This window comes from Dasypus novemcinctus, chromosome 24 (assembly GCF_030445035.2).
Source record: "Dasypus novemcinctus isolate mDasNov1 chromosome 24, mDasNov1.1.hap2, whole genome shotgun sequence".
Classification (NCBI taxonomy): domain Eukaryota; kingdom Metazoa; phylum Chordata; class Mammalia; order Cingulata; family Dasypodidae; genus Dasypus; species Dasypus novemcinctus.
The window spans coordinates 60766203-60906410 of record NC_080696.1 but is presented as its reverse complement, the minus strand read 5'-3'; the positions used below and the strand labels follow the sequence as shown (position 1 = coordinate 60906410).

At 55.6% G+C, this 140208-nt stretch overlaps 1 protein-coding gene across 1 annotated transcript; it reads left to right on the top strand.

The window, feature by feature from the left end:
- Positions 1–45594: 45594 nt before the first annotated feature.
- On the top strand, positions 45595–135118 carry BMP7 (bone morphogenetic protein 7). The gene is made up of 7 exons (XM_023591581.2): positions 45595–46202; positions 78885–79077; positions 104129–104277; positions 125439–125636; positions 129725–129801; positions 131150–131260; positions 133036–135118. The coding sequence occupies exons 1-7, from the start codon at positions 45785–45787 to the stop codon at positions 133183–133185; spliced, it is 1296 nt and encodes a 431-aa protein (XP_023447349.2). The 5' UTR covers positions 45595–45784; the 3' UTR covers positions 133186–135118.
- Positions 135119–140208: the final 5090 nt, after the last annotated feature.

Below are 140208 nucleotides of genomic sequence, written 5' to 3'. Positions count from 1 at the left end.
CTTAGCGTTTTGCAGAGGAAAACACACTTGGATATGTGCCGTCGCTGTTGTTTCGTCTGCTTACCATCTTCCTTCCTCTCACTTGCTCTCCCCCTCCTTCCCCATTCACCCCAGTCCTGGGTGCCTCTTTGAGTTTTGCCACCTCCCAACAGAGAAGCAATTTACACTTCTCTGAGCCTCCATTTTCTTACCTGTGAAATGAGGCTAAAGATGAAATGAGGTGAAATGAGGTTATGTATGTCAAGTGCTTCCTCAAGAGTCTGTCGGTCAGTCAGTTGAAGCTATATTATTGCTTGTAGCATCTGGGACTGTGCATTATACAATTTCATTTTTTTATTTTTTATTTTATTTTTTAAAATTTTTATTAAAGTTAATAGATCACATAGAGTGTTACATTTATTTAAAAACATAAGAGGTTCCCATATAAAGCACACCCCACCACCCCACACCAATCATTTTTGTCAATTGTATTTTTTGAAGATGTATACATCACAAAAAAGGTTACATAATAAAAAACATAAGAGGTTCCTGTATACTTCCCACCCCCCACCCCACTCCTCCCACACCAACAACCTCCCCCATCACTCTGGCACGCTCATCGCACTGGGTGAACACATTTTGGAGCACTGCTGCACCACGTGGATAATAGTTTACTCTGTAATTCACACTCTCCCCTGGTACATCCAGTGGGTAATGGCAGGATATAGATTGGCAGGATATAGATTGATATGACCATTATGCATATCGGTAGATAGGTAAACCGTTGCTTTGCAGTTGTGAGGAATGTTGCTGTGAAGGTCCGTGTGCCTGTCCCCGAGGCACGTGCACAGGCGCAGCGTTTCGTCCAGGCTCTCTAGCGAGGAGTGCAGCTCAGGGACGTGGTACGTGCTCAGCTCTGCCTCCTCCAGATCTTCCCAAATGAATCTCTAAAGCCATTGAACCAATTTGCACCCCCAGTGAAAGAACCCCCGAGCACCCCTCCTTGCCAACCCTTGAATTTGTCTACCTTTTTGGTTTTTTTGCCAGTCTGATGGTGTGAAATGTCAAATTATGGTTTTGATTTGGGTCCCAGGCACTTGACCTAAAGATCTATTTGACACAACCCCCCTTTGAGGCAGACACTGACATTACCCCACTTTGCGGATGAGGACACGGGCTTTGAGGGGTAACAGGGCTGGCCCGTGGTCGGGGTAAGCTGAGAACCCAGCAGGCTGACCCCGGCGCCTGGGGCCGGCGCTGTCCGCCTTAGCTTCCCGCCACCTCCCCGGAGGCCACAGCCTGCAGACCAACCTGAGCAAAGCCCGCATTCATTCTTTCACTCAGCAAGTGTTTTAATTCCACCCCCCAACCCACCCCTGCTCTGTTTGCTTGTTGTTTATGCTCTTTTTTATTTTTTTATTTTTTTTATTTTTTAAAGATTTATTTATTTATTTAATTTCCCCCCCTTCCCTGGTTGTCTGTTCTTGGTGTCTATTTGCTGCGTCTTGTTTCTTTGTCCGCTTCTGTTGTCATCAGCGGCACGGGAAGTGTGGGCGGTGCCATTCCTGGGCAGGCTGCTCTTTCTTTTCACGCTGGGCTTTCCTCACGGGCGCACTCCTTGCGCGTGGGGCTTCCCCACGCGGGGGACACCCTTGCGTGGCACTGCACTCCTTGCGTGCATCAGCGCTGCGCATGGGCCAGCTCCACACGGGTCAAGGAGGCCCGGGGTTTGAACCGCGGATCTCCCATATGGTAGACGGACGCCCTAACCACTGGGCCAAAGTCCGTTTCCCTGTTTTTTGCTCTTTGTTTGCACTTGTTGTCAACTCTTTTTTTTTTTTTTTTTGCTCATTGTCTGTTTGCTCTTTGGGAGGCACTGGGACCCGAACCTGGGACCTCCCATGTAGGAGGCAGGCACCCAACTGCTTGAGCCACATCTATTCCCTGCTCATTTTGTTTTGTTTTTTTGCTGGTTGTCTGCTCATTGTTTGCATGTTGTCTCGTCGTTGTTTTTTTTGCTAGTTGTCTGCTCGTTTTTTCTTGTCTGCTCATTGTTTTCACTTGTTGTCTGCTTGTTGTTTTTGCTGATGACTGCTTGTTGTCTGTCTTCCTTTGGAAGCACTGGGAACCGAACCTGGGACCTCCCACGTGGGTGGTGGGTGCCCAACCACTCGAGTCACATCCGCTCCCTCAGTAAGTATTTATTGGGCACCCACTCCGTGTCAGGCTGGATGAACAAAGTCAAGTCCCTGTCCTCAGAGTTACAGTGTGCTGGAGGTAGGCAGACGATATATATGGAAACAAATGAATAGGTAACGTCAGATACTCTCTATGAAGAGAAATAAAGCCAGGAAAAGGGGCTGGAGATTGTTGGGAGTGATGTTGGTGTTGGGTAGTCAAGGAAGGCTTCTCTGAGGAGGTGACATTAGTACAATGACCTTGGTGAAGGGAGGAGTGAGCCATGTGGCTACCTGCAGGAAGAGCATTCCAGGCATAGGGAACAGCAAGTACAGATGCTGGGAGGATGGAGCATGACTGAGACGTTTGAGGAATGACAAGGAGGCTGCACCAGGCAGAATTCTGAAGGTGGCCCCACGTTCCCAGCCTCTGGTTGGGCAAGCAAACGCTAACCTTGATCCTACTGTGAAGGAATGAAAGTGCCAGGTCTGTTGACCACAAGAGGCAGAGACAACCGGGTGGGCCTGATCTAACCGTGAGCCCGTAAAAGCAAAGAGCTCTCTCCAGCCAGTGGCAGAAGCGGAAGCCAGAGGGACTTCCAGCTTGGGAAAGTTCAACGTGCTTAAAGACAGAGGGGGCCGCGACGAGGAGTGGGAGGGCACTAGAAGTCGAGAGCTGCCCAGCTGATGGCAGGCAGGGCACCTCAGTCCTACGACCGCAACGCCAACCTCAGGAATGAACTGGGAGGAGGACCCCTGGCTCCCGGGGGGGACATGCAGCTTGGCCCTTTGATTTCAGTGTGGCGACCCTGAGCAGAGCACCCAGCTAAGCCCGCCGGACGCCTGCCCTTCGGGACTAATCACTGGGTGGTGGTCTGAGCCCCTGCGTGTGTGGTCATGTGTTACACAGCAGAGGAAAGGGACACAGGGGTCATGTGACTAGCACCGAGGGCAAGGGGAGAGGAAAGAGGGGATGAGGCCCGAGAGGTCCGAGCTAGACCAGGCGGGCCTCGCGGGCCATGGGAGCCTTGGACTTTCCTGCTGAGAAACGAAGCCCCTGGAGCACCTGCCGCTCGACCCCCACCCCCCTCCTCGGGGGCTCTGCCTCCTCTCATTTTCCATCCCGCCCGATTTTCACTCACACTCCATATCACACGTCCTGACATCCACCTGCCGATGTGTGTATGCGACTCAGTGCAGGCTTCGTCAACTGCAGGTGGCAGAGAACTGACAAAACTTAAGCCCCTGTAAACCCAGGGACTTCAGGCCTAGCTGGATCCAGGAGCTCGGGTATTATTTTCTAAAATCTGTGCTTTTCCTTTCCTCCATTTCCCATCCCTCTGTGTTGCCTTCATTCTCAGGCAGGCTCTCCCCATCAGGTGGCCATAAGGGTCACCAGCAGCTCGGAGCGTGTGTCCTGCCATCTCCACAGTTCAAGTTGAAAGAGCCCAGCTTTCCCTTGGGAGGTCCCCAGAGAGTTCTGGAATGGTTCTCTGGGCCCAGGCCGGGCCGCGTGACCTCTCCAGGCCTGGGCCATGGACCTATTTTGGAATCAGGGGATGCACCCACTTTTGGAGTCATACCCACTTAAAAACCCCTTCGACTGAGAAAGTGGGGGGAGTAGTGCCTGAAAGGCTCTGGAGGTGCTGCTAGTGTGTGGGGGGGGGCAGAAACAGCAGGTGTCCCCCGCAGCGGCCAGCTCGGCCCACGCCCCGGGTGCCCGTGGACACCTCCGCCCACGCGGGCTCCTGCCTGGACGCTCCAGAGCCTCACGCGATGCTCCACGCGGATCACAGCCTCGCCCTCCGCCACTCCTTGTCTCTGTATCTTATTAGATCTTGGCACGGGCGGCAGGAGTTGTGAAAATACGGCATAACCCTGCCTTTGCCCCGCTTGTTTGCTGGAGAAATAAAGAGAGGGAGCGAAGCAGCCGAGCAGAGGCTCTGAGCAACAGAGCAGCCCCGGGAGGTGCACGGGTGCGGTCGAGCGCCGGCCTAGCGAGCAGATGGCGGCGAGGGGAGCAGCTCGGGAGGCCGGCTCCAGCCCTAAACAAATGAGACCTGGCAACGAACAGGAAGCCAGCTGGGGTTTCCCTGGCCGAGGAGGAGGAGGGTCTCCCCAGGTCCTGGGTAGACGGGGGTGGGGGTGGGAAAGGCGGAAAGGGCAGATGGCATATGAGCTGGGGGTTGCACAGGGTAGCCCAGCCATTGCCTGTGCTGGGGGTGGCACCAAAGGTTGCAGCATCTCGTTATTATTATTTTTAATTACTTATCCCTCCCCTTGCTGCTTGCTTGCTGTCTGCTCTCTCTGTCTTTTCACTGTGCGTTCTTCTGCGTCTGCTTGTCTCCCCTTGTTGTGTCATCTTGTTACGCCAGCTGTCCATGGGCACGGGCCAGCCTGCCTTCATAAGGAGGCCCTGGGAGGTGAACCCAAGGCCTCCCATGTGGTAGACGGGAGCCCAGTCACTTGAACCACAGCCACTTCCCCTCTCATTATTTTTTGAAGGTAGTATTGGAAACAGGACCAAGAGTGGAGATACGCTGATGGACTTGGAGGACCCCCACACACCAGCCATCATTATTATTGGCCTCACATGGCCCACAAGGACATCACCTGCCCTCCTCCCCCAAATGTACATGCCTCTGATCCATGTCCTTTTTTTTTTTTTTAAGGATTTATTTATTTCTCTCCCCTTCCCCCCAACCCCACCCCAGTTGTCTGTTCTCTGTGTCTATTTTGCTGTGTCTTCTTAGTCCGCTTCTGTTGTTGTCAGTGGCACGGGAATCTGTGTTTCTTTTTGTTGTGTCATCTTGTTGTGTCAGGTCTCCATGTGTGTGGCGCCATTCCTGGGCAGGCTGCACTTTCTTTCGCGCTGGGCGGCTCTCCTCAGGGGGCGCACTCCTTGTGCGTGGGGCTCCCCTACGCGGGGGACACCCCTTCATAGCATGGCACTCCCTGCACGCACATCAGCACTGCGCATGGGCCAGCTCCACACGGGTCAGGAGGCCCGGGGTTTGAACCACAGACCTCCCACATGGTAGATGGATGCCCTAACCACTGGGCCAAGTCCGCCGCCTGATCGATGTCCTGACACCCTCCTGCTGCTGTTCCTGCTCCAGCCATAATGGCCTCCGGGCTGTTCCCCAAGTACACCAGGCACTCTGCTGCCTCAGGGCCTTTGCAGCGGCACTTCGTTCTGCCTGCAACACTCTCCCTGCACATCACCCCATGGCTTGCTTCTGTTAGGTTTCTGCTGAAAGTACTTAAAGGAGGTCTCAGGCTTGGTTATGCTGCAGTAACAAGCAAAGCCCCAAACTCTTCATGCCTGGACCCAACAAAGGCTCCTCTCACGCCTGCCACATGTCCGGCGTCTTCCCCCAGGGGCTCTGGTTGTCACTCAGACACCCAGGCTGACGGAGGCCCCATCGCTACTTGGGTATTTTTATGAGAAAAGCAGCAGCAGCAAGGGGAGGGTGGCAAACTGACAGGCTGGCTCTTCAGTTCCACTCAGAGTGACACATCTCCCTTCCATTCACATTTCATTGGCTAAAGCAAGTCCTATGTGTCCAGAGAGAGAACCCAGAATACTCCGGGAATAGCCCGGGGCTGCCGCCTCTCACTCATGCTCAGTGAAGAGCCCTGCTGCGCTGTGCCCAGGGTGCTCTCACACCCCTTGTCGTCTCAGATAATATCTCCCATGTATTTCCTTGGGTGTCATTTGCCTCCTCCCACTAGAATAGAAGCTTCGTGAGGACACAGTGCTCTGGTCCGTTCACAGCTGTGTCTGCAGCATGTAGGACACTGCCTGGCATATGGTGGGCACTCAAATACATTTCAGTCAAGTGGATTTCTGGTAATAATGGCTGACCCAGCCAACTAGGTTCCACATACGCTGTGGGGACCTCCGTAGCTGAGAGGAGCAGAGCTGCTGGCCAGGTCCACTTTGGGTGAAAACCCCAGTTGCATAGCACACTTTGGTAAATTTGGGGGGCTTCATCTTCTGTATTACATATTTCTGAAATGTTTAAAAATTTTATTTTTTGACTGGACAAAAGTGAAACAGGTATGAGTTTTATGTAATGGAAGTCAGTGAGGGACTTTGTATTTCCATGACTTTGTTTCCCCACTTTCCCACACTCATTTTCTTTGTTTTTGAAATGAAAATTTGTTGGAGTGTATCATTCATGCATGCACATACATAATAAGTGTATAGTAAAAGTTGTGAACTTATGAAACAAACATGCATATCATCATGCAGGGCTCCCATATATCACCCCACTACCAACACCTTGTATTGTTGTGAAACAGTGTTACAAACTATGAAAGAGCATCTTCAAAATATTACTACTGGGAGCAGATGTGGCTTAAGCAGTTTGGCACCCACTCCCTACATGGGAGGTTCCAAGTTCGGTTCCCAGGCCCTCTAAAAGAATATGCAATGAGCAGACACAAGGAGCAGGGAGAGATTGTGACTCAAGTGTCTGGGCACCCACCTTCCACATGGGGGTCCCAGGTTTGGTTCCCATTGCCTCCTAAGGAAGATGAGCAGACCCAATGAGCAGAGACAACAAGCAAAGACAATGAGTAGGCACAACAATCAGACACAATGAGCTGAGACAGCAGACAGATGAGGGAGCCATCTCAATGGGGGTGGAGGGATATTACAATTAACTATAGCCCATATCTTATATTTGGTGTATATTTACCCCAACCCACCTGTATTTGTCAGCCAAAGGTGTGCAGATGCAAAATACCAGAAATGGGTTGGTTTTTATAAAGGGTATTTATTTGGGGTAGGAGCTTACAGATACCAGGCCATAAGCATAAATTACTTCCTTCATCAAAGTCTGTTTTCACGTGTTGGAGCAAGAGGCTGCCAATGTCTGTGAGGGTTCAGGCTTCCTGGGTTCCTTTCTTCCAGGGTCTTGCTTCTATCTGGGTTCAGGGTTCCTCTGTTCCTGGGACTTGCTTCTCTTTCCTCTGTGAGCTTACTTCCCGGGACTCCAGCTTAAGGCTTCAGCATCAAACTCCAGCATCAAAATTCCACATCAAAAAACCCCCAACTCTGGGAAGCAGCTGTGGCTCAATCAGTTGGGCTCCCACTTACCATATGGGAAGCCCCGGTTTCATGTCCTGGGGCCTCCTTGTGAAGGCAGGCTCGCCCGCATGCCACGGAGCGCCACCCAGCCTGCAAGTGCTGCAGTGAGCCAACTCAGCAAGATGACACAACAAAAAAGGGAGACAAGTGAAAACAGAAGAGCACGCAGCGAATGGACACAGAGAGCAGACAGCAAACAAATTGCAAGGGGGGGGGGAATAAAAAAAAACCAAAAACGCCAACTCTGTCCTTTGCCATGCCCCACCCACCAAGGGGTGGGGATTTACCGCCCTAATGATGTGGCCCAATTGTAACTTAATCACACCCAGGTACAGACCAGATTACAAACATAATCCAAAATCTATTTTTGGAATTCATAACCACATGAAACTGCTACACCACCCGATCAACACCCTGTATTAGTACTGCATATTTGTTATAGTTCATAAGAGAGCGTTCTCGTGTTCTGTTAACCACAGTCCATCTTCCACCACGGGATTCTCTGTGTTAAACAGTCCCATGCTTGGTACAGTTCATTCAGTGCCTCGCTTGGTTGCTTCAGTAGAAATCCTCATCACTCTGCTAAACTGTCTTCAAATACAATTGAAGTGCTGCCTAATTCATCAGTGGAAACCATTCCTTCATCCTCAACTGTGGAGGTAACAGAGAACAGGCAGGGTCCTCTCTCACTCTGATACGACTTTCTCCTGAATAACCTGAAAAATACTTACACATGCTTTGTATTGCTTTATTTGTCCTAGATGTGGAGGTGGTAGCAGCGGCTGGACCACCGCTTGAACTGATCATTCCAGCATCACTCCGCATCTGTCTCAGTTTGCCGGGGCTGCTGTAACAAATACCACCAACGGGTTGGCTTAAACAACAAGAATTTAATGGCTCACAGTTTGGAAGCCAGAAATCCAGAATCAAGGCTGCAGCAGGCGGCGCCTTCGCTGAAGCCTGCTGTGCTCAGGAGGCAGCTTCCTGGCATCAGCTCTGCCCCCACCCCACGGCTGTGCGTCTCTTCCTGCCTCCTCCTGCGGCTTCTACTTCCACGTCTGAACTTCCTTTCCTCGTGAGGACCCCAGCGGTACCGGAGGAAGGCCCACCCTGGCTTCATTTGGCCTCTTCTTAATTGGATCTTTGAAGATTCTATTTATAAATGAGTTTGCACCCTCAGGCCTGGGGTTGGGACTCGAGCACGCCTTTGTGGGGCCACGACAACCTACCGCAGCATCCCGACGTGGTTCCTGTCAGTGGGATTTGTTTGCCAGTATCCGCTCTCCTCTCGAGCGAGTGGGTTTCATTAAGAAACGCTATCAGCAGTTCAGACGTTCCCAGTTAACTCACTCGCATGCTGTCCAGATGGGGCAAGTTCTGTGCTGAGACGCGCAGGGAGGCGGGCAGAGGGACTGAGCAGCAAACCTCTGATGTGCCATCATCACGAGGCATCTTGCTCTCAGAGACCTGGCTCAAGGCCTGGCAAGTTGTGTCCAGAAGAAACAAAACCTCCCTGAGAATAGCCCTGCTGCCCGGCAGCAGCTGCCGTTCACTCTGGGTCTCCCCCTTTCTTGTCGGGGTTAGCAGCGGAGCCCAGGGGACCTGGGTTCAAGCCCAGTTCTGCCACTTCCTGGCCGTGCGACCTTGGGCAAGTTGGCAACCTCTCGGGCCTCAGTTTCTCTCTCTGCAGGATGGGGGTGATGGGGCATGTCCCTCGTAGGTGGTTACGAGGGGTGGTGTGTAAATGCTTGTGAAGAGCATGGAAGAGGGCCTGGCACGTAGTGGGCGCTCCGTAAATACTAGCCCTCACGGTCACTGCTGGTGGCAGGAGTAGAGTTTCAGTTGTGATGAAAGACAGGCCAGGAGGCTCGTGCCCACACCCAGGCTTTTCTCTTCCTTATCCATCCATCTGATCATATGATGTTCTTTAATAGTGGCCAAATGTTACATTTTGACTTCTTTCAAGAACCTGGATTTTGTTAACTGTGAATCTATTGGCCTATCTAGAATCTGGTGATTAAACACTGTTTTTTTCTCCAGCCATTGCCTGCAGCCGGCCACACCAAGCTCTTCCCTTCTTCCACGCCCACCCCTCCTCGGCAATGACCTGGTGTTACCCGTTCTTGGCAATGACTTCAGGCCTTAGACCCTCTCACCTCCTTGCCCACACTGCTTCTCCCTGCTTCTCACTCCTACAGTTCCCAACAACTCAACACCAGTCCTGTGGCCATGTAGGTGGAAGCGTCTACCGAGGCCTACTGCCACCTCGGTCTCTCATCTGCAACTGGGGCCACCAGCTCAGAGTGTCTCTAAGGTCCTTTTCACTCCAGTGCAGGTCTTTGGAAAGTGGCTATGAAGATATGGACAAGGGAAGAGGATTTGGCTCAATGGATAGAGTGTCCGCCTACCACACGGGAGGTCCAAAGTTCAAACCCCAGGCCTCCTGACCTGTGTGGAACTGGCCCACATGCAGTGCAAGGAGTGCCGCGAGGAGTGCCGAGCCACACAGGGGTGTCACCTGCGTAGGGGTGCCCCACACTCAGGGAGTGCACCCCGTAGGAGAGCCACCCACGTGAAAAAAGTACAGTCTGCCTGGGACTGGCGCTGCACACAGACAGCTGACGCAGGAAGTTGACACAACAAAAAAAGAGATACAGATGCCCAGTGCTGCAGACAAGAATACAAGCAGACACAGAAGAATACTCAGAGAATACTCAGAGAGCAGACAACCGGTGGGGAAAGGAGAGAGAAATAAATAAATAAATAAATAAATAAATAAATCTTAAAAACATATATATATTTTAAAAAAGAAGATATGGACAAGATCTTCATAGAGAAAATGTCAAGATATTATTGAAGGGATGAAAGAAGACTTGAATAAGGGGGTTATGCTATATTCGTAGATGCAAGATTCAATATTATCAAGGTAAAAATGTGTCCAAATGAGATTACGTCAAATGAAATTGCAATCATTGCTCTTAGCATTTTGCATTCTTAATAAAACCTAACAAATTGACTCTAAAATCTGTACGGCAAACAGGGCTAAGAATACTTTAGACAAGTTGGAAGAACAAGTTGGGGGCACTTAGCAGATTTCGAAACTCATTACGAGCTGTAGTTTTTAAGAGCAGGTTGATTATGAAACAGCGATGGAGAAATAGATGAAACAGAATGCAAGCTTGCTTTATAACTCAGGGGATCTTGCAGTAAGCAGAAAGGATGGGCTGTTCAAAAAACTTAGTGCCGTAAAAATTTTTCCGTGTTAAAACAATTCTGCTCTTATCATATATCATATTCAAAATTCAGTGCAAGGGGGATTAAAAGTCTAAGGGTGAAAAGCAAAATTTCAAAAGGAAAACATTGGAGACTGTGCCCTTTGGGTAGGGAAGGAGTCCTTAACTCGTCTAGGTGGGAAAGGTGAGAAAGACCAGTGGGGAGCCTGTGGGCTCTGGGGTCACCCCAGCTCTGGCACCTGCCAGCAGGTTGCATGCTCTGCATGCTCCAGTTTTGCTCCTTGGTAAAATGTGGGCAAGTGTTTTGGAAGACATCACCACCTGCCCCCCAACAGCCTCCCACCCCCATTTCTTTCATTGCTGGGAAGGCTCAACTCCTGCCTTGGAAGATGGACTCTCCAGCTAATTCTTTTCTAGTGAACCGTGGTGCTCCATCCAGGGCATATCGCCCAGTCCTGACAGGTAAGACCTGGGGGCCTGTGTGCTGCTGGTTTAGCAGAAAGGCTTGGTCCTTGTATTAGTCAGCCAAAGGGGCGCTGATGCAAAATACCAGACATTGCTTGGTTTTTATAAAGGGTATTTATTTGGGGTAGGAGCTTACAGATACCAGGCCATAAGGCATAAGTTACTTCCCTCACCAAAGTCTATTTGGAACAAGATGGCTGCCGACGTCTGCAAGGGCTCAGGCTTCCTGGGCTCCTGCGTTCCTGGGACTTGCTTTCCTCCGGCTTCAAGGTTCCTCCCTTCCTGGTGCTGGCTTCTCTTTCCTCTGGGTGCTGACTTCTGGGTCTTCAGCATCAAACTCTAATATCAGAAATCCCCAACTCTGTTCTTGGCCATGCCTTTTATCTGTGAGTCCCCACCGCTGAGGGGTGGGGACACAACGCCCTAATCGTAACTCAATCATGCCCAGGTACAGACCAGATTACAAGCATAATCCAATATTTCTTTTTGGAATTCATCAATTATATCAAACTGCTACACCCCTCTAACAAAGAGCAATGCCCAGGAGCACTCCTCCCTTGCCAGGACGCCATCACATCTTTGTAGCCCTCTGGAGGGCTGCAGCTTCTCATGACCCAAGAGCCTGGCCTAGAGTGGGTGGTGGGACAAAACCTGGAAAGAGCTTGGGTCCTTGAAGACTTCATGGAGACACGGATCTCACTGGGCTGCCAACCAAGGGGCATTACAGCCCCAGAAAAATATGTTCCTCCTTGTTTAATGCACTTCCAATTGGCTCATCTGTGACCTGCTGCCAGAACATTCTTACTGATATAACCATTGTCCCTAGGTCACAGGTTTGTAGGGTGAATTAAGTGAGGTGACAAGGTTTTTATTTTTTTTTAATTTTTCAGGTGACAATGTTTATAAAGCCTATAACACAGTGCCTGGTGCTGGTTTGATAAACGCCAGCGGAGGACGGCTGGATGGGAGAGGACACTGCGCACAGCAGCTGCCACCATGCTGGAGGGAGCTTGGAGGCCCTCGGACCACTGTCTGCGTTTAAGGCCTGGCTCGTCGCTACTGTGCGTTGCCTCATTTGAGCCTCGTGGAACTATTATAATCTTTGGTTACATATGGGGAAACTGAGGCACACAAAAGTGAAGGGACCTCACCCAGGAATTCACAGCCAGAAAGTGCCTTGCTGGGACATGGCCCCAGACTGGCCCCCAAACCCCAGCGCGAATCCCCTGGGCTGGACAGCTTCCCTTGGGACAGGGGCCCTGGCTCGTCCCTTCAGCAGGAGCGGCGGACCCCCCCCCCGGGGCGTGGACGCGCGCTCCTGGGGTCCCGGCTTGGCCCAGTCTCTCCACCCTGCCGCCTCGGCCTTGCACTCGGGTCCGGGGCTCTCCCCGGAGAAGCTGGGAAGGGCCCCAATGCCCTGCTCAGCCGCCTCCCTGATAGAATGTTCTTGTCCAGAAGGATTCCTTGGGGAGGCCACGAAGCCACGTCCTCAGCCGCCAGGGCAGGCCGTGCTCCAGGGACCCAACGTCTTCTTTGTGCCCCAAATCAAAACCCTGTGGGGCGAGTCTCGATAATGAGGCACTCTGGACTCCCCTTCCATGTTTCTGTCATTTCCCCCGTCCTGCTGAGGTCACCGCCGCAGTGTCAGTTTGAAAAGCCTCAGTTGCTGGGCCACGACATGCTGGGATGACCCCACTTTTCTGGGGGCCGAGCTCCCCGGGGTGCTGAAGGAGAAGCTGCAGGTGGCGGCTGCACCAGGGCCGGGGAGGCAGGCCGCAGGTGGCCTTAGGAGTCAGGGTCGGGATGTCACTGCACACACGTCTGTTTTCTTTTTCTTCTTACTCGTTTATGTGCAGCTCTAAAATAGCCACCCTTCTTTGGACGATGGCAACAAGGAAGAGCCCCCCGTGCTGCCGGGGCTGTGGATGCCCACCTGTTAGCTGCTCACCGCTGCTGTCCCTGGGCATTTGGCATCCACCTTCGAGGGAACAGCCCCTCTCGGGGTTGCAGGCTTGAGATGCTGGCTCTCAGACGAGTGACTTCATGTTCCAGGTTGTGCTGATTTTTTTTGCCATTCACCCAAGAGTAGGCAAAATACGGGATTCTAGGGGAGCAGGTGGAGCCCAGTGGTTGAGCGCCTGCTTTGCATATACGAGGTCCCACTTTCAATCCCCAGCACCTTAAAAAAAGACAAAAAAAAAAATAAAAAATACAGGATTCGAAAGGCCCTTGCAGGCTGCGGCTGCTGGTGAGGTGCAGGGGACGGTCCCTGTGGGGGACTGTGCAGGAGCTCTGAGGATCCGCCCCCCCTGTCCACCTCCTCAGCCACTCCCTTCCGCTGCCGTTTCAAAAACCCGATTGCCAATTTCATTGCTAGCAAGTAGTATTTAACTTGACCAAAGTGTGACAGAGTCACAGAGATATTCCCATTGGGGCTTTTCTCACCGCCTCTCCCCTCCCGTTTAAAAAATTCCACATTTTCAACCAAACTATCAATCACGCCCCTGTCAGCTCCCATCGGTCTCTTTTGGTCGCAGCAGTTTTGCTTTTCTTCCGCTCACCGGCTGACAGCCCGTCCCTCGCTCTTCACCTCTCAGTTTGCGGCCTGTCTCCTCCCGCCAGGGTGGAACCTTTAGGGCGCACGTCTTTTTTTTTTTTCAGTTGTGGAAAAGAAGACACATATACAGAAACCATCTTGAATGGACAATTCAGGGACATTAGTTCCACTCACAAGGCTGCGCTACCGTCACCACATCACTTACCAGTACTTTCCGTGGTTCCCAACAGACCCTCTGTCCCTGTTAAGCAAGAGCTCCCCTCTCCCCCGCCCCCCAGTCTAGTCCCCTCTAATCCACTTTCTGTCTCTGAATTTGCTTATTCTAGATATTTCATGTGAGTGGAATCACACGGTTTGCCCTCTGGTGTCCGGCTTCTTTCGAGTAGCGTCACGTGTTTTCAGGTTTCATCCACTTTGCAGCATGTCTCAGGACTCCGTTCCTTTTTACGGATGTACAGTACGTCACTGCGTGTCCCTGTCAGTTTGTCTATTGATGGACACTTGGGCTGCTTCTGGCTGATGTGAACAATGCTGCTGTGAACACTGGCATGCAAGTATCTGTTTGAATCCATTTTTAATTTGGGGGGTTATATCCCTAAAAGTGGAAGGCTGGATCTTATGGTAAGTCCATGTGTAGCTTTCAGAGAAACTGCAACACTGTTTCCACAGCGCTGGACCCTCTTACCTTCCCACCAGCAGTGAGCCAGGCTCCAGTCTGTCCACACCCCCCCCCCCCCCCGCGAGTCTCTTTCACCTCCTCATTCCCAGTGTCTGGAAGAGCGAATTGCATTGTGGGCACTCAGCACGCAGCTGGTGACCGAGCGCATCCATCCACCCACCCAGGGGTCATTGTCGAACGCCTTCGGGTGCGTGCTGAGCACCACGGAGGACACGCGTGACAACCCAATGCCCTGGGCCACACGTGGCTGGGTGCAGAGGCTGTGCGGCGTGCTCCACACCCGTCCCGCGCTGAACGAGGCGGTGGCGGGAAGTGTGGCCTGAAAGCGGGCTTTACTCTCCAACCCTGGGCTCATGCTGGCCCCGGCCCATGCTGGCTCTGTGGCCTTGGGCACAGCTCAGGCTCTCTGTGCAGCAGCTCCTTACCTCTGAATCGAGGATAATGCTAGACACCATTGCGGTGGCATGTTACCGAGATTGAATGAACCAAGGCATGTGGGGTGTTTAGAAAGATGCCCCGTGTGGGAAAGCAGCTCAGCGAAGACGGGCTGCTGCCCATCCCCACGCACGGCAGCCCTGGAGAGCAGGAAGCATCCTGCTCCCCATCTGGCGGGTTAGGAGACTGAGGGGCTTGCCGAAGCACTCACAGCTGGCAGGCGCACAGCCATAATAAGGCCACCCTGCCCTCGAGAAGCTTGCAGTCTAGCACGGGGGTGAGATAACCGCTCAGATAATTATGGATACTTTGTCCTTCAGAAGACAATGGCTTTGTTCCCACTGTTCAGATCCCTTTCCCTAAGGACTGGCTCTATCTAGACCAGGGGTTCTTAACCAGGGGTCTGTGAACTTGAATTGAGATTCAAAAAAACATTATTCTTGTGGGGCCATGTTGGCGCAGGTGTGATCTATTTATTAAGTAATACACAGTGTAGTGTGGACTTAGTAAGGGGTCCGTGGCTTTCACCTGACTGGCAAAGGGGTCCGTGGAACAAAAAATGTTAAGAGCCCCTGGTCTACACCCTACACTCAGGTCACCCAGCCTTGTTCCGTGAGTCCCAAATGCCTCGGACAGACTTCCATGTCGTTGCCTGGAAATCCCCAGTTATGCAAGGCCGTGGGCGGGGCGTGCCTGGGTGCCCTGGGCTGTAAGGCATCTCACACCAAGAGCAGCTGTTGGAAGAGTGCTCTGTGAGTGCAAACAGCTCGAGGAAAGTGACACAGCCCAGCACAAAAGCATCCTTAGCAATGGTTTAGGGCCAGCGCGCTGCTCAAGTTCATTCCCGGGCTAAGTTTGGTTAGGCGATTGGCCGGCGTCCTCTAGCGAATGCCCACGCGGTGACCTGTTTCTGCCAAATTGCCTGCAGAGCGCCGAACGGGAGACCAAGAGTATGTGCAGCCGGTTCACGTGCCGTTCTTGTTCCCCGAGCCGACATGAAATGCTCCTCGTGAGGCGAGGCTGTTCGCCTCCTGCCTGGCAGGCTGAGACCTGCCCGGGGCTCCGAGCCCAGCAGGGTAGTCATTGCCTGGCCCCGGCCTTGGATCACGCAGGCGCTGGTATTTGTTTTCTTCAAACCCGGCTGAGCAGGTCCGCGTGTCATTGGGGTGGGCCTCTCGCCTGAGGAGGTGTCTGCCGATGCCTGCGCCGGGGCTGCCAGGGCGGTCGGTGGCCAGGGGACTCTGATGGGAGAGCAGGTCAGGGTGGCCAGTACCCGTCAGCGCCGTGGCCTGCTTCCACCGTGCGCAGCTTAGTTAAGCCCCTTCTTCTGAACGGGAAGTATTCTCTCCATTTAGCAAAGAGGAAACTGAGGCTGGGAGAGGCTAAGGCATCTTCCCAGGCCACCCAGGGGAGCTGCAGTCTGTCTGATTCCAAATTCCACGGTCTGAGTCTCAACAGGTCCAGGAATCTCCATCTTAGGAAAACAGGAAAGCAGAAAACCTCCAGAGAGGAGAACAGGGAGAAAAAAATATGAGACAGAGAAGGATCAGAGGAAGAAAGAGTTGCAGAAAGGGTCCAGGCCCTTGATAATTTGCCCCGGGAACTTCCAGAGGAGCCCAGGCCTGTTGGGCAGGAGTGTCAGCTTACATCCTGCTGCGAACTCCAAGGGCAAATCAAGGAGGCGTGGCCTCTGAAGCAACTTCAAAAGCAACTTTGTGGGTTCTGCCTCAGGTGTCAGCAGGACCCTTGGTTGCAAGTGACAGCAAACCTAATCAAAGGAGCTTAATGGAAAAATTAATAGAGACTCTCTTGTGTAATTGAAGAGTGCAGCAGGGATGGCTTCAGGCAAGGCTGTATCCAGGAACTCAAACAACGCATGTTTCTCTGTTGGCTCCTCTCTCAGGCCTGCAGCTCCAGGCTTACATCCAATGCCCTCGGCAACTCCACTGGAAAGAAATGCCACACAAGAGTCCCATTGGGGGGAAACGGACTTTGGCCCAGTGGTTAGGGCGTCCGTCTACCACCTGGGAGGTCCGCGGTTCAAGCCCCGGGCCTCCTTGACCCGTGTGCAGCTGGCCCATGCGCAGTGCTGATGCGCGCAAGGAGTGCCCTGCCACACAGGGGTGTCCCCCGGCGTAGGGGAGCCCCACGCGCAAGGAGTGCACCCATAAGGAGAGCCGCCCAGCGCGAAGGAGGGAGCAGCCTGCCCAGGAATGGCGCCGCCCACACTTCCCGTGCCGCTGACGACAACAGAAGCGGACAAAGAAACAAGACGCAGCAAAAAGACACAGAAAAACAGACAACCGGGGGAGGGGAGGGGAATTAAATAAATAAAAAAATAAATCTTTAAAAAAAAAAAAAAAAAAAGAGTCCCATTGGAAGTTCCGGGATGGAGTTGCATTGGTTCTGACTTGCCCGGCCTGGGTCATGTGCTCTTCCCTGAACCAATCGCCGTGGCCAGGGGAGGGGAGTGGGGGATGGGCGCACTGCTCTGATTGGCCAGTCGTGGATCGCAGACCCATCCCCATACAGAGTCAGGGTCAGCTCCACCCAATTACAGGGGCCGAGAAGAAGGAGGATGGCATTCTGAGGGAAGTTTCTGGAAGAAGGTGTTACGCTTACTGAGGAAAGAAGACAAAAACATCCAATGTCCTTTACAAAGACTTCTGTTATAAATAAAGGCTCCCACGCCGTCCATTCTTTCCCGTTTCTGTTCTCACCGCACAAGCCACAGGAATTCTGGCAGTCACCCCTCAAGTGTTTTCTCGCTTTGTGATCCCCCAGAAACTTGTAGGCAGAATGCACTTCCTCAAGTGCTACCCGGGTGTTTCCCTCTTTAATAATATTTTCCTCTGATTATAAATGACCATAGTGGAAAATACAGAGAAAAAGAAAAACCAATTCCCCGTCGTTGCTCACTCAGAGGGAGCCACGTTTCCTTTCCTCCCCGCCCTATGCATGCTGACACTGTTTCTAATGCATGTGCACTTGTGAAGGCTGCCCTGTCCCTTGAACACCGTGTCACTTGCTTGGTCAATGCAGTGGCCCTCTAAGGAGCTCTCCAGCGAGGCCATCCTTGTTGCTTGGCTGGTCGGTTGGTGGGATTTGGGATAAATGACCTAAATCTGCATGCCCCGGCTCTCTTGGCCGTCTAAAGGGGAGGACGGCACAGCCCAGGCTTGAGGAGGGGATATCGGGAAGCGGGGGCACAGGTGCTCAGTGCAGGGCCTGCCTCGGAGCCCTCGGGCAGTGCCAGCTCTCACCACGTCACCCGCAGGGCGCCCGCGGGGACTGAACGTGTCCCCGGCAGAGATGCCGTCAAGTCCCGGGCCCCCGGTCTGGCAGGGTGGATTCGTGCTTGAGTAGGGTTTTCAAAGTTACTCTTTAGATGAGACCAGATGGGGTCAGGATGGGCCTTCATCCACGTGACCAGCATCCTGATAATCAGAGGAAATCCAGACACGTCCAGCCGGGGGGTGGATCCAGAGGAGCGGTACGGGCGGCAGGTGGCTCCACTGCGGCCGGGCCTGAAAGCCGCGACAGAGCGCGGCGGGCTCTGGAAGAGCCTTCCCCAGCCTTGGTTCTGGACTTCAGGCCCATGAGACAATCAGGCCTGCTGGTTAAGCCTCCTGTGTGGTGTCTGTCCCAGCAGCCCTGGTGAAGGCAGGCCCCGGGCTGTCTCGTGAGTTAGGAATGGGGCAGGAGGGAGGGGACCGGCGGGTCTGCGTGGCCTCCAGCCCCCAGTCGCTCTCCTCTCTTCTCTCTCCTTGAAGCAGCCACGTCCCTCCTCTACCAGCTCTGGTCTGAGCCGCCAGTAATCTCTCCAGGTGCCCGGGTGGGTCGACGGGGGCTCCGCAGGCCTCCCCCCTAGCAGCCCTCTCCTAGCCCGGCCTGAGGCTCACTTGCGCAAAAGCAGCACTTGCTGCCCTGAGATTCCTGTTGCGAAGTACGCAACGGCCTTTCCAGGTCACTGCAATGGAATTTGACCTCTGGAGCTGGACTCTCCTCCTTTCCAGAATGTTCCATAGTTCGTTTCCATGTAGGCATCTCTGCCCTCCTCTGAGAGGCACAGTCTTGGCCGTTTTCATTTCATTATAGCTTTACTATTGTTGTTGTTGTTGTTTTTAGATGACGAAAGTAATTTATATTCTCATTGTAAAAACATAGATGTAGAAAGTAAATCCCTTGCCCCAGAAATGAATAATTGGTGAACGTTCCTTTAGCTTTTTTTTTTTTGGCAGATTCTCACTATTTTTTAAACAAAAATGGAACACATTTAATGTATTATTTAGTCACCTCCTTTATATATTTTAATTTTTTAGTTAGGCATATCTTGGACATCATTCCCAATGAATCATTCTTTTCTAACAGCTACAGAAAATCCCATTGTAGGGATTAGGCCCTTCCCTGTGGAGAGATTATTAGGTTGTTCCTGATTCTTTGTTGTTAGAAATACTGTGCAATAAACATGTATTGTAAAAAACACTTGAGGAAAAATAAAATTGAAAATTGGAATTAGAGTTGGAAAAGTAGAATCATTGGGACAAATACTAGTCATACTATTAATCAAGTATTAATAGATCCCAGCCACTGCTTATAGTGTTTTTCATTTACTAATGAACTTGATCCTTAAAATGACCTGTTGGAAGGACACTGTTGGCCCCATGTACAGGTGTAGAAACTGAGGCACAGAGAGGTTAAGGTCACACAGCTGGTAAGAAGTGTGTTCCCAATTTTGACCCACATTCCAAAATTACTCTCCAGAAAGATTGCCTCCAAGTCTGCTCCACCCACAGGCCACGGGCCGCAGGCGCTCGCACCCATCGAGGCTTTGTAAAGCTTTCCCAGGTTCCCCACCGTCCCATGAAGGAGCACCTACGAGCAGCCCACTTTACAGATGGGGGAACCAAGGACGGAGGTGAAATGCCTGCTCAAGGTCACCTACCTGGGACCAGGAGACCTGGGATTAGGAAGTGGCCCACTTCAAATGAAAGAGAATCCCTAGGAAAGTGGTTCCAAGCCTCTGTGGCCACCCACGGGATTCCCGGGCCCCTCGGGCAGCGCCTTTCCCACCCCTCCTTGCCTGTGTGTGTTGCTGGTGGGTTTGGGTCTCTTGTGGATGACAGTGATAGTGACTTTGGAGGTCTCTGGGGATGGCTGGGGGCCTGATCTTGACACAGATGTCAGAGCAGGGCAGGAGCCTGTCCAGGGAAGGGCCAGCCTCTTCCCAGGTGAGACTTGGCTATCGTGCAGCCAGAGGGAAGGAAGGCAGGAAATCCTGGGAAGGTGACAACCCCGAGGGGAGCTAGCCTTGGGGCTCCCCACACTGCGCACAGCTCTGGGGTGGCCTCCCCGGAGCCCTCTGGGGCCTGCTGTCAGGCGTTCACACCTTAGTGTCAATCGCTTTGCTGGGCTAATGAGATCAGCACCTCCCCAGCGTTCCCTGAAGGCCTCTTGTGGGTGGGCTGGAGCTGGGGGCACAGGGGACCGGCCCTTCCTTCAGGGCTTACAGCCAGTGATGATGGCACAGACAGCAGGGAGGGGAGTGGGTCTGCAAAAGGGGGGAGGGGCGCTCCCCTGGCGCCTTGAGGGGGAGTTGTGCTGGAGTGAGACCAGTGGGACCCTCCCCGCCGCGGGGCTCAAGGGTGACTTGGGCCCTGCTGGCCCAGGGGCCTGGGGGTGCCAGGGTGCTGCCTTTCCTGACTCAGGACAGCCTCGGGCTGCCTTGGCTGCCACAGGAGGACCTTCTGCCCTCTTGGTGGGGCCTGCCCTGTCCAGCTTCTTCCGTGCAGCCTTGTGTTTCCCTTGGGTGCTGCCTCACCCACTCCTTCCCCCTCTCCTGAAGACAGCAGGCTCTGGGTGGAGACCCTCCTGCCTGCGCCGTCCAGTCCAAACTGCTCTCAGCCTCGCCCCCTCCTGCTCTCTCAGCTTCGCAGGTGGGCCCGGGGCTCCCCGTGCAGCTGCTGCCTCTGCCTGGAGCCCCTGCCCCCTTCTACCTGGGAAACCTGACCATCCTCCAGGTCTGAGCTGACCTTTCCGACTTGCACTAGTTCTGGGAGGAGGGGGAGGGCGGCTGCTAGCCCACCCGGTGCTGTGGATGTGCAAGATGTTAGCCGGAGGAGCTGCACAAAGGGTAGGTGGAGACTCTGGACTATTTTTGCAACTTATCTGTGTTTAAAATTATTTCCAAAATAAAGGGATTTTTTTTAAGGTGACTCTTCCTCCTTACAGACAGCGACGAGATTTCAGCGCTCCTTGTCCTGCCAGAGGACAGTGGACACGATGGAATCTCTTTGTCCTGCCGGTTAAGGCACTTCCTCCCTGCGCGTCTGCCATGGCCTGGGGTGGAAGCCCCCCCACAGACACACAGGTGGGATCGCCTATGCCCCTGGGTATTTTTTTTAATTTAAAAATTATGTGGTAACACCTATATAACATAAAATCTGCCATGTTAACCACTTCTTTGTGTACAATTCAGTGATTAATTACATTCCCAATGTTGTGCTACCATCACCACACCCATGACCCCAAACTTTCCATCACCCCAAACATAATCTCTGCACCCATGAAGCATGAACTCCCATCCTCCCTCCCCAGGTGTCTTGCCTCCACTGTCTGCCTCTGTGGATTTTCCTGGATCTTTCACGTAAGTGGCGTCAAGCGAGCTCTGTCCTTTCGAGTCTGGCTTCTCTCCCTCAGGATAATGCCCTCAAGGCCATCCATGGGGTCACAAGTCTCAGAACAGCATTCCGTGGACGGACACTGGGTTGCTTCCACCTTTTGGTGGGATTTATGAATAATATTGCTATGCATATTGGTGTGCAAGTATCTGAGTCGCTGCTGCCAGCTCTTTGGGGTACATCCCCGGGAGGGGGACTGGTCCGTGGTTTTGGCTTCCACAATCAGATCGACTCCTCACCTGCTGCTTCAAAACACTTTGCTAGATGCCTCTGCCTGAAGCCAGGTTCCTCTGGATGATCCACGATCCACATCCGTGATTCCCAGAGGAGGCGTGCCCAGGAGAAGCCCCTCACGGCGGGGGAGCAGAGGGGAAAGGAAGCGGTCGAGCCAAAGGGTGTGACGTCAGGCACTGTCCAAGCGCTGCCCCATCTCAGCTGGGGGAGCCCAGGCTGTGCACGACCCCGGCACCTCCCCAGGGGGAGCTGGCCTTTGGGGGGCTGGCTTCCATTCTCCAGCCTCCTGCTCCTGCAGGCGTGGGCTCAGCACAGGGACTTCCTGTCGCTGGCACCTGCGGGCAGAGCAGCCGCGCAAACCCCACCCAGTCCTCTGCAGAGCGAGGCAGGCGGGGGGCCTTGGCAAGCCCCGAGGGGGCATCCGGGCAGACCCGGGCAGAGGCTGCAGCCTCAAGTTGGCAGGACGGGAAGCCAGCAGGAAAGGTGGGGAGCGGGCACTGCCAGAGCCCCAGGAGGACAGGCTTGCTTCCCGGGGCTGCTCCAGAGAAGTGCCACAACAGGGTGGCCCAGAGCAGCGGATGTGTGCGGCCGCACAGCTCGGAGGCCACATGTCCAGGGTCCAGGTGTCCCAGGGCTGCTACGTGGACACCCGCAGGGAAGAGTCCTCCCTGGCCCCGTGCAGCGCCGGGTGTTTGCGGGCCCTTGTGCAGCACTGGGTGTTTGCAGGCCATCCGTGGCGCCTCGTGTGGCTGCAGCACCTGAGCCTCTGCCCCCAGCGCGCTCTGAGCCCGTGTCTCCTCTCTTCTCACTAGGACGGAGGTCACATCCGATTAGGACCTGCCTTCCCCCAGTACCTCCTCCTCTTAACTGCCTCCCTCTGCTGCAGCCCGCTTTCCACTTTCCAGACCAGGGCCCTTCAGGGCGCAGGCGGTAAGGACAAGTCAAGCCCCAGCACTGCGCCAGAGCGAGTGGCCTCTGGTGCTGACGGCGGAAGCTGGACCCTTTATCACAGTGCTGAGCACACACCTGCCCAAGAGCCAGAGGAGCTGCAGGAGGCGGAGGGGCTGCAGGAGGCGGAGAAGCTACAGGAGCCAGAGGGGCTGCAGGAGCCGGAGGGGCTGCAGGCCTGACCCCTGTTGCAGGCCTGACCACGGCCGCAGGCCCACGAGGAGAGCCGCAGATGAGCAATGGTGTGCGTGAGCCACCACGCGGCTGCGGTGCCCTGCACCTCCAAGTCGACACCAGCAAGTCCCCTGTGGCCGCCTGAACACACACCTACAGAGCAGGGGACTCTGGGAAGCTCCTGGGCCACGTGATGCATCAGCTGCACCCAGTGCAGCCTCTGGGACCCTCGCCATCCATCATCTCAGGAGGCCTCCCCGGGCTCCGCAGGGCCAGCGCCTGCCCCCTGGAACTCACCCCAGCCTGGGGCCTAAGGCAGGAGGGAGGGAGAAGCTCAGCCACGAGGCCGAGAGGCCGGTGGCCGCCCATGCATGGGGGAGGGCGCGGGCCAGCAGGCACGTGCCTGCTTTTCTTCCTCGCTCCTGTGGGGGCAAACGGCCCAAACCCCAGCCCCCCAGATTTCCCCAATGTTAATTTATCAGGACAGTAATAAACCCCGGATGATTTACAGTTTGGAGGGATTACCAGACTGCAGTAGCAGGCTGATAGGCGTTTATTACCTACTTAGCCATTAAAGTAGAACAAAAAGGAAAATCCTCCTTGCACAAAAGGTGATGAATGTTTCTGTGAAGACACACTATTAAAATGATTCATTAACATGACAAAGGCTAACGGGTCCCCCGAGGACACGCCCAGGGTTGGAGGCCCCCACCAGACCAGTGCTCTCCCGGGGCTGCGGGAACTCGGAGATTTGCTTCCATCTGTTTGGGGGAGAGGGGGTGGGAGCGGAGGGGAGGTGCCTGGTGGGATTTGGTTTTCTAGGGACACTGGGGTGCCCCCCTAGGCCAGCGACGCTGCGAGCTTGGTGCTGAGCCAGTGGCTGGGAAGGGATGTGGAAGCCCCCAATCTGCTCCTTATTAAACGCACTGCCCTCCCGGCTCTTCTAATGGCGCAGACAGCAGGCAAGGATGTGACTGGGTCCTGTCGGGGTGTTAGGTCGCGCCGGGGCTGATGCCTAGCAGCACCCGGAAGCTTCTACGTAACGACAGTCAATATGGCGGATGGTGACCGCCCAGAGCGCCGGCAGCCTGGGAGGAAGTTCAAAGTCTCCCTCTGCCATGTCCTTGCTGGGTGACCTTGAGCACGTTACTCCTCTCTGCGCCCTGGTTGCCTCCTCCGTGAAACGCAGCTCCTACCTGGTCCCAGTTCCTGGGGGTGGAAGGGTTAAACGGGAAAGGCACAGTCATGCCCTTCGGTCCGTTTGTGGGAGGACCTCGCCCCAGAACCCAGCAGGACACAGATGCTTAGGCCAGAAGTTTGGGGCTTACCTCAGGCTGTGGCTGAATCCCCATATCAACAAAGATGCCATGTTGCCAGCACCCTTGGGGCTCAGCCTTCCTTTGTAGCTGTGCTGGTTTGTTAACTTAGAAGCTTCCAGATGGCATCTGTTGCGCGCTCCCTCGTCTCTCTCCCTTAATTCTTCCCATAGCCCATGTAGTATTCATGGTCTTTGGAACCGTTTCCCAGATGAGGAAAACTGAGGCTTAGGGAGGGCTAAGTGACTCCCCCAAGGCCGCATGGTCAGGAAGCGGTGGGGGTCCAACTTGAACGTGTGCCTGAGTTTGTCAACGGTTTTTACAAACACGCCAGTTGGGAGACGCGTGAAATGGGCAGGTGTTTCTTGAGGAGCCATGAACCAGGTTCTTCTGCAGCTTTTATCTCATTGACTCACCATCCTGGAGCTTCGAAGTGGCTATTTTATTAGTCCTGATTTATAGCTGCTTGCTCATAGAATGTTCCTTCTAAGGGTGCAAGGATGGACTGGGGGAGGGAGGCAGGCAGGCTCTGGGTGCCAGCTCCACGGTAGAGCTGTGTGACCCGAGGTCTGTTTCTTAACCTCTCTGTGCCTCTGCTTCTCCATCAGTAATCCTAGCCCCCAGCATGGGCCGAGGCTCTGTGACTGTATGTGTCTCTGCTGGGCTCAGCTGGTGCCTGCCCACTCGGGGCTCAGTACCTGCTTCAGGTGACTCTTTGGCGGGCGCTGGCTGCACTCTGCTTGGCAGTGCTGCTCGCCCTGCCGCTGCTTGCTGGACTGCAGTGAGCTATGGGATTTCCATCCCTGGAAGCTGTCCACGCCAGTCTGATGCCCCTAATAACTGCTCCTATCAGCATACCTCCCTATTTCTTTTTCATTTGAAGATTAAATTCATATTTTCACTATCTATTATAGGTGTGTCCAAGAAAAAAAAAAGTGATTTGAAAGTCTGGAATTCAAAACCTAGAAACCTTTGAAGCAACAGCCAGCTGAAAAAATTGCAGTCAACTGTAGTCACTCATGTTTATCAGGAGCAAAAGGTTCACTCCAAATAAAAGCCCTTACTAGGGGGAGGGAAAATATGAGAAGTATTTGGTCAGATGCTTGGTTTGCTGCAGAGCCTGGCCCTGAGCTGCTTAACCTGAGAGGCATTTCATGCTGGGGGCTGGGGACCTGGGCCGCTCCCCCCCAGGAGGCTATTAAGTTGAAAATAATTAAGGTTGCTAAGTGATTTCACCCCTTATGAAACCACTAGAAAGGAATCCTGTCAGTTTTAATTAAAAAATGAAGAAATGCAAGAAGAAAGAAGAAAGGGAAGAAAAGAAAATGGAAGGAAGGGAGGAAGGGAGGGGGGTGAGGAACGAAGGGTGGGAGGGAGGAGGAAGGGGATGGAGCGGGGTGTGGTCTGCTTAGAGGATGGGGCTCTGGGGGTGAGGGCCGAGCGGGACTATTTCGCCTTAGAAGGAGGTTCGTTTCCTGCCCTTTGGGAGGTGGTCTCTGCCACCCGCTGCTCTCTGTTGCCTCCACCCCTTGCTGGCACCTCTCTTTTGCCAGTCACCTCCCTACAACCAGGAGAGAACAAAGTAATTCTGAAGTTCTCTTGGCATCTGGTGCCACCTTCTCCTAAAAGCTCAAAGGGTCCCCGCTGGAACACGGAGCAGAAACTCTGAGCTTAAGACTGTTTCCAGCGGCTCCCGGGGGTGTGGCCGGGGCAAGCTCCCTTGCTTTTGCTTGGCTTTGATTTTACTTACCTTAATAACATACTTTTCCTGTCTATCTATTTAGACAACCCGAGGAAGTTGCCATTTTTGTAGGCAAAAATGATAGAAGGTCAGCAATTCCATAGGGTTCAACCTAAATCGGTCGAAAGTCTTACAAAGAGTGTGCGGCTGCTTTGAAAGTGGCCAAACGTTGTGCTGATGTAACGTATTAATTCATTCAAGTAGTTGCTGAGTGTCTCGGAAATGCAGGGCACTGGGCTAAGGTGGCACTTGCTGTGGACGTGGCTTAATCTTTGCCACAGCCCCAGGGAGGGACACGAACGTCCCCCAGCGTGGAAGAGGGAACTGAGGCTCAGGCAGACAAAAGCACACGCCTCAGGCTGCTGGACTGGAACCCAGAGCAGCCAGGACTTGACCCAGCCAGTCTGGCTCTTGAGCCAGCCCTTTGCTCTTAATCAATCAGTTGTTGAAAGCAACCCAGGCATTCATTTGGCAACTATTTTTAGAGTTTCTTCAAATGGGTGGGGAACTGCTCTAGGTATTAGGAATACTGTGATGGGACAGCTAAGCCCCTGCACCAGTGGGGAGAGAAAGGCAACACATGGCAGATGAAAAAAAAGTCTCATGGATAACAGAAGTAGCAGGAAGCAGGGGCAGTCAGGGCTGGGCAGTGACATCTGAGGACAGGTCAGGGTGCCTGGGACACCCAGAAGGGAGAAAGAGGGCTCGGCGGGCTGGTCAGGAAGGTGGGGCCAGGGGGACCCTGGTTACTGGGCCGGGGTTTTTGGATTTTTTTCCCAAGAGCCATGAGAGGCCATTGGAGGGTTTTAGGAAAAGAAGCAAAACGACGAGGATTCTGTGTGACCAAGAGGTCTGCCTCCCGGGTCCAGCACGGCTCTGGGTGGAGGCTGGTGGTTGGCCACGGTCCAGGGAAAGGTGACTGTGGCCTGGACCACCGGGCGGCATGGAGGTGGGGAGAGTGGGCGGAGTCAGGAGCTACCTTGCAGGTGGGGGCGGCAGGACCTGCCTGCAGATTAAGCTGGGGAGAGAGAACGAGGCAGCTTTCATCTTTGTTACTCCGCGTCCACAGCTAGCACGCTGTGGAGAAAGAACTAGAAGCCGAGGCTTCCAGTCAAGTGTTCTCTTCCTCAACCATTCGTTTCACGAACATTTACTGAGCGCTTACTGGGGCCTCGTGCTGCAGAAACAGACCCGCTCTGCCCTCACAGAGCTTACGTGGCCAGGGCTGGACGAAGTGCAGAGTCCAAACCACACATGTCCTAAGTGCCAATGTGATTTTGTGGGTGCGGAGGAGGGGTGCCAGCGACAGGGACCCCGATACGCCAGGCTTCCCAGAGCCTGTGGAAGGATGGGGCAGGCTGGTGAAGAGGGCCGGCGTCTTCTGACCACTTCCCAGGGGCCCGGGCGTGTGCCGAGCAATTTCTGTCTCCCTTTTGTCTTCACACACGCTAGGAGAAGGGAGCTTTGCTTACTCCCCTTTTATGATGAGCAAACCAAGGCTCTGACAGGGAGGCGGCTTGCCCACAATCACATACCTGGTGAGGCCAAGACTCCAACCTGGGGGATAGGATCCTGCATGGCCCCCTCCTCTTCTCTGCTCAAAGGCCCCTGTATCAGCCCCTTCCCATTCCTTCTTGGAAAAAAAAAAAAGAGATGTGATTAATAAATCAATATGTCAAATAATAAGCACGTTCCTCCTCCAGACAAGCCCCGCGACAGAAGCAGGTGTGTTTTTTTTGGGGGTGGGGGGGGAGTATGAGGGAAACTTGATGAAGTCCAGAATTCTCCTTACAAAGTCCTCACGACCTTTAATTGCTTACAGATTTAATAGAATATCATTCCCCGTGATTTATTCCACACAGAGATTGATTAGTAATAGAACTTGAATTGTATTCTGTTTCCCCACGCAATTTAAGATGATTTAATGTCGAATAAAGACTAACCCCGGAGCCCTTTCTTCAAAGAGCCACATTCTCCCATGTTGCTCCTACGCATTTGGGAGAAACTGTGCCTCCACCGGTCAGAAAGCAATTCGATCTTGCCCACCCCTTGCCTCAGTGAGGAGCCAGCTAGCACCCTCCTTGGGGTCGGGGGTGGGAGCGCAGGGTCTCTCGACCTCACCACCGTGGACCTTTGGGCCTGGGCAATCCTCTGCGGGCCGTCCTGTGCATTGGACGGTGTACTGCAGCATCTCCCCGCTGCCCATACCAGATGCCAGTGACACCACGCCCAGACAGGACAACCAAAAGGTCCCTGGCCGTTGTCACAAGCCCCTGGGTGGGTCAAATCGCCCCTGCCAGGAAGCCCTGGTGTAGACCTCGCCCATGTGGGGCAGCAAAGCATGCTTTTCAGGAAAGGGCAAACAAGCAGATTCAGAATCTCGCTTCCCACAGGTCCGGGGAAAAGGGGGGGCACTTTCTCAGAGGGCTAGTCACAGTTTCCACTTCCCTTTGTCTTTTGTCCCTGCTGCCATCCTTCAGGTGCCACTTGGGACACCCCCAACACCTATGGCCCTTGGCCTTGCACAGGGGTGGCGAGCAGGTGGCAGCTTGTGCCAGCCTTTGCTTGGGGGCAGGTGGGCACTTTCTTCCTGCTTGTTTCCCGGGTTCTGCTGAGCCCAGGCCCCCGAGACCGCAGGTGAGAAGGAGAGGTGCCGAAGTGTGGGCCCCGCTGCCGCCGTGTGTCCGGAGGAGAAGCTGATGTTGTTTCATGCAGTGGACTTGCCCTACCCGCTTCCGGGGTCTCAGGTTTTGGGAAACCCTGTCCACCCAAGGTGATGTTTGATGTTACTCTGCGTGTGTGTGTGTGTGAGAGAGAGAGAGAGAGGCCCTAACACACTTTGCAGGCACTGATTATGGAAATTTGTGGGACTGTCTTCTCCTCATCCACCTCCCCCTCCCTTTTCCATCTTAGCCAACAAACAAAACAGCCCCATTCCCTTCTGCGGCAGGACCACCAAGGCTGAGCAAAGGGCTGCCAGCCCCACCCGAGGGCTCCGGCTCGTTCTGCTCCCCTTGGCTCTTTCAAGGACTGCTCAAAGAGCGGCCTTGTTGAGCTTCCACTCAGGGCGGCCTAGAAGGGACCATTAAAAACAGTTTAATCAGAACAAAAGCCCTTCTGTTCTTGCTGTCCCCTGGTTGCAGTTTGGATGCAGCCACTGAAAATCTATCTGGACCAAGCTACAAATCTGGATCCAACCCTGCCGTGGGGTTCGCCCATAACAGAGATTTCTGGATGGATCCTTGGAGTAGATAATTTCCAGCTAGAGCAAAACACGAGGAGAAGCCCTTTCATTTGGCGCAAATGTTTCTTATTAAAAGCCTTCGGAAGCCCCTAGGTAACTGGAGCTCCCCTCTTCCTATGCAGGCTTAAGATGATCATATTTACGCACACAGAGGCCACTAAAAGAATTCCTGGTTTGGATGCTGATCCTGTCTGTGGGGAAGAGGGTGCAACTGGAAGATCAAAAAGGATACGAGGAGAAGCACGTGGAAGGGCAGTGTCTTTGGGCTGATTTTTAAATGTCTGCCCTTAAAGTTTTGTGGTTAGTGATTCTCTGCTGCTGAGATGCTCCAAACAGGCAGGGGCAGTTGTGGGAAACCTCCAGAACCTTCTGGAAACAGACAGAATTGTCCCAAAGTGGCGCTGTCTGTGGGTCATGGGGGATGGGAACTTCTGTGGCCAGTTTTCGGGAACATCGAATGAGGTCACTGCCACCCGTTCTTTGGAAGAGACAACCGAACAGAAGTCATTGAAACACTTGAATTTTTCAGACATTATTTTGAAATTTTCGTTTCATTTTTTTGTTCTGTATCGGGGAAATTTCTGGGGACGATTAGGTTCGGAAGCTCATCACGTGTAACCTCGGGGTGCAGTTTTCCACAGGGGCCAGTCCCCGCGTCGTGGGTTGTCATGCTGGGCAAGACCTTAACGCAGCTCAGAACTCACGAGTCAGAGGAAGTAAAAGGGAGTCAAGCTACAAGTCTTACTGCTTTGGACATTCAACTTGGGGCGGGGGGGGGGGGCCACCAACTAGCAGTTAGCCACCCTTTGTCAAGGAATCATCATGTGTCAGGCTCTTGCCTGTGGAGTAGCTCAGTGATTCTTCCCAGCAACATGGGAGAGGTAAGTGAGAAAAAGAATTCTGCCCATTTTGCAGATGAGAAAACAAGAGACTCAGAGAGGTTAGATAGATTTTCCAGGGTCACACAGCAAGTAAGTGGTGGTGGCTCGTGGTGGTGATTCAGACCAGGACTCCCAGAATTCAGGGATCACAGGGCATTGTCCTCCCTCTCCAAGAAGAAGGTTTGGGAAGGAGGAGGCTGTAGAAAATCCATGTCAGCTTGAAGGTGCTTTCTTCTAGATTGGGTTTTTCGCTTTGCTTTTCTTCCGTGAAATGTGGAGTCTGGGCTGGAGAATGAAATGCCCGAATTATGACAGTCTCCCTGCAGGCCAGATACGAACATTTAGAACATGCTTGAGGGAAGGCCTGCCCTTTAGCTCACAGACAGGGAAACCGAGGCACAGAGGAGTGGAATCTGGAGTGGAGCCCAGGCCTCTGGACATGGCGACAGCCCCCAGTGCCCTGCTTCGGGAACCATGGGAGGGAGGTCTCTGTCCTCTACGTCCGTGTGGGAACATGAGAAGCGCCGGGCCCAGGGCAGTGGAGAGAGTCCCAGCCGGGGCAACGGCCTCCTCTCACGTCCTTCCGATTTCCTGGCAGCACCTGGAAGAGATGCCCAGCTCACCGAAGGCCGTTTATGCAAAACTGGAAAGAGATGACTTTGGGGCTGGGCGGCCCTGGGTGGGAGGGCGAGAGATTTACCTCTCTGGGCCTCAGCCTGGCATCAGAACGATGGAACCTGTTATTCTAATCAATCTAATTAACGTTTTTTGCGTACCTACTAGCTGTGATAGATTTCGCCTGCGCCCGACACATGGCTGACCCTCCATGCGGGCAGCACCTCCCTGGGGTCTGCAGCCCCGCGCGTTCCCCACCGCAGCCTGCGGCGGCCGGGGGTTCTGATTCTGTAGAGTTGGCGGCGCCTGAAATGCTGCTCCCAGGTGATGAGGACGCTGATGGTCCAGGAAGCACCTTTTAAGGAGCCAGGACCTAGCACGGGGGTCCGCAAATATTTTCTGTAAAAGGTCAGATTGTAACTATCTCAGGCTCAGCGGGCCACACAGTCTCTGTGGCGACCACTCGACTCTGCTGTGTTAGCGCCAGCACAGCCCTGGATGGCAGGTACACAAATGGGCGTAGCTCTGTTCCCACTGAACTCTGTGAATTAAAACAGGTAGCTGACATTGGCCTGTGGGCCATAGCTCGTTCATCCCTGCTCTAGTGGGATCTGCACGGTTCCCAAGGTGGTTGGGAGGGTGAAATGAGGTAAAGATGTGATTCGTCGAGGCAGACGCTGCTGGTGACAGACCCAGCATCCGTGTTCCCCTTTTCCTTTCTGCCAGAACTGGCATTGGGCCTCCTTGAAAATGCTCAGCGTTCAGCCTCGCTTGCAGCTAGAGGTGCCCATGTGACCCTGAACTGGCTGATTATTTTTCTGATAAAAGAGAGCATACTCAGTTGACAGGTGTCCCTTGCTTTTCCTCCTTTCTTCCCTTCATTCTGCCTGGAAGTTTGATGTGATGTCTGAAGCTGGAGCATCCACACTGCAACCACAAGGAAGCAAGCCACAGACTAAGAACAACAGAGCAGAAAGCTAAGAGAAGCAGCCTCCTTTCCCTCTGCACCTCAGCTTCCTCATCAGAAGGCTGAGGTTCCTTGTGATCTTCTTTGAGAAAGTGCATCAGGCTTGGACTTCCTACCTATAGACAACTTGAATGTGAAATAAATATGGACCCTGCTTGGCTAAGCCAATCTGGAGAGGTTTCTGTCACACAAGGTCAGATACAATCCTAATGACGAAAGCACTGAGCCTGGCCCTGGGCACATAGTAAATACATCATAAATGGGAGCTATTTGGGGTTTTCCATGTCAGCAGGGAAACCTTTGACCTTCTTGGAAATCTTGAATGACAGATGGGGTGGAAAGCTGACATATTTCAGCATGGAATCAATTTTAATGCCTACTTTTTTTTCAACTCAATGAGCAATTAGGAGGCTGGGTAAGGCAGTGGAAAGTGCAATGCCTTAGTACCTTTCTACCCCAATATTTTTCCACTGTTGTAATTATGGCGATGTTTGTCTCTGTGCCTTGGGGACTGTTGCCTGAAGCTCAGTCACCACATGCTTGCAGAAGGGATGGAGGGGTGCTGTCTCACCTCCATGGTATCACTGTTGCTTGCCTTCCCAGCAGTCACTCTCTGCCTGCTTTCCCTTGCCAGTGGAACCTGGCTTCCTATGTGAGCAACAGAGTTAAACGTGGTATTTACTTTCCCAGCCTCCCCTGCGGCCAGGGAGGGTCACATGACCCTCTCTGACCAATCGGGGTGTAACAGAGGTCTGCTGGGGACTTCTGGGAAAATTTTCATCCCCAGTCAAAAGAGAGGCAGAGAAGCAGCTCCCACCCGTCCTCTCTTGTATCCTTCGAGGGGGTAGTGTGAGGACAGGATACTTGGAGCTGTGGCAGCCATTTGTGGCCTTAAGGTGGCAAATCAAGGGAAGAAAAGTCAACCCACTGAAGATGGCAGAGCAGGGAGAGGAGAAGAGCCCGTGTCCCTGATGACTGTTGATCTCTTGAGCCAATTCTAAAAACGGTTCCCCTCCTTACTTGCTGTTTGCGATGACTGAATATTTTCAGTAAGACACGAGTTCAGGTTTTACTTGTGGCCAAGTACATCCTAACTGATATTGCCTTCTGTACAGTACATTTTATTTTATTAAGATTTATTTATTTACTTACTTATTCTCCCCCCCTTCCCCTCCTCCCGCCCTGCTGTTTTTGCTGTCTGTGTTTTCTCTTCTCATTTTCCCTCCTCTAGGATTTACCAGGATTTGATCCTGGGGACCTCTGATGTGGAGAGAGATTCCCTGTCAATTTTGCCACCTCAGTTCCTGGTTTCTGCTGTACTTCTCTTGACTCTCCCCTTGTCTCTTTTTTGATGTGTCATCATCTTGTTGCGTGACTCACTTGCGTGGGCGCTGGCTCACCATGTGGATACCCGAGCAGGTACTGGCTTGCCACGTGGGCACGCTCTCTCTTCTTCTTTTTCACCAGGAGGCCCCAGGGATCAAACCAGGTCCTCCTGTATGGTAGGTGGGAGCTCTATCACTTGAGCCACATCTGCTTCCTGTGTATAGTACATTTTAAAACTCTGGTAAGCATAACCCTTGACAGGGTCCCCACGCCCAAACGTCCTCTTCCTCCTGTCTTCTCCAACTCAGTGAATGGCTTCAAACTTTACCTTGTCGCTTAGGCCAAAACCTTGGCTTCTATGTTGACTCTCTCTTAACCCCTTACCCTATATCCAACCCATCCCCAACTCCTGTTGATCCACCTTCAAAAAGGACTCCAAATCCAACTTCTTCCCCCCACACCCACTGCCCTCGCCCAGGTCTGAGGCACCATCTTCTCCACCCTGGATGCCCACAGTTGCCTTCCGGCAGGTTCCTGCTCTCTCCCTCTAGCGCCCCCCAAGAGCTAGTCTTCACTTGGCAACCAGCGTGAGCCTTGAGCACATCATTCTGGTCTTGCTCAAAACCCTCCACTGGTTTCCAGAATGAAATCCGAAGTCCTTGTCTGTGTCAGTGCTTCGTAAGGATATTATCACAAATTTAGTGACTTAAGATAACACACTTTTCTTATTTCACGGTTTCTCTGGGTCAGGAGGCTGGATGTTGGCTTAGCTGGCTCCTTCGTGAGGCTCCAGTCAAGGAGTTGGCCAGGGCTGGGTTCTCACCCGAAGGCTCAGCTGATGAAGAATTTGCTTCCAAGTTGGCTGTTGGCAGGTTACAGTTTCTCCCTGGCTCTTGGCCCAAGGCTGTCCTTCATTCCTTTCCATTGGGCAGCTCACAAAGGCTAGTGGCTACGGCAAAGCCAGCAAGGAAGGGAGTCTGCTAGCAAGCCAGAAGCTACCATCTCACACAACTCATCATGGAAGTGCCATCCCAGTGCCTTGGCAGGCTGCTATCATTTAGAAGGCAGCCCCAGGTTCTGTCCACACTCAAGAGGCATGGGGTACACCAGGCATGTGTACCCAGGGGTAGAGATAACTGGGGGCCAGCTTCGAGCCCCAGTGGGGCTGCTGACCACACCTCTGCAGTGCACTCCTGACTGTCCGACCGCGATCGCGAACGCTCCAGCCGCAGGGGCCCTCTGGCTGGTCCTCGTACACCCCCAGCAGTGCCACTCCAGCACCTTCGCGCGGCCGTTCCTTGCCCCGGAAGGCTCACCGCCAGGTACTGAGCGGCTCTCTACTCACACGCTCCTCCTCCGACGGGCCTTTCCTGATGGCTGCGGGTCAGGCAGCACTGCTGTGCTTTCTGAACCTCCTCTCTGCTTTGGGGTGTCTGACAGCCTCACTCGGAGGGACACCCCTATTCCTCCCCATGGCACCTCCCAGCTCTCAGAACAGTGCCCGGCAAACAGGAACACTCGAGGAATATTTGTTGAATGAAGACAGAACAATCTCCTAGCAAAATAAATTGCCAAAGAGGAAGAGATGAGAGATCGGAGCAAAGACAAGGAAGAGCAAGCCAACAAGAGCGAAGCACTGAGAGACGGCACCCGGGCCCTAAGTCGGTAGCTGTTTATTGTGCTCCTACTATGTGCCAGGCACTGTTGCAGGTGAGTGGTGTGATTCTGCCTGTGAGGAAAGCACACTTCAGTGAGAAAGGCAAGCAAGAAATCAGGAGCTACAATGAAAGGAGATGCGTTAGGCTATGATAAAAAAGCACTGGGCACTCTGAACTCATCTGCGAATCAGGTACTTATTGGACACCAGCTGTGTGCAGAGTTCTGTGAGACGCAGGGGCTACAAGAAAACCCTACTCATGTGCCCTCTGGGAGCTCATGACCCAATGAGCACATGGCATCCGGCGCTAATGATCTGTCAACAGCCAAGCTGGGGCAGGGTTTTGGAGATGGAGAGACACTTGGCAGGGATGAGGGCTGGTCTACCAAGACATCTGTCTGTCTGCAGAACACCAGCTCAGCTGGATGCTTGACCATAAGGAGTTCCTCAATCACATCTGCTGTCGGCACCACTCTTTCATTTTCACCCACCTGGCATCCTTCCCCAATTTTTGGGCTGATAGTTCCCCCCTTTTTGGGGGGAAGTGTTCCTGCCCTACCTGTGGGTCTCTGATGGGGCCGACTTGGAGCTCTGTCCCCCACCCTGGCTCAGGGGTGGGCAGATGACCTGGCTGGGCAGCCCAGGTACCGTTACCACATCCCCACCAGCTCTGGTCCAAGAGACCTGTCCATCCTCTCCTGGAGGACGAGAAGCCCCCCTGCTGCCAGGTGCCCCAGCCAGCATGGTATGTCCAGAGCAGTCGGCGGCTGAGCCCCCCTGCCAGTCAGAGGGAACCTTCTGTGGCATGAAATAGTAAAGTCAAATTCAGAAGATGCGAATCAAAAGGTGGAGCTAGAGAGACAGAGAGACAGCCACAGAGAGTGGTCGCCGGGCACGCCGGGCACCGCGCTGATGTGGCTCATGAGCCCTTTTAATTTGGGTTTGTGCCTTTTGCACCTGAGAGAACCCTGACTTCACTAAACAACTCAGGAAACACTGTACCCTCCCCTCTCTTCGTGGAGATTAACGACTTGGAGAAGTCCTGCAGGAAAGAAACCCGTTCACCTTTCTTTAACTCATCATTTCTTAAACGTGCTTTGCCATGAAGTCCTTCTTCCATATGACCTGAGTGAACATTTTCATGAACAAGGTGAAAGAGAGTCTTCCAGGTGACCAGACAGTAAAGGTTTGGGGTTGGCATTTACCAGACAAAATTTACCTGGAAGATGGGGCTGCGAGGTGGCTGCTTGAAGACAGGTATAGAGGATTATCTAAAGTCCTAAAACCTTGCCGTGCTGCTGTGGGGTTCGGCTCCTGAGCGAGAAGTTTTGTGGGTCCACACAGGGCCAGTTTCACAGAACAGCTTCCTGGAATCACTCTGTTGTTTTTTCTGGAAAAATCTGCCTGGAAGGCAGACCTGCTTTTGAAACGCAGGCTGGGGTCTGGTGGGGGGCTCACTGCGTAAAGCCAAGAAGGCTTTCTGAAGTCACAGAGGCCTTGAGCCAGCCCCCCGGCCAGAGGGACTCAGTACGGCCACACTCGACTGATTTTTTTGCCTTCGAAAATGGAAATGAAAGAATCAAATGTCTGTAAATTAAATTTTCTGGTTATAAGGAGGCTTTTGAACCTCTGTAAATCATCTTATTGTTTTTTCCAGTTCCTACCCTACCCCAAGTGAATTCCCACAAGACACTTGGGAATCAAAGACCAATACCCCATAAAAACAAAATCAGAGCCACGGAGCTGGAGCTGTGGGGGGATACGAGGGGCTGTGGATGGGGGTTGCAGCTTGAGAGCTGGGACCTTCTGCCCTACACTGGCGCCCCAAGGGAGAAGCCCTGCGGGTTTGGTATCTAAACAGCAAGGGGCAGGCAGGAAAAGATCTGGGCCCGAGGTGCCTGCAATCTTTTGCAACCCCTTTGATGTCTGGGAACACCATGTTTCCTGGTTTTGAAACTGCAGATAACCCACTGGGGAGCTCGCTCCTCGGGGGCCAGCCAGAGGAAGCGGCCAGCCGATAGGGACGGGGACCCTGAGCTTGGGCCAGTGGGAGCAGACCAGCAATGCACCATGTCTGGACTGCTGGAGACAGGGTCCCAGCTGGGATTAGGGGTTGAGCTCTTCCGGTTGTAAGAATGAGGCACCCATTCCAGCCAACCCAAGGATTGTGGTGTTATCCAGGGACCATCAGGCTCCAGCAGAAGCTGGAGTTAGAAGGTGCTCTCCCAGGACCTTTGCACCTGCTGGCGCCTCTACGGGAACATCCTTTCATGTCCGTTGCATGCCAGGCTTCTTCTCAGATGTCACCTCCTCAGAGAGGCCTTCCCTGAGCACCCTGTAAACAACCCTGCTCTCCCCTCTCTCCTTTCTTTTTTCCATGGCACTTGCCACTTAACTGTAGTTTCGCATCTGTCTCCCCCAACTAGAGTATAAGGGACCTTGAACACTTGTCCCCTGCCTCAGGGCCTAAACAGGGACCGTCACATGCGGGACACTCCGCAGATACATGTGAATGAACCACAGAGTGAATAAAATCCCAGGGAGGCCAGCACAGCCTCCCAGGGCGTGCCCAGCACCAGGTCCTCAAGACGTGAATACTGACCCCAGAGCTGGGCCGTACGCAACCAACACCCCCCTGCGCATGGCCCTGGGTGCCTTGACAGGATCAGCCACTCGTGGCCCATCAGCTCCAGCCCGTGAGGGGTCAAGGTTGCCTGTGATGGGCGCCTGTGTTCCCAGTCTCCTGGGAGGGTGCAAGTGCTTCACCTCTATTGTCTTACTTCATGTGCACAATGTCACAACCAGGTAACACTTGTACACCTGTGCTGCAGGTGAGGAGATGAGCTCAGAGACCGGATTGCTAGTGCTCTCTTTGGCTCCATTCCTTGCTGGTGGTGTCACTCGGGGTACAATGCTTACCTTCTCAGGGCTTCCGTCTCCTCATCTGTAAAACGGGCATAAACACAAAAGCTGCTTCAAAACGAGTATGAGGTTTGAGGACACGCAGACGACGAAGGGTGTCTTGCCTCGACTCTTAGCTAGTGCAGGGGACTGGACGATGGAGCCGGGACTGGACGATGGAGCCGGGACTGGACGATGGAGCCGGGTCTGGACGTGCTGCTGGGGGGTGTGGACTCGCTGTGAATAAGGTCTCCTCAAGATGTTGCGTCAGTGAAGGCGTGGCCCTGGCTGAATGGGGCTGGACTTGAACCTGGGTTCCAGGAGCCCTTTACATGCAGAGTGAACGCCGAGCAGCAGCTGGAAGCTGAAGTCAACGAAACCCAGAAGAGACAGGAGAGGACACTGCCGGGGGCACGGCCACGGAAGGGAAAGCCAAGGACCAAGGAGTGCTGCCGCCAGCCCCGAAACCACAGTCCTCTGGGAGAAAGCTGCCCCTTGCTGATGCCTTGACCCTGGACTTCTGCTTGCCTCAAAACTGAGCCAATAAATGGCCGATAAGCCAAACCACTGGGTGGCATTTGTTTGAGCAGCTGGGAAAGAGACACAGCCGTCACCAGTAGTCATGTTGAATGCGCTTTCTCTCCGCCCAGCTCAGAAGTGCTTCAGAGCCCTGAGTTTGGTGTTGCTCAGGTGGGGGCAGGGGCCGGTGCACTACTGTGGACAAAGGGGAAACGGGCAGTCAGGCTTCGTATCACTAGGACTCAGTTGTCTGGGGGCATGGAGCCTTGAGAAAAGGCAACTGCACTCGAACACTTGGCCCTTTGCATCTGCATCCAACTGTCCAGGCCATTTTGTCACCGATGTATTCCCCCCCCACCCCCGGGTCTAAGGAGCCAAGAGGTCAGGGTCATGCCAGCTACTGGTCATTGATTTACTTTTGGGACACACTTATACTAAAAATGATTCATTGGGGAAGCGGCTGTGACTGAATCAGTTGGGCTCCCGTCTACCATATGGGAGGCCCTGGGGTCACGTCCTGGGGCCTCCTTGTGAAGGCACGCTTGCCCGCAAGCACCTTGGAAAGCTGACTCAGTAAGGTGATGCAACAAAAAGGGAGACAAGTAAACAACACAGAAGAATATGCAGCGAATGGACACGGGAGCAAAAACAACAAGCAAGTCACAAGGGCTGGAGGGATAAACAAAAAATAAATGCAGATACACAGAAGAATGCACAGCGAAGGGACACAGAGCAGACAGCAAACAAGAGGCAAGGAGGGGGATAAAAAAAATGATTTCTTGCTTATCTGAAGTTCAAATTTAAATGAGGGTCGTGTATTTTCGTTTGCTAAAGCTGGCAGTCCTACTGGGTGGCCAGCCAGCCTGTGAGCCATGGAAACAAAAGTCATGGGCCGGCTTTAGGAGAGGGGCCTGCTTGGAAAACCAGGGTGGTGAGAACCAGTGGCCCTGGGTTTGGAGGCTGGCCCTGGCCAAGTTCTTTGTCCTCCGTGCCTCCGTATCTTCATCTGTGAAATGGGAGTCAGAGCATTTGATTCCAGAGCTGGGAGAAGATTAGAGATAATCTGTAAAGCACTTGACACAGCGCTTGACACCAGATAGCTGCGTCGTGAAAGCTAATGCTTATTTTTCTCTGCACCATTTAAGAGCTCAAATCTGTTAATCTTCTCAAATGATGTTTTTCACACGAGTCAAGACTTACCTACTGAGGGTGAGGCTTTACTCAGAAGGAGGCAATAAAGACTAAAACCCAAAGCAGAAGAAAGGATCTGTTTTTAAGAATTAGTAGGAATACAGGGAGGCAAGTGAGAGAGGAAAGAGACACAGGGGTGGAGAGAAGCCTGGGGCGGTCCTGAGGAGCTCCTGGGCCCTGGAGCTGGGAGGTGAGTTCAAATCCCACTCCGCCCTGACTCCTGTAAGCCTTTGGGCCTGACAGCTTCTCTCTGGGCCTCCACCTCTCTATCTTCAAGGTACTTGAACGATGCACTTGAAGGACTTTGACTGCAAAGGACTGAACACTCAGTCCACCGTGGCTGGAACTAAGAAACATCCCTTTCAACTCAGGTGACTGAAGAATCCTGGGAGGGGGCTAGCCAGGGACACACTTACACTAAAAATTATTGGATGTTTATCTGAAATACAAACTGAGGCAGAGGCGCTGTATTTTCACTTGCTAAGTGGGGTGGTCCTTGGCCCTCCCGCGCGGCTGCATTCCTAGCTGCTTTCTGAAATGGGCACCTGGGAAGCACTTCCTTGACCCAAAGTTTCAGCTTTTAATCCACAGGATTCCTGGGGCCCTTTCCAGCAACCTGATGCTGTCACCTGCAGGCTCCGCAGCAGCAGAAGCCATCTCGGGCTGACAGGTGCAGAAAGGAGCTCACCAAAGAATGTCGGGGAGCTCACAGAACCCCCGGGAAGGCTAGGGTCCCAAGGTCCCAGATCTCTCGGCAGAATGGTCCAGGCCCTGCGCATAGCCTGGGAGGGGGACGCCTCTGCTTGGCTGAGGCTCGGTCACATGGCAATGCTCAGGCTGCCCAGCAGGCTGGGACAGCGCATCTCGGGGTATTCAGCTCCTCTTATGGCCGGTGGGCTGTGATTCAATAGTTCCCCAAACAAAAGCGGAGTTCAGCTCTAGCTGGGGAGGGAGAGGGCACCGAAAACGTCTGCTCCTTTCTGGGTTGAGGTTTCTGGGTAAACTTTTCTGAGCGGGAGGGAGGGCGAGTTTTGCAGGCCAGTTGCCAAGGACAAAGAGCTACAAGGCCTGTGGGAAGGGTGCTCTGGAGGGGGCCAGGGTCAGATTTTGCCCCAGGGGAAGGGCAGGCTCAGCCTCTCCAGCATTCACTGTGGCTCCTTGGACACAGAAGCCAATGGATGGCATCCCTGGCCTGCCTCGAAATGTGCCGCCCTGGGGGTCCTTTTGATGGGAGCTGGAGGCTGCGCACGTCCTCCCAACCCAGCAGCCCCCTCTGTAAGGCTAGAGGCCCGGGATTCAAGAATCTGACAAATAGACGTGTCTTCTTTGGTCTAATGGTTTAAAAAAAATGAGAAGCATTGAGAGCTGATTCAGGAGAACCCAGACTTCCAGTTTCCCTTCAGAAACGAGCCTATCTGGTAACACTGGAATCAAAATCCTGGATGGCAGCACCCATGGAATATGATTTCCAGCTCACCCTAGTCCACACCTCTCCCTATTGCCTCTGGACCAGTGCCCTTTGCTATTTGCCATCAAGACTGTGCTCACGGCTTCCTTGGGTGGAATCAGGAGGACAGTGAGCGTTCCCTGGGCCTTGCATCTCGGGCCCTGCATCTTGGTATTTACATTACTAGACTGGATCCCGCAGCCATTTCATGTGGGATTCTGCTAAAAGGAGGAACTGAAGCAGAGCTCAGGGTGCTGCAGGCATTCACGGAACACTTTAGGGCACCCACGGGGTGCAAGGCCTCTGCCGGAAGGCAAGGTACCAGCAGGATAAGACAAACCCCCTACTCTGGTGTGCCCCTGGATTTAAGGACCCAGGTCCTGCACCCCGGTGCCTCAGAGATGTTGACTTCACTGCACGTAACTGGCAGTGTGGCCCTGGGCAGTCCCCCTGAGTAGCTGAGCCCCGATTTCCTCATCTGTAAAAAAGAGACCATAATAATGAGCATCTTGTAGGGGAGGTGTGAGGAGTACTTGCAACAGTAGCTGGCAAATGTTTGTTTCCATTTTAAACCTCGCCCTGTTTTCATTGGTAACTGTGGGAATTCAGAGCCTGGCTACCCAACCTATAGTCCCGGGACAAGCAGCCTTAACAGCCCCTGGAAACTGGCTGGGAATGCAGACTCTCAGGCCCTGCTCGGCCTGGCAGACGGGGAATCTGCATTTTCACAAGATTCCCAGAGGATTGGTGCACACAAGTGGACTGGAGAAGCGGTGCTTGGACAAAGCTCTGTGCCCAGATCACAGCACAAGCCAGGTGGCTGAGAGTCTGCGCTGTGCAGTCAGGACGGCTTCGGATCACGGTCGGTCACGAATTCCCCGGGTGCCTTTGGGAAAGTCACTTGACTGCTAAGAAACTCGTGATCTGAACATCAGAACAGCCCCTTCCAGGTTGGAGGATTCCACGGGCGAAGGCAGCAGGGCTTAGCAGATGCCTTCCAGAAGGTACAAGCTTCAGGAATGCTGGCTGAGCGGCTTCGTGTTTTGGGAGGAGGACAGGGCTCTCCTGAAGCTGGAACAAGGATAGTTGAGGTTCAAAATCAAACCTGACGGCCCCACTGGAGGAAGACATGCGAGTCATGATAATAATAAACAGTACTGCGGCTTCCCCTGAGCTGTGTGTGAGGAACTGTCTGGAAATGGGGCCTTGGGCATCTGCTTTCTTTTGACCGTGTCTCTGTGTGTGTGTGTCTGTGTTTCCCATTTGGAACAGTGGCCACTGCCAGGTGTACTTAAGACTGATGGAAGAGGTTTAGTCTTTTACTCCTGCTATTTGGGTAAAGCAAACTCCAGAGTGAGTAAGCACGAGGCGTCTGCACCGCCAGCAAATAGAACATTTGCATGGAAAGCAAAATGACCTTACAGGTGTGCTCCAATAATTTCCACTCCAGAGCAGAGCTCTGCACACAGGGACTGGGAAATCCAGAGAGAGGAATCTCTCGCCTCCTGTTCCCCGCTGGGGCCCTGGCCAGGTGGGGTGGGCAGAGGGAGCAGCCCCCCAGCGCCCTCGCTGCCCTGGGTGTCCCCAGGGAGACCCCAGGTTGGCTGCGCTTCCTCCAGGGCAGGTGGGGGGAGAGCTGCATGGAAGATGAGGTCTGAACCCTGGCTGAACAATGTGCACGTCAGCAGAATTCTTTCCTTCTTTTTATTGCCTTCAGGACACATGCTGACTGGGTCAAAAGCGCTACAGTGAGATGTGACTGATGGAGTATGAAATGAAAACCCCTTGCCCGGTGCTGGGAGGCCAGCGAGCCATGGGCGGGGGCCCTGGGGCCCGGCACAACAGCCCTCCCCTGGCCGGACCCTCGGTCCTCCTGGGCCAGCAGCCCCAGGTGTGCCGCAGACGGGCAGATCGGATTTCCGTCCCAGGAGTCCCGAGCTGGATGCCCAGCTTGGGGACCCACACGTGGGGGCCTGTGCGTGGGAGGCTGGCTGCTGGGGTAACAAGAGAGGCCCCGGGGACGTTCCTGGGCCGGGGGTGGCATGGGGGCTGGGGGCAACGGGGAGGATCGGAATGCAGGGTAATCCTTTCATGCCCACCTCCACGCTCGGGCGTTCTCTTCTGCTCTCGCGCTTCCATTCACTGCCCCTGCTCTTGGTCTCAGGGTTGGGACACATTTGCTCTTCTCTGCTTGGCCAGAACACAGACCGTGGTGACAGGCTGCCTTGTTGCTGATCTTAAACTTCGGAGGCTTTTGAGCTAACACCTCTTTCTTTTCATCCAGATGGCACAAGGGCTTTCTCTGGGCCCCAGGAGCAGGTCAAAGCCGTCCACGTGAATTAACTTCGGAGTCCTTGCAGCAGCCCTAGGAGGCAGGTGCCCCCAGCACCCCACAGTGCAGGTGGGGGAACCTGAGGTCCAGGGAGGTGAAACCCTTGTCCTCGGAACACAGCTGGGGAGTGGCAGGCGGGGGTTCCAGGCTACGACCTCCACCCAAGACTCCCTAAATGGTCTTGAAGCTTTCGACAGTGGCCTGAGCTCCCAAGGCAGCATGGGATAGGTACACTTCCCGCCCCACCATCCTGGAGGTCTGCATTCATTCATTCTCTCCTCGATTCATTTGTTTAGCAAACACGGTGCAGCCTTGAGAGCCCCTTTAGGGGAGAAAGCAGAGAAAATAAAGAGCCCACCTCCTCCCCCAGCAAGGACGGACAAAGCTCCATAAGGGTGTCTTGGAAGTTCAGACGGGACTCCTCTTGGAAGTGCCTCTCCAGGGCGCTCCTGCACTGGCTGTGCTTGGGGCTCTTCACTGGCAGCTATTTCTTGAGCACCTGCTGTGTGCCAGGCCCAGGATGGCTCAGGTGAGATGCACAGAGAGGGATGAGTCCATGCTTCCAGAACTTCCCGTGGCAGGGGGAGACCAGAGCAGACAAGGTCAGCTCTGTGGGGGCCACTGCCAGCTCCCTGATGGGGGCCACCTGGTCCGCTCACAGCTGCACCCCCAAGTCCAGCATGGTGCCTGGCCATGGGACACATGCCATGGGACCCGGTGCAAAATGAAAATGCAGGGCCTCTTGCCCAGGGGTTATTAAGAATTTCAAGATGGTGACAAGAGACCATTAAATTGTTTGAGTCCGGTTGCCCCAAGGCTCCCTGTTGTGGGACATAGAGAAGGAGCTGGAACAGGGACGAAAGGAAGGCAGGCAGAGCATTGAACCAAGCACATTTCTGTGCGCCAGGCGGGGGGAGACTCTCAGGCTGTGCTCACGAGCCCGCCTGGCCTGGCGTCCCGGAAGTGCTCAGTGACCGCTGGCCGAAGGAAGGCGCGAATGGCTGACGGGCAGTTTGAGGGGCCCCAGGCCTGGGTGAGGGGCTCAGGCCCTTCCTGGCTCGCAGCCTGGGACCTATTTGACAGCCGTGTCCTCCTCACTGGGGCCTCTAGCCTCTTCTCTCTCCACCTGCGTGGCCCCTTAGACTGGCCTCCTGTCCAGCAGCCTGAAGGAGGGACCCCGAGGGCGGCCAGCGGAGCCCCCTCCTCCTGGAGAACACTGGAGAAGACCAGGTTCGGCCAAGGTCCCCTTCACCGGTCCTCCTGCCCCAGGGAGGACCGGCCCTTGGGGCCTAGCCAGACCCTCCCCAAGAAAAGCCCCAAACCTGGCCCCCTAGCTTCCGTCCCAGACGTCCTCTGAGGACCCCTCATCAGGCCCATGGCCTGGTGGGGAGGGGGGGAGGTTGAACTTTAACCCAAGGTCCTCTCTGCCACCCTAGGGGAGGCCACCTTCCCAGGGAGGAAACTGAGCCTTTGGGGAGCAGTAATTCACTGAGGGTCCCACAGCTGGCAGGAGGCACCCGCAGGTGTGGCGCTCTCTGGCAGCTCGGCAGTGTTTGTGGCAGGAACGAAGGCACGGAGGAGCTGGAGGTGAGGTCTCAGGTAGACTGGGCATGCCTGCCCCCAGACCCCGGGAGGGAGAAGGCTGACGGGGAGAGGACAGTGATGGAGTAGCGGGTCCCCACGGGGGTGGGGAGTAGAACCTGTGTGGATCTCCAGAGAGGAGCAGAGGGCAGGGGCTTCACAGGTTCATTCGCCACCTCCTGCTTGGGCAGCCCGGGGGGCTCCCAGGCGCTGGGTTCGAGACACCTGGGGCACAGACGCAATCCCTCGGGGACTCCTGGGCCGACAGTAAAGAAGGCAGTTAGAGAGGAGAAAGCAAGTGTGGGGGTGAGGAGGGCGAGCGACCTCAGCTCCCCAGGTCTGGGAAGGTCTCTCAGAGGAGGAGGGGCCAGCCAGCCAGCCTCCCCCAGCCCCGGGGATGGCAAGGAAGCGAGGAGGTAGAGGACCGTTTCAGGTAGAGAGGGCTGGCAAGTGCAGAGACAGGCCGGAGATACGTTTGGGGAGGCACGGCGGGGCCAGCGGGGCCGGAGCGCACAAAGCCGGGGGGCAGAGGGACAGGATGGGCCCAGGGGTCACCTCTTCCAGGAAGCCTGCCCTGATTCCGGCCCAGGCCCTGCGCCTCCTCCACCACAGCCGGGATCCCAGGGTCCCGCTCAGGCCCTCCTTCACGACCCGACTGCAAGTCCCGGGAGGGCAGGGCCTGCTCCGATTCCTCCTTCCGCAGCCCCGCGGTGCCAGGCCCGGCGCCGGGCACCCCGTGGGCACTCGGTAAATATTTGTCCAGAGCGCTAGAGGGAATGAATGAACCCATTGGGCGCAGCTGGGGGGAGGGCGGGGCCGAGGGCAGGTGGGAGGCCGCCGGCGCGGGAGGGGCCCCGCAGGCCCGTCCTCCTCCTCCTCCCCCGCCTCTCCCTCCTACCCCTCCTCCCAGGCCCCAGCTCGTACCACTCTGGGGCTCCCGAGGCGGCCTCCAGGGCGATCAGGGGCGCGCAGGGCCAGGAGGGCGAGCTGGGGCCTCTACTCTCGGCGCCGGAGGTCGGAGGAAGTGGGTCGGTGGCGCTCGCGGGCGACAGCGCCCGGGGAGCGGGAGGAAGGAGCGCTCGCCCGCCCGCCGCCTCGCCGCCTCCCGGCGCTCGCTCGCGCTCGGAGCTCGGCCGGCTGCTCCTCCCACCCGCGCCAGCCTCTGCGCTCGCTCGCTCGGTCGAGCCGGTTGCCAAGCCCGGCGGTGCGCCCGGGCGACTGCGGGGCGAAGGGCCCCAGGGCCAGCGCCGAGGCGGGGGCGGGGGTCCGGACAGAGCGCAGCGGGCCGGGGAAGGGGCCATGTCCCGCGCGGCGGGGCCCGTCTGCAGCAAGTGACCGCTCGGCGTGGACAGCCGCCTGCCCCCCTCCGCCACCTGGGGCTCCCGGGCGGGGCGGGGAGCCGGCGCGATGCACGTGCGCTCGCTGTGCGCCGCGGCGCCCCCCTGTTTCGTGGCGCTCTGGGCGTCCCTGTTTCTGCTGCGCTCCGTCCTGGCCGACTTCAGCCTGGACAACGAGGTGCACTCGAGTTTCATCCACCGGCGCCTCCGCAGCCAGGAGCGGCGGGAGATGCAGCGCGAGATCCTCTCCATCTTGGGCTTGCCCCACCGCCCGCGCCCCCACCTCCAGGGCAAGCACAACTCCGCGCCCATGTTCATGCTGGACCTGTACAATGCCATGGCCGTGGAGGAGGCCGGCGGGCCCGACGGCCAGAGCTTCTCCTACCCCTACAAGGCCGTCTTCAGCACCCAGGGCCCCCCGCTGGCCAGCCTGCAAGACAGCCACTTCCTCACCGACGCCGACATGGTCATGAGCTTCGTCAACCTCGGTGAGTGAGGGCGGGAGAGGGAGGGGGTGGGCGGCTCGGCCCGGGACCGGGAGGGGCCGCCGCTTATACTCAGTTCGCCCACTTTCCACTCCCGGCCCTTGGCAAAGCCACCCGTTGCCTGGCAGAGGGTCTCCAGACCCCCGGCCCTAGTGGACCCCAAGCTGTCCGCGGCCCCAGGTACGGCGAGCCGGGCTGGGCAGGCCCGTGGGTGTTCTTGAAGTCCCCTCTGGGCACGACCGCCGGCCGCCGCTCAGTTCAAAGCGCCGGGCTGGGTCATGTGAGCTGCCCGCGCTACCTGGGTTTAAAGAGCCCTGCTCGGCGGAGCCGCCTTCCCGCCCTTCCTGGGCCCGGCCCAGCCCGGCCCAGCCCTGGCAACGCCAGCGTCGCGCCCCCGTCGCCGCCTCGGCAGGCCCTACCTGTCCCCGCGCGGGGCTCCCGCCCGAGCGTGCTGCGCGCCCCGTGCGCCTCGGAGCCCCTCTGCCCGCCGCCGCGCGCCCCCCTCTCCCCCGGCTGCCCCGGCCGGAGCCGGAGGAGAAACGCTGCCCTCGCGAGCTTTCTATTTTAAATATTTAATGATAGGTCGCGGGCGGGCAGAATCCATTTTCAGCGTTTATCACGTGTGGCGCGCAAACCACCGGTTCTGGCGATTGGGTGGCGCGGGATCTCCGAGCAGGCGCCGCCGGGGGCGGTGGGGGACCCGGCTGCCGACTGTAGCCGCGGCGACACCCGCGACGGGAGGCGGGCGCCGCGGCGGGGGCCCGGGGGCTCCCCTCCGCCGAGCCCGCGCGCCTACTCCGGGCTTGCGCAAACTTACCCCCGGCGGCGCGCCGTCGGGCCGACGATCAAATGTTTGGTCTCTGAGATAACGCGCCCCGATCGCGCCGGGTCCCGAGCCGCGTTTATTCTGCGTGTGTAACTTCACGCGCAAATCCGCACGGAGGCAGGACGGCACACACGCCCACGGGTGCTGTGGCCGCCTCGAAGTAAAGACCCTAAGTCCCCACGCGGGGCACCTGGGGAGGGGAGGGGGGTGGGGGAGAGCGGGGATGGGCGCTCGGCCTTCCCGCCCCAGGGCAGGGCCGCTGGCTCCCCCGGGCGCCTTTGTCTGTCCTAAATGATAGCCAAAAATCAGAAGGGGAAGTGAGCTTAAGTCAGCCGGGGGCGGGAGGTTCGGATGCCCAGATAACGTCAGGAAAGTTTAAATGTACCAGCAGCCTGGGAAGGAGGCGGCAGCTCGGTTTGTCCTCATTTAGAGCAATCTCCGAGGGAGCTGCGCGAGGTGGGGAACCGCCAGGCACACGCAGTGCGCCCCCCCCACGTTGATCACCCCTGCCCCTCTGCCCAGCGGACACCAGGCTCTGCTAAGAGGTTTTCCCGGGGCTGTGCAGAAGGGGGGCTGCTTTTTCATTCTCTGCTTGTGTGTGTGCCTTTTTTTTTTTTCTTAATGGGTATTTATTACCTATAGCAAAAACTAAAGAAAATTCTGAAAACAGGTACATAAACGGGGAGCTCTGTGCGGTTGTGAAGCCTGGGCTTGCCCGGGACCCCTTCTCTGAGGATTGCTGGCGTCCTGCCTTCTGCGGCTGCTGCTGGGGACCCAGCCCTGAACGCAGCAGGTCGCCTTGGTGGCTTGGCCGGGGTCTTTAGAAAGGTGTTTGTAAACCCTGGCTGCTCGAGAAGGCGCTGCAGACCCAGGCCCCATGGTGCTCCAGGCTTGTGGATGGGCCCTGTGGCCAGCCCGCAGGGCCCCCCACGTCCCAGAGGGCTTGAGTGCCCTGGGGACCTGGAGCTGGGCTGTCGGCTTCCCGCGGCGGTGGGGGTGGGGGTGGGGGTGGGGGTGGGGGGAGCGAGCGGGGCTTGGGAAGGCCCCAGCCGGTGGGTCGCCTCCTCTGGCCGTGCGCCACACACACACCTTTCAACCCCAGCTCGTTTCTTTCATCTTGGAAGGACAAAGACCGGTTTGTCTGAACCCCTCTTTATCCCGTGGCTCCCGGCTCCGTGGGACAGTCCGACTTCTCAGGTCTAAGCTTCTGGAACTTCACTCCCAATTAGATGGCGGACTGGCTTTTACCAGCGTGCGCTCAGCGTGCTTTTCTTCTCTCTCTCTCTCTAAACTAAGGGTGGTTAGGTGAAGACCTGCTCTACAGCTGGCAGGCCTCTCCCCGGAGACCCTCCTAAGGCCGGCCTTTAATTTCTGCTTGGCAACAACACATGCACAAAATGCCGCCCCTTCTCTTCTGTCTTGGCTCTGGAATTTCTCTGTGGGAGGGGTTGGGGGGGGTGGCAGTGGAGGGGAGGGGGCTGGTAGGGAACTTGTCCTGGAGCTGAGTTTGCTGAGAAAGCACACTGATTTTCCCTCGGAGTGCAAATCATATCCATCTGTAAGAGGTGCGTTCATTCATTCACACTTGACGGAAGGGGGAGAAAATACTGCTCGCCCGTATCGAACCAGGGCTGGCTGCCTGTCCGGGAGACTTTGGGGGGAACTCCGGTGGAGGTCTTGGGGACGCTGACCTCCTCCCCTGCCTCCCTGCCTGCCATCGCCACCCTGTGGGACTGCGGGGGGCACTGCAGCCTGAACCCTGACCGCTTCTGCAGACCTCGTGCGTTTTATTCTGTCTGTCTGCAGCCACACTGGGTTTTGTTCCTTTAAGTCGTTCTGTTCAGAATTCAAGCTTTTTGCCAGGCTGAGCGGGATGTGAATGAGAGGGGAGCTAGAGGGGGGAATTGACTACAAAACCAGGCACCGGGAACAAGGACTTCAGATTGCACCTATGACAAAGGCCAGCCTGTGCAAGGACACCCCCGCGAGGCTGGCTGAGCTGTGGGAGTGGGCTCGCATCTTCCCGGCCTGGGCCCCTGAAGTTCAAGGGGGGAGGATCTGTAAACGGGTCTGGATTAAGAAGCCGCTGCCTCCTCTGTGTGTAGACTTCATTTTGGAATTCGGAACAGGCTGTCCTCTCTTAAACAGTGCCCAGGCCATGGCAGTTCCCCCGACCAGATCCGGTGACAGCCTTTCACCATAGTTTCTTTGGAAAAACCCAGCAGCTCCCTTTGGAAACTTCTAAAGAAGCCGGCCGGGAGTCGGAATGTTCCCCTAGTGTCTATCTCTGGTCCAGGTTATGAAGGAACCGAGTCGGTTTTATCTTCCGAGCTAAAGTACAAAAAGAGAAAGCTGGAAATCCGTCGTTTTTGGAGTCGGCATCTATAAATGGTTTTTGTTAATAGCAGCTGAGGAGCAGGGAGAAGGCCGTGCAGTTTGCGTTTTACTTTATACCATCTGGCGATCCTTTTTGTTGACAAGTGTTTGGCATTAAGAGCTCTCCTTTTGCCCCTTAAGAACAGGCCCTACCACTGTCGAGTATGAGAAAAAGATTCTGTTACAGTTTAAAAATGTCCTTCAGGGAGTGCTTTGTGAAGGGAGCAGGGGCTGCAGGCATCCGCAGCTGTAACCTGGCTTGTGTTAAAATTTGGAAGGGGCGGCTCCACATTCCAGCTCTCGGCCCACTGGTGAGCAGCCAGAGGTTAATCCAGATGTCACCAGGCGTCCCCCTCGCGGGCTCTCTGCGCAGCGCCCCTGCTGTAGGAGTGCGCCGACAGCTGTGTTTTTAGTAACCCTTTCAAAATCACTTCTTTAAAGCTCATTTTCCTGCTTATATAAATCAAAAGATTTCCCCCTCTCTTCCCAAGGCTGTGTGACCCCGATTTGAACTTTTTTGATCTTCTGTGTGTTTCCCTGCTGCAATCAAAGCAGGTTACAACGGAGCCCCGGATGCCCGCTTGGGTGGCTCTTTTCATGTTGCATTCCAGGGGTGTCGTTCAGGACCCCTGGGGAGTGGTCCCCATGAAGCGGTCAGGGAAGCGGACCAGATAAAGATGGGGCTGGGGGCGGCACGGGAGAGGACCGTTGCTCCGGAGCCGCAGCCCGGGCCAGCCAGTCGGGGCCTTCCGTGGAGGCCCCGGGGCCCGAGCCAGGCGCAGCTGGTGGGCGAGCCCTGCCGGTGGGAATGCCTGCGCCGTGAGCGCATGTCACGTGGCCGCCGAGCTCGAGACAAGTGATGACTTCATCCCGGGGAGAAGCCATCTCCTCGATGGATCGCCCCTGTCACTTGAATTCCCCCTCTTTTCTTTGTCCTTTTCCTCTTCGGGAAGTCCTATTTGGCCCACCGTGGGCATTGGTGTCCCGGCCCTACCCTCTGCCCACCCTTGCCTGGCCCGGCGAGCCGTTTAACCCGCTGAGTATTTGGAACGGAGAACCCTTGGCGCCCACGACCGGCCACCTTCACGGCTTCAGGCCTAGTGGGTGGGGGCCATCGACGCCCTTGCACTTGGTGCCACCGCAGCGCTTCGCCTCTGTGCAGTGCCACCGGGCTAGGGCGCGGGCAGGGATGCGTGGAACCTGTCAGGTGGCCATCAGAAGGTAAGCGAGGACAAGCTTTAAAGCGGGGGGGTGGGGGGGGGTCAGCGGGGTACACCTGTTAGAAAAGATCGGAGTCCCACCGGTGAAATCAATGTACTGACTTGTACGGCCCTCTGCTTTTAATTAGTTTCAATTAAAATGTGCCGGTGCCACTCGGCCTCCTCTCGCCTTCGTGGGGTGAGGAGCTACCAGAACTTACCTGGAGCCTTGATTGGCGGCGTAAACGGTCACGCGCTTCGCTGTACGCACCCACGCTGCTCCCGCTCGGTGGATCCCGGCCGAGAGGTGGCTTCCCCGAGGGGAGCGCAGACATTAGGAGCGTCCGTCGCCTGGAGCCTGGACGCCGGGAAACAGGTGGCATGTTGGCGGGCTCGTGCCCGAGGACACTGGTCTTTAGAGAGCTCGCTGCCGCTTCCCTTCGCAGGTCAAAACTACCGAGATTCACCAGGGCACCTCGAGGCACCCTCGCAGCGTCGTGCGGCGGGCACCTGCCTTCTTGGTGGATCTCCAGGCTCTTCTCCAGCTCTTGCGCTGGCCGGCTCAAGGCACAGGAGCCTATTGATTGAGGAGCTTCAGATGCTTTTCTTTCCAATTCCTGCAGCAGTTTCTAGAGGAAGGGGGGACCTTTCCTGCAAATGATCCCGGCTGCGACTGGGGCTGCTGCGCGAGCCATTCGCTAGGAGCCGTGTGCTCGGCCCGGATTGAATTCCAGGTTTCGCAGCAAATGGCATCTGACAAAGAAGAGCTGACAAAAATGCAACGTGGTTATTTCTTAATGTGGAACAGATCTTTCCTAGTTAACCTTCGCTGGCCAGAAATTGCCCGAGCCCGAACCGAACAGGCCGTGCCGATGAAACCCAGGGCTGCCGCTGTGTCTTTCCGCGCTCCGCAGTGGGGGGTTTGCGATTTGGGGGGATATCAGGGGCGTGTGAAGTTTTGCACTTGCTTTCGTGAAACTCGGAGCAGCGCGTGCGCCCATGCCTTCAGCCTTTGTGTCGGGAGGCGTTGTGCGACGCGCACAAAGCCCTCGCTGATCCGCGTGGAGTGGATTGAATTAATGACAGCTCCGAGAGGACCCGTTTTAGGGTAATTGCTTTATTGTTTTGGAGCCAGGGTGCTTATAATCCGGTTCCTGTACAAACATGTTTAACGTGTGTTAATGCGTTTCCAAACCAGAGCCTCTCAGCACACCCCTGCTTTTCATTAATTGATGTCGGTAGCATGGGACAGTATTTCAAAGGGCTGGCCAAGTATAAACTGTGTTTCCAATTTCCTTCCTTTCCTGCGTTTGGAATGCCAATGTTAATTTGTTCCCATGCAGGAGCGGAGACTGCCAACTGCGGCTTTATATAAAGGCTTCACAGTGAAGGCTTCCAGCCCTCGCTCATGCTCATGCTCGGGGCTGCCTGGCCAAGTTTCCTGACACTTTGCAGCTAATTCTGGGTGATATATGGAGCGGGGGGCTGGGGGGTTTCACGGCCCTGGAACGGAAGTTCTTGGTGACAGCAAAGGGTGTGACTTGGCGAGGGAGACTGGAATGGCATCCAGAGTTTCTCTTAAGACACAGCTTAAGCCCACGTGTCGGCTTCTGCTGGGGTTGCATGCGAGCTGTGTGACCTCGGGTGCGTTGCTTAATGTCTCTGAGATTGTTTCCTCATTTTTAAAAGGAGGGCAAAAAGAGTCTCACGAAGGCAAAATCTTATGGTGCACGGGCAGAGCCTGGCACGTGGTGGGCACACGGTCAACGATAGCGCTTGTTTTTATTGTGGTGGATGGCTCAATACCCACTTGGCTGTGTTGGTCCAGATTTCCGGTTTTAATCACTTAATCTTAAAATGCTGGGGCGAAGCCACCCACCTTATTTTAAAGATGTCAAGAAGATGGCCCCAAAGGCGGCACGCACGCCCTGCCCGCCTTTTTCAGGGCTCAGTGAAATTTGAATGAAAGCACCAGACTCATTTCAGCCTAAAGCTGAAACTTTTTCTGGGTTTTAGCACCCACGGCTATTTTAATTTCCATGGCTAGGAAAACCGCAGCTTGCTGAGGGGCGTGCGAGAATTCCGTACTACCTTTGCAACTTTTCTCAGTCAAAAACTATTCCAAAATAAGAGGTTTACTTTTAAAATACTGCCCTGCTGAAGGGTTTCTTCCCAGCCGTTCCTGGAGGATGGCTGGGGCGCAGGTCACCTCTTCTTTGGAGGGAGTGACAAGCCCAAATCGTTCGTTACCAGATGCACGACCTTCCTACTTTCATCTGGAGCAGGTGTGAGGCCTCCCACCGCCCCCACCCCCCACCCGGAATTAGGCCCCAACCACAAAGCCCACTGGGTTCAGTCCGTTTAGAAGCCTCTGGAAACCAGGACCAAAGAGAACCTCTCCAGGCCTGGGGGCTGAGAGGGGGCCTCTCTAACTGGCTCCCCATAAACTCCCTTCAGCTCTTTCTATCCTGCTTGAAAAATCCGACTGGGCGGGTATTAAGTTCCCCTGCATCCCCGAGGCCCCACGTGATTCTTTCACATCTTTATCTCCCCGGAGGAGCTTTCAAGTTTCCATCTTTTGTTGTCTGGCTTAATTAAATTTGGCTGTGAATAAACCCTTGTCCCGTTTCCAAAATCGAGGGCTTGCATGTTTTTCGACCTTGGGTTTGGGCTTGTACGGTCTTGTACTTCCAGCCTCTCTCTTGTTTTCATGTAGTTTGGAAAAAAAAGTGCAAATGCTTAGCATGACAGCCGGCCCACATGATCCGGGTGCTCGGCCGCCCGGCAGCGCGAGAGCACACACACACAGGCTGGCAAGTTGTTTTGCGGTTTCAGCGACTTGTGTTTTGGCTTTGATAAAAAACTGTTTTCTTGGCTGTTTTTCAGATCCTTACCCTCCATTCTTGTGCTGCTTCGCATAATTCTCATGGCTCAGGAGATGCTCAGATATTGGCTCTTTGTGTCTGGGAAAGGGATGAAGCCATTCTAAGGCAGTGTTCTCTAAATGTTGTTGATCTTTCATCGCCACTAAGTAAATTTTCCAGTCCACACCCTAAATACAAATAAATTATTCTGCATGAGGATGGTCTGTGCTTTAGAAAATGTACACTAAAATAGACGTTTAGGAGGCACTAAAGATAAAAAGAATACATTTAATTTAACGAAGGAAAACAGCTTTGCTCTCACTCAAATTTGCAATGTGATGGTGTGTTCTTTGAGTCTTCTTTTCAAAATCATGATTCAACAGTGTCAGATCAGTGAGCCAAAAGTCTGGTCCAAAAGGTCGATTATTTTGATCCTTCAATCTTTCGTTTATGTTATTGAACATAAACTGAGTTACCGTGTGGTAACAAACAGCCCTACCATCTCAGTAGCTTAAAACCTCCAAGATTTGTTTTTCCTTTCCTGTGGGCCCATCAAGAGTTGGTAGTGGGCTTGGCCCATGGGGGCTCGGGAGCCTTGGGCCCCAAGGCTGATGGCGCTGCCACCTTCTGGAATATAACTGACTACCGTGTTAGAGGGAAAGACGATGTGGAGTGCTCACTGACTTTTAAAAATTCCCACAGCCCTTGCGGTGACTTTTCATTGGTCAGGGCTTGTCACGTGGCCAAGCGTAGCTGAGGTGGGCAAGATGGTAGAATTCGGCCACATGTTGCAAAGGGGGAGTATCAGAAGTAGTTTGGGACACAACAATGGCAACCACACTATCGTAGGTGGAGAATATCTCATGAGATAGAAAAGTAGGAATGGAGGAAATGAATCGTTGCCGGTGTTACTGAAACAAGAGCCTCATTTTTCAATCTCAGGCGCCAATTTTGCAGATTTTTCTTGACGCTCAGCTGGTAAATTTCCACCTTCCCTGATGGCAATCAGTTCCTGGAATTTACTTAAATAGAATTGTAATATATTCCTCCTGCATCTCAATGGATCCATTTTGCCTCTCCTAAGGGCTTGCGCCCCATTTTGGAGACTCGTGTTACTAGAAGCGTCCACATCACTGAGCCATCCATATGGTTCAGCAAGAGTAACCGCTTGCTTCCATCCCCACTTTGTAAAATGAGTCGCCTCTTTAGGACTTGTCTTTCGGCAAAGGGGAGCGTCGGCCCTGGTGTGTCCACTGCACGGAGATGGAGTGCTGGGCTCTGCTCTTGGTGACGAGGCGGCTGCTGGGCTGAGCAGGGCACTGCCCCGTCTCGGGTCTGCCTCTGGATGGATTCGCTGCTTTTTCTCCCTGGGCCTTAGCGGCATTTCCCGGCCTAGGCGGGGGGGAGGCTTCGGCCATTGCTGAAGTAGGCATAGCAATGAAGCAGGAGGTGACGGGCGTTCCGTAGCAGTCACCATCCTTATCGGGCCCCTCCTCTTTCAACTCTTCCAGCGTTCCGCAAGGTGAGGACTGTTCCCGTTTTAGGGCGGACGAACCCAAAGGGGCCCAAACCTGCATGGCTGGGGAGTGATGGGATTGGCGTTTGAACCCAGCACTGTCTGAAGGCAAAGCCTGCTCACTCCTCCTGACTCCATGGGGATAAACGGCTGGGGACGGGGCGTGGAAGAGAGCGACATCCCCTCCCCGAGACCCGAGACCACCGAAACAGAGGCTGAGCCCCTGACCCGGCTTTGCTGTCTGCTGCTCTGTGGGTAAAGTGCAGGCACGCGGCCCCTCCCCTCCCCCCACCAGCGTGCGTGCAGTCCCCCCTCTACTCTCTTCAAGGTGGAGGAAAGCTGGAAACAGCTAGAGAGGGACACTCGAATAGCAGTGCTTCGAGGTGCTGCATGGAGAAGACCTGGAATGAGCTTTTTCTGTCCCCACCTGAGGCCCAGGGACGCTGTTTGGGGACCCAGGTCCAGACCGAGGAGGGAGTAAGTGGAATGTCCATCAGTCTAGCCCAAAAACAGTGGGGGGGAGGAAGAGAGGAAGCTGCAGAAGGATGCTTGGCATGTGACTATTTGTCACTTAAAACACACTCACCAAAAGTTGGAAATAACCTAGGTGTCCCTCAGCAAACGCGTGGATAAGCCAACTGTGGTGTCGTCACACAGTGGAGTATTACACCGCGGTAGAAGAAATGACGTCGTAAAGCATCTGACACCCTGGATGGGCCTGGAGGACGTTCTGTGGAGCGAAGCAAGCCAGACACACGAGGACAAATACTGTCTGATCGCGTTCCTATGAAGCAAATAGATTGTGTAACATACTGTGTGAGTCAAAAAAATTTTATATGTATCCAGTACCTTTAATGGAGAAGTACGTTTAATTGCCTCTCCTAAGGGCTTGCACCCCATTTTGGAGACCCGTGTTTCTGGAAGCTTCCACATCACTGAGGCATCCAGGTGGTTCAACAAGAATAACCACTGGTTTCCATTCACACACACACTGATGCTGTCTGTGGGCGACACCCTGGAGACACGGCGGCGGCAGTGGCCTTGGCCTCTGCCGGGAGGGAATGGCTGGGCCTGGAGAAGTTTTCAATCAACTCCAACTGCTCCAGTTTCCTTTGACAACAGCAGCAGACAATTGGAAGTCCGGTGTGGTATCCTGGATGGGATCTTGGGACAGAAAAAGGACACCCGTGGCAAAACCGGGGAGATCTGAGAACTGCCTGGCGTTGAGCTGACGTACCTGTCCCCTGGGGATGTGCGACACGAACGCTGGGGAAGCCGATGCAGCGCAGCCCCGGCTCCCTCCAACTCTCTCTGTCACCTCTCTGCCACCTGAAAATTTCATTAAATAAATAGTTCATTATAAACGTGACTGGAAGCAACTGCCGTGTTTGCACGGGTTAGTTCCTGGTGATGGGTCCGTGGCCATTTGCTACATTTTACTCTGCGTTCTGCTTTGTGATGACATTTTTTCCCCAAACCCCCCCAAAGCCAGAAACCTGTCCTGCTGGAGAGGAGGCGAGCGGGGAGGAGAGCGTGGCAGGCTCTCCGAGGCGCTGCTCTTTCCACAGCCTGGGCCCAGGGAGCCTGCCCTGGTGCGGGTTCAGGTTATCGCACCCCAAAGGCCAGGAGCTAGTCTGTCTATGGACCCTTGAACAAACGGGACCTGAAGGCGAGTCAGAACCCCCCTGTGAGACTCCCTGAGGCCCCCCAAAGCCCTTGGCAGAAGCCCCAGGTAGAGCAGCGGGGGGTTCCGGGGCGAGAAGAGGGGGTGGCGGCCTCCAGGTCTTTCCATTTTCCTCTTGGTCCTGAACTTTGCTAACTGCGCCCCCTCCCACCTCCCCCTTCTCGGGTTTCATTTTCTAACTGACTTGACCTAACATTTGTCGAGCGAGAAGCCCTTAAGCGCAGCAGTGGGGCCTCCGAATCTTCCAGGGCTAGTAAATGTTTATAGGATGGAGGCACTGGTTGGTCATTTCCTTTAGGAGGAAACAATAAATGAAGCTACTTGGTTCTCCGCACCGACCTTGAGCGCTTAATTGTCTTGATATGCCGGGCTGGGGAGGGGAGGGGTCCAGGGTCCCTGGCCTTCTGGGGGCTCCGACACTTCAGGAACTTGGAAGCGCCCTTTTAAGTAGGGTGAGGGCGCGTTTCCCAATTCCAGCACCGTTGGCACTGGGAGCCGAGTAATTCTGGGTTGGGGGCCTCCCGTGCGCCGATGTCCAGCTGCAGCCCCCCCCATCAGAAATGTGTCTGGACATGGCCATGTGACCGCTGGGGTGGGGCACAAGGCACATGACCCCACCCCTGGTTTAGGGCACTTCCCGCAAACTCGGGGATTACTTTGGGAGGCTTTGCCTGACACCCACTGGCCGTGGCGGTGAGTGGGGCCAGCTGCGCTTCTTGGCGGGTGGACCCTGCCCCAGCTGGAAGGAGCACGGGCAGCAGTCACCGCGGGATCCCCTGCTGCGGAGGCAGCTTGGCTGGGTCTGAAATGCTCTGGCAACGGGAACGCAGGGGACAGTACAGGAGAAGCCCCCGCCCCGGGCAGATCTCCAAGGAACAACTGTCGGATCCCGGGAACCGAGAGAGTGTGACGGCGCCTTTTGCCGGATGAGCTCAGAGATGACTCCGTGCACACTCAGCCCAGCCCTGGTTCTGCTGTCACCCCCTACAGGGGACACGGGGGGCGCAGCTCCTTTACTTTGCTTCCCTCCCTGGGCAGGTCGTCGGGGAGACCTCGCTCAGGGCAGGAGAGAAGCCGAGCAGTTTCCACGCGGCGCAGGTGCATTTGAGGATGACTTTTTCTCATGCCAGCTCAGGCCCGCGGGCCGCCCGTGGCCTCCGCCCGCCCTTGTCCAGCCCGGGAGCGCAGGGTTGGTTTTCACGTTTTTAAAAGTGGATGGTAAATACTGAAAAGCAGAATAAAATTTCATGGCGTAAGAAAATCCTATGAAATTCAAATTTCAGCGTCCACGAGTAAAGCTTAATTGGGACACGCTCATTCGTTGTCGGGGGCTGCTTCTCCGCCACGCTGGCAGGCCTGAGGCGTTGCGACGGAGACTCCTTGGTGCCCCAAACTGAAAATATTTACTCTCGGGCCCTTCGTAGAAGTGCGCTGAGCCCTCTGTAGACAGTCTCCCTGGGGAGGTGTAAAAAGTTAAAAAGCCCGAGATTTAGCTGTCCCCTTTTGTCCTGCTTCAACCCCCAGTGACACGGGACACTTGTTCCCTCTGTACGTCCCCACCTGCTTTGAGGAGATGGATTTACAAAGCTTTCTCCTCGGAAGGATTTCTTTGCGCCTTGGACACGAATCCCACAAGGGCAAAACGGGGCACGTTGCTCGGCTTCTCCATTTGCTTGGCCACGGCAACCCTCTCCCCCTCCATGTCCTGTTTTTCTAAAAAATTCCTCTGAAGCGTCTCAGGTGGCAGGTAAGATGCTGGCTCTGGGGTCCGGCTGTGGGGTCTGAACCTCACCTCTGCTGCTTGTTAGCTCGTGGCCTTGGGCACCGTCTTAAACTCTGCGTCCCCGTTTCCTCGTCTGGGATTCATACTGGGACCCCCTCCTGGGCTGCACGAAGCTAGGAGGAGGACTGAGTGAGGAGGCGGCCCCCCACGAGCTCCAGGGGACGGGGAGGGGCGGGCGGCGCTGGGACCACCTGGGCACTGACCGCATGGGCACCAGGCGTGGCTCCTGTGGCCACAGCCAAGATGGCCTGCCCGCGTCAGTGCGGGCACCAGAGCAGGCCGCGCACGGAGCCCCACGCCGAGCACAGGGGCCTCGGCCCGTCTCCGCGGAATCTGGGCCCGGGGTGGCTCTTTCTCGGCTGGAATGCCCGTGGCAAAGCGGGAAGCTTGCCGTGTCGACCGTGGGCACAAGGCAAGACAGGAAGCTGATTTCACGGTGCTGAATCCTGTTGCACTAGAGAGTTGCCTCTCGCTGATGAAATCTGTTCATCGGGGCAGGGATTTAAGGAAGCGCTGGGCGCTCGGGGTGGCTCTGCATATGCCCTCTGGCTCAGGGCAGGGACAAAAGTTTAGACACTGGGCTGTGCATGTTGGCCCAACACCGTTTTAAAAATTGTGTGTTCTGTGTGATCTATAGATCTTCAAAAAACAATAATAAAAAAAATTTAAAAATTAATTTTAAAAAAGCGTATGTTTCACAGTAAAATGATCTCCTTTGCCTTTTCTCCCCTGAACTCTGTTTACGTTAGACTTCGTGGGGTGACATTTCCTGCCGCGTCCCCATCTTTGATCTGGACAGCTGGCATTTCTCAGTGGCGAGTAGGAGGCTGCCACCCAGCCCGTCATCACACAGCCGCGGTTCCCACGCTGGCGCTGAGGTGGGAGGGAAAGGCTGCTCCACTTGCCCAGCTTTGGGGCGGCAGGTGTGTCTGGCTTTGCGTTGGGGTCACTGGTGTGTGACCTCGGGCAGGTCGGGGAAGTGGCTGCAGTGCCCTGGCCTCTGTCCCACGTGTTGTGGGGCCGCTGGGGTCGAGTGCAGTCACGCGAGAGGCAGCTCGGCCCCACCTGCAGGGAGCTCCCAGGAAAGCGCGCTGCTCCCGGCTGCCTTGGGCGCAGCCCGGCTGCAGAACTGTTCCAGGTCCCTCTGCGAACGTGGCGACGGGCTTTCACCCGTGGGTGGTGGCGTCCAGCGGCTGCGACACTCTAGGGTGCTTTGAGCTCCTCTCCAAATTCAGTTTGGACCCTCACATCCAGGAGCGTGTGCATTTTTCTCTAGAGCTTCACATTTAAAAAATGTATTTATGTTGTTTACTAAACTCCCATTGTAGCTTTTGGTAAGAGGCCTGGGCATTTGAAATGGTAGGATGCTGAAGTTTCCCACCACCCCCCTTCCCACCCTAGAGGGACTTAGGTTAAAGGCCCTGGGTAGGACAGAAATGAGGCGGAGTGAAAATTACTCTGAGTGCCCCTTGGAGGTCATTGGAGAGTGATACTTTGTGCCTCCGTACAGGAAGTGCGCTACTGCCAGGTTTTTCCTGTGTGATAGGATTGCTGCAGCTTCCATTGCACGTGAGATTAAATGGGGTTCATATCATACCATAGTACATATCTTTGAACACTAGAACCACCTTCAGGGATAGGAGATGTGAGATTTATAGCTCTCAATGCCTGCTCTCCATTTCTTTGGAGAGGAATGATGTCTCAGTTGCAAGTCACAGCCCATCTAACAGTGGCCACAGCACTAAAGACAGGTTATTATCTCCCATTAAAAACCAGTCTTCAGGGAGTTAAGTCCAATTTTGGGGCAGCAGTTCAGTGATTCTATCCAGGATCCATAAGCTTTCTACCTTCCCCTACACCATCCTCAGAGTTCACAGGCTTCTTACCTCCTGGTCACAAAATGGCTGCTGCAGCCCCACACACCACCTCTTTATACAAGCTCATATTCAAGACTGTAGGAAGTGGAAGGGTTCAAAAAGCCCTCATTGCTTTCCTGCTTCTTGGTGTTCTACAAGTCCCTTGGAAGTCTCGGTGGCCAATTCTTGCTGCAAGGAGGAATGGGAAGGTATGAAACTGGCCTCTCCAGGTAACACAGTGGGAGGTGGGCATGAAAAAGGTAGATTGGAGATGGTTGTTGGGTAGCCACATTGAACTTGTTTAAATTGTTTCTCTCTTCCTCTTTGTTGGACTTACCTTGGGTATACTTTGTTTTATGTAAATTATTGGCCCGTATGATGTGGCTCCACTCTCTGCACCTAGAGGCCCTGAGCGTTTCCAAAGCCCCTAAACAGTAGCATACCCCCGGGAATGTGCGGGGAGGGCTGGCTGCGTGCCGCCTGTCATTGGACCAGGCCTCCTGCAGCACATGGAGACTTCAGTTTCTCTTGAAACTCAAACCGACAAATAGGTCTAACTTTAGCCTTCATGTCAAGAGTACAGGCGACTCTCTAGCCAACAGCCAATCCTGGAAACAAACTTGATTTTCCTAACTTATCCCTCAAGTGGTACAAGTTCTTGAAAATGATCCAAGAAGTTCAAGAGTTCTTGTCCCTGGAGGAAGCAGAGGCCGGGGCGGAGCTGAGCCCGCCTGTGGCACAGGTGGTCCTTGTTTCTCTCCGGTAGGAGGATGAACGGATCAAGAGAATAAAGGCATTTTAAGACTCTCTTGTTGCTTGTCAGCCAGGGAGAACCCTGCCCGTCCTGGTGGCACCTTGTCCACAGGCTGAGAGCCTGAGAGAGGCTTTTCCAGTAAAGGGGCCCCTGAGCGGCCTCTGCTTTTTCCCACGGGACACTGGACGATTGATGCCATCAGGCCTGGGTATATTTTGGGACCCACTGTCTGGAAAAGATGATAGGGGAGAAGGAGGTAGAAGATATTTTCCAGGGTTGTTTCTGGAAAGTGTCCATGTGGTGTGAACAGAGGTGCATTTATCAGAATTCTTTGGTTGCAGGCAATGGAAATCTATTCATACTAGCTAAGCAAGGGGGAAAAAATAATGAGAAGAAATTGAGGGTGCCTCATACAGTTTGGAAGAAATTCACCCCCAAACTCGGGAGAGGATGGCATGAGCAACGAGAAGGGCCTGGGAAATCGGGGGTTTATTCTGTCCATGCCCCTCATTTCTCTCTGAATAACTTGCCTTTTGTCTCTCTAGTACTCTCTTACCTGAGTACTGGAGGAAAGCAGCCACCTGTAGCAATCTGTGCTTACAAGAATCTGGCCAGCCACACACACCCTTTTCCAGTCTCCCTTGAAGATTTGAATGGCCATGGGATGCTGTTCTGGCCAATGAGATACAAGGGGGAATCTTCTGGGGGTTGAGTGGGGTGGGAGGTGATTCTGGGAAAGATTTTGCTTCCTGATGAATGACAGCTGAGCAAACAGAACTCTCTGTCCTCTTTCCCCCTTTCCTGCCTTGGATGTGGTCTATGAGGATGTGATGCTTGGAGCCATGGCAGCCATCTTGTGATCATGAGGAAACACACCTGAGACTTAAGAGTCAACATGTTGATGAAGGTAGAGCAAAAAAGCAGAAGAAACAGGTTCTTGATGACATGTTTGGGCAGCTGCACCCAGCTAAAATTCCTAGAGAGAGTCTTACGCAGCTCGAATCATGTGTTCACTCAAGTATGAGTTGAGTCTGGAAGGTGGATCATGCTACATAAACAGGTTGTTGGGAGTCAGCCTCCAGCCCCTTATGCCTGGGGTGGGGGTGTGGGGGCGTGTCTACTCTGATTATGTCTGTGTTCACCATCGTTGTAATAATCTGAATAGCTAACATTGGTCAAGGCCTTACTATGTGCTGAGCACTCTTTATACTCTTTCCTTATATTAACTTTAATTTTCACAACAACCATTTCAGTGGGGCTATTATTCTTTCTATTTGACAGGCCAGAAAACTGAGTTCAGAGAAGTTAAGTAACTGGCTCAAGGATACACAGCCAGAAAAATGTGCTTGGATTTGGAAGTCCAGTACCTGAGCCCTTCAGTCCAAACTGGATCCTGAACTGCTTGGGCTAGAGGGATAGTTGGGAGCCAGTGAGTGAATGGCCTTGCTAACAGGAGGGTTGGGTTTGAGGGCAGTAGGAAGCCATGGAGGGGTTTTACAGTTTTGTGCCTAGGTTGTAATGTCCCATTTCTTTGATTCTCAATGTTTCTGAAATAGTACAATTGATTAAGATGCTAGTATCTTCTGTGTGGTTAAATTGCTCATGCCTCTTACAATAGAGGAAATAAAGCGACAAATACTGAGTAGAACTGGCGGCAGATAAAGCCAGCCGCCTCTTACTGTTAGTGAAACGGCTGAAGTGTAACACAAATACAGAACAGGGCTCCGGGCACGAGCACTCACGGATTTGTGCGAAGTGCGTGTCTTGGGGTAACCAGCACCGAGATGGAGAACCACCACCTGCCCCCCAGACGTGCCTTCGTACCCAAGGAATGGCTGTCCTGCCTTCCAACGGCACAGATTAGTTTCGTCTGTTTTCAGACTTTAGGTAAATTTAATTGTGCAAGGAAAGCTCTTAAATCACTAATTCAAAGAGTGTTCTTTAGAAAGATGTCCCCATTAGAACTGCTGCTTATAGACCAGCCACTCCCTGTGGGGGTCCGTTTGCAGCTCTCCGCGTTACAGCCAACGGAGACGCAAAATGGAATTTTCAGTTCTTGGGTTTGAGCTCAGCTTCTTCCCCCCCTCGCCCCCCACCCCCGCCACCTGAGACACGTTCGGGGGACAATGAGGCAGTTTTAAGGGCGATTTGATCGTTCACCTTGGAATTCAAGTCCACTTTGTCCAACTCTTGAAGATTCCAGTTTCCACCAGACCTTCCCCTGCCAGCCCCTGGCGCAGACTTTACGCCCTGCACCGTCCTGTGTGCAGAAGTGAACGCTGACCGCTCCGTTGTCGTTGTGGTTTTTGGTCCAGTCTGGGGCTTGAGAGATGACTCTTATTTTGAAAAGGGGTGTGGGCGCTGGGCACGAGGGCAGAGCCGAGCGGCCTCTGCCTCAGCTGCACCTGCGCCTCCCAGGCCTAATGAGTTTAGGCTGATGGAACCCAGACCTCAGGAAGGATTATAAATTCTCGTTTGATTTGCTTTGCCTCTAGAATACCTGAAACCAGCTGTGCCTGCCCAGCTGACCCAGGCGGCTCTGGCGGCTTTGGGTGGAGGGGGGGGCCCGGGCAGGCGCCCTCCTGTCCCGAGGAAGGGAAGGGGGCCCAGCAGCGACCCGGCCGGCTGTGGGCGGCCAGGAGCAGGCGTCACGGTCCCCGCCGTCCGCCCAGCCCTGGGCCTGTGAAGCTGCTCGTCGGCCCCATACCAGGGTCCTCGGATGGTCCCATTTGGAGACGCCCGGAGGGGGCTGCCTCGTCCTGGGGCTCTGCCGGCCCTCGAGCGCCGGTGTCCAGTGCAGGCCGGGAGCCCCTGGGCAGCTCTGCTGCCTCTTGCGCTGACTGAGGCCAGGGCGGTGGCTTCTGTCCTCCTGAGGGTCCCCTAGGACTGTCCTTCCGACGTATGAGAACCTGCCCAGCTCCAGGCGGCGTGGCTGGTGGGACCGTGGCGAAGGACAAAACGGTAATAGCCGCCGTCCTTCCGGACGTTACAGGCAGCCTATGCCAGTGGTTCTCAAAGTGGGGTTCTCAGTATCACCTGGGAATGTGTTCTGGGGCCCCACCCTCTGTTTCAGCCCTCCTGAGTGATTCAGGAGCAAGGTCAAGTTCGAGAACCCCTCGTCTTTCCAAACCCTCCAACCACCGTGTGCGTCATTATGACATTATTATCCCCGTTTTACAGATGAGGAGCAGTTGTCCGGGTGCCCCAGGGGGTGGCAGAGCTGGATTCGAACCCCGGTCCCGCTCCAGAGCCCACCGTCGAAACCTCTTAGGCTGCAGGCCCCTCTGAGTTCTTACGCGCCTTGAGTTGAAATCTAGGGAAGACAGTAATAAACGGGCCAGGAGGCTGGCACTGACGTAATCGGAGTGCTTGAGGTCTGGGAAGGAAAGGAAAGGGCTGGGGGTGGCCGGGGGGGGGGGGGGGGTCTGACTCCGTGGGGGAGGGGTCCACAGTGCCGGGGTGGGCACAGCAAAGCCCCCACGTCTGCGTTCCTGAAGTTGGGGTCTGATGGTCCCACGTCGTGTCACTGCCCAGGGGCCTGGCGGTCAGCGTTGCTCTGCAGGGTGACCCGGTGACCGGGGCACGGTTGTCATGCCTGTTTCACAGACGGAACCGAGAGCAGCAGCGTGCGTCGGCTCCGGAGTTAGCTTCCCCTGCTTGCGCGGAATCTCTCCCACTTGGAGCCCCTTTTTGAGGGTGGAACGCACAGGTGGCCCCTCGTTTGCAGCGAGCTCTCCCCACATCGCCCTGCCACGTGAGAAGACGCCCGTGGCGTGGCGCGGCGATGCCCGATAGAACTTCCTGTGGCGATCGGCGATGGGAGGGCTCTGCCTTCGACTGCCTCGATTTAAATGATTACCACGAAACACAATTGAAATTCAGCTCCGCGATCCCACCAGCCGCGTTTCGTGCCCCGGTGGGTCCGTCGCGGGGCTCGTGGCTGCCTCTCGGACAGGGCGGGTCAGAGGTGTCCGTGGACCCGGAGAGAGGTCAAGCTCGGTCGACTGTCTGCAGCTTTATATGGTCCAGCGAACAGAAGAGCCGGGGGCCTTCAGGCCGATGGAAACCTCTCCTTCGTTACAGATGAAGACGTGAGCCCAGCAGGCCTGGGTCACCCCGGCTAGCCCAGTGCCCACTGGGGGCCCAAGCCAGCTCTCCTGGCCCTCCCGAGGGCTGCCTGTCTGCTCGGCTCTGCACGCCTGGCCTTTTTTTTTTTTTTTTACACTTTTTACATTAAAGTTAATAGATCACAAAGAACGTTACATTTAAAAAACATAAAAAACATAAGAGGTTCCCATATACCCCACCCCATCATTTTTGTAAATTGTATTTTTTTTGAAGATATATACATCACACAAAAAAACGTTACATTAAAAAATATAAGAGGTCCGTATACCCCCCACCCCCCACCCCACTCCTCCCACACCAACAACCTCCCCCATCCTTGTGGCACACTCATCGCACTCGGTGAACATATTCTGGAGCCCTGCTGCACCACGTGGATAATAGTTTACACTCTCCCCCAGTCCATGCAGTGGGTTAAGGCAGGATATATAAAGTCCAGCATCTGACCCTGCAGTATCATTCAGGACAACTCCAAGTCCCAAAACTGCCCCCACATATCATCTCTTCTACCCTTGCCCTGCCCTCAGCAACTGCTGTGGCCACTTTCTCCACCTCAATGCTACAATTTCTTCTATTACTAGTCACAGTCGTTTTATGGTAGAATATCAAGAAGTCCACTCTAATCCATATTTTATTCCTCCATTCTGTGGACCCTGGGATGGTGATGTCCCCTCCACCTCTAGATCAAGAGGGGGCTTAGATTCCACATGGATGACGGATGCAATTCCTCTGCTTGCAGTTGGCACTCTTGATTCCCTGGTGTGGTGTGGTGACCTTCTTCTCCTCCCTGTTAGCTGACCTGGGTAAGACCAACGAACCAGAGAGTAGGAGTTGCAAGTCTGCTGAGGCTCAGGGCCCAGCTGGCACATGGACAGTCCAGAGATTCAAGTCCCCTGAGTATCCCCTGTGCACGACTGGCCCTTGGGGCCAGCTGGTTCTTTGTGGTGGTGGCCTCTGCGGGCTACCTGGCCGATTTCTGTCCCCCCCCAAGCTGTGACGACCACTTGTGTCTGCGGACAGTGCCACATGTCCTTGGGGGTGGGCAAAAGTGCCCCCGATCGAGAACCGCAGGTCCAGTTTCTATCTTCTCATTTCCTGTAAGCCAAGGGTCAGGACCAGAGAGGGTGGGAGCTGGGCTCCTTCCTGTGGGGGCACGAGGGCCGCCTGCGGGTGAAGGACAGCTGGCCTCGGTGCCTGGGGGACAGATCCACGCGTGCTCCCAGCAGCCCCGTGTCCTCAGCCCGGCCGCGCCTGGGTCGCCTGCCTCGGCCCGAGAGATAATTAAACCCATCTTGCTCTGCCCCTGCGCGCCCGGCCCCCAGCCCTCGCTTCCTCGGGCGCACAATGATGACATTGTGGGGTGCACGGCGCGCTGACAGTGGGTGTTCAATCTCACGGCGCAGCCCCTCGCGGCCCGCCCCGGACAGCTGTGCCGGCTGGAGGCGGTGACCAGAGGACGCAGGCCCCCACCCTTGCAGCCCCGCGTCTGGGGCGCAGCCCCCTGCGTCCCGAACAAGGAGGCAGTGTCTCCAAAGCCTGCCGCGGCGCGGCCCGGCCGGGGGCCTCCAGGTGGCCCTGCGGGCAGCCGGAGCGGTCGGTGGAAAGTTCGAGAGTTGAAGCAGAGGTTTTGGGACCGGGGAGACAGTGCCGGCTTGTAGGCCCCCTCCCCCCCAATTTGGGGGACTGAGGAGGGATGGGGGGGGAGGGCTCCAGCTTCAAAACCTTCAGGCTGGGCCTCTGGCATTCAGCAGGAGCAACATTTACAAACCAGAGAGGCCCCTGGGCGGGGCGTGGAGACGGCCCTCTCTCCTGCCGAGCCGCCTCGCGGGCGATTTGGGTGAACACGCAGTGTGCGCTGGGGGCCAGGCCTCTTTAACCCTCTGCACCATTTGGAGCTTCAGGCCGGCTATGTGGCCTTGGGCAAGGGGCTTTCCCTCTCTGAGCCTTAGCGTCTTCATCTGTAATATGGGCACCATGAGTGTGCCCGCCTCTGGGGACGCGGGCGCTGTAAGAATTCCACCAGGCGATGGATGCCAAGTGCTGCAGAGGCTCCTGGGCCAGCAGAAAGGCCGCACCGTCACCCGGCTTTGGGGTTCTGGAGGGGGTGGCCGAGATGCCACTTAGCTCTGTCAACCAGGCTGCCACCGCAGGGCAATGGAGTGCTCGCACACAGCGTGCAAGAGCAGTCAAGAGGTGCTTGTCGAGCGTACAGCGGGGCTCAAGGACACCCCGAGATCGCCTCTCGGCGGCATGGATGGTTTCAGACTCTTACACCGTGATCCTTTTCTCTGGGCTTTGGGCGGCCTCCTGCTCTGCGTAGCACAGTGGGCAGCGCGGCTTCTCCAGACACAGCGTGGACGTGGAATGCAGAGAAGGCTCTTCCTGTTGGAGAAGTCGGGTGCGTCTGCTGGCTTTTCCAGAACTCCCCACTTATTGCATGCCTCTTGTGGCTTTTCTCAAGCGCCTTAATCTCGCCATGTAAATCTTCGAATGCATAAAGAGCCATCATCAAATTTCACATCCCCGAAGCCGCCGGCCGTAAATCGCCTCCCGACGGCAGCCTTGGTAGGGTTGGCTCCAAGTGGTGTGCCAGAACCTTCCGGGTGAGTTGTATCCCGGTAGGAAGGGGGGCAGCCTGGGTTGGAGGTTTCAGAGCTAAACGGAGGCTCTGGGGCAGTATTTACCAACACTCTGTGTAGTTAGGTGTCCTTGAAAACTCAGGGCCTGCTTCTAGTTACACTGTGGACTTCGGCTGGTCTGTCTGGTTCCCCAAGCCTCTTTTCCCTTTAAAAGGTCTCAGGGGTTCTGTCCCCAGCCCCTAACTGGAGCTGCAGAACCTTGGAACTAGTCTGAGCTCAGAAGCACAGTTCTAACTCCCAAAAAGAGTCTTTTGCTTCTAAAGGATGTATTTCCGTCTTATCAGCTAGCAGCATCTTCAGGGCAGGGTGAGGGCTGGGTGATCTGGGAGGTGGACTATTTCTCCTGAGAGCATTTGAGAAGTTGTTTTTTGCTGCGTGAGGAACTGCACAGCTACCTGCTTATTGACTCTTTCCAGCCCTGGCCAGAAAGTGGCTGCAGGAAGTCGGGAAAGCTGCTTTGTCCAGCCTAGAATCTCTCTTTCCACGGAGGCAAGTGCCCGTCACCCGCCCCCAGCCCTGATCTGCTCCTCATTGTCCTTTCTGCACGGCTGTCCCCACCAGCAGGACCTTGTGAGGTCTCTGAGCAGCCGATGACAAAATCCAGTGGAGGGCCTGCCCGTCCTCTTCGTCCTCCTCTCACCCCCGTCCAGTGGTCCTGCGCCCACCCTGGTCCAGAGGCTTCCGGCGGCCTGAGTGCCTCTCCCCGTGCAGCCCCCGCGTGCGGTCCAGCCAGGGTCTTCTTGCTCGTGGGATACGCCTTTGCCGTGCCTAACGTCATCCCTAAACCCAAGTCAGCAGCTTCCAACTTGAACCTTCTTGCTAGCGTTCAGACCCCATTTCCAGCTGTCCAGTCAGCACTTCCCCTTCCGGTTCCCAGAGGGTGTCTCAAGTTTGACCTGCCCACAACTTTCCCACCAGCTGTCCTCCTGGTGCCTATGAGGCGTGCCGAGATAGCAACAGACAGCCCTTCTTCCCCTCCCTCTCTTCCAGTGCCCACGTCTGAGCAGTCCTGGGCGTCCGTTCTTTCCTCCTCCATTCCAGACCAGGCATGGAAAACACCATCATTTCCTCTCTTGGGCCAGCTAGGATTAGTAGCAGCTGCCTGCGCCTGAATGAAGAGTGTTGTGATTGTTTAGTGATGCCTGTCCTGGGTACAGGAGGAGAGAAAGGGGGCGTGTATGCTGGGTGTGTGCTGGATGTATGCTGTCCCTGGCTTGGAGTCACCCTGAGCCTTTGATCTCATTCCCCTAGGCCACTTTCCATGGCAGAATAGTACAGATTGAGGTTCTGACCTGCAAAGAGACTGGCCAAGCCATAGGCTAAACCCCCCCACACTCTCCTGTCCAGGCCTTCGCTCATGCTGTTCCCACTGCCTGCGGCGGCCCTCCCTGTGCTGGGGCCATCAGCTCCCAATCCCCCATAGCACTCACTTCACCGCCTTTCCGGGGAAGGACCCCAGCCCCTGCCCTGCCTCACACGACGCCTGTGGTTCATTGCACTGCACTCAGGCGACCTGCCCCTCCAGGGCCTGTGTCTCCTTTAGCGCCACATCCCATCTGCCCCGGGCGCTTGACACGGAAGAGTCAGAGACCCGTTGTGAAGCCTCAGCACACGTGGGTGGCTGCAGTCCAGGCTTCTGGCCTCTGGCCCGGGGATGCTCATTGACCTTGAGCACACGTCCTTGGCCGAGTCCCTGAATTCCCCCTCACTTTCGGGCCGTAGCACACGCTGCTGCTGAGGCCCCGGCCCGTCCAGCCAGCTCACGAGGAAATCGTGCAGCTAACGGGAGAGGGCTCGTGGGGGGCATCCTGTGGGGACAGGAGGTGTCATCACAAGTGAGGCAGAAGATCCTGGGAACTAGCGATTTTTTTGGGGGGTGGGGGGGAGGTACCGGGAATTGAACCCTGGGCCTCGTACATGGGAAGCAGGTACTCAAATCACTAGTGATTTTTGATGGGCTCCCTTGACCTATCAGCTGATTGAGCTCCCGATGGCCTGGGGGTGGCCAGCGCCATCACATGGGGGGGGGCAAAGGTATCTAGTTGAAAAGGACCCCTTCCAATGGATGCTAAATATGACCATTTCAAGAATAAATACACAGGAAAGTGGACTTGGCTCAACAGATAGGGCGTCCGCCTACCACATGGGAGGTCCAGGGTACGAACCCAGGGCCTCCTGACCCGTGTGGAGCTGGCCCACACGCAGTGCTGATGCGCACAGGTGTGTGCCCCAGGTAGAGGAGCCCCACGCGCAAGGAGCTTGCCCCATAAGGAGAGTTACCAGCGTGAAAGGAAGTCCAGCCTGCCCAGGAGTGGCGCCGCACACACAGAGAGCTGATGCAGCAACATGATGTAACAACAACAACAACAAAAGAGACACAGATTCCCAGTGCCGCTGACAAGGATAGAAGCGGACACAGAAGAACACACAGCAAATGGACACAGAGAGCAGGCAACTGGGGTGGGGAGAGGCGGGGGGGGGAAGGGGACAGAAATAAATAAAAATAAATCTTTAAAAAAAAAAAAAGAGTAACTGCACAGAGCTGGAGTGACATTGCACGCCTCGGCGGTGTTTACTCACACTCGACATGCCCGCGCCGCCGGACCCGGCAGGCCCCTCCACCAGGCGGACCCAGTAGAAGTGTGCTCACTCAAAGGCGTGTTCAAGAACGGTCCTCGTAGCGCAGCTGGAAAAGCCCCAGACTGGAAACCACCCAGATGGCCATCGAAAAATAGCTGTGGTCCATGCCTACGGTGGGGTCCTACACGGCAGCCGAAATGAATGAACTGCGGGCATCAGCTTGGGGGAGCCCTGAGCGAACGTGGGAACGTGGGGTACCAGAAGCAGATGCCAAAGGGCGCTTGTGTGGTTGCTGGAGTCCGGTGCGGAGCAGGCAGGGTGAATCCGCAGAGGCCCGTGTCGGGGTGGCGGTGGCCTCGGGGGAGGAGGGGCTGGTGCTTGGCAGGGGTCCCGGGGGGTGCTCTCGGTGCAGGTGGTGAATGTGTGCGTCCTGCCCGGGCCGGGTTCGTGTTGTGAGAGCTCACACCGAGCTGCGTGAACACTTGTGACCTGTGTGCTTCGCTCTGCGCGTCTTACAGTTCAGTTAAATAACTTGCTTACAGCCTGGAAGGGGATTGCAAAAGGGAATTTAGCAAATGCGTGCAGCCCTGACGTGTGTCGGCTGTCCTGGGCTCGGGTACCAGGTGGAGGGAGATGGTCACTGTTCCCTTTCTTAGGGCGCTTGGTCGGGGGCACACCTTGTATTTGGAAATTATCCAAGTCTAAAGAAAGCGGCTTTCGAGGTGGGGATGGCCCCCGTTACCTGGCGTGTTTCCTCCCGTCTGTTTCTGGGTAGTGTGTATACTTGGGCTCATGCTTGTTTTGCTCAGAACTGCTTTGGTTGCAAATGACAGCAACTTGACTCTAATTAGCTTAAGGAAAAAGGGGGCTTGTTGGAAGGACCCTGCCGTAGCTCGTAGGTTGGAAGAACTGAAACCCCAAACTTCAGGAAGGGTGGGGACCACGAGCCCAGGGGATTCAACCTGGCAGGGGTCCCTCCTCAATTCCAGTCGCCGTCCTCCCAGCCTGGAAGCTTCTTTCTCACGGAGCAGCTCTCACTGCATGGCAGGGCGCATGGCTGCCCAGAGTGTCAGGTCACATCCTTGGAGTTCAAAGCAGAGAAAACAGGGTTCTGGCAAAAAGAAAAGAAAACCTATGTTTGGCCCAGCTTGGGGCTTGTCCTCTCCATCCTTCAACTGGGGAGGAAGCGGTCATGCAACAAGATGGCAGCCCCCTTCTGCACCACGTGGCTTGCCTGGGAGTTGGACGGTGAGGCTTTTTAAAAGAGAGGGCACGCACTTACTTTGGCGTCGCAGTGAGCTGTGCCCTGGCACCTTCGCTCATCTTAAACTGGGATATGCACAAAGTGATCCACTGCGGAGCAGGAAAGATATACTATCTTTTATATCCAGTTTTCTCATGCCTGTAAGAATTTCCTGTATCTATCTATGTTTTGTGTCTCATTATGTACACACGTGAGTAGGTCTATATTGAGGTACTTACCCCAAATTTTTAGGGTGTTGAAGACAATTCCATAAAGCATGATTCTGAAAATCTACACTTAGATACCCTTTACACATGCACTGCAAGTCTATGCATCAGGCTGCTGATTTATTTGGATTCCTGTAATCCCCTTTTCAGGGGACTCCACGGTAGGGACGGGGGTGCCTGGACATTTAGGGTTTCTGGGAGGAGGAGCCCCAGATGCCGAGGGGAGGGAAGCAGTTCCAGCGGTGATACTGGGGAGCAAGCTTAGCTTTTCCACGGGACGGTGTTCTTCCCCGACCAGTCGGAGGTGGTGAGGGGGCCCCCAGGTGTGTGGCTTCCTGTCCCCACGTGCTGCCCACCCCCTAGCGACACTCCCCACCCTGCTGGGGCCAGTTCTGGGGTTACTATTTCAGGCTTTTTAAAAAGGAGGATGCTGGGAAAGCCGCAGGGTTGATTGCTGTCGGGATGGTGTTTTCTGGAATCCATTTTCTTTCGACTTATCTTTTGGTCCCAGGGATTTGGGGCCTTCTAATCTTTGGAAGATTAAAGTCCTTTGTGAAAGGCTGTGAGCGCTCAGGGCTGGGGGCTGCTGGAATGTGGAGGGCTGTAGGGGAACCCGCTCCCAGCCCTGGCGTTTCCTTGTGAGGTTTTTGTTGATGGGCACAGGGAGGTGTCAGCTGTTGATATTTTATTTTAAAACCCAAGTCCTGGGTGAACTAATGTGGTAAATTAAGAAGCGCATGTAGACGAGTGTTTTCCCCTAACAGTGCACGCAGGGTTTTATCTGCTTTAGTCGTGGAGATGGTCTCATTTTGATCCTTGCTATTGATATGGCCTCGGAGTAGCTTCCCTTGAAAATGGAAACCTTGGGAAGACCTATTTTCAATTTTACTTTGGACTTTGCCTTATTCACTGCCCAGGCTTTTGGGATGAAATCAATGACTCCTCTTTCTTTGAGAATTCATATATTTTCAGAGCAGGTGGTGGCGGGTATTTTAGGAAGAACCAAACGGCATGGTGCTCCGTGCCTCTCCTGGTCGTAAAATTAAAATTAACAAAGGAAATCGAAATCGACTCAGAGAGCCCATCCCAAAGAGCCCCCAACTCTTGGCAGGAGTTTCTTTTTTAAAGGAACCTTGTGACTCTGGTATCTTAATTGTCTTAACAGTTAAGATACATTTTTTAAAAAGTTATATATGCATCTATTTCAACAATCTTTATATGTGTGATTATGTGTCAATGTTTTCTTTCTCCATTGGGATGACTTTAATATTGTTCTCTTGACCTCGTGCTTATTCGATAATTTATTGTTTGCTCTATTACTCCGCCCTCCCCTCCCCCCTCCTCCTCCCCTTCCCCCCTCCCCTCTCCTTCCCCTCCTCCCCTCTCCTTCCCTTCTCCCTCCTCCCCCTCCTCCCCCTCCTCCTCCCCCTCCCCCTCCCCTTCTTCCTTCTTCTCTTTTGCAAATAAAGTTACCATAACTGAAATGTGGGAATGTGTGCAAGCATGACCGTGTGTGCACACACACATTGCAGATTGTCATTCTCCTTGCTGGTTGTTTTTTTTTTGTTTGTTTTTGTTTTATTTTTAAGATTTTTTTTTTTTAATTCCCCTCCCCTCCCCCCGTTGTCTGTGTTCTGTGTCTTTTTGCTTGTCTGTGTTCTGTGTCTTTTTGCTGCGTCTTGTTTCTTTGTCCGCTTCTGTTGTCGTCAGCGGCACGGGAAGTGTGGGCGGCGCCATTCCTGGGCAGGCTGCACTTTCTTTCACGCTGGGCGGCTCTCCTTGCGCAGCGCACTCCTTGCGCGTGGGGCTCCCCTACACAGGGGACAACCCTGCGTGGCAGGGCACTCCTTGTGCGCATCAGCACTGTGCATGGGCCAGCTCCACACAGGTCAAGGAGTCCCGGGGTTTGAACCGCGGACCCCCCACGAGGTAGACGGACGCCCTAACCACTGGGCCAAAGTCCGTTTCCCCTTGCTGGTTGTTTTAGAGTTCCTCTAAGAAAGGCGGCTGTGAATTGCTTCCTTTATACCAGGCAACGTAGTGTCAATTCCCATGATTTCCCCAACAACTTTATGAGAAAGAGCCCTTACTGTTATTTCTGTTTGAGAGGTGAGGAAGGGGCAGCACAGAGAGGTTAAGTAACCTTGCCAAGGTTACACAGCTGGTAGGTGGTGGGGCTGGCCCCAGAGAGTATAAAGGTCAAGAATGTGAGCTTCGGAGTTCAGCCAATCACCTACCTTACTGTGGGCAAGTCACCAGGTAGGCAGTTGGCTGACCTTGAGCCTCAGTTAACTCACCTGTAAAATGGGAATAAATCCTGCCTCCGTTCTGCCAGATGATGGCTATAGAGTGCTAAGCGCGGGACCCATCTCAGAAGGAATCCTCAGTCAACAGGCCTTCTAGAAATCCTGGGCTCCTGTCTGCATCTGAATTATAAACTGGGGGCTCTGCACCACAACTCTCTGCTCAGGCCGATGGCTCTGCTTTCCGAGGCAGGGCCTATCCCGTGCTGGGAGGAGGCGAGCGGACACACGGACCGTCCTGTGTTCGTGCGGGTGACCCTGTGTGCTGTCACACGCCTCCCCTTTGCTGAGTCCTCAAAGCATGGTCGCCTCTCGGGCCACTGCTCACACCACCTGCAAGGTGGCATTCGAGTCCCCTGGGGCAGGAGAAGGGAGGATGGTTGGAAAAAGAGGCTCTCTGTGCCATCCGTCAGCCTCGGGGGCCCGACTGCCCCCAACACTCTCCAGCTCCTCGTTAACTCCTGTCAATTCCTCCTGAGCAGGAATATCGAAGGGGATGTTTCAGCAACAGGCTTTCCCTCCTCCCTTCCCCGAGCCCAGCAGACTCAACTCAGTGGAGCTGGAGAGAGGTGGATGGATTTTTTTTTTTAAGATTTATTTTATTTATTTCTCCCCCGCCCCCGTTGTCTGCTCTCTGTGTCCATTTGCTGTGTGTCCTGTATCTGCTTGCATTCTTGTCAGCGGCACTGGGAATCTGTGTCTCTTTTTGCTGCGTCAGCTCTCCGTGTGTGTGGTGCCGCTCCTGGGCGGGCTGTGCTTTTTTTGCACGGGGCGGCTCTCCTTATGGGGCACACTCCTTGCATGTGGGGCTCTCCTTGTGTGCATCAGCACTGCATATGGGCCAGCTCACCACATGGGCCAGGAGGCCCTGAGTTTGAACCCTGGACCCTCCATATGGTAGGCGGATGCTCTATCAGTTGAGCCACATCCGCTTCCCAAGAGGTGGATGGACTTAACACTTAAGTGGATAGAACTTGGTATGATGGAGGGAATATGCTAGAGGGGGAGGGGTCTCCAGGAGGACACCAGTGAAGAGATGGCCCCAGCCGCCTGTCAACCGAGAGAAGGCTAGGGGAGTGCAGAAGCTCATGAACAGCTTTGGAAATGGATTTGAAATTGGTATTTGAGGCTTGAGATGTCCAGAAGGCACTTGGATACCTGAGTGGGGAGTGCAGGGAGCAGGTCTGGGCTGGAGACGAAGCAAGGGAGTCATTTGCAGGTAGGCACCTGCGAAATCGCAGAGGGGTGAGGTCTAGAGCAGGCTGTGGATTCCGAAGAGACGCAGACTGAGTCCAGCCATCATAGGCTGGGAAGACAAGGACGGATCTGCCAAGAAGTCTGAGAAGGAGTCGCCCTTGAACAGTGAGGGTGCCCCAAGCGTTCCCGGGGAAAGGGATCCCTGGAAGGCAGGTTTGGGAAAGGAGAAGAGCCAATGGGAACTATATCAGGACGTCCACTGAGGTGATGGCCAGAGAACGTCCTTTCCATTTGGTAATGGGATGGGCTTCGGTGAGCTCAGGCTGGACAGGCATGGCAGGAGTGGGAGCTCGCTGGGGTGCAGGGGCAGAGGCTGGAGCGGGCCCTGGAGCTCGCTGGGGTGCAGGAGCGGAGGCCGGACCGGGCCCTGGAGCTCGCTGGGGTGCAGGGGTGGAGACTGGAGCGGGCCCTGGAGCTCGCTGGGGTGCAGGGGCGGAGACCAGAGCAGGCCCTGGAGCTCGCTGGGGTGCAGGAGCGGAGGCCAGAGTGGGCCCTGGAGCTCGCTGGGGTGCAGGGGCGGAGGCCGGAGCGGGCCCTGGAGCTTGCTGGGGTGCAGGGGCGGAGGCCGGAGCAGGCCCTGGAGCTCGCTGGGGTGCAGGGGCGGAGGCCGGAGCGGGCCCTGGAGCTCGCTGGGGTGCAGGGGCGGAGGCTGGAGCGGGCCCTGGAGCTCGCTGGGGTGCAGGGGCGGAGGCCGGAGCGGGCCCTGGAGCTCGTTGGGGTGCAAGGAGGCTCTTCTCCTGGCCTCAGGCCCCTGATGGTCACCTCCCTGGCCCTCTGCAGAAGAGCTCAAGGAGGCTGCCAGTCTCTCCAGATGGTGGCCTTCTCCCTCCTAGGAGACACTCGCCCTGTTCTGGGTGCACCCTTAAAGAGCTGTCTGGTTCAACGCTCTGGGAAAACAGTTGGGCAGTATTACTAAGGCTGAACCGACACAATTCCACGTCTTGGTTTATGTCTCAACAGAAATACATACCCATGTTCACCACAAGACACGTACCAAAATGTTCTTAGCAGTACAAACAACCCCAAAATGGAAACCGCCCAAATGTCCAGCACCTGTTGAATGGCTAAATGCACTGTGGTCTATTTAAATTCTGAATATGCTCTGGAATATTCTACCATAATGTGACTGAACGACCACCCCCAGCGACATTGGTGGATTGCACAGGCACGACAGGCTTCAGACAGTGCTATTCCACGTACCCAATGTCCCCCGGCAGGCCAAGCCAGCCTGCGACTTGAGGGGGGGGGCGGTGGCAGGACGGGCGGCTGGAGGCTGGTGATGACCTGTCTGGACTGGGCTGGAGGTTCTGGGCGTGGGGTCACTTTGTGATGGTGCGTCGAGCTGCGCACGGGTGGTTTGCGCACATTTCTGCACATGTGCTCGGATGCAGTGAGAAAGCTCGAACAAACAGGCAGAGTGACCCCTCCCCACGGGGCCCGGGAGGCCGGCTTCCAGCCGAGGCCACGGGGAAGGCGGGGGCTTAAGAACGCAGACCTGGATTTGAACCCCAGCTCTTGGACCTTGGACAGGCCACCTGAGGCATTCGAAGCTCAGGTGCATCCCCTACCACCAGGTCGTCGTGCTCACCTCACAGGGCGGAATGTGCTAGAAAGGGTGACGGGATTGGCCCAGGCATTTCCAAGGCCGGAGTCCAGGCCCTTTGCTTCGACTCCTCACCCTGGGGTCTCTCTCCTGATTCCCAGGGGCGCCTTTCCCAGAAGCTGCTGCAAAAGACCCCTCCCTCCCTGCCTTCTCTGTAAACGGAAGTGACGGTGCCCCCGTTGCCGTTCTTTCCATGCTGTTTGGTTTTTCCCATCAATTCGGGGAGAAGAGCTGTGTTCCTGGGGTGTAGACGGGGCGGGTGGTGGGGTGGTTCCTGGAGACATCTTGCCTTGGCTGGCTCCCCACATGCGGCGGGGGATTCCAGCAGCTGGGGTCAGGGGTCACCTTCCCAAGACCGCCCAAAGGCAGGGCCACTCCCATGCCAGCCGGAGTCCCCTGGCCTCAGGGACCTCTCTGCCCTCCCCGCCCAGGCGGGCACGGCCTAACTGGGTGGGTAATTCCTCAACCGCCCCCTCACCCCAGTGTCCTCTGGAATGAGTCATAAGGCTTAAAAGAGAACTTCTTAAAAATGGCCCTCCAGGAGGGGTCACTGGGCTGCCAGCGGGCACAGGCATCCTTCCCGCCTTGGTGTGTGGGCTGGTGTGTTCTGCCAGGCTGGGCCGCTCTGCTCGTCTTCTCCCGTCTTCTGCTGGGCCGGGCCTGCTCTTGGTCCAGTTGGCCGGTGCGGGGCGAGAACGGGGTTCGGCGGGAGTCCACTGAGCACCCCCCTTCCCAGCTCGGGGTTCAGTGACCGAGCTTGAAATCTGCCACGGGGGAAGGGTTTCCACCACGGGAATTGGCAAATGCTTCAAATTTGGGCCTGGAGATCCCATTAGTAAACATTTACCAGCCCACCTCCGGGCCAGGGCATCGGAATGTTTTTTTAAAACTATGCTCTGGCTCATTCTATTAGAGGAAATGTTTACAATTTTCTTTATGGTGATTCTAATGAGCTTGGAATCCCCTGGATCAACAACAGCCAGCATGCACGCTCCAGTCTTTTCTGCGCTCTGTGCCCGATTCAGTACGATCGCTACTGCAGGGTAGGAACCAGTTGATGCCAGCGTGGCATAGGGCTCGATGTTGGATTTGCTTCCAGTTGTAGGCAAGGGGGACAAGTTTTGCGTTGCCTGAGCGTCTTCAGAACTTGCTTGTCGCCCGGTCTGTACTCTCCACTTCTCTTATCATGTTGGAGCCTAGTGTCAATCGACCCCAGCGACTTTCTCGTTTTCTTTGTGTCCTGCCTTAGGTGCAGGACAGCCCCCAGCTGGCTGGGGAGCAAGGAAAGGCAGGGCAGCAGCCTTTCTGTAAAGCCCCCGTAGTGATGCCTGCAAACAGCCAGGGCTGAGAACCATGGGCCCAAGGCACCCCCGCCGGGCCTTCTGAGGCCGGTGCTAATGAATGATAGCTCACAGTCATCTAGCCTGAAGTAGGCTCTGTCAATCACTCGACTCTCACAGCAGCTCGTGCAGACAATTACTACCCTCGCTGTGCAGATGAGTGAATTGAGGTGCAGCTGGGTTCCCTAATAGCTTGTTTAGGGCCACACAGCCAGCTGATGCCTGAGCCTGGCCCCGTATCCAGAAACTAAAGTCTGTCCAGCCCCCTGGGACAGCTGTGGCCAGTGGCCACCTTCCCAGCCCTTGGAATTGCCGTTGCTTTCCAAGGTGGGGTCTGAGCTTGTGACTCCTCGATCCACAGGGCATCCATGTGGGATGGGCAATTAACGGGGGGTCGCCGGACACGGGCAGGCCCCCACCTAGCTTTGCCAGGATGCTTGGACACTGAGTGGTGGGAGTGCAACCCGGTGACTAACAAGCTTCTGGCACTGCTGTGCGTTTTCCTTCCAGTGGAACATGACAAAGAAGTCTTCCACCCACGCTATCACCGCCGGGAGTTCCGGTTTGATCTCTCGAAGATTCCAGAAGGGGAAGCCGTGACTGCCGCCGAATTCCGGATCTACAAGGACTACGTCCAGGAACGCTTTGATAACGAGACATTCCGGATCAGCATTTACCAGGTGCTGCGGGAGCACCTGGGCAGGTGGGTGCTGCGCGGTGCCAGCCACGGAGGAGGAGGGGTGCCAGCCAGAGGCTCAGCCAGGCTGGGGCTAGGGGAGTCGCGGTCATGTCCCCAAGGAGCACCAGCCATAGGTCAGGCCCTCCACCAAGCACCTTTTCCCAGGTGGGTGTCTGGTGAAGGTTCCTCTTTCTTAAGACCATCCCCATCAGCAGATCCATTTAGAAGTAGCAGAAGGCCGGCCACGCCTGGGGATGCACGCCCCATCTCTGTATTTGTTGCTCACCTGGGCACTCAGTGCGCTCAGGGGCACGGAGGGGATGGGATGGGCAAGGGGAAGGAGCATTTTTCAAGCTCTGCCTCTCTCCCATTCCTCACTCTGAACCTAGTCACATGCTGTCAGGCAACCGGTAAATGCGGCCATTGGTGATAAAATGGCAGGGGAAAAAAAATCCCCAAACCAAAGATACATGAGCAGAGAACTCTAAGCCTTCCACGAATCACCAGGTCTAAAATGGAAAGCTGGTGTTTGAAGACGTGAATTTCTAGGGACCCTTTCATTTCAAGGTTTTGTGAGAGGGGCAAAGGCTCAGAGAAAGGCTGGAACACCTGCCCAGTTATCTCCTACATCCCCGAGTGGAAACGGCCACGCTGAGGCTACTCGGTGGCTGGGTGCTTAGACTCGGGTGGCTGGAAGTCTGCCACCCCCCTGGCTGCCACTAGATGGTAAGCGATGGAAGGAATGTGTTCCGGGTGCTTCCGAGTGAAGGTAGGTTCTGGCATCTTCAACTGGGAAGGGGACTTGTCACCACAGATGGGGGCAGCCCTTTGAAAGCAGAGGACCGTCCCTGGTGTGCCCACCCAGTGCTGCTGCTTGGGGGGTCACCCTGGATACTAAGGAAACTCGCCTCTTTTTTTTTTTTTTTTGTCTTTATTTTTTTAATGTAACATTAAAAAAATATGAGATCCCCATATACCCCCACCCCCCTCACTCCACTCCTCCCCCCATAGCAACAACCTCCTCCATCATCATGAGACATTCATTGCACTCACCTCTTTTTGAGCAGCTCAGTGTTTTGCATTCATCAGGTCATTTCACATTCACAGCAGCTCAATGACTGGGGAAGATGATGGGGACCCGGAAGCAAAAAGTGTCACTTGCCTATGACCAATCCAGGGAGGGAGTGGCCAAATTAGGACTTGAACCCAGGCTAAGACTCTGGAGCCCATGCTTACAAAAATCACTCTTTAAAAAAATTGAGTTTTGAATAGGTAAGACAGATACAAACAATAGAAAGGTAACTACAGGGAGAGGGCATTTATGTGTTTACATATTTTCACAAATGGCATCTCACCATGCACCCAGCTCTTCGCGTTTGACAAGAAGCCTGACAGTTCTTCCGGATTGGTTGGCACGGACTGTCCCTGTCCTTCTCACCACTGCCCTGTCTCCTGTGGCGTGCGCGTGCCGTGCGCTGTTGAACCAGCTTCCTGCGTGCACAGCACAGGGTTCCCTGTTCTGTGATTACAGACAGTGCTGTGGTGACTAGATAACCTTCACACATTGCATAGCTCTCTGGTGGCTAATGTTCTAGCAATAGAAGTGTGGGGTTAGAGGCACACACACTGGTAACTCTGATAGCTTTTGCTGCACTGCTCTGCTCAGAAGTTCCATCCGTTTACTCTCACCAGCTATGGCCAGAGGGCCAATACCCCCCCTGCTCCCCAGCATGTCTGCTATCACTTTTTATTAAAAAGATTTATTTATTTATTTCTCTCTCCTTCCCCCTTCCCCCACCGCAGTTGTCTGTTCTCTGTGTCTATTTGCTGCGTTGTCTTCTTTGTCCGCTTCTGTTGTTGTCAGCGGCACGGGAATCTGTTTCTTTTTGTTGCGTCATCTTGCTGCGTCAGCTCTCCGTGTGGGTGGCGCCATTCCTGGGCAGGCTGCACTTTCTTTTGCGCTGGGCGGCTCTCCTTACGGGCGCACTCCTTGCGCTTGGGGCTCCCCTATGCGGGGGACACCCCTGCGTGGCAGGGCACTCCTTGCGCGCATCAGCACTGCGCATGGGCCAGCTCCACGCGGGTCAAGGAGGCCCGGGGTTTGAACCGTGGACCCCCCATGTGGTAGACGGATGCCCTAACCACTGGGCCAAGTCCGCTTCCCTGCCATCACCTTTTTGATCTGTCTATCTGATGGGAGACAAATGGTATCACCATGTGGTTTAAATTCACACTGCAAGTCCATAGTCTGCTCTACAGCTCCCCTGCTAGAGTGGATGGTAGACCCCTCCCGGGGTGGCTGGTACTGGAAAGGGGCTTGGGGCGTGGCACAAAGGGGAGGAGCAGACTACCGGGGCAGGCCCCCCTGAATCAAATGGAAGGCTCTCGGTTGCCTCAGTTAACCCTGGCGAGCTGCACCCCGGCCCTCGGGTCTATCCACACGTTTGCAGGAGCGCAGTCACGAGATGAGCTGCTGGCTTCCTTCTCAGGTGTTGCAGATGTTTGCTCTGCACTTGGACAAATCCTCCTGAACAAGCCCCTACCGACGTTCGGCTTCTGCTCACACGTGGGCTGATTAACCGGGGCGGGGCAAGTGCCCAGAAGCCGGTCATCAGTTGTGCTTGGTCAGCCCAGGGTGCAAACCTCGGGTCCTGCCCACGCCCGGCCTCCCGGCAGGCTCCCCACGCCTGCCTCAGAGATCTCCACGGGAAGGTTTCGGCTCTGGAAGGTGGCCCAGAGTGGGTCTGGGGTGACCATGTCACCGCACAGCGCCTCCTCGAGTCCCCGCCATTCCCCTGGGCCCACCCGGTGCGTCTGTGACTGAGCGCCTCTTCCTGGTGCTCAAGCCACTTCATCACCGTCAAGGCTGCTCCCCCAGCCTCTGTCGGCGTCCCACGTGGGCGCACGCTCACCTGCGCTCCTGGCGTAAAGGGGCCGGGGCGGGCTCACAGAGCCGTGGGTTGCCGGGACCCAGCTCCTCGGCATGCTGAGTGGGGGCCCCAGAAGCGGGCTGACACCGAGGTCCGGCCTGGGAGCTGGGCAGCAGAGCCCCAGCCGGGCGGGTCAGCGGGGCACACCTTGGGTGGTCACAGCCGGCCCTGTCATCTGAGCGAAGTTCGAATGATGAGAAGGATCCGGCTACGGCAAGAGCAGGGAGGAGTGATGAAGGTGTCCCCTGGGGGTCACGGTCTGCGGCGGGTCGAGCCAGGGTCCTGTGGATGCAGGGGGACGGCCTCATAGGGCCGGGTGGCCCCGCAGGGAGGACACACCCGGCTGCTTTTCCTGCCGGCTCCCTGCCTGGGCCCACCCGCTGACGTCCTGGGCTTCTCCGTCCCCAGGCGCCGTGGCTGCGTCCTCGGTCCTGCCCACGAGCCCTGGCTGGGGTGGATCTTGAGGCAGGCAGGGGGGCGGGTGGCAGAAAAGGCTCGAGTCACTTGGTTGGAAGAGGGTCGTGTGCCGGTGTCCTCGGCTCCCGTCCTCCTGGAGCTCCTGTCCCAGTGGAGGAGCCGCCACCTGGGCGAGCAGGGCAGGGGTGGAGAGGGAGGGAGGCCATGGGAGGGGGGAGGGGGCTGCTTTCTTGTGCTTCCTGAATTTTCTTCCTCCGCCCGGGAGAAGGAAGCATAGCCCCATTCTCTAGAAGGTAAAGGTTTCAGATTTTTAGAAACCATTTGTGTTCTTTGTTTCTGATGGGTTATTATTATTTTTTGCATCGAGAAGCAAGACAATGCCGTTGTGCCGTTCCCGGCGTGGGGCGCCCCGCTTAACTGTGTTCTGTGACTCCTGGCTCTGCCGTGTCTACTTTGGGAAGCAGTAACCTCTCAGGGCCTCAGTTTCTTCATCTGTAAATGGGGCTCATGAGCGTAATCTCTTCCCAGGCTGGAAGGGACTAGTGTACTTTGAGCAGCGTCTGCCCATGGAAAGTGCTCAGGAAAACTCACCATCGCATCATCACCGCGGTCGTCAGACCAGGGAGTGGAGAGAGGGACCACGTGGGCACGTGGAGAAGCCCCGGTTGGAGTTGTGTCACTCCCTCTCCCGTCTGCACTGACTCGACCAAATCCCTTAATTCTGCAACCCCTGATGGGGACCAAGGCCCGAGCCGGAGCCTGTGCGAAGCCCCCCCCCCCCCGGGGCTCCCTGGTGGCCCAGCGGTGGGAGACGGAGCCTTGCTTGTACCCCCCCTCCCCCACTGACCAGGGCCCAGGTGTCTTCTCCAAGGCGGAGGCCCCCCACCCCCGCTGATCTGAACAGCAGGCCGAGCCCCGGAGGAGCGGCGGGGGCTCGAGCGGCCCCCGCTGTGTGGCCGCCCGCTCCCTGCTGCCGGGGGCCGCCAGCTGCGCGAGCTGGAACATCTGGCTCTCCGGCGAGCCTCTGCCGAGCTCCGGGAGAGACCCAGGGTGCGGGGGCCGGTTTGGGGCGGCCTCCCTGTCTCTCCCCTTGTGGGAATCACTTTCCACAAGGCCTCTTGATCTCTCGGAATCCAGATGAAATTCCGATCACGAGCCAAGCGGAGGCCTTCCCCGGGCCGGCCCTCGGCCCTGCAGATGCTTGGCCCCATGCAGAACGTGTCGAGGCCTCCCTGGGGCTGGGGAGCAGGTGGGGGCTGAGCGGCAGGTCGGGACGGTGGTCTTGGCTCCCGGCGGCCCCTCTGGGGAGGGGGCTTGTCCTCGCTTTCCAAAGCCCGGGCTGGCGGCCGGAGCAGTGGAGGCCCGGCTCCCGTTAGCTGGCTCCCTTCTGACCCTGTTGGCTCACGGTGTTCCCAGCTGAGGGCGAGGCGTTTTGGTGGGGTCACACATTTCGTCTTTTAAACTGGCACTGGGCAGTTCCACCCTCCGTCTCCCTCCCCCTGCCCCCAGCATGCCCCAAGCTTGCTCTCCCCCACTCCCACCCCGTGCTGCTCCCTGCATTTGAGAACCACCTTCTGGAACCTTCCCCCCTGTTCCCTCCCCTGCCCCCCAACCTGGGGCCAAGTATCACAGCTGGAGGGTCAGAGGCCGGCCAGGCCAGCCAGACCCGAGGGGAGTGGCAGAGCCAGCCTCGAAAGGAGTCAGCTCACCGCCAAGGGCGAGATGTTGTTGGCAGTTAGAAGAAAAATGTTCCTTGGTCCATCTCCGGGACTTTGGTCACTGGGAGGGTGAGCTCAGCGCAATCTCCAGGGCCAGGGTTGGGGCCGGCCGCAGCCTGAGTCACTCTGAGGGAGAAGGAGCTCCCCAGCCCGTTCCCACCCTGCGTGGTGGGCGGCGGAGGGGGCAGGGGTGCTGCTGGACGCAAGGGGGGTTGGAGAAGGCAGGCCTCACACCGCCCGGGGCGGGCAGCACCCTGGAGCCCACAGCTGGCCAGTGGCCCTCCCCAAGGTGCCCCAGCATTGTGGGGCTCCTGCCCCAGCTCTGCCCGTCCTGCAGGAACACACACCTGTGCCCAGCTCTCAGCTAGCATCCGTGCCTCATCCCCTAATAGCTCGGCTTAGCTTCTCAGAGCCCTGAATGCAGCCACCGGTTGACCAGTGGGTGGGGGCCTGAGCATCTGCATTTCTGACCAGCCCCCCTGGGAATTCCAGCCCATGAAAAGGGTTGGACAGGTGCCTGGTGCCGGTGGGGAGGCCATGCCGGGAGGGGCACAGCAGCGACGGGACCCCTCCCACTTCTCTCCTGGGGACTCTGGGGGCAGCGGCATTCGAGCTATGTAAAGGTCGGGGATGTGGCTCTTATGGCTTCTACCTGATGTGCCAGGTGCTTTGCCTTCCTGACACACCTGGAAGCGAGACCGCAAAGACTCGTCACCCCCGTTTTCGCAGGCGTAGAGATGGGCGCGGGGATGGGCAGCCGCTCGCCCGAGGCCACCAGCTGGAAAGCGGCTGCAGGCCCTGCTTGGACTCCGGAGCTCAGATTCTCAGCCCTGGCACCTCGAGCGTCTCGATGGTCCTGAGTTCCTCTCCTGGGCTCAGGTCTCGTTTAAGAGTCGGAAAGCGCGCTTCTCAGTCGTGACCATGTGTCACGAGCTTTGAACGGCCTGGTGCCCCGCCACATCCCCAGCGTAGGGCCTCAGTGTCAGCGCTTTTTAAAAGCACCCGGGGGTGTGAAAAGGTGGGTGAAAAGACAGGGCGGTGATGAGAAGGACTCTCATCTCTCCTCTGTGAGCAGACTCATGCCCTCCAGACTGGAGGGAAGAGATTTCTTCTAGTACAGGCCCCGTATTCCTCTTGGGCTTGGTTTTTAAAGACTATTTTTCTGCCCACAGGATTGAGCCCAAAGCATGGTCCAGATCCTGATGGTTGCTCTCAATGGCTCAGAGAAGGGGCTGGTTGAAGGTGGAGAGCCCTTTGGGTACTGGCTCTGGAGACTTCCAGAAGCTTCTGGAAGCTTCCAGAGACTTCTCACTGCTGCCGAAGGCCTACGTGCCTGGTTCTACGTCTCTTGGCTTCCACCCCTCCCCACTACACCTCAGCCCCAGGGCATGAGCTCTGCTTTTGAGCTGCCTTCTCAGGATTTGCCGGTTCAGCTCCCTAGTAGCCTCCTCAGAGGGCAAGGCGGGGGCAGCTGGCAGACGGGGCAGTGCCAGGGTTGTCCTGCAGGTCAGAGGAGCATCGCCAGAGAGCAGCCTTGGTCCAGCTCGCCTCGGCCCTTTCTCCTTGCAGCCCTGTCCTCTAGGCCCCACTCCATATTCCAGCTCGGGACTTCTTGAGCGCAAGTGAAGGATCCTTATCCTCTTGCTGCCCCTTGGGGTCCTCTCACGGGTCAGCAGAGATAACTCTGGAAAAAGACTCCGCTCACCCCCTGCTTGGGGTCGGCCAGCCCTGTGTTTGGTCCAGTCAGTGCTGTGGAAGCGTAGCCAGGTCCTGCGCAGCTGTCCTGGGGCTCGGGGACCCGGCCGTCCGAAGGCCTTCCTTGTTTGATTTCGGTGCCTTTTATTTCCTTCGTCCCTCGGCCCAGCCTGGCTTCCCAGGGAGAGTCTGGGTCGTGGCTGAGGAACCATCCGGAAGCAGTTCCGCGGTCAGGAGCCGGCGATGCGTCAGGCCTCGGTGGGTCTCGCTTTTTCCTCTCAGCCTCACCAGTCTGTCTCCCCCCGTTTTGTGGCTGAGGCCACTGAGGCTCAGGGCAGGCGTTGCCCACGGGCTAGCTCTGTGACTGACGGAGGTGGGCTTCGACCCTGGCGACCGGCTAAATTTGGGGTGCCCAGGCCACCCCCGGAGTCCTGATGGGACTGGCCTCTGCGTGGCCTGGCAACGCAGACTTTCCTCGCCACCGACAAGACCCTGGCTCAGCCCTGCTCCTGGGGGGCTGAACGTTCTCTTCACCCACTCAGCCAGGCTTTCCTCCATTCAGTGGGCGTGTGGGCCCCTGTCCCCCGTCCAGGACGGAGTGGGGTGGGGAAAATGCTCCCGAGCGCCAGTGCAGGGTTCTCCAAGGGGAGCACAAGGGGACCTGGGTATCGTTGTGGGTGCAGAGGACGAAGCGGAGAACAGAAACAGCGGTGCTGAGGAGCCCTGACGGGCCCCCCCTGTGAATTTAGCGCTTTGTGGCCGGAAAGTCAAGGGGAGGCGGGCGACTCTCACTGAAGTGGACGGTGGGAGAGGGCGCTCCTTGACCCCTCAGCAGATAAGGCTGGTGTCTTACAAATGCAGGATGTGATCTGTGGAAGCCGGGCTGAGCCGGGTCCTCCCACTTCTGTGATCTGGGGGAAGAGAGGGCTGCCTTCGAGTGGCGCTGAGCTCTTCCGCTTGCGACAGGCCCTTTTCGGTACCTTTACAGTAACACTCCTCTCCCCAGGAGGTACCGTTATCCACCCTATTTTACAGGCCAGGAAACTGAGGCAGAGTTCCAGGTTAGGGAGTAAAGGAGAAGCTTGCATGTTTCCCCCGTAATGGTGGGGCAAGTCACATTGTCCCCATGAGGAAGCCGAGGCAGAGAACATAAGCAGCCTGCCCAGCTTGGCCCGGGCATGCTGTGGCCTGAGGAGGTGGGCTTTGGAGAGCCCCCCTGGATGTACTTCCCCGTTCCCCCCAGTTGGACGCGGCATGAACTCGGGCAGGGCACGTACCCTTGTCGGGCCCCACTTGGCCTCCAGCGAGCGCTGAGCGGGAGCTGCGTTGGTTGCGCAGTGGCTGGGGCTGCATCGTGCGCTCCGTGAGGGCAGGTCTGTTTTGCCTGCTGTCGTATCCTAGAGCTGGAGCGTTGGGGCACGCGGTAAAACGTTGGTTGTGTGAGGCCCCTGTGGGGGTGTGGCCTCCTGAACTCACAGGTCCTGGCACCGAGGAGTCCCCAGCACCTAACCCGGTGCCTGCCATGAGCAGGTGCACAGAGGTGCGCGCTTGATGAGTGAGGGCGGCCCAGGGATTGGTGTCTCTGCTGCTCACGCTCCTGGCATCTCCAGCCTTGGGGGGCTGGCAGCAAACTGTCCAAGGTGTCTCTTTTGGAGAACTGAAACCCCAGAATGGCTCGTTGGCCATCGTTCTTCAGCATCTGAGCTCAATTTCCAAAACGTGAAAATTGCCTGCAATTATAATACTTTTCAATCCTATGGAAGATTCCCCGTGGAGATTATCGTTATGGTATTTAGAGCCTGTGTGCCAGTGGGGCACCTGAGGGTGACTTGGCTCTTGTGCCTGTGTGCCGGGGACCCCGGGCTCTTTACATTCCAGTGAATTTGGGGAGAGGATTCAGGATCGGAGCCTGTCCAGATAACTTGATCCGGTGCTTAAATTCCAAAAGCATTTCAAACTTGGACCTCTGTTTGCCTGTAAGAGGCTATTTTTCCAACTGTATTAACATCTGTGTTTCATATCAGGGCCTGTAATTGCTTTAGCCTTTCTGGCAGGAGACAAAGAGAATTAATATTTTTCAATTTGGTCATAAGCAGTCATCTGTAGCTGGAAGAGACGTTCCTGTGCAAATATTAACTCTGTGAAGATGAAGAATGCAGGCTTAGCAGGAAGGTGATGTCGTGAAGGGGCCAACTGTGGTTGTTTCAGCTCAAGGTCTGGAGTCGGCCTCTGGGTCTACGTCCCAGGTCCTCTCAAGCGCTTTGTTTGCCTGTTGTCACTCCCTGTGAGCACCGTCGCCTTGTTTTCCTTGACGATGCTCATGGCTTTCTGACTTGCCACCCCAAGATTGGAGGAAGGGAAGCTGACGCTGGCCTGTACCTTGCTCCAGTACCCACGGCGGGCATTGCTCGTGGGCGATGGCACACCCGGCTGCCGAGCCTGGCCTTGACCCGGGTTCTCAGGCCAGCCTCCCCGAGGGCAGCCACTGCTGACTGCGTGAAGTTGCTGTCCGGGGGACCCACCGGCCACCAGCCTCAGACTGGGATCCCCAAAGATGAGCTAGATGTGGGGGTTCTGGTGAGTGTGCAGATGCTCCTGGCAGTGGCCCGGGGAGTGTGTGGGAGTGGAGCTCGAGGGGGCGGCAATGGGTGGGAGGGAGACGAGAGGCTGACCTTCTTCCCCGCCTCAGTCGGGGGTCAGGGGGCAAGAGTGCTGGCCCTCCCCTCTGGTGGCCAGCAGCCGAGGCCTTGGCTCTCTTGCCACGTGGGGCCAGAAGAGCCTCTGTTCTCCGCTGGGGGAGGGGAGGAACGTCAACCCTTGGGAACCCCCACTGGGGACAAAGTGGGATTGGACCGCCCGCAGGCAGCCGCCAAGAGGCCAGTCTCGGGTGCCTGAGCACACGACCCCGCTGCAGCCCCGCACAGGCTGTGACCCCCGTGATGCTGCACTCCTGCCGCGCCCCAGGGGCTGCCGGCGCGCCCCTTCGTCTCCCTGCCTTCCTGCTTGTTTTGCTCATGACCTCCCAACCCGGCGACCAGCCCGGGCTCTAGCGGTGGCTCTGCTCGCAGCCTTCTGCCGTTCCCTAGGTCTGGGACAGAAGTGTCCAAACACGCTGTGATCGGACCCCCCGGGGGTGTGTTTACAGAAGTACAGGTTCCACGTCAGCCTCCACCTGGTCAGATGCAAGGGCAAAAAATCGGTGATTTTATTGGTTTTTAAAAAGAAGCTCCCCGGACCACGTAACTTGCAGGTCCAAGGCGAAATGCAAAGGTGGAGCCTGCAGAGAGTGTCAGGATGGTGACGGCGGAGCAGTAAGGCAGGTGTGGGCTCCTGAGCGGGGGCCATCGTAGCCCGCGAGCTCCTGGGTAGTGGCATCTGCTGGCACCCGCGTACATTCGGGCGCTCCTCGTCCTAACCCAGAATGCCAGCCTTTCAACCCAGGGGGCCCGCCGTCCACGGTCCAGCTCCAGCCTCTTTCCAGCGTCTACTACACACACACAGACACACACACACACACACACCCCGTCACACACACACACACACACAGACACACACACACACACCGTCACACGCATACACACAGACACACACACACTCTCCTGCCCCTGGGTGTGGCCAGCCTGGCTTTGCACACACTTTCCCCTGGAGACAGCCGCTGGGCCGTCGCTCTTCTTCGCCCTCTTTCTTTGCCATGCCCCCCGGTCCCCTTGCTTTAAACCCTCCCAGCAAATGGGTTTTGTAAATACACCTTTTAGTAGTTGATTTTATGTTGAAGAACATTTTAGATTTACGGAAAAATCGAGCAGCATTCCCGTGCCTCCCCCGCATCTGACGTCACGCACCTGTCCCGGGGCGCTGACGCCTTCCTCCGTCCTTCTCTGTCCCGGGACCCATGTCGCGTCTCACCCCTTGGTGCCTCAGGCCCCTCTTGCCTGTGAGTTTCTCAGACTTGCCTGGTTCCTGATGACTCGACCCCCACTTTTTTTTTTTTTTTTAAGAATTATTTTATTTCTCTCCCCTCCTCTCCACCCCGGTTGTCTGTTCTCTGTGTCTATTTGCTGCGTCTTCTTTCTCTGCTTCTGTTGTTGTCTTTTTTTTTTTTGCATCATCTTGTGGCATCAGCTCTCCGTGTGTACAGCACCATTCCTGGGCAGGCTGCACTTTCTTTCGCGCTGGGCGGCTCTCCTTACGGGGCGCACTCCTTGCGCGTGAGGCTCCCCTACGCGGGGGACACCCCTGCGTGGCAGGGCACTCCTTGCGCGCATCAGCACTGCGTGTGGGCCAGCTCCACATGGGTCAGGGAGGCCCGGGGTTTGAACCAGGGACCTCCCATGTGGTAGACAGACGCCCCAACCACTGGGCCAAGTCCGCTTCCTGACACCCACTTTTGATGGAGGCTTTAGGTGCTGCGCCCCCCCCCCCCCCCCGCTTTTGCCTGCCTTAGCATCGTCCTCGAGCCCCGTCCTCTGGCCGCTGTCCAAACTGCTGGGTCCCTGGCCGGAGCGCCTGTGGCCTGTCCACCCTCACACCCCTGGGTGCCTGGTGCACAGAAAGTGGAACTGCTTCTTGTGTGAAAACGGGAGTGTGAAATCCTTCAGGGGACGGGCTGTGTTTTCTCCTCACTTCTCCTCGGGGCCTCGGTAGGGACTCTTTAAAGACTTAGGGCCACAAAATCTTTTTGCCCCCGCTGCTGTGGGGCCAGGGATTCGGGCTCAGCTCTTTGCCCTGGGGCTGGGGCCACAGGCCTGTGGAGAGTGGAGGGGGGTGGGTGGGTCTGCAGGAGGGGCCAAGGGAGCTAGGACCCTCCTGAGAGGCCCGAAGTCATCAAAGGAGTCCCCTTCTCATGGAACCCTGCTCCGCATTCCTTTCCTGCTGGTTTATCCCCACAAGGGCTCAGGCCGTGGATTCCCAGAAGAATCTGTGAGGCCCCAGGTCTTGATCTAGGCGATAAGAGGCCACAGCTGGCTTTCCTGTCCTCACTGGCTGGTGCGTTCTTCTCTCTGGGGACACGGCCGCCACAGTCCAGCCGCCCCACAATCCAGCTGCCCCCACAGACCAGCTGCCCCTGCTGTCCAGCTGCCCCCCACTGTCCAGCTGCTCCCCTCAGTCCAGCTGCCCCCAAAGTCCAGCTGCCCCTGCTGTCCAGCTGCCCCCCACGGTCCAGCTGCTCCCCTCAGTCCAGCTGCCCCCCCGCAGTCCAGCTGCCTCCAGTAGTCCAGCTGCCCCCCACAGTCCAGCTGCTCCTATGGTTCCAGCTGCCCCCCACAGTCCATCTGCTCCCTTCCAGGAATCTAGAAGCAGTTTCTCCTCCAGCCCCAAGTCTGGCCCTCTCGGTGGCTGACCACTGCTGCTGTGTTATCGGGCTAGGCGAGGGGCCGCCGGAGACCCTGCCCCTCCTCAGTGAGATGGCCTCGGGTAGGGTCCCTGGGTCGGGAATGGTGAGTACTGAGTGGGCCCTGCCTGAAGGAGTGGGCACAGCCCGGTGAGGAGCCAGCGCCCTGGGCCAGCCCTCCGCGGAGGGTGGACCGGCGTTGCTGGGCAAAGCCCCAGCTCCCTCGCCCCTTGAGCAGGACTCTGAGGGCATCCTTCAAGGCTCCCCAAAGGGTCTGAGCCCCAGGTGCCCACGGCGGGTCCTGCTGAGAGGACACCCTGCTGTGGCCGGCTCCCATCCCCGCGCCCCTGCCCCGCCCCTGCAGGTGTTCTGGGGTCACCTCTCCATTAAACTGCCTGACTCGGGATCAGCTTCTGGGGCTCCTGCCTCACCCGGCAAGTGAGAGGATTAAATGACACGTGGCACGCACAGCCCCTGGGACTCTGCTGACCGAGGAGCCGTTATCCACAGCCTTTTCTCGCACGCCACCTCTCACCTTGCTGCTAGATACCCTGGGCTGGCCTTTGGGTTTGAAAATCTTGAATTTACTCATCCTGTTGCTCACTTGTGTCTGCCGGCTCCACTTCTTGGTTCGTTTGCTCCATCTTCTGCCTGTTTCACTTAACTTTTCCATTTCTGGGTTTGGAAGCTTAAATGGCCAGTGGTTCTTTAAAAAGAAAAAAAAGGAGGCAAGATGACCCAGCACGTGGGTTGTGTTTGTGTTGGTTTGTTTATTCCTTGAGTGTATCTGCCTCCTTCTATTTTGGTCAGGAGCTGGAGGCTGGCGGAAATGGGGCACCCAGGGAAAGTCTCCAAAGGCAAGTCTCCCTGCCTGGCCCTCCCACCCACCCGCCTCCAGGCGGGCAGCCTGCCCATCGGCGCCGCGTCCTCCCAGAGCCTGCGCAGGGGCTCCCCGAGGCCCGTTCTTCTGGGGGGACTCCCACAGGGCGCCACGTTTCACCGCAAACCCATCTCAGAGCACATCTCTCCTTACTGGGTTTCCGCGTGGCTCGAGCTTAGCCTGCATGGAATGGTGGCGCCTCTAGTTTTCCGGAAATTCTGGGGCCCAAACCCTGCAACCTAAACAAGGGGCAACAACGGTTGGGCCAAAAGTAAATTTGAGATTTGCTTCCTTCCTAGCTGCCTCTCCCTGCCCTGCCTGTCGGCTGCCTTCTGGCTTTTCCTGATGCTTAGGGGGAAAGAGCTGGCTCTGGTGAAGGGCAGGGGGACGGAAAATGGAGGTGGCCAGCAGAAAGTCCAAACTAACTGGCCGTTTCCATTTGGGGCCCGGTTTGTGGTGCGGTTTGACCACCCCCTGATTGCCCAGCTCAGGCCTGTGGCAGGTGGGGGATGTGGGGGTACCTGGGGGCCGAAGAGGGTCCCCTGCTCGGGCAGTCTGTTGCACTGCAGCCCTACGCGTGAGCTCCCAGTGGGGCTCTGCGAAAACCATCGCTGTTCCTAGTTTATCATCGAAACTGCAGGTAATGAACCTGGAAGACCTTCTCGGCAGATAGGAACACACAGAAGGTACCCATGCGTTTGTGCAGCGCGTCCGAGGGGCTCCTCCGCGCCGCGCGGACAAACGTGAAGGCCCGCTGAGCCTCGGCAGGGAGCAGCCCTGGGCCACGCTGGAGTGTGCCCAGCCTCTGCCCGTCAGGCATGGGGCGAGGCTCCCAGGGCGGCCGAGAGCTCGAGGATGAGCAGGTGCACAGGAGGCCAAAGAGTGAGGATGAGAGCTCCAGGCAGTGGGAACAGCGTGTGCGAAGTACAGAGTATGGATAAGAGCCCGAAAGATGGAGGCCGGGGTGGGAGGAGAGTAGGGTGATGGGGCACTGGGGAGGCAGGACCGTCCAGGTCGGGAGGCCAAACACCCTGTGTGCCCGGAACGGGACTGGCCGGCTAAAATGGTGCATTGTGTCGCCTTTCCCCAAAGTTTCCCTGTTTGGACTATTAAGTTACATAGCATCTCTTTTTAGGGAATATACTAGGGCTGAGAATCTTGTAAGAAAAAGTTATTAATCTTTTCTGTTCCACAGACCCCTTTGCCCGTCAGGTGAAAACCACAGACCCTTCCTGAGTCCACACTGCACTGTGTATTATTTAGTAAATACATCACAGCTGCACCGACACGTCCTCGCAGGAATAATGGTCTTTTGAATTTCAGTTCACGCTCACGGACCCCGTGTTAAGAACCCCTGTACTAGGGCGCTGGGGCTTTGGGTCGTGAGAGTTATAAAGGGTTGAAGGCAGGGCTGCTCTCCACGGAGCTGTCGATTCCAAAAGCCCTCCTGGACTGCAGGGAGGCAGGGCTGGGCGGGAAGGTGGGAGCAGGTCGTGGGAGGGACCCCCAGGTGGCAGCTGCTGGAACGTCACAGCCCCGCCCAACAGCTCCGGGCGGCCCCACGTGCCACCTGCGCTCACGGCTGCCCTTCTAGGAGCTTCCGTCCCCATGCACCTCAAAGGGGACAGTGGCACTGACCCACCGGGCGTTGTGGGGAGTTGGCAAGCTTGCGCTCAGGTCGTCGCATCTCGAATCAGGGTTGGCACGAGCTCCTTGCCTCTGGGCCGGGGGCAGCTTAATTCCAGCGGTGGAAGCGTCATGGTGGACGCGGAGCCTTCGGTGGATGCTGGCACCCGGGCTGCATCCACTCATTTAATGCATCCTTGGAAGAGTCCTCGTGGTCATCCCCGTATCATAGATAACCGGAAGGAGGCCGACCTGCGCAATCTGGCACAGCCTAGATGCTGGGATCCGTCTCCCACTTTCCTCTAACCCCTTGCTTTGTCTCCTGATGCCCACAGTCCAGACCACACAAAGTGTGGCGGGGGGAGTTGGGGGTGTCGTCAAAAGACTCTCCTGGCCTCACCCAGACCCCCCGAGTGTCTTGGGCTGGCGGGGAGACCCCCTGAGTGTCTCGTGCTGTGGGGAGATCTGATGGGGAAGAATTTCTATTTTCAACAGCGGCCCTCCCCTGTTGCCCCCTCCCTGCCCTGATTCTCTTGTTCACAAGCTGGAATAGACATTTCTTTGCAGCAGGTCTTGTCAGAGCCTTTAAAGAGCTAACAGGCATTCTATTTACTAAAACCTCCAAGCAGCTGCGTTGTTCAGTATGTGGTGCTTCAAAACTCAGGGCTTTTCTTTTTTGACCATCTCGTTTACCTCTCTTGGATCTCCTATGATTGGGGACACAGTTTGCAAGGCCTTGATAGACTCTAAACCCTTACGCTTACAGATGAGGAAACTGAGGCCGAGCGCCTAATGGCTGCTGACATGCCCTTGCCCTGGATGGACCTGGGCGGGCATGCCCGGCTGCACTTCCTTGGCCGTCGGCGATCCCTGCCAGGAGAGGGCCAGCCCCGGAGGAGGGGCGGGGGGGTGGCAGCCGTGCCGGCTGCGGTGGCTGCGGTGGCAGGATATCGTGCTTACTTGTGTATTTTTCCACCTGTCTCCCAAATGACTTAATTTGACTCTTCCTGAATACGTGTGACCTTAAAGAAAGTGTGTTTTTTAAAGGCCAGGCCCCTCTGACTTCATGCTTCCTGTCTCAGTGAGGTCGGGGACTGTTGGGGCGACCTGGGAGGAAAAGCGGGCATTCCCAGAAAAGCTCAAGGTGGGGGAGCCCGGGGGCTTGGCCCGGGGAGCCCCGCGGCAGCGGGCGGGGCCAGACTTCCCCGGGGCTCCCTGGCAGCTGCCTCCTGGGCTTCCCCTGCAGCCTGCAGTGTGCCCATGGGCTGCCTCGGGGTGCCTGGCTGCTGGCTGCGACAGGCCTGGCGCCCCTCCATCACGCAGCCGCGGGCCTGACGCCCCTCCGCCACCCTGGCGCCCCTCCGCCACACAGCAGCGGGCCTGGCGCCCCTCCATCACGCAGCCACGGGCCTGGCGCCCCTCTGTCATGCAGCCACGGGCCTGGTGCCCCTCTGCCACCCTGGCGCCCCTCCGCCACGCAGCAGTGGGCCTGGCGCCCCTCCATCACGCAGCCACGGGCCTGGCGCCCCTCTGCCACGCAGCCGCGGGCCTGGCGCCCCTCTGCCACCCTGGCGCCCCTCCGCCACGCAGCAGTGGGCCTGGCGCCCCTCCATCACGCAGCCACGGGCCTGGCGCCCCTCTGCCACGCAGCCGTGGGCCTGGCGCCCCTCCATCTGCTCACGTTTGCCTGGGGAAGCTCTGCTTTCTCTCTTCCCCTCTCTTCTGAGGAACGTTCTCCCAGCTCAGCAGCGGTTCCCAAACCCGCAGGGCTCTGAAGTGTCCACAGGGCTCTTTTCCAAAGGGCTATGGGGGACAGGAGGGCCTGGAGGGGGGGGGTCCCAGTAGGAACAGGGGAGAGCATTGAGGCACGTTTCCCCACCCCATGGCTTAAAACTCTCCCGGTTTTCCCAGTCTCTGTGGCCAGAGGCCCTGCAGGTTCTGGCCGCTGCCCGCCTCTGTGCTCCCAGCACATGGCTCCCCCTCCTCACTGGTCTCTCTCATCATGCCTCGTACCTTCTGTTCCCTCTGCTGGAAATGCTTGTCCTTGCCCTGGTGGCTGCATTAGCCCTGTTCCTCCTTCTGGCCCCTCTGGCCACATTTCCCGACAGATGTCCCTGAATAACCTCACCCCAAAGTCTAGTCCTTTCTTTGGCCGAGCTTGCCAGAGGACTTCTACCTGCCCTTCACGCTTCTTCCCTCGGCTGGCATTTCCTCACCGTGCGGTGCACTCCAGGCCGCGGCCCAGGACGGCGCCAGGGCGGGCTCCCCCGGGGCTGCCCGCTCAGTGTTCGCGTTCCGCTGGGGGTTTAGGATGACGCTGCATTTGCGTCCTCGGCTGCTGCAACAAAGGACCTCAAACTGGGTGGCTTGAGGTCACCCAACTGCATTGTCTCGTCCCGGGGGTCCGAAGCCCGAGACGGGTTTCCTGGGCTGAAGTCAGGCTGCCGGCAGGTTGCGCCCCTCGCCGTCTCCAGCTCCTGGAGCCCCCGCACTCCTCCTTTCTGCGCTGGGCTTCCTCCATCTGTGCCCACCCTCCTGCCTTGCTCTCGTGAGACCCTTGTCCTGCGGGGGCCGCGCCCCCAGTCCAGGCAGCGCTCCAGGGAGCCGAGCTTCTGCACGTCTGCGAAGGGGCGGTGGCGGGTCACGGCGCAGGGACTAGGGGCCGCTGCGCTGCTGCCTCAGAAGCGGGGGCCACCTCCCTTTCTTTGGTGGGCGTCAGTGTGCAGCTCGGGTTCTCAACCACCCACCTCCTCGGACGCCCGAGAGAGAGGGGTGGCTGGGTGTGCCCCTGTAACTCCCTGCGGGGGCCTGCTGCTCCCCAGATGGGGACCCCTGAACTTCTCTGCACCTCAATTGCCTCATCTGGGGGCCCAGATGGTACCTACTGTGTGTGTATGTGGGGGGAAGGTGAGCATGTCAGTCATGCACTTGGCGCACAGTAGGTTCCCGGGACGTGGGGTCGGGGCACTGAGGCCTCCTGTGTGGATCTTGGGTGGTCCGGGACGTGGCCCTGACAGACCCCCGGCTGTGTCTGCTCCCTCAAGATCGTGGCCCATGTCTAGGCTCTGACGGAGAAAGCGTTTTCCGTCCCACCCCCCTTGGTGAAGAGCCAGAACTGGCGTCTCAGTCCACTCGGCCCCCAGTGGGCAGCCCTTGGGGCAAGGCTTAATTAAACGCTGGTCCTTCGTGCTGAAACTTACAAGGGCTGGAGTCCATTTCCAAGGTCCTGTTCGGCTCCACTGGCCCAATGGGAACCATTGGCTCAAGGCCGCTGGGAAGCATCTTCCCCAGAAACGTGAAACTGGGGTCCAGGGACCTGGCCCGAAGGTACCCGGGCAGTGGGGATGGGGTAAGCAAGCAGGAATCGCTGTGCCCCGGGCAGAGGAATCCTCAGGCTTCCAAACTTTGCTCCAGCAGGGTCAGTTTCAGGACCGTTTCCCCAGAGCTGCGTTTGTGCAAACCCGTAACTTCCTTGAGGCCCCCGGGCAGGGGGCGCGTCCTGCGCCCACGTGGGGGAAGTTTTCCTCCTGGGAGCGAAGGTGCTTGAGAATCAGTCTCAAAATAGTCTCTAAGTAGCCAGAGTTTTTTTTTTTAAAAAAAAGCCTTTCCACCTTCCCACGTTCGAGCTTTTAAAATACCCTTTTTTCCATCGCGGTAGAACTTTCCAGAGGAAGGTGGGCTGAGAGGCCCTGGGAACAAACTGGCGGTGTTCCAGTCCTCCTGCTTCTTCCTCCGCGGACGGGACTTGGGCCAGTTCACATGGGGTGTCCTGGGGCAGGGGCGCCCAAGCCGCAGCGACACTCTACGGGGGCTGCTCGTAAATCTTAACACCCTCTGGCTCCGCGGAGTTGGGGTCACCACTGGTTCACGCCTTCAGAGCGTGGGCTTTGGGGGAAGCCGGGCTCAGGAGGGAGAAGTTGACCTTTAGGGCTTGCTGCTGCTGGGAAGCATCCTGAGACCGTGGGAGAAAGGTCAATTTTGTCAAAAGCTGCCTCTCTGGGAGCATGGGGGAGTGGGAAAATCTGTCTTTGCTCATCAAAGGGGTGAGAGCCAGCCCACCGCCCCACCTTGGTTAGTCCTGCTCGTCAAGGCGGGCCTGGAAAAAGGTACCCCACCAGGGAGCTGGCTTCTACCCGAAATGGAACGCGCTGGTTAGATTGACACCATACTGATGGACACCTGTTACAGTGTAAAGGAGAAGGTATTTTCCAGAAACTCTGTGTATGTGCAGTCGGACTTTTCAAGTGCAGGTGTGCAAACCTTTAAGACAATCATTAGCATAACGGCGCTGTGCTCTGTATTTCAGGTTTATATGGGCTGAATCCATTCTTTAAAATGGCTTTGTTGAGATGGAATTCATATACCACTCAACTCACCCTTTTCAAATGAACGAGTGGTTTTTGGTATATTCAGAGTTGTGCGGTTGTCACCACTATCTAATTCCAGAGCATCATCATGACCCCAAAAGGGGACCCCGTACCCACTGGCAGTCACTCCCTATTGCTTCCCCTCCACAGCCCAGGCAGCCACTGGCTTTCTTTCTGTTTATATGGGCTTGCTTATTCTGGCCATTTCCTATAGCTGAAATTGTGTGTAAATATGTGGTCTTTTGTGATTGATGTCTTTAACTTAGCGTCATGATTTGAGGGTCATCCAGGTTGTAGCATGTCTCAGTAGTTTCCTTTTTATGGCTAAGTAATTTTTGATTAGATGGATATACCACATTGTGTTTATCAGTTCATTAGTTGATGGACATTTGTGTTGTTTCCACTTTCTGGCTATTACAGATAATGCTGCTAGGAACATTTGTGTGTCAGATTTTGTGTGGACGTATGTTTTCATTTCTCTTGTGTAGTGGAATTGCTGGGTCATATGTTAACTGGGTGTCGTCTTTTGAGGAACTGTTGGGCTGCTTTCCAAAGCTGCTGCCTCAATTTGCAATTGCACTAGTGGTGTACTTGGCTTCTGATTTTTCTATATCCTCGCCAACACTTGTTACCGTCTGTCATTTTGATAAGAACCTTCCCAGTGTATGTGGAGTGTATCTCTTGTGATTTTGATTTGCATTTCCCTGATGGCTAATGATGTTGAGTATCTTTCCATGTGCTCCCTGGCCATTTGTCTATCAGCTTTGGAGAAATGTCTTTTCAAATCAGCCTTATGCAATTTTGGAATCAGTAGCATGCTGACTTTATAATATGGGCTTGCAGTTTGCCCTCTTCCATTTTCTTGACCAATTTGTATAAGAGGAAATTGTTGATAATTCAGTAACTGTGGTAACAAACAAACAAACAACAACAACAACAAACATCTGGGGGTGTGGTGGGAAAGAACTTTTATTTCAATTCTTTTTTTAAAGATTTATTTATTTCTTTTTAACCACCCCCCCCCCGGTTGTCTGTTCTCTGTGTCTATTTGCTGCGTCTTGTTTCTTTGTCTGCTTCTGTTGTCGTCAGTGGCACGGGAAGTGTGGGTGGCACCATTCCTGGGCAGGCTGCACTTTCTTTCACGCTGGGCGGCTCTCCTTACGGGCGCACCCCTTGCACGTGGGGCTCCCCTACACGGGGGACACCCCTGCGTGGCAGGGCTCTCCTTGCGCGCATCAGCACTGCACATGGGCCAGCTCCACACAGGTCAAGGAGGCCCAGGGTTTGAACCGCGGACCTCCCATGTGGTAGGCGGACGCCCTAACCACTGGGCCAAGTCCGTTTCCCTATTTCAATTCTTAAGTTGCATATTGGGCAACTCAACTCTGCTCTTCTCTTTCATCCCCAGTTTTGCACACAAGCGTAGACTGATGTGGTCCTCTGAAGCGGCTGGGCTGCGTGCTTTCGCCTTGGACCCATCATGATGCTTCTAGCATCCCTGTCAGGGAGCACTTAGGGGTTTCAGATTTTCTGTTACAAACGAGGTGACTTCTTGGAGGAATCTGTCTGTGCAGCAAGCCAGCCACGATAGAGTGGCTTAAGACAGCTGCCATTTGCTGGCTCAGCCATTTGGGCGGGGCTCAGCAGGTGGTTCTTCCGCTTGCAGCATCTGCTGCAGCCGCTCATGGAATTGGATGCTTGGCTGGGGGTGCCATGCCCTTGATGGCGCCTCATCGGGGGGCAGGCTTGCTTGCTGTGTCCCTCATAGACCCTCCTCCCCCAGGGCCTTAGTCTCTCTCTCTCTTTCTTTCTCTCCCCCTCCACATGTGGGAGACATATTTAAAGAAAATCTAAGACAACTGGAAGCATCCTTACACACTTGCGGATTACTTTAGGATAGAGTCCTGGAAGTAGTATTAACTTGTGGATCTTGGCAAATGCCACAGCCTTAGGTCCCAGACAGAGTTACCATCCTCCTAGAATTCCCTGCAGTTTAACAGGGAATAGAGGCCCCAACCTTCATGCAACTTGGAATAACCACAGCAGCCACAGGGAGCCCTGGGAGTTTGTTGCCCGGCTGGCTGGTCTTAGTGTTGCTCTCCCCAGTCATTGAAGATTTTGGCATCATTCTCATTTGACAGGGGAGGAAACCGAAGCTCGTGAACTAGCTGGTCTGGCCCAGGGGACCTTTTCCATTGCCTCTGCCTCCAGCATTTCCTCTGCCCATGCTATGTTGTAGCCTCATCGTTCAGGAGAGAAGAGCTTCCTGTATTTCTCTTGTCCCTTGAGGAGGTGGCGAGTGAAGGGGGACCTCCATCTGATTTCCTGTGCTGTGTCTTGGTTCTGTTGCTTACAAGGTCTGTAACCGTGGACAATTGTCTCTGCCTGTCTGAGCCTCGCTTTCCTCACCTGTACAGTGGGAGATTCAGAGAAGGGATGTGCAGAAAGCACCTAGTTTTCAGGGTGGACAAGGTGAACAGGGGCATTTACACCCTTTGGGGGCCCTCGCCCCGCTCCCCTGTTGCACTCCCCTGGGCTGGATCGGGGGGGGCCAGCACATTCAGGGAAGACCCTGCACTCTTCCCAGCTCGTGTTAAGAACCAGGGTGCTCTTTTAGGCTGCTCGGGGCGGCAACTGGACGTCCCACTTCCCCAGCTGTCCATCAGGAGGTGGCTGCTGCGTCTGTCCCCCACTGGCCTCCGCACGCGTCCACCCTCCTGCCTGGAGCTTCAGTCCAGAAGCGAAGCCTCTCTGGGCATCTTGGCCTCCCCTCCAAGAAGCCTCCCCTCTGCCGAGGCCTTCAACCGCAGGCCTGACTCTTCGAGTGTGCCGGGAGCACCCTGCACGCGAAGACGTGGGCGAGGGGGGCCGATGCCGTCACATTGATTCATGGATGAGTCAGCGCTGGCCCGGAGTCTGGCCCTCAGTGAGTGGCCTGGGATCAAAGAATGTTTAGTATCGCTTGGCCAGGCGTGTGACGTTTAAAGGCCAAGTTCCGTTCTCTAGGTTACCATTCACTGTTTTAAAGTCCACGTGGGCCTGTCCAGACGCTGGGTCACATTTTCCTGTAAATGACCATTTTCCAGCAAAATCACCACCCAGGTTTGTGACTCCTGTGCTGTGGTGTGAATGTGTCCTGCAGGATCTTGGGGGGAGTTGCTTTTGCCCGACTGTTGCTGCTTTGCTCGACCTTTAATCATGGGGCATGGCTCCCTGGTTCATTGACAAAATCGGCAGCTTCCCATAGCCAGGAAAGTCATCAAGTCAAGTCAGGGATGGAGACAGATGGAAATTCCTGTGTGTAGATTTAAAACCTGTGCGGCCAAAATGAAAAATAAACTAACTAACTAAAACCTGTGTGGCCATCCCCTAAGCCAGTTCTGAAGCTGTCTCTAAAAGGACACCAGGAAAGCAAATAGGTCATGAAAGGCCAGCCTCATTTTAATTCAGTTTGGACAGAAAGTCAGAATTAGGGGATTTGAAATCCCTGTGTGGCTCTGAAAATATTTCCTTATTTCCATCATCTCTCCATATTAGAATGGGGAGTAGTATTCTTACAGATCTAGGGGACTTGGGCTTGGCTGGCAAAGGGATAATTTACTGCCTTGTGATGTGGCTACATTTTGTTGGTTAGAAGGTCAGAAGCCATATTCCGTTCATGCTCATTGTGTAATATAATGCAGCGTTTTCTGAATGGGATTCAGTGGATTGTTAAGTATTACTTTAAAAAGTGGGGTTCTGTGGAGGTGTTAACCTCTGCCTCCATTTTGGGGTCCCCATAATGCTGTCCATCAGAAGGCACTGCCCCACCCTGTCTTGGCCAAGGCCGGGGCTCGTGGCTTGGCTGGGCCAATCAGATTCTCTGTCCCCAGACTTTGCTCTTGGATAGAGAGATGCAAAGATGGAAAAACAGCTCCGGTTCTTTCCTTGGCTGATGGTGCTTGGTTCCTGTCTGCTTTGGGGTCTGATTCTCCTTCTCTGCCTTGGCTTCTCTGAGCAAGCTGTTCATGTCCCCAGTACATTCCCAATGGGTTTTGTGTTCAAAGGAATTTGAGGCATTGGCCACTGTATTAGTCAGCCAAAGGTGTGCTGATGCAGAATACCAGAAATCGGTTGGTTTTTATAAAGGGTATTTATTTGGGGTAGGAGCCTACAGATACCAGCCATAAGCATAAGTTACTTCCCTCACCAAAGTCTATTTTCATGTGTTGGAGCAAGATGGCTGCTGACATCTGCGAGGGTTCAGGCTTCCTGGGTTCCTACGTTCCTGGGGCTTGCTTTTCTCTGGGTTCAAAGTTCCTTCCTTCCTGGTGCTGGCTTCCCTTTCCTCTGCGTGCTAACTTCTCGGGACTCCAGCTCAAGTCTTCAGCATCAAACTCCAACAACAAAACTCCAACATCAGAAAACCCTCAGCTCTGTTCTTGGCCATGCCTTTTATCTGTGATTCCCCACCCACCAAGGGGTGGGGACGCAACGCCCTAATCATAACTCAATCATGCCCAGGTACAGATCAGATTACAAGCGTAATCCAATATTTCTTTTTGGAATTCATCAATAATATCAAACTGCTACAGCCATCATTTTGGATTTAGTTCCATATGCCTTCTCTGAGCCTGGCTCCTGTGAATGTACCTGGTGACTGTAATGCACAGCAGCATCCAGCAGAATTAGAGTCCATCAGGCTGAATGATAAGTGAGGACAGTCGGCCTGGAGTGAATTTGGTGGGGAGAGCTGGGGCTGTGAGCCTCACTGAAAGGGGGCATATCCTGCTGGGCTCTGGCCAAGGGCTAGCGGGCTATATTAGGAGTTTGATTTGCTGAAGGCTCGAAATAAAGGCAATTACCCCTGAGCAAAGGCATGTCCAGCGAAAGTGTCTTTGTGGATGATTATGAGCTTGGTCTTATGGGCAGTCTGACCGGGTCCCAGCCCTGCCTTGACTGTTCTAGAAGTGTGACCACAGGCAAACCACATGGCCTCCCTGGGCCTCTCTTCTGATGTTTGCACAGTGGAGTAGAGTCATCAGGACATAGGACTCGGTGCCGGCCAGGTATTTCAGCACAGAGTCACCTTAATTCCAGGAAAAGTGGAGAGCTCCAGGGGTGAGAGAGGCTGTCAGCGCCCTGCAGCAGGCACGGTCCATTCCTTTTCTCCGTCATACCCCAGGGCCTGGCACAGAATAGGTGCTCAAACATTTTAATTGACTACTGAAGAATTCAAACTATTGAAACTTTGAATCCTTGTAAGTACAAGTGCACAAGAGACATTAGGAAGATCTTATACACTGGAATTCTACTATCCATCCATCTACCCACCCATCCACCCACCCACCCATCCATCCATCCATCCCTCCATCCATCCATCCATCCCTCCATCCCTCCATCCCTCCATCCCTCCATCCATCCATCCAGCCATCCATCCATCCCTCCATCCATCCATCCCTCCCTCCATCCATCCATCCCTCCCTCCATCCATCCATCCATTCGTCATCCCTCATGGGGTCAGTTGTGGTTTCACCCCTTTTGTTACTGAGAAAAGCAAGGAAGAGAGAATTAAAGAGTCACCTCCGTGAACATCGTCAGTGCCCTCCCGCCAGGGGGTAAGCTCAGGAAGAAGCTGGGTGCGGCGATGAAGAGCGCCTGCGTGGGGGCTCATGCCTGGGCTCAAACTCTGGCAACTGCCCGCCTCAATGGCCTTGGACACGTCGGGGTGTCACTGTGTGTTTAGTGGAGATGATAAAATCCCTGCGCCTTAGGGCTGGGGATTGGGTACAGGGCATTTGGGCCAGGGCCCCCCATTCCTGGAGCAATTGATTAAATGTGGGCCTCTGCTCCCTCCGGCCAGCTTCCTGCCTCCCTGTCCTCTGTGCAGCCCCATGCGCACTTGCGGGGTGCGCCGCCTCTCAGCAGTTCCCTGCCCGTGCGTCTCTGCCCACCCCCCTCACTGCCTGTTCCCAGCCAGCTACTCGGGCCGCCCTGCCTGGCTCTGGGTCTGATGAGCTCACTGGTGGGGAGCCCAGGAGACCTCCTCCCGCCTCCCCGCCCCTCGAGGCCCCCTGCCCGCCAGCAGTGGCCCCGGCTGACCCGGAACCTGTCCCTCTCCTTTCCCGCAGGCAGTCGGACCTGTTCCTGCTCGACAGCCGCACCCTCTGGGCGTCCGAGGAGGGCTGGCTGGTGTTCGACATCACGGCCACCAGCAACCACTGGGTGGTCAACCCGCGGCACAACCTGGGCCTGCAGCTCTCGGTGGAGGCGCTGGACGGTGAGTGGGAAGGGCAGAGCCTGGACTGCGGCATCAGCACCTGCACTGGGCCCGGGGCCCGGGGACGCCTGCCCACGCGCCACCTGCGTGGTACGGGCGCGGGCTTCTCGGCTGCGCACCCCGGGCCTTGAGAAGCGCTCCTGACCTCTGCCCGCCAGGTGCTGTCGCGGCCTCTGCCCCTCAGCGGTGACATCTAAAAAGCGTCTCCAGACATTGCTAAATGTCCCCTCCCGGCTAAGAGCCACTGTCCTGGTGCCCAGCATCGCACCCCTCCCGGGATACCCTGCACACGGCTGAGTCCCCAAGACTTGGAGAACCCGTTGTAAGCCGCCCACCCAGCTCTTTGCACCCCACGCTCGCTCTAGGCACTGGTGGTCGTTCTGCCTCTTGAGAAGGGCGAGCAGGAAGGTCCTCCTCAGAGGTGGGGGACTGGTGGGCGCCCGACTCTCGGCACTCGCCTTCCTCTACAGGGCATTTCTTTTTATTAGAGAAGTTGTGAGCTTACAAAACAATCATGCATAATGTGCAGAATGCCTGTACAGCACCCCTCCACCAACGCTTACAGGGCTGTAGAACATTGGTTACAGATTCTGAAAGAAGGTGATGAGACTATTACCACTAATTATGATCCACGGCATACACTTAGTATGTTTTTTCCATCCACCCCCTATTAACACTATGTGTTAGTATTGTCCATTTGTTACGGCTCATGAGAGAACACCCTCCTACTTGTACTGTCAACCACAGGCCCATCTTCCGCCACACGGTTTGCTGTGTTATACAGCCTTGTCCCTTCTACCCAAAATGTACACTCAGTGGCTCTTACTTTCATCACAGAGTTGTGCAGCCATCACCTCACTAAACTTTTGAACATTTTCCTTGTCCATAAGAAAAACTCCCGTCCTCCCATTATTGACCCTTGGGTTTGTTATAGTTTGACACTGATACAAGAATATTACAATATTGTTGTTAACTATAGTCCATAAGTTACAGTAAAGTATTTCCCAATGCATCATTATATTCTTATCACCTTGTAACAGTGATGTACGTTTGTTCTAGGTCATAGATGGACATTTTTGTATTTGTATTATTAGCGACAATCCTCATCTACCTCTGGCCTCACTATGTTATTCAGTCCCTAGATTATTCTCCAACTTTCTTTAAATTGACATTTATATCCCTAGACTACTCCTTTCAGTCACAATCCCATTTATAAACCAGCCTTGTTAGTTATGCTCACTGTAGTATGCTACCATCAACTCTATCCATTTCAACACTTTTAGGTCAAGCTAATAGAAAATTCTACACACATTAAGCCTCAGTGCCCCTTCTCAGTCCTCATCCTGTCTCTTGGCAACCTATAGTCTAGGTTTTAACTCCATGGGTTTATTCTTTGTATTTAGTTCATATTAGTGGGACCATATAATATCTGTCCTTTTGTGTCTGACTTACTTCACTTAGCATAATGTTCTTAAGGTTCATCCATGTTATCATGTGTGTCCCAATTTCATTTCTTCTTACTGCAGCATAGTATTCCATTGTGTATGTATGTGTGTGTATATATATATATTTATGTATACGTATACCACACTTTATCAGTTCATTGGTTGATGGACACTTGGATTGTTTCCATCGTTTAGCTATTGTGAATAATACTGCTGTGAACATCGGTGTACAAACATCTGTTCGCATTGTTGTTTTCAGTTCTTCTGGATATATTGCTAGTAGAAGGATTGCCAGATCATAAGGCAATTCTATATTTACCTTTCTGAGGAACTGCCAACTGCCTTCCACAGAGGCTGCACCATTCTGCATTCCCATCAACAGTGAAGGAATGTTCCTGTTTCTCCACATTCTCTCCAGCACTTGTTGTTTTCTGTTTGTTTGGTGTTTTCAAAAATAACAGCCATTCTATGAGACATGAGATGATAATCTCATTGTAGTTTTGATTTGCATTGTCCTAATAGTGATATTGAACTTTTTTTTTAATGTGCTTTTTTGCCATTTGTACTTCCTCTTGGGAGAAATGTCTATTTAAGTCTTTTGCCTAATTTTTAATTGGGTTGCTTGCTCTTTTATTTACTGTTGAGTTGTATGATCTCTTTTTATAGCATGGAAATCTAACCCTTATTGGTTATGTGGTTGCCAAATATTTTTTCCCATTGAGTGGGTTGCCTTTTCACCTTCTTGGCAAAGTCCTTTGAAGCACAAAAGTGTTTAAATTTGAAGAGGTTCCATTTATCCATTTTTTCTTTTGTTGTTCATGCTTTAAGGTTGTAAGGTTTAAGAACCCACCACCTACTACTGGGTCTTGAAGATGTTTCCCTACATTTTATTCTAGGAGTTTTATGGTTCTTGCTTTTATATTTAGGTCTTCGATCCATTTGGGTTAATTTTTCTATAAGGTGTGAGGTAGGGGTCCTCTTTCCTTTTTTTAGATGTGGATTCCTGTTCTCCCAGCACTATTTGTTGAATAGGCTGTGTGCCCTCGCTGGGTAGGTTTGACAGTCTTGTCAAAAATCATTTTACTATAGATGTGAGGGTCTGTTTCTGAACCATCAGTTCGGTTCCATTGGTTTCTATGTCTGTCTTTATGCCAGTACCATGCTGTTTTTACCACTATAGCTAAGTAACATGATTTAAAATCTGGACGTGAGAGTCTTCCAACTTCATCCTTCCTTTTTAGGACATTTCTGGCTATTTGGGGTCCCTAACCCCTTCCAAATAAATGTGATAATTGGGTTTCCATTTCTTTAAAAAAGACTTAGAATTTTAATTGGGATTGCATTGAATTTGAATATCAATTTGGATAGAATTGACATCTTAATGATATTTAGTCCATGTGGAATTCTTCCATTTATTTAGGTCTTCTTTGATTTCTTTTAGCACTGCATTGTAGTTTTCTGAATACAAGTGCTTTATATCCTCGGTTAAGTTTATTCCTAAATATTTCATTCTTTTTGTTGCTATTGTAAGGGGAATTTTTTTCCCGACTTCCTCCTAGTAATGAGGTAGCTCATTACTAGTATATAGAAACCCTACTGGTTTTCATATTTTTGGTATACAGTTTTTCATAGTATTCTCTTATGATCTCTTATTTCTGTGGGGTCGGTAGTAATATCCCATTTTCATTTCTGATTTTACTTATTTTCATCTTTTCTTTTTTTTCTTTGTCTAGCTAAGGGTTTGGCATTTTTGTTGATCTTCTTGAGGAACCAACTTTTGGTTTTGTTAATTCTTTCTATTGTTTCTTTGTTCTCAATTTCATTTATTTCTGCTTTGATCTTTATTTCATTCCTTCTGTTTTCTTTGGGCATAGTTTGCTCTTCTTTTTCTAGTTCCTCCAGCTGTGTAGTTAAGTTGTTGATTTTAGGTCTTCTTTTTTAATGTAAGCATTGAGGGCTATAAATTTCCTTCTCATCACTGCTTTTGCTACATTCTATAGGTTCTGATACCTTGTGTCCTCATATTCATTTGTCTCAAGATATTTATTGATTTCTTGTGCAATTCCTTCTTTAACCCACTGATTACTTAATAGTGTGTTTAATCTCCATATATTTGTGAATTTTCCCTTTTTCTGTCTGTTGTTGATTTCCAGCTTTATTCTATTATCAGAGAAAGTGCTGTGTATAATTTGGATCTTTTTAAACTTACTGAGTCTTGTCTTGCAACCCAACATATGGTCTATTTGGAAAAAAATCCACAAGTACTTTAGAAGAATATATATTCTGCAATTTTGGGATGCAATATTCTGTATATGCCTATTAGGTTTAGTTTGTTTATCATATTATTCAAGCTCTTTCTTTCTTTATTGATCCTCTGCCCAGACGATCTGTCCAATGGTGAGATTATTGTATTGAAGTCTCCAATTATTATTGTAAAGACCTCTATTTCTACCTTCAGTTTTGCCATTGTTTACCTTATATAATTTGGGGCATCCTGGTTAGGTGCGTATACATTTATGATTGCTATTTCCTCCTGGAATTGTCCCTTTAATTAGTATATAATGACCTTTCTTGTCTTTAATATCAGCTTAGCTTTTAAAGTCTATCTCATCTGATATAAGTATAGCTACTCCATTTTTTGTTGTTGTTTGTTTGTGCATGCATGGATGCATGTATCTTTTTTCCACCCTTTTACTTTCAATTTATGTGTATCCTTGGGCCTAAGGTGAGTCTCCTGTAGACAGCATTTAGATGGCTTATATTTTCTGATTCATTCTGCCAGTCTGTGTCTTTTGACTGGGGAGTTTAATTCACTAACATTCACTGTTATTACTGTAAAGGCAATTCTTACTTTGCCCATTTTGATCTTTGGGTTTTATCTGTCGTATCTTGTTTTCACCACTCTGTTTACCCTTTTAGTTACTTTTACTGATATAATCTTCATTTCTAAACTCTCTTCCAAGCCTCTCTCTTCTGTCTTCTGTCTTTTCTTTTCAGGCTGTAGCACTCCCTTTAGTATTTCCTGCAAAACTGGTGTCTTGGTTACAAGCTCTCTCAGTTTCTGTTTATCTGTGAGCGCTCTAAACTTGCCCTCATTTTTGAAAGACAATCTTGCCAATATGAGATTCTTGTCTGGCAATTTTTCTCTTGCAATGTCTTAAATATATCCTACCAATGCCCTCTTGCCTCCATGTCTTCTGTTGAGAAATCAGCACTTTATCTTATTGGGTTTCTCTTGTATGTGGTGAATCTCTTTTCTCTTGGTGATCTCAGGATTCTCTATCTTTGGCATTTGACATTCTAATTAGCATGTGTCTTAGAGTTGGTCTATTTGGATTTGTTCAGAAGGGAGTATGTTGTGTTTCTTGGACATGGATATCTATGTTCTTCAATAGGGCTTGGAAATTTTCTACCGTTATGCCATCAAATATTCCTTCTGCCCCTTTTCCCTCCTCTTCTCCTTCAGGGACACCCATGACATGTATGTTTGCATGTCTCTTGCCATCATTTAGTTCCCTGAGACCTTGTTCTATTTTTCCCATTCTTTTCTTTATCTGTTCTTTTGTATGTTCTCTTTCAGAGGCTCTGTCTTCAAGCTCACTTATCATTTCTTCTGCCTCTTTAAATCTGCTATTATATGCCTCCAGTGTTTTGTTTTGTTTTTTAAGGAGGTACTGGGAATTGAACCCAGGACCTTGTATATGTGAAGCAGGTGCTCAACAACTGAGCTACATCCATTCCCCAATGAGAGTTGGGTTTTTGGTTTTTTGTTTGTTTTAGGAGGTACTAGGGATTGAACCTAGGACCTCTCACATGGGAAGCAGGTGTTCAACCACTGAGCTACATCTTCTTCCTTCCAGTGTATTTTAAATTTCATTTATTGTGACTTTCATTCCCATAAGATCTGATATTTTTCTGTGTATGCCTTCAAATTATTTTTGGGTTCACCCATGTCTTCTTGATTTCCTTAATCTCTTTAGCCATCTCATTGAATTTATTAAGGAGATTTATTTGAACATCTATGATTAGATGTCTTAACTCTTTTTTTTGTCATCTGGAGGCTTAGTTTTGTTCCTTTGGGCCATATCTTCCTGTTTCTTGGTATGGATTATAATTTTTTTATTGGTGTCTCAGCATCTGATTTACTAGATACATTTACTCTTGGTCCCTTTTCTTGCTTTAATATAGGGCTTTCTATTTGATTGGCTTTGTGCTATAGTTGCTCTTTGATATTTGGGCTAGCTTAATTTGGAACTGTATATTGGCTCGTGTTTAGCCAATCTGAATTTTTTTAGTTCTTTTTCATCTGTTTCTTGCCCTTTCTCCACTGTGGGTTGTGGAATAGGAGCTGAGGATGTGGTTGGTACTGTAAGTCGCGGAGGCTGAAGCTGCTCACATTGCCCCAGGAACAATGAAGCTTCTCCCACCTTTCTCCCCTGCCAGGGGTAGGGACGGAGTTACAGTCATGTGCAGTAGTCCAAGCTGTGCAGGCCAAGACTGTCTGTAGTTGCCTGGAGAGACTGATAAAACTCCATGCCCCTTCCTCCCCTGCCTGGTGCAGGCATGGAGCTGCAGGTGTGGGCTGCAAACTAAGCCATGCAAGTCAAACCTGACCACAGTTGCCCAGGTAGACTGATGGAGCACCGGCCCCCCTTCTCCTCTGCCAGGGGCAGGAATAGAGCCTCTGGGATGCCCAGCTATCTAGTCTTTGCAGGCCAAAAGTGATTCCAGTTGCCCAGAGAGGGTGAGGGAGCACTCTCCCTCTTCCTGCCTCGTCAGGGGTGGGGATGGAGTCAGAGGTGTATCCAATAGCCTAGACGGTGCAGGCTGAAAGCGGCTGCATTTGCTGGAGAGGCTGAGGGAGCACTGTCCCTTCTGCCCTGTCATGGGTGGGGATGGAGCCACAGGAGTGCCCAGCACTTTAGTCTGTGCAGGCAGAAAGCACCTGCAGTTGCCCAGAGAGGCTGAGGAAACACCACCCCTGCCTATCCTACCGGGGGCAGAGATGTACAGACAGGTTTGCCCACCATTCTTGACTGTGTAGGGCAAAATTGCCTGCAGTTGCCCAGAGAGGCTGGTGCAGGTCCCCTCGGCTTCCTCCCTGCTGGAGGTGGGGCTGGAGCCTGGGCTAGGGCTGCAGTCTGACCTGGGTGGAAAGAAGCCGGCTCCTACCTTCATTGTGATTTTCGGTCAGTCCCGCTTCCCCTCATGCCAGGGTGGAGTTAAAATGGAGGTTATTGGCCTCTTTCCAGTTTGGACAGATTCAAACTTTAACTGTTGTTAGAACTGGACGTTAGCCAGTGGATTTAGTAATCAGCGCTAAAATCAGTGCCTGTCTCTTCATCCCCCATTTTTGGGAAATGGAGCTTCTGACTCCAGCCGGGGAATAGCTCCCAAGGCGGCTTGTACCACCAACGGAGGATGGGCCCTGGCCTCTGCAGTGTGGAGTGCTCTACTCACGAACCTTCCCTGCAGATGGGCAGTCTTCTCCTTCCTGTCTTCCACGGATGTTGCACGATGCTCTTCTGGTGTCCTTGGTCCCAAACAGGTGCTTTAGGTAGCTCTGGGTGATTACTAACGGTCCTTAAGATGAGCTGACTTGGAGCTCCTTACTCTGCTGCTTATTGCCCCCTTGCCTCCATGCAATGCATTTCTAATTAAGTGGAGATGGCTTCTTCCTTCACCACTTTTAAGACAAAAACCAGTCCACTCGTTTATTTTTGCATAAGTAATTCATGCCCATGGCTCCAAATTCAAGAGGTGTAGGAGTGTGTTACATATAAGTGGCTCCCTCTCACCTCTTCCCCCCTCCTGTTGAGTTCCACTTCCCAGAGGCGACTGTTCTTACTTTGTACTGGGTATTTGTCCAGAGATGCTCTGTGGGTATTTAAGCAATGGCATATAGATTCTGCTTTTCTCTCTCCCCACCCTTGCCCCAAATGCTGGCGGGGTATATACAGCCTTCATCTTTTCCTGCTTCTTTCACCCAATGGCCCTCCTTGGAGATTGGCCTTTCGGGGCCATAAAAGAGCTTCCTTGTTGCTGTAAGGTCGGTGTGATTCCGTGTACATGTAGAGGGGTGTGCCCTTCCCTGGCCCTGAGCCTCTGGGCACTTTCCAAAGCCTGGGCTTCCCCTGCTGCCACACACGGGTCCTAAGAGGTCCTGGCCATTGGGTTGTTAGACTTTAAGTGAGTTACTGAGGGGCGGGTTTGAAAAATAGTGCCTCGGGGTGTGTAGGAGTCCCCTGGGATTCTGTTAAAATGCAGGTTCCCTCCCAGCAGTTCTGGGGAGCCCAGGAATCTGCATTTGGAGCTGGCTCCCGGCTCCACGCACGATGCTGATTTAGAACAGGGTCTGACTGGTCACATACACGCTGTAAACGAGAGCTTCCGTTTCTACCATTACCACCAAAATGACTTCCCCAGTTGCCTGGGAACGACCTCGAGGTGGTTCCCAGGCTCGGCTCTTCCCAACAGGGCTGCAGTGGGAGCCCTGGGTGCCGGCGTCATTTTACACTTGAGCGGCTGTAGCTGTAAGAGCAGTCCCTCCCACTGGACGTGTGGTTTGGGTGACTACAGTCAATTTCCCCCCCTTAGAGGTCACGTCTGTTCACACTGATCCCAGCGACTTCCCTCCCTTGCCAGTTCAAGTTCTCAGACATGTCTGTCCTCGCCGCCTGGTAGCCGGAAACTGGCGCATTGAGTCGCCCTCTGCCTCTCTCATTACGGGTGCAGTTGGCAGTGTGTCTGGAAGCACCATTTGGAACTTCTTCCCGTGCCCTCCACTCCAGCCAGCAGAGGAGAAGCCCGTAAACTCTCTGGGTACCTGGGCTCGTCAGGAGACCACTGTGAGCACCGTCTCATCTTTCAGGGACAGGACGCTGCAAGAACGAAGGCCGGTGTCTTCATTCTTCAGAGGAGGCGAGGCAGCTCCTCCTGCTCTCAGGAGAGCTAAGTCGTAGAGGCGGCCACTGCCACCCCTGAGCCGGGCAGGGCATCCCAGCCCCCGTCTGAGGAGCCTGGGGTGGGGGGCGAGGAGAGGAGGAGAGGTGGCTCCCCTGATTGGAGGGTGATCTGATGCCTCCTGGTCCCAGACGCCACACCTGCTCAGACCCTGGGGCCAGGTGGCCGGGCGGAAGCTGCCCTTGGGCTACCATAGCCTGACCTCAGGCAGCGCATCCACCCCTCGGTGCCTCGCTTCTTCACCCGTCCCGTGGGCACGATGATGTTACCTGATCCGTTGCTGTCGCCAGGACTTGAGGAGTGAATTCACGCAGGACGCTCTGCCCTGGGCCTGGCATCCTGAGCCTGTGCTCCGGAGTCCACTCTTACTCTGCTGATTGGACTTCCCTGGTGCTCCCAGCAGCCCCTGCCCAGGTAGGGCAGTCATCACCAGCCCTGTTCAGATGAGGAAACCGAGGCTCAGAGTGCTGAGGAACAGGAGACTTTTCCAGACTTGGGGGGGGGACAGGTGGAGATAGTGTGCAATGAATGAGCCGCTGCTGCGTGCAAGGCTGGGCTGCCCACACGTGAGCAGGTGGATCCTGTGCCAGCCTCTTGGTCTGTGCCTGCTGCCCTTAACGCCTGCCCTTTCCTGGAAAGAGCTGGAAAAAGGCCTGGCCAGGCTGCCTCCGACTCTCCTGGGCACCGGGCGCTTGGCCTTCACGTGCCCCTTCCTCCACATATGTTTATCTAATTGTTTTACAACTGTTGATATGGAGACAAATAGAATCCTGCTGGACTAAAAACTGAGCCATTTTCTTTGACCATGAAACTGCATGTTTTTTTATCTTCAAAGATATTAAAATATTTTCGTGGCCCATAAATGTCTCGGGGGCCCGTGCCCCGTGCCCGCTGTGCTGAACAGACGAGGCGGTCTTGGGTGCAGCATCCCAGCCTGGGGAGTGACGCTGAACTCACCTGCTCCTGGCCTGGCCGTCAGAACCAGCCTCCTCGAGTCGGGAGCCTGTTCTCAGAGGAGGAGGCCGGCAGTGAACAAGACACCGTGCCCAAAGTCAGGATGAGGCTGCGAGGCTGCGTGAGGAAGGCCGCCTGCTGCCCTGCAGATGGCCGGGCACACTTCAGCAGTGCCTCTTTGGGTATGAGCCTGCCACAGGAAGATGGAGACTTGCCGGGTAGACAGGCATGCACCCAGTGATGTGGTTCCAAGACGGGAATTCCACGCTTCTTGTCTTGGTTTATGGGCTTCGCCATCCTCTCCCTTGTTCCCAGAAGAAATTGCTCAGGAGCTCAGGAGGATAGCGTCCATCATCTGGGCTCTCCAATCCAAGAAGACGATCCGGAGGTCTTACTTCCCTGTCTCTCACTTCTTCCGTGCTGCTATCCCGGGTTCTACGTCTCCTGCACCCCAAGGCAGAGGAACGCCTTCTCCTTCTACTGCCGACCCCATCTCTGCCCCTGACGTCGGTTGGGAATGAGACATACCCACATTTTGGATTTTTGTGAGCAGAACAACAATCCTCATGCTTCTCTCTTTCGGCATGAAGGCATGCCCCCCTCTTCTTTTGATTGTTCCAGATTGGGCCCAAGGTCGAACAGGATTCAAGGACATTTAAAGGATAGAAGGACATGTGCTGCCCCGGTGTGATGCCCCGGGAGCTGGAGAAGGGAACGGGCGGTGGAAACCAAGCCCCATAAAGCTGAGGCTGGCGAGAGAGCCCGCCACAGCGCAGCTGGTTCCAAGGTGTCTTCGTCCCTTGCGATTGCTTCACATCCTGTTTGTCCAGAAGCCGGAGTAGGAGAGGAAAGGAGAGGCTTGAGCACCCAGGGCTGGGATGGGTCCTTCCAGGGCTGGAGTTGGGCCATCGGGCAGGTACATGTCACAAGTGTTAACTACATTCTCACTTGACACTTGGGCCTGGGTCCCTTGAGAGAAGTGGCTGGATTTGATGGTTTTTTTCCACAATTAACTGGGAACATTCTTATGCTGTGGTCTCGTAGGGGCAGATTATGGCCCCAGGCCTGGAAAACAAAAAGAAGCCACAAGGAAACCAGGCAGCTGCCCTGCCTGGCCGGGCTGCATTCCCCCCTTTCCAGGAGGCCTCCTGTGCCCGGGCCTGCTGCCGGCCCGTCTCCCAGGAGCCTGCCGAGCCCCTCCGGGCTGGGCGAGCCGAGTCCGCTCTGGCCACCTGATTTCCACTAACGTGGGTGTAATGCACTGGGCGCCCACCGCAGCGCGCCCCAGGGCCCTCCCACACCTGTGCGCTGGGTGGGTTGGAGCTCTACTCCCTTAGCGTGAGCTCCTCGGCCTGAGCCCGTTGCAAACAGGACTCCCGACGGCATCTTCTAGGGAAGGCCCAGGGTAGGAGGGATTTCTGGAGTCCTCTGTAAGCAGAAGAAATTCAGAGAGTGAGGAAGCCTGGGAGAGGAGCTGGAAGCCAGCAGAATCCGCCAGAGGAAGGAGAGGGCGTGGCCACGTGTCCAGAAAGCCAAGGGCCCCAGGACCGGCGGGCAGCCGGAGCGCAGCCCACCCTGGAGGAAGCCAGCTTTCCACCTCGGGAACTGCGGTTCCCGCATCGCGCTCCATGGGACCTGGCGCAGCAGCAGGGGACCAAAGACATTCGCCCACCTGCTTCCTTCTTGGGGAGCCGTCCCCCCTTCTGTGGCTTGGTGAAGACTTCCTGGGCTTGGGGGGGCCCGTGGGTCTCCCCTGCCCCTCGCTGGATTTGGGGGGGCCCTCTCCCCCCGACGTCTACTGGGACCTGGCGGCTGGGGCCGTGGCTCAGCCCAAAGACGTGAGCCTGCCCGTCAGGCTCCAGTTCCATCTGCCCCTCGGCAGCCGCGTGTCCCGGGAGCACGACTTCGCTCCTGGGGTCTCGCTTTGAACATTGGCCATGCTGGGGACTTGAGGACACGAGTCTACCACGACAGGTTACAGTGAGGAGTAAAAGGCACAGCGCGGACTCATGCCGTGCCCCACGGCAAACGCTCAACAAGCGGCTGCTCTTTGCGTTTGCTGAGAACCAGCCATGCAGAGAGCCAGCTGTCAGCTGGGAATACTCCCGGCAACAGCCAGCCAAAGGGGTGCTGAGGCCAAATAGCAGAAACTGGCTGGTTTTGATAAAGGGTATTTATTTGGGGTAGGAGTTTACAGATACCAGGCCATAAGGCATAAGTTACTTCCCTCGCCAAAGTCTATTTTCACGTGTTAGAGCAAGACGGCTGCTGACATCTGCAAGGGTTCAGGCTTCCTGGGTTCCTCTGGGCTCAGCTGCTCTGGTTCCTCCACAAGATCAGCTGTAGACTATCAAGGAAACGGCTCTGTCTCTCTCCCTGGGGCCCCAGCTTCAGCATCAAACCCCAACATCAAACTCCAACATTAAGAACCCCCCCCACCTGTCCTTTGCCGCGCCTTTTATCTGCGAGTCCCCACCCTTTGGCATAAGGGATTTAAACAATCAAGGAAACCTATCAATCCAATATAATATGCCCAGAGGAAAAGATCAATTTATAAACATAATCCAATATTTCTTTTTGGAATTCATCAATAATGTCAAACGGCTACACTCCCTTTGGCAGATAATAGAAAATAGAGGTGTCTTACCTCCTGGGATATTGGTGGAATTGCTTAACAAGTCTGGAAGTTAGTGGCTCTAGGTTGGTAAGAATAGGGGCCAGCAAACTTTCTATAATGAGCCAGATGGGAAATATTTTTGGCTTCCCAGGTCAGGTGGTGGTCTCGGCTGCAGCTGCTCCCGTCTGCCATGATAGCACGAAAGCAACCGCAGACGACAGTAAACGAATGCACGTGGTTGTGCTCCAATAAAACTTTATTTATCAAAACAGATGGTGGGCCGGATTTGGCCTGTGGGCTGAAGGTTGGATACTTGATAGAGTATCCAAAGTAGCCAAGGCTTTCCCCTCCTGGTCCGTGTTGGCCTTTTGTCTTGGGGCTCGGCACAGCATGGCTGGGAAACTGGCTGCCACTGCTCCAGCAAGGCAGACGGAGGCAGGCGGCCCTTCAGGAGCCCGGCTTCTTAGGGAGGAAGCCATTTCCGAGAAGCCTGCAGCTCACGTCCCCAGAACGCGCTCGAGGGAGGCTGGGAGAGCCTGGGTTTTCAGCCTCCCTGGGTGGAGGTGGGCTTGGGCACGGCGGCTCCAGCCGCTCCTGCCTACGTGGATTTCCTAGAAATGGGTCTTCTCTCCGCCCAGCTTGGGGCCCTCGGAGCCAGGCTCCCCTGGCCTCTCCACAGAGACACTGTGGTTCATGGACAGATGGACACCTATAGCGTGCAAAGGACTGTGGAAATGGGCAACACAAGGCCAGAGAAATGAGAACTTGGGCTCATGCAAACGCCGGCATGTGCGCGTTTCTCGCAGTGCCATCCGTCTTCACTCAAACTGGACATGATGCAGATGTCCTTCTCCTCAGTGAACGGGGCAACAAAAAGGGGCATCCACACCGTGGACTGCCGCTGGGTGGCAGAAAGGAACGAAGTGCTGAGCGGCACAGCTGCGTGCACGGGCCCAAGACAGGGTGCAGGCGGGGAGAAGCCAGACGCGTGGGGCACGGACGGCGAGATTTGTGTGAAATGTCTGGAAAAGGCTGAGCTGCACTTTGTGGGTGCCTAAGGCTGGGGTCAGGGTCAGTGCGACTGTGGGCGTTTTAGCCTCTGGGCGCTGACCTTTGGGCTGGATAATTCTCTGCCGTGGGGTTCACTGGGAGCCTTAAGTTTAGCAGCGTCCTTGACCTCTACTCACTGGGTGCCAGGAGCAGCCCCTCCCAGCTGTAACAGCCAAAGCTGTCTTCCCTGGGGCTGGGTCACCCGGGACAAGAACCCTGAAATAAAAGGGCAGCACCAGAGCATGCTGGGGGGTTCTGTGCCCTGAAGGAGAGGGGGTTACACAGACCTACACATGCGTTAGAACGGACTGGCATCATTGTGTCATTAAAGGTCCATGTTCCTGTCTATTGATTTAAAAATTAAGGTTAATAAAAGCAAAAATTCCCGAATAGAACAAAAAACCAAAACATAGCACAGAAGGGGCGAGACATACATGAATCCCACTAAATAAGAAGACGCCCTGAAACCCTGGCTCTGGGCCCTCCTCTTTTGGGGGGGACCCCAGGAACCGGTTGTCATTTCACAGCAGAAAGCCTTCCTCTGCTGCAGGCAGCCTTGGGCGGGCGGGCAGGTCCACGCAGGATGCCCTGGGAAGCCGGAACTGCGAGAAGGACTGTTTCCCAGATACTGCAAAAAGTATTCCTTGTTTATCTGAAATTCATATTTAACTGGGAATCTTATTTCCTTGTGCTAAATTTGGCAACACTATGCTTGAGCAAATCTGCAGATTTGTGGGGTTTTTTGCTGCTTTGATTTTTACCTACTAACCCTTGGCCAGAATTAAACCTTTTCCAACTTTACCAAAGAGAGAGACTTCATAGTTAAAATACTACGTGTGTCTTGTCTTCCTGCCTCCACAGTGTCCCCCCTTCCACCACCACTGGGGCCGCCTCCCCATTTGTGGACATTTAAAGCGAATAATCAAAATAAACATGTCCATGTGCCTAGTCGGTAAGTTGTAAAGTCATAAAATGAAAACGGATTCTTCTGCCAGCCAACCCCATGCCCTCGCCCCCAAAATACCGTTTTGGCCCTTTTTTGGAGGGCATCGAAACAAAACTTCATGTGATGTCTGTACACACCCACGTTGGTCTCTGCTTTGCTCGTGATTCCCCCCCGCCCCGTGTCAACCCCCGTCCTGCCGCCCCCGGCCGTCCACGTCCGTGGCCCTGGTGGCTCTGCTTCCTTCCACGAGAACCCGGCTGTGGCCCCCGGGCGCAGAGCGGAACTGCCCTCGGTGCTTCATGGATATTTGCTAGTAAGTGAACGAGTGGCTGGGGCCATGCCCAGCGGCTGGGCCCCATAATCCGACCAGCTCATCTTGTCCTGAGCAAGTGCCACCTTGTCTCCAGGTTTCGCAGTGAACAGCTCCGATGCGTGGCCCTTCCCCGCGAGTCTTTCTTGCTCGTTTCCCCGAGTGTATCTAGGAAACAGTGGTTCTGCCCCGGCCACGTTGTGTGCCCCTGGGGGACACGTGGCAGTGTCGAGAGACATTTTTGGTCATCACGACTGAAGGGGGTGCTCCCAGCATCTCGTGGATGGTGGCCCGAGATGTCCTGCAGTGCCCAGGGTGGCCTCGTGCCGGAGGGTGGCCCGGGCCAAATGCCCACGGTGGGGGCCGAGGCGGAGGGCCCCCGCGACGGGGGTCTGGGCTGTGGACCCGCTGTGGGCCCCTGTCAGCGCTCAGCCCTGCGCTGGGGCAGTGGGCCGGCGGGTGCCCCCGCGCTACCGAGCGTGTCTAAGGATGTCAGGCCGCACGTGGAGGCCGGAGGGGCGCTGGCCAGAGCGCGCGGGAGCTCGGAGGGCGTGGGTGGCAGGGGCCGGCCCTCTGGAACGAGCTTTCCCAGCTCCACGCCCCCGGCCCCCAGCGCCCAGGGCCACCCGCTCAGTGCATGTCCCTGCTCAGGCTCCCCGTGGCCCATTTCACACCCGGAACGGGAGGTGAAACCTTCGCAGGGTCGCCGGAAACACACGCCCACCTCGCTGTCAGGCCAGCCCCCCACGCAGGCCAGCCCCCACGCAGGCCAGCCCCCCACGCAGGCCAGCCCCCACGCAGGCCAGCCCCCCACTCAGGCCAGCCCCCCACGCAGGCCAGGCCCCCACGCAGGCCAGCCCCCCACGCAGGCCAGCCCCCACGCAGGCCAGCCCCCCACGCAGGCCAGCCCCCCACTCAGGCCAGCCCCCCACGCAGGCCAGGCCCCCACGCAGGCCAGCCCCCACGCAGGCCAGCCCCCCACTCAGGCCAGCCCCCACGCAGGCCAGCCCCCCACGCAGGCCAGCCCCCCACGCAGGCCAGGCCCCCACGCAGGCCAGCCCCCCACTCAGGCCAGCCCCCCCATGCGGACCAGTCCCCCACGCAGGCCAGGCCCCCCACGCAGGCCAGCCCCCCCACGCAGGCCAGCCCCCCCACGCAGGCCAGGCCCCCACGCAGGCCAGCCCCCCACGCAGGCCAGCCCCCCCATGCAGGCCAGCCCCCCACGCAGGCCAGCCCCCCACGCAGGCCAGCCCCTCACTCAGACCAGCCCCCCCATGCAGGCCAGCCCCCCACTCAGGCCAGCCCCCCATGCAGGCCAGCCCCCCACTCAGGCCAGGCCCCCACTCAGGCCAGCCCCCCACTCAGGCCAGCCCCCCCACGCAGGCCAGCCCCCCACTCAGGCCAGGCCCCCATGCAGGCCAGCCCCCACTCAGGCCAGGCCCCCACTCAGGCCAGCCCCCCACTCAGGCCAGGCCCCCATGCAGGCCAGCCCCCCACTCAGGCCAGGCCCCCATGCAGGCCAGCTTCCCTTGCTTGGGCTAGTCCCCCCACCTCAGGCCAGCCCCCCCACCTCAGGCCACTCAAGCCAGGCCCTCCCACCTCAGGCCAGCTCCCCCCACTCAGGCCAGCCCCCCTCGCTCGGGCCAGCACCTCCCCCCACAACTCTTCTAGCTGTACCTCACGCGCCAAGCACGGTCCTGTCTCGTGGACTTTGCATTTCCTGGTCCCTCGGCCGGGGGCTCTTCCCAGAGACCCCCACGCTCGCTCCCTGAATTCCTTCTGCCCCTCGGAGCCCTCCCTGGCCTGTACCACCGCTGCCCCCACCCCCGCACCCCTGCCCCTCTGACACGGCGCTCTTCGGCTGTGAGCCCACCTCCCTCACCCTCCACTCCTGGGGGGCTCGCCCCCTCCCCTTGAACCCCAGCACTCATCCAGCTGCTCCGTCAGTGCTTGTCGAGTGACTTAATAACCGAGCTGGGGTTGAAGCCTGAGGGACGTTCCTGAGTTAGCAGGAATGGATGAAGTGTGTTTAAATGGGAGGCACCTGCGGGTGAGAAATGGGGGCGGCGCATGTGTTATCGGCACTAAAGATGCCCCCAGTATCAGGAGCAGGTGTCTGGTGGGCGGGGGCTGCTGGAACGTTCACAGAGGGGCTGCCTCCAGCCGCGGGAACCGACTGCCTCCTGGGTTGGGAGGTGGAAGTCCAGAACCCTGGTGTGGAGGGCCAGGCTTTCCCCGAAGCCTGCGGGGTTCTGGCGTGGCTCGCCGGCCCCCCATCCCCTGGTGCTCCATCGTTTCTCTCCTCCTCGCCCCAAATGCTATGTCCAGACTCTCTCTGCTTAGCAGGACTCCGCCACCCGGGGTTAGAGCCCACCCCACTTCCCATTGGTCTCAAAGATGCTTCTTAGAAATAGCCCCTTCCCAGGACTGAGGGTTAGGACCGGAGCAGGTCCTCATGGGGACGCCATGTGGCCCACGGCAGCAGATGTGGCCCCCGTTCACGTGTCTTGCTCATGCGCGCCTCTGTGTATCTGCATGGGCGGGGCGGGCTCCTGCTCTCGGAGGCCCCGTGCCTGCTGAGCGCCGTGCTGCGGTTAGCTCCAGATTCTTTTTTGTTTTTTCTCTGCCTTTATTCCTTTATTGATAATATGTCTTAGGGATAAGTGGCCCTTCTTTTAAACAATTCTTTTCCCTTTATTTTTAAAGGAGCTTTAGATTTGAAATTCTTAACAGCTTGAACGAGGGTTCCCACATTTTCATTTCACACTGAGACCTGCCAGTTCATCTAAGTGGCTTCATATAGGTTTTGTCCCTTTGTGTCTGGCTTCTCGCACCTACCGTACCATTTTAAAGATTCATCCCTGCCGTCAAGTGTGTCAGAACTCCATTCCTCTTTATGGCTAGACTTCTAAACCGTAGCCCCCAAATTCCCGCTGTTAGGCCAACGCGCTGTGTGGTCCGTGTCATAGCAGGGCAGACTACCACGGCCACGCTTTCCTTCCCCATTCCTCTGTCGCCGGGCACTGGGCTGTCTCCTCCTTCGGGCTTGTGGATAATGTGCAGGGCACACTGGTGTACAAGCACCTGTTTGAGCACCTGCTTCTTTCCTAAGAGTGGACACCAGGTGGTAGTTTTATACCACCCCCTCCCACCGCCAAGAAGGTGTGAGCTGAACCCAGTTCTCAAGTCTTTGAGTCCAAATTCTTCCAAGTGAATACGGTCACATATTGGAAAATTTAAGGAGAAAAAGACCCTGCCACTGGGAGCAAATGGTTTCCTCCCCACCTGTGGGGTGGCCGTTTCCCCCAGAGGGGGAAGCAAACTTGGTCCAAGGCATCCCTGAGCTCGTGCCCAGGCCTCAGAGGATCAGGGAAACTTTGGCCTCCATGTAGCACAGCCGGCACCGACTGTCACCCAGACAGGTGGCCGAGAGGGAGACTCGGGCATGCCGGCAGCACGAGGGCGTGCTGGTGTCACAGATCAGGGTTCAAATCCTGCATCTGGCACAGACTGGCTCGAGGCCTGGATTTCTTGGCGCCCCCTTTCTCCTCTGTGAAATGGGGCCTGGGGGGGCTGTGAGAACTGTGCCCGCTGCCGGGCACAGGAGGGCCTACTCATTTACTACACGGGGTCCCTCGTCTGCCGAGTGCCAGGCCGTGCTGGGCACACCGTAACTGCTTGCGAATAAAAGCTGTCCCTTGGCGTTTGGTGGACAGGTCTTTGCTACTCCTGTTTTCTTTCCAATTTTAAAAAATTGCGATAACTCCTGGGCACATAGAATTCACCATTTTAAAATTGTACAATTCAGTGATATTTTAATATATTCACAGTGTCATACAATCATCCCCACCATCTAATTCCAAACATTCCTACAACCCCAAAAGAACCCCTGCCCCCCTAAGGAGTCACTCACATCCCCCCACCCCAGCCACTAAGGTGCCAACTACTTCGTCTCGATGGAGTTGCCTTTTCTGGGCGTTTCATGATAGAATCACAGAATATGTGGTCTCTGGTGCTGGCTCCTTTACTCGGCCCGTTTTCAAGGTCCACCCGTGCTGTGGCAGTCTCGGCGCTCCGTTCCTTTTGGGGCGAATCGTATTCCATTGGAAGGACACGCCAGGTTTGTTCATTCGTCTGTGGGTGGACTTCTGGGCTGTTTCCACCTTGTGGCTCACGAAGAAGGCGGCGGTGGACACTCACGTGTGAGTTTTCGTGTGAGCCTGTTTTCAGTTCTCTTGTGAATTGCTGGGTTACCTGGTAACTATGTTTAATTTTTGGAGGAATTGCCAAACTCTTTTCCCTACCCCTGTTTCTTGCTGAAGGTGAGTGTCCTTCAGCATTTCGGTTGAAAACCTCAGTCTTTTCCCAAGCCTGGTGATGGATAGGGAATAATTCATTTCTACCCTCTAAGTTCCTGCTTTATGCCAGGGCCAAGAAGCTTTACAACCGTGTCCCCTAGTCTTCCAGCCCGTAAGAAAGGGACAGGAACAGTGCCAGAATGCTAACCCAGACTACACAGTCAGGGCTGTTTATTCATTTGGTAGTTGTGATGACAAGCATGAGCTTCAGGACGGGTTTGATCCAGCGGCTCGGTGATAGCGTCAGACCCCCTGTAATTTTGCGTCTCTCTACTCTTCCTTCCACAAGGTTAGCTTCATTGGAAACACGCCCCCTTGGAGTTTCAGAGCTCTGTCCATCCCTTCTCCCTCAATCCTCTCTAGGGGAGAGAAGTTTGCTTCTGGACCAAGAGTGAGAGGTGTTTTCCTCAGATCCTTCCAGGATGCCTCTCCTCCATTCATTGGCCGAATTGGGTCACGTGTCCATCTGTGAACTAGTCCCTGAGGCCGGAGGAGCCACCGCCACGGATGAGCCCTCAGGCCCCACCCCCAGGGCTGGGGTGGGGTCAGCTTAAAGGACAGCTGCCTGATTGGTTGGGGACATGGATGAGACAATAGGTGTCACCCCCATTTTACAGGTGAGGAAACTGAGGCTCTAACAACGCCCCTTGACCTCTCCTGGCCACACAAGCCGGTCAGTGGCAGAAGTGGGTTTAAACCCTCTCAGAGCCTCTTCCTCCCCTGCCTGGCCCGTTTCTGACCGGCCCTGTGGGTCTCTGGACCCACCTGCCTTGACAGCCCCAGGGGCAGCAGCCCCCTGGCGCGGAGGTGCGGCTCTTGGGCTCGGTGTTCTGGGGTGGCAGCGGTCCTCGGGCGAGGCGTTTTCATTTTGCTCTAAAAGCCTCCCAGGGGAAGAGCGCAGCTCCCAGGGGCTTGGCTTTAATGGCTGCTTTTATAGAATCGTTGGAATTATAGACGGGTGAACTCGAGGAAACCCCACTCAAGAATGCAGGAGAGCCGGACGTTAAAAGGGGTTAAGGTAGAATAACGGGGGGTGGGGAAATTTGTTCTTTTAATGTTTGTTGTTAAAAAACCAAAGCCAAGCCCCTGGTGCTGGTCTGGTCCCCGGGAGGCTGGCTTTTGCTGGATTTCCGGCCCGTCTAGGGGACTCCAGGTGAAGTTAATTCCAGATGTGGAAGGTTCCAGGGCCCTCCAGGAGCCACCACTTTCGCTGGCTTCTGACCCTCTCATCTAACTTGGGGTGCCTTATCTGTAGGGGTTACAAGCTCAGCCTCTTGCTCAGCCCGATCTGGGTTCAAATTCTGTTCTGTTGCTGACAAGCTGGGTGTCCTTGGGCAGATCATTCAGCCTCTCTGTTGCCGTTGGTAAAATAGGCCGCCTTGGGTCTGCCTGTGGCTGTGTTCTTTGGAATCCTCGTCAGCTCCATGTATTACGTTAAATAACCCCTTACCAACGACCCCATCGTCACCAGGCCCCACCGCCCCTTCTCAGTCTCTGTGGCACGTGTGACAGTCTCATGCGTTTTACGTCTCAGCCTTCAGCATATCCGGTCTGTTTTCTTTTCCAGATGCATCTAGAATCTGCCATTTTCCTGTTCTGGGTCTTGTACTCTAGTCATGTAAGATGGGCTCGTTGGGGAAAATTGGGTGCAGGGTCCATGGGACTTCCCTGAACATTTTTTTTTTTTTTGGCAACTTCCTGTCACCCTATAATTATTTCGGGAAAAAAAGTTTAAAAAAATTCCAAAGGTGTACTTGAAAATCTATCAAAAAACAAAAAACTAATATAAAATTATCCAGGACCTGACCCTTTCTTGCCCCCTGCCCGGCCTGGCCACTGTTGCCTCCCACCTGGGCTGCTCCGCCACCTCCGCCCCAGGGCCCCCTGCTCCGTCCTCGCCCGTCTGCAGCCAGAAGGGGTCTTTTACACACAGCTCGAATCGCCCACCGCTCAGCTCAGAGCGCCCTGAGGTTCCTGGCTCAGGCAGAGTAAAGGCAAAGTGCTGCCACCCAAGGTACCCCGCGAGCCGCACCTCCCCCCCTCCCTGTGCCCCTCTTGCTCCTGCCCTCCAACCAGCCGCCACCCTCGCCGCCTGCCTGTGCGGTCCCTCTGCCTGGAAGCCTTTCCCCAGGTCCCTACCCGCCCGCGCTCTCCCTCGGACCCGAGTTGGCTCAAACGGCCCCGTGCAGTGGCGGCCGGGGCAGGCGGCGGGGCTGCCTGCCACCGTGCCACCTACCCTGGCACAGCGCAGGATTGCGCGCCCCGGCCCTCCTGAAATGGGGGGGGGGGGCGCGGGACCTGCTCTGGCCCACGAGGGTCTCACTCCCCTGACCCCCAGCCCGGCCCCCTGCCTCCCGGCTCCCCTTCGCCACCGCCCCCCCGGGCCCCCTGCCCGCGTCTGCCGCCCGGAAGGCGGGCGCTGTCCTGCCCGCCGCCGAGCTCTGCGCTCCGGGGCGGCCTGGCACGAGCCCCCGCGGGCGCCGCTCTGCTAACCCCTCTCCTGCGCTTCCCCCCCCAGGGCGCAGCATCAACCCCAAGCTGGCGGGCCTCGTGGGGCGGCTGGGGCCGCAGAACAAGCAGCCCTTCATGGTGGCGTTCTTCAAGGCCACCGAGGTGCACCTGCGCAGCGTCCGGTCCGCGGGGGTCAAGCAGCGCAGCCAGAACCGCTCCAAGACGCCCAGGAGCCAGGAGGCGCTGAGGATGGCCAACGTGGCAGGTGCGCGGGGCGCGGGGGGCGCAGGCCCCACCTGGGGAGCGACGCCCGGTGCGTCCACGGGTTCCACGGGGGGGGGGGGGGGCTGCTTCCTGCTGGGCGCGCCCTCTTCTCCCTGCAGATGTCGCGGGCGCGTCGAGAAACCGAGCGGCCCAACATTCGCGTAACGAGAGGCCGGTGGACTTCAGGGGGCTGTGCGGCTCCAGGATTTTCTGCGGGGTTTTTGCACATATTCTTTTCTGGATCTCTTCTCTCGGGCTTCTCGGAGGGATCTGTGATTCTCCGCCAAATTAAAAACCCACTGAACCACGTAATTCGTTTTTGGGCGCCCCCTCCCTGCTGGGCCCTCGGGAGGGGGGGTTTATGGCGGCCAGACTAGACGCGGTCTGTCCTCATGGCGCTGCTTCGGGAAGGACAGGAGGTGGCCGCCTGCTGCGCAATACCTGTGGCAGTTGCTATGCAAGAACGGGGTGGTGAGAGGGGCCTGGCCCTCCACTGCGGGAGGAGTGGGTGGGGGGCCCTAAGTGGCCTAGAGCCATGAGCAGGGGGAAAGGGTCCTTCCGGGAGCCGCGTTTTGAGTTTGAACTTCCGCCAAAGCGAATTCAGAGGTTTTTGCAGAGTTTCCAGCCGAGGGCTGGGGTGGAGGTGACGCAAGGCTCCCGGGCTGCTCTGCCCAGGGCGGAATGGTGGGCAGCAGGTGGGCCCCGGCCGGAGGGCCTTGTCCATGAGCCAGGCGGGGGTGCTGGCAAATTCCACCCCAGCAGAGACTCCTGGGTCTTGGGGCTGCGTCACGTGTACCCCAGCAGTGAGAGTGAGGGGACCCGGGCCTCAAGTCTTAGAATTCAGCACAGCTCCTCCGTCCCCGTTAAATGACTCTCAGGAGGAGGCACCCCCCCCCCCATCTGAGGCCCTGACACCTGCTCCTGCTGGCGCTCTGCTCCCTGGCCCTGGTCTGGCCCCTCTGGACCGTGGCCGGAGGTTTTATGAAAGTCCCGAGGCCCAGGCCCCGCTTCAGCCTTGGGAACCAGGATCTCCGACTGTGTGTGTCCTTGTGGTTGTCACTATGTGTGAGTGTGTGTCAGTGTGTGTTGTGTGTCATGAGCATGTATCACTGTCATTGTGTGTCGTGTGTGAATGTGTGTCAGTGTATCATGTCTGTGCTGTGTCTGTATGTCGTGCATGTTATTGTGTCAGTGTGTCAAGCGTGTGTTGTGTGTGCCGTGTGTATATCATTGTGTGTCAGTGTGTGTCATTGCATGCCATGTATGTATCATTGTGTGTGTTGTGTAGTGTGTGTGCTGTGCCACGTTGTCTGTGTGAGTGTGTGCACATGCCTTTGATAAGCGTTCTTGCGGCGCATGAGGGGCGTGGCCTCCCGCTGCAGGGCCACACACATTGCGTCCCCTTTCGTGTGGCCGCCCGCTGTGCCTGGGGGGACACATGCCCCGGCGTGCTGCCTGCCCAGAGCTCGCCTTCCTGCCACCTGCCTGCCCCCAGGGCCTGCAACTGCGTCTCAGATGCTGTGGTTTTGCCTTGAGAAACTGGGTCCCTCGCCCCCTGCCACTTCCTTCTCCCCACCCACGTTTGGCCCCGACTCCCCGGTCATTAGCCATCCTCACCAGATGGCTGTGGGGGTGGGGGCCGAGGCTGCGCACAGGTTGTGACTTGTTCGCTGCTCAGGCGGAGGTTTGTGGAGGTGGATGGAACAGCAGAGCTGGCGCCGGGCTCGTCTCCTGCTCTCCTGCTCTCCTGCCTTCTGCTGCTTGGGGCGGGGCGGGCAGTGCGGGAGGGCAGGGGAGTGGGGAGTTGTCTTCGTGCATCTCTCTCGTGTGCCCTGGGCTCTAAGCGTGGCATCTTCCTTTCCTCACCTTCCTGCTATTAAGAAGAGGTCGTGGTGGAACACCTGAGTTCTAGCACTTTCTGTCAGGGCAGCCAAGATTCAAAAGACCCAGAGGTGCTGCAGTGCAGATATCTGGGGGTCCCTGCCAGCAGGGCCAACAGCCAGCTGAATGAACGGCCCTTGGCCTTGGTCCCTGGGGCCTTAGGTTTCAAAATTAAGCCCCATTTCAATGCTGTGCTTTAAGAGGGGATTGGGAAAAGTGACACTCAGGCCGCCGCTTTCCCCTTCTCTGCTCCTGGCAGACATTGCCAATCAGTCGTGACAAGACAGACATTGCTAATCAGTTGTGGCCCTTCCTTCTCACGTGGTTCCAGGCTCCTTTGTGAAGGATCACTCGTGTTGGCCCTCCTTGGTCCAAGCTACCGTGCTCAGACTTCTGTCCTGTTGGGACTGCTTCACGCCACCCCACTGGGCTGAAGGGGCCCCCCTCCTCCCTCCCTCCCACCTTCTGCCCCGCTCCCCAAGAGGGAGCTTGTGGAGCAGGCGTTCCTCCTGGCGGCAGAGTTCTCAGTCCCGTCTCGGATAATTTCTGTGACCTTGATCTTCACGTGTAATGCCAACTTGGCCTCCAGAGGACCCTGCTTCCCCTGCAGCCCACTCCCCTGGAGCTGACCCTCTGCTCCCGGGCCCAGAGGTGGGGGAGGGGGGCCTTATGCCTCCAGCACAGTGCCCCCCGCACCTGCCGAGCCCCACCCCACCCCCAGCCCTGGCGCTGGGTCCCACAGACTGACCTTTCCACCCCTTGACCCTGTCATCTGCTGACCCAGAGTCCTGCCTCCTTGTTCCTCGGAGTCTCCAGGTCCTCGCCCTCCTTGCCTGCACGCCCTTCCTGTCCTCCTCTCCTATTTATTTTTCTACATCACAGGATGTAACTCATATTTTCTTGTTTATCCATGTGTCATCCGTCTCTCCCCTGGAACGTCAGCCTCACAGTGGCAGTAACTTTGTTTTGTTCACGGCTGTGTCTTTAATGCCTGAAACAGTGCCTCAGCTTGGTAGGTGCTTCATACAAATTGGTCTGAGTGACTGACTGAATGAATGAATGAGGTCCAGTGGCACAGGCACACAAGGTGGCGAGGGAAGGACCTCCAAAGTCAAGTTCCCTGGCCCTCCATGTAGAAAGGTGGCCTGTCCCCTCCCAGTCCTCACTGAGAGAATTCCCGACTATTTTTGAGTGTCTGCTGGGTGCCAACTTCCTTGTATAAACAGAATGCCCAATTTTGTTTTAATCAATTAAGTGCCATTTTCTCGTTGGTTTGGTTCATCTCGTGTATCTTTGAAAATTGCTTTTCTGAGCTCTAGATAAATGAAAATGTATAGAAAGTGGGACTCTTCAACAAAGCTCATGAGAATAAAAGGACCGTCTAGATTGAACCACTGGGCGATGAATTCTTCTTTACCCCAGACCCAGGAGCTCACCACGAACCCATCGGAAACGTTTTCTGATGACTGCTACACCCTCCGCTTTTCTGTCCTCTTCCCCCTGCCCTCCCTTCTCCTCAACACCATTCTGCTCTTTCCTTCTCTTACCCACCCACGCCGTGTGTTTGTGCGTGTGTGAGCATGTGCACAAGAATGTGTACGAGAGAGAGGTTGAGAGCTCCACACTGTTTACAAGTGCATGCTCCTTCACCCGAATGCCTACAAACCTTAATACTTCTGGAAAAACCCAGCACATAGTTTTCCTTCCTCAGAGAAACCTCGGTATGTGTTTTCCTGGAAGGTCATTTGGATTTGACAATCTGCCCTCTGGTTTCTTCTGGGAGAGAGTGATGGGGGCTCTGGCCTCAGCCCTGCCTGCCTGGTGCCCCCTTGCCCAGCCAGCTGGGTATGAAGCAGATGCCTCTCAAAGGCGGGGTAGTGGGCTGCAGATGGGGGACTGACTCCCTTATGGCCAGGGGCCAGCATTTAGCAAACATGTGTAGAAAGGAGACCGGGGTCCCCAGAAGGATCCGAAGCCTGCTCTGAGCTAAGACCGCATGGTGGGTGGGGGTGGGCATGCCCTTTCCCAGGGCTGTTTGCTGGGGGTGGGAATGAGTCGTAAGGCTGCAGGCCCCCCACTGGGCTTACCCTGCAGCTCTCTGAGTTTGCTGCTCACACCAGGGCCTTGGACTGGCAGAGCTTTAATTTGTGTGCACCTGTTTCTTTGCCCTCTGCCCTGTCCTGCGTCTTCGCTGCCTCGTCAACACAGAAAACAGCAGCAGCGACCAGAGGCAGGCGTGTAAGAAGCACGAGCTGTACGTCAGTTTCCGTGACCTGGGCTGGCAGGTAAGGGGGCGGGAGGCTTCTGGGAGGGAGGCTCTCCCCACCTCCTCTAAAGTGACTGACCCTCCGCCCCTGCAAGAAGCAGGTGCTTCAAATGTCCAGCAAGCTGTTTCTCACCTGTCAGTGAAGACTCCAGGTTCCAGTGGCCTGGGTTAGGTGAAGGAGACAGGGAGGTTGGTGAAATCCAAGAGCAGAAAAGTGGTTGAGACACGAACTAGAACCAAGAACCCAAACATTGGACTCTGAGCTCCTTCTCCCCGTGACCTGCCCCTTCGCTCACCTGGGCGGCAGGAGCCGTGGCTGAGCCTGGGTGTTAGAATCGCCAGCTGTCTGCAGAGCTGACTCTCTGCCCCTCCCGCCACTGCCCTATCTGTGTCCTTCTATATTCCCAGGGAAGGAGCTGATTGGCCGAGCTTGGGTCAGGGGCTTGTACCTGAACCAACCAGCTGTTGAGAGGGGTGGGATCACCTGCCAGGAGCATCTGGAACCATCTGGATGGAGTGGGGCAAAGGGCAGGGGAGAAAACCTGGAAAAGACGTGAGGGTCAGATGGCCTAATAAGCATCTCCTAGGAGTTTTGATACAACACGTCCTCGGCAACTATTTATTGGGCACCTGCTGCGTTCTGGGTCCTCCTTCTAGGCCCTGGAGTTAGCGTGGTGAACGCTGCCTCCTGGAGCACAAATCCCCCGGGATGGACATTGCCAGGAGATCCCAGGGCAGATGGCTCTGTCGTCCTGCCCAAAGGGAGATTGTCACTTGGTGGGAGAGTCCAGACTCTGGTGGTGTGACGCCCACTATAATCTCAGCCGGTGTGGAGCCCCCTGGGGTGCTGAGTGGGGAGCCAGGCAGCACTCCCGTGCTGGTGCTAGGACAGAATTCCAAACTCTAGGGGCCTCTATGGGTGCATGTATTCTAGAAAATACCTCTATAGTAACCAGGTCCAGAAGGCAAGGATGGCCCCACGTCTCCTTCCCCAGCAGCGTCGCCGTCCCGGGGCGGAGCTAAGGCCCCTGCACACCCCTCGTTGAACTCCCACCCTGGGCCAGGAGGTGGATGAGGCATAGGTGGGTTTCTTAGGAAGGAGGGGTGCACCCCTTAGGGCTGACGCTGGCTGCCAGGCCTGTTCCCGGGCCTGGGAAAGCCAGAGCCCTCCAGCCGCCCCGCCCTGCGCCTCCGCTGGCGAAGCTGCGGGGGGTCCCTGCGGGCTCAGCCTGGCCGCAGGGCCCGCCGGGCTCCCCTCTTTGGCCGCCCATTCCTCCTGCCCCCGGGGGACTGCCCGCCGCTCTGGAGGGCGCGGGCCAGCCCTGGGTCGCCCGGGCCTGCAGCCAGGCTCTCGCTCTCTCCCCCAGGACTGGATCATCGCCCCCGAGGGCTACGCCGCGTACTACTGCGAGGGGGAGTGCGCCTTCCCGCTCAACTCCTACATGAACGCCACCAACCACGCCATCGTGCAGACGCTGGTAGGTGCGGCCTCGGGCGCCAGCCGGGGTGCGGCGTGGGGTGGGGGGGGCGACCCCCGGCGGCCTCTTGCTGCTGCCGAGCTGGGCCCAGGGCAGGTGTCTCTCCAGGGCCACGCCGTGGCTTCCGTGGGCCTCTTTTTCCATTAAAAAAAAATATATATATATATATATATATATATGTATATGCATATACCAAGAGAACTCTTGGTTCTCTTATTTATTTATGACTTTTATTTATGTTTGTATATACCAAGAGTTCTCTTTTACGACTGCATTGGTATAAAGACAAATAGAGTCTGTGACCCTGACATTGATTTCTTTTTTGTTCTGGTTTAAAAAGAACTTAAAACATGCTCGGGGGCTCTGTAAAGTCCCCCGCGCCCGGGTGCCATGCCCACCGTGCCTCGCGGAGAATGGGCGCTGGCCCTGTCGGAGGTGTCTTTCCTTGTCATCGGAAGGTGGCTGCACGTGGACAGCAGACGTGTCCCTTGTCTTGCCCCCTGCCGCCAGCTGGAGAGCAAGGCCCTGCCCTGCCTGGCTGTGGCCGTCGTGTTTGTTGACCGCCTGCTGCGTGTCGACCCGGGTGCGGGGTCCGGCATAGACGGGGCTGGGGTTCTAGAGGAGGAAACAGTCCTGCAAACAGAGGAGGCAGGCCAGGGGGCGGGGCGCTAGGAGGACAGGGAAGCAGGAAACTAGAGGGCGGGCTGGGCGGGGACCGTGGGGGCGCTTGGAACGTCCATGGGGCGTGGGGGGGAGTCGGTGTGATCACAGGCTGGAGCTCCGAGCCCAGGGCCTGGCACGGGGTCGCTGAACTGCTGCTCTTCCGATGACGACGGTGGCGACAAGCGCCGGGGACTTGGTTCTTTAAGAATCGGGGGTTTGAGGACCTTAGTTATCCAGCTGCCTGCCGGGAACATTATCCGGGCCCTTCCGTACCCGGCCTGTCCTGATCATTCCCCCTGACTTGGTTGCTTCTGGAGACAGAGAGCTCACTACCTAGACCATCCTACCGCCCGGTGGTTCTGTGTGCTCCTCCTGTTGGGAAATCCGCCTCCCCCTCCCCTCGGCCCTGCGCCTGCGCTGAGTCCTGAAGAACGAGCTCCTCTCTTCCTTCCCTTGGGCCCAGGGGGCCCTTCAAGGGTCTCCAAGGCTCTTGCTTCCCCCTGGTTGTTTTGTTTATTTTCCCTGTGAGTGTGGCCCCCACGGGAGCTCAGACCCCTAGCCGGACGCCCAGGTCCTACGAGAGTTGAGAGTCCCCAGGATGGAAGGAGAGCGGGCTGCCCAGCCTGCTCCCGGCCTGCAGGTGTGCGACCGTGGCCCAGGAAGGCCCAGTCCCGCCTCCCACACACCAGCCATCCTGGCCTGACTCAGTGGGCGGGGTGGTATGTAAATGAGTGGGCGTGGCTACACCCCAGCACACCTTTATTCTCCAGAACCCCCAGGCGACATTGGGCGGTGTCTGGGGACATTTTTGGCTGTCCTTCTGGAGGGACTTTGCCGCCAGCATCTAGTGGGGGGGCCAGGGAAGCTGCTGACCACCCCGCAATGCCCAGGGCAGCCCCTCGGCTGAGCCGTCGCCAGGACTGCACTCGGTAAACGGGACCTGGGTTTCCTGGGCTCTGAGAGAGGGACGCTCCCAGAACCGGCCAGGCCAGCACGCAGGAGGCGCCCGCAGCAGGGAGCCTCGGTCAGTGGCACTGGTGGTCCCTGTGGACTCCAGGGGACAGGGGAAGGCAACTCGCCAGCCCTCACCGCCACCGTTCGGTGTGTTCCAGGTCCACTTCATCAACCCGGAGACCGTGCCCAAGCCCTGCTGCGCGCCCACCCAGCTCAACGCCATCTCCGTCCTCTACTTTGACGACAGCTCCAACGTCATCCTGAAGAAGTACCGAAACATGGTTGTCCGGGCCTGCGGCTGCCACTAGCTGCTCCGGGAAGGCACGACCTTTGGGGCCACGTTTTTCTGGCTCCTTGGTCTCTCACTGTCCAAGATCTCCTTCTGCCCAAGGTCTCCCACCGTCCAAACCCTCTGCTGCCTAAGGTCTCCCACTCTCCAAGCCTCCCGCCGCCCGAGGTCTCCCACCACCACCCAGCCTTGGCAAGGAGCCGTCAGACCAGCCACCCTCCCTTTCCTGTCCCCAGCCATAATGGTGTAGGAGTATTAAGGAATTCAAGATGCAAATAGCTTTTGATCCTTTTTGTCATGGGCATCCTATGGACAAGATCCTATAAGCCGCTGCGGGCAAAACCTAGCAGGAAAAAAAAGTTATATATATATATATGTATAAAGAAAAAAACTGCCTGGCTGCAGCCCCTGGCTGTGAAGGCTCAGCCGTGCACTGACTCATTTCCAGAGGTAATTATAAATGCCCTGCAGCCACGCCACCCAGCAGAAGGAGCAAGGGGCACCGCCAGGGGTGGGCACGCTTGTGTGTGTGCTTAGGAAACACTGATGTGGAAGTTCCTGTAATAAATGTCACAATAAAACAAATGAATGCAAATGGTTAGGATGTTACAGATATATTTTCCTAAACAATTTATCCCCATTTCTTGGTTTACTCTTAATTCCGTAAACACAGGCGGAGGCTGGAGGTCGGGGGAGGGCCTCGGCTCCCTTCCGGTTTCATGCTCAGGCCCAGTGTTGACCGACACATGCCCCAAATCCGAGATTTGTTGGGGAGGGGGATGGGGAGCTCCAGCTGGGAGAAGGGGGTGCGTTGACGCCAAAGGTGTGTGGAGGTAGCAGAAATTAAAATAAGCCCATGCAACAAGAGGCCAGCAGACGTTTGAGAGTGGCCTTTCCAGCAGTCTCCCTTCGTGAGTCGAGCCCGTGGAGTGGTCGAGTGGAGGGGATAACAGATAGGGCTGCATGTGCGTCTTGATGCTGACCCCTGGCGAACGCTGGCCCTGTTTTAAGAATTACTGATGCTCTCAAGAGGCCCAGGGTGGGGTGCTGTCCTTTCCATCCCCCAGAGGGGACCCCTCACCGACAGCAGTGCTGCCGCTTTCCCCTGGCAGACCCCTGGCAGAGGGCTCTGCAGATGAATCAGGGGGGAGAGACGGCATGGTGGGAGGTTGCCAGGCGCAGGGTGTGCTGGATGCGAATCCCGAATGGAAGGCTCTAGAAGCAGTTTGGAGGGTGACGTTCTAATGAAGTGTCCTGGCTTGCAAGTGCTGTTTCCGACGCAGCTCTGGGCATGAACCTCCTTTGCCTTAGCCAGGGGGGTTCCACAGATGGCGGGCACCCTGCCTCCACCTGCAGACTGGAGGTCTTGGACTCTCAACCCCTGGCTTGCTGGGAGGACGTGGGCCTTCTGTGTACCTTTCCTGTATCTATGGCCACATGGAATCCAGACGAGTGGAAAACTGTCTCCCCGTCTTATGTTGGTTCCTGGAAGCTCCGAGACCCCGTTTTTATATTCTTTTATTTTTTCTTCTTCAGTAGCTTAGGCTGCAGCTTCTACTCCGCCTCGTCAGTGGGAAGAATGGCTTTTTTATTGTTGTCGTGTTTTGCTTTTGTGTTTTTGGCAGCTCTGAGGCTTTTTTTGTTTGACTCCACTTGGTGCAAGTTTTCTCACACTGACCAGCCACTGGCTAGCATCATTTGTTCGCTTAAACGTGTAAATGGTTGTTACAAAACAAACAAATATATATTTATTTCCACCTGAAGCTCTTAAATCCTCCCTTCATGCCTTGTTCCGGATGATGAGCTTGCTTTCCTTCAACCTGTTTATTTTTTAATTTAAGACTATTTATTAATGACAAGGTCAGTGTACCCATGGCTGTTGCTCAGAGCAGTCATGTGTGAACATTTTGTATACATAGACAAAATAAAAAGGATTTGGACCTTGCAATAAAGGAGACTCTTTGGTTCTTGGGCTATGTATGTTTGTGTGTGCTGTGTTCTTGTGTGTGTTTTTTTGTTTCTGCTTTGGTTTTTTTCCCCTTTCGACTCCTGGAGATTGGAATTCTCTCGGACTGCTGAGAACTCTCTGTCTTGACCTCCACCGCTAACCTGTTTATCATTTCAGTGATTGGAGAGAAACAGGCGCTTGTCAATATTTGGTGCAGCTGTGTGGGGCTTCAGGCAGGAGAGACGAACCGAAAAACAAATGTGAATTTGGTAGGCTCGACTCAGAGGTCCTTGACTGAGGCCCAGTGCAGCTGTCAGCAGCTGTTTCAGAGAGGCAGGGGGTAAATTAGCTGTGTTTACTGCAAACATAGTTGAAAGATTTAGTCATCCCAATAAAACAGAGGCACAAAAAAGGAAGAAAAGGGGGTGGGAGGTATACACTCAAAACTTTGAATTAGCCCCAGCCCCAGAGCTGACATTGTCTAGTGCTGATTATCTGGGTCCTCTGAGGGCTGCGCTGGCTTGTCCTGAGCCATGGGCGGCCCATGGCAGCAGCTGGGAGAGCAGACAAGGGGACTTCTGCCTGCCTGGCAAACTCCTATGAGCAGCGCGGAACGGCATCTTGGGTCCTGTTTGCTTTGAAGTGTGCATCACTTCAAAGTCACCTGGCGAATGTTGTTTAAATCCCCCTGATCTCTGGGCAAGCTGCTCTTCTTCTTGAACCAAGCGGCTGCTCTTAACAAATTCCAGCCCCTGTGATTTCCAAATCCTCCTGCCGTTGTCCTGGCTTGCCAGTTAGCTCTTGTTTTATTTTCTAGGCCAAAGACCAGAGCTGCAAACTGGAGGGCCAGATGTGCCTGCCTGCACTGTCTTGTTCACCGTATGTGGTGTTTACACATTTTCCAAAAAAAAACGAATTTGCTGCCAACAGATTTTTGCGAATCAGATCGGAGGGAGGAAATCCCAAATTCTGGCTTTATTTGAAAATTTGGCAGATCTGGACCATTCCTGCCTGTGACTAGAGCTGAGGGATAGACTTCGCCACACTCTTACCACCCCCTATCGTCCCTCATAACGGGATGAATGTCAGGAGCTGTTTTTAAACTGTAGGTAACTATTCGTGCCTCTATTGAAAGTGGGAAAATAAAGGTGAGGCAGAGAGGCCTGTGCACTTGGAGAAGAGAAGGCAGGTGGCAGTTTCCTGGCTTGCTGCCGCTGCCTGGCCTCCAGGCTGGATGTTTGTGGCTGCAGCACCTCAGAGGGCCCCATCTTTTGACTTCACCTTTTCCCTCTCTTGGTTCCCAGCTCTCGCGCTCATTTCACCTTGGAGCATTTCCTCCTTGCTCCTCCCAACCCCACTCACCCAGCACCTGGTCTGTTGTGCCCCTGACCTGGTAAGAGGGCTCGGAGGGGGAATGTTCCCCTGCTCCTAATTGACGGAGCCGGCATCTGAACCCCAAAGCCTGGGCTCGACTGCAGACCCACGTCGTCTGGAATCTTCCGGGCTGCTTGTGAAGGGGGAGGCTCTCTGGCCTCCAGTCCCAACCCTCCCAATGCCCTCCAGTCCCGCGGGTCCCTCCGTGGCTCCGTGCTGAGCTCCTGAGCCATGCGCTCAGACCGTGGGGCTCCCTCATGGGAGGGGTGTCCTTCGTGGACGTCCCTGGGGGGACCCCCGGCCCGTCCTGCCGTACAGGTCACCTTGCACGACTCTCAGCCTGTTTTCTCCTCCGTTGCCCGGCAACCATGGCGTGGCCCTTGCTGGCTGCGGCTGAGTCGTGGTCGTCGGTGCCATCTGTGCAGACGGCACCTGCAGGCTTCGTCTCCTTCCCGCTTCATTTTCCTTCGGGTTGCTTGGAGAAGGTGAGTGCGTTTGTTTCCTGTGGCTGTGCAACAAATTACTACAAACTTGTGACTCAAAACAAATTTATTCCCACAGTTCTGAAGGCCAGAGGGACACCACGGAGGTGTTGGCAGGGACCAAGCTCCCTCCAGAGGCCCTAGAGAGACCAGGATCAGTGGCATAGACAGGAACATCGCCAAATAAGAGTGGCTTGAACAAGATGGTTTATTTCTCTCTCGTTCACGAGAAGTCAGAAAGTCAACCAGCCAAGGTCAGGATGGCAGCTTGGTGTGCCGTAAGTTTTCTAGGTTCTCTCTCTCTGCTCTGTCCTAATTCACGGCTTCCATCTTCACATGCCACCTTGTGCTCCAAGGTGGTTGCTGGAGCACCAGCCCTCCTATCTGTCGTCTAGCCTGTATGTTCCCTTTAAGCAGCCATCCCAAAGGTCAGACATAAAGTATCTACTCACCTCTCATGAACAGAACGTCACATGGCCACACCTTGCTGCAAGCTCTTTAATTCCAGGAGGCAATAAAAGAGAACAGGGTCCTGTTAGCATCAGGATTTTATGGCAGCTGGGGCTCAGCAAGATAGTGTGAGTTTTCTATTCCATGTCACACTTTCCATCAACCTGGGGACTTCATGGCCCAGGCACCGAGCCATGACACGGGGGCTGCGTTCTCATCAGGAGCTCGGGATCCCCTTCAGTTCCTTGCAGGTGTAGGGATGTCCCCGTGTTCTTGCTGGCCGCAGCCGCGGGTCTCTGGGCTCCTAGCGGCCACTCCAGCCTTTCCACGCAGCCCTGTCCCAGCAGCGTAGCTCAGTTCTTCAAGCAGCAGGAGCCCCTCGCTTCCCGGCTCTCCTGGGGTCACCTGATCAGGCCAGGTCCACCCAGGGTGGTCTCCCTTCGATCAACTCCAAGTCCACTGATGAGGGATTTTATGCCACCCACGGCGTCCCTTCACCTTTGGGTGACAGCCCTGCCCGTGCGGGGTGGGGCACCTGGAGGCCACCCTGCCCAGGCTTGGGGCGGGCAGCCCCTGCGATGGTAGGTCCGGCCTCGCTCTGCAGTCCCAGCCCCCCTCGGGGCCCAGCTCAGCCCTCGAGTGGGAGCCCCTCCCTCCTTCCACGCACGCTCCGAGCGGCTCCCAGCACTGATTTCCCTGCATCTGGGACCCATTCCTCCTGGCTCGGCCCCTCCAGGACTCTGGCGCTGGCCAACCTTGGTCTTAGATTTGAGGAAATAAAAATAGCAGCAGAGGAAAAAACACCGAACTCTCCAAAGCCTCTGGAGGTGAGGCAGCTGTTTGGATGGGGGCAGCGTGCACCTGGGCTGGGGGCTGGCTCACAGCCCCCCGGCCCCTGCTGGCCTGCAGCACCCCCAGCCCTGCTGGCTCCACCCTAGCCCCTGCCGGCCTATGGCCCCCCCAGCCCCTGCTGGCCCCTGGACCCCTGCCAGCCCCTGTTGGCCCGCGGCACCCCCCAACCCCTGGGCCCCTGCCAGCTTGCAGTCCTCCCCGACCCCTACACCCCCCAGTCCCCACTGGCCCGCGGCCCCCCCAGCCTCTGCCCGGCCCCTGGACCCTCGCCAGCTCCTTCTGGCCCACGGCTCCCCACTCCAGCCCCTGCCAGCTTGCGGTGCCCCCGACCCCTACCTCCCCAGCCCCCACTGGCCCGTGGTGCCCCCAGCCCCTGCCGGCCCCTGGCCCCCTTTAGGGGAAGCTGGGGGTGGGGAGGCTGAGTCACAAACTCCTTGTGACTCAGCAGTGGGGGTGAAGACCGAGGCCCTGTCCCCGAATCACCTTCCCAGCACAGGTGGCTGGTGTCAGGAGATGGGTATCCAGGGCGTGTGGACTGCTTGAAGGCTCGGCTGTCCCCACCTCCGGCTTCTTAGTAACTTCTGGGCAGGAGGCCCTGCGTGTGCTGCAGCCGGTCCCACGCCCCGTGCATTTCCAGCATGCACCGGCCCTGCGTGTGCTGCACGTGGTCCCGCGCCCTGTGCGTTTCCAGCATGCACCAGCCCTGCGTGTGCTGCACGTGGTCCCGCGCCCCGTGCGTTTCCAGCATGCACCGGCCCTGCGTGTGCTGCACGTGGTCCCGCGCCCCGTGCGTTTCCAGCGTGCACCGGCCCTGCGTGTGCTGCACGTGGTCCCGTGCCCCGTGCGTTTCCAGCGTGCACCGGCCCTGCGTGTGCTGCACGTGGTCCCACGCCCCATGGATGGAGCAAGCATGAGGGAGCCAGGCTCAGGCTGGATGCAGTTCACACCGCGTCAGTTGTTCACCGAGCACGTTCTGAGCACCTACCAGCTGCTGGCCTGACTCTCGGCACTGGGAGAGACGAAGGCCCCCTCTTTTGGGCCGTACGTCCAGGGTAGAGAGAGAGAGCAGGTGGGCAGCTAGATAATCGAGTAAGAGGGCCGGCGATGTGGCGTGTTGGGTCCAGTAGGAAACGGGGACCCTCAAATTAGGACCAGGCAAGGAGAGAGTAATAGAGGGGACGTGTATGAAGGTGGGTGAGGAAACCCCGACATCTAACGCTCCCACACTTCAAGGGACAGGGCCAAGGGGAGGGGGCTGGACCCAGAGGGAGACAGAGAAGCCACCTTGAGAGGGCCTGCCCTCGGTCAAGGGGGCAGTCGGTTGCAGCGACCTCAAGCCCCTGACCCTCCGTCTGCCAGGGCTCCCGGCTGGCTGAACCCAGCGGGAAGTCAGCACAGGGCCGGCGAGCTCAGCAGGGGGCCTGAGTGGTTTGGGAAGGAGATGACGCGCTGGATGAGAACTGCCTCAGCTGCAGCAGCCACCGAGCAGGCGAGGGCGCGGCAGTGCAAAGGCCCTGAGGCAGGAGCGAGCTGGGCCTGCTGGGGGATGAGCAGAGGGGGCAGGAGAGTTGGGTACCAGGCGATGCCGGGCCGGGAGGCAGCAGCCCAAGGCCTCGCGCTGGGGTCAGATTCCAGGCACAGGGAAGCCCCCCCGGGAGCGCGGGCTGGGGGCCTAGGCATTCTGAGCCTCAGTTTCCTCACCTGCAGGTGAGGAATGCCAAGGCTTAAAGGTTTACTGGGAGTGGGGGGCAGGGGCGTGGTGTTCCCCATAGAGGGCCCGACATCAGCTTCTCGCCCTCGGCACCTCCCACGGTTGCCCCCCCCCCGCCGTGGTGCTCTGTGGGGGGCATCCTGGACACTGCAGGATGGCTAGCAGCTTCCCGCCCCCCACCCTCGAGAGGCCACCCCCTTCCCAGTTGTGACAACCAAGAATGTC

What these genes read in the sequence shown, in the direction of transcription:
- BMP7 (XM_023591581.2), top strand. Translation starts at nt 45,785, where the DNA reads ATGCACGTGCGCTCGCTGTGCGCCGCGGCGCCCCCCTGTTTCGTGGCG. An exon ending in GAGGATGGCCAACGTGGCAG is followed by an intron (nt 125,637 to 129,724) that starts GTGCGCGGGGCG and finishes TCGTCAACACAG; the next exon opens with AAAACAGCAGCAGCGACCAG. An exon ending in ACGCCATCGTGCAGACGCTG is followed by an intron (nt 131,261 to 133,035) that starts GTAGGTGCGGCC and finishes GGTGTGTTCCAG; the next exon opens with GTCCACTTCATCAACCCGGA.